Source organism: Brachycentrus maculatus, unplaced genomic scaffold (assembly GCF_059751285.1).
Source record: "Brachycentrus maculatus isolate JH-2025_06_01 unplaced genomic scaffold, ASM5975128v1 h1tg000263l, whole genome shotgun sequence".
Lineage (NCBI taxonomy): Eukaryota > Metazoa > Arthropoda > Insecta > Trichoptera > Brachycentridae > Brachycentrus > Brachycentrus maculatus.
The window spans coordinates 1,553,242-1,697,420 of record NW_028281014.1 but is presented as its reverse complement, the minus strand read 5'-3'; the positions used below and the strand labels follow the sequence as shown (position 1 = coordinate 1,697,420).

The 144,179-nt window shown below is 33.5% G+C and overlaps 6 protein-coding genes and 1 long non-coding RNA gene across 23 annotated transcripts in view; 6 read left to right on the top strand and 1 right to left on the bottom strand.

Moving 5' to 3' along the window:
• LOC148305730 (fatty acid CoA ligase Acsl3-like) overlaps positions 1-11,498 on the top strand; it is a 48,484-nt gene extending 36,986 nt beyond the window's left edge. For all 3 annotated transcript variants that reach the window (XM_088266188.1, XM_088266189.1, XM_088266190.1), the window contains 8 exons: positions 2,160-2,337; positions 4,053-4,304; positions 5,536-5,754; positions 6,791-6,906; positions 7,645-8,086; positions 8,439-8,573; positions 8,983-9,258; positions 10,259-11,498. In XM_088266188.1, coding sequence (XP_088122314.1) covers positions 2,160-2,337; positions 4,053-4,304; positions 5,536-5,754; positions 6,791-6,906; positions 7,645-8,086; positions 8,439-8,573; positions 8,983-9,258; positions 10,259-10,413 — 1,773 coding nt within the window. In that variant the 3' untranslated portion in view covers positions 10,414-11,498. The remainder of the gene's footprint in view (positions 1-2,159; positions 2,338-4,052; positions 4,305-5,535; positions 5,755-6,790; positions 6,907-7,644; positions 8,087-8,438; positions 8,574-8,982; positions 9,259-10,258) is intronic.
• Positions 11,499-15,640: 4,142 nt separating this feature from the next.
• LOC148305729 (uncharacterized) lies at positions 15,641-19,189 on the top strand. Its single transcript, XR_015838124.1, has 6 exons — positions 15,641-15,676; positions 15,755-15,835; positions 16,110-16,363; positions 17,099-17,188; positions 17,288-17,376; positions 17,521-19,189. It is a non-coding gene; the product is annotated as an uncharacterized LOC148305729 (long non-coding RNA).
• A 6,342-nt stretch (positions 19,190-25,531) lies between these two features.
• LOC148305728 (fatty acid CoA ligase Acsl3-like) lies at positions 25,532-36,577 on the top strand. 3 transcript variants are annotated; one of them, XM_088266175.1, is made up of 11 exons: positions 25,532-26,667; positions 29,205-29,340; positions 29,869-30,084; positions 30,394-30,571; positions 31,513-31,764; positions 32,661-32,879; positions 33,421-33,536; positions 34,019-34,460; positions 34,949-35,083; positions 35,188-35,463; positions 36,387-36,577. In XM_088266175.1, exons 1-11 carry the CDS (start codon positions 26,648-26,650, stop codon positions 36,539-36,541), a joined length of 2,145 nt encoding a protein of 714 aa, XP_088122301.1. In that variant the 5' UTR covers positions 25,532-26,647; the 3' UTR covers positions 36,542-36,577. The 3 variants fall into 3 exon arrangements, with proteins under 3 accessions (XP_088122301.1, XP_088122302.1, XP_088122303.1); XM_088266176.1 differs by lacking the exon at positions 25,532-26,667 and adding an exon at positions 28,022-28,122; XM_088266177.1 differs by lacking the exon at positions 25,532-26,667 and adding an exon at positions 28,061-28,150.
• Positions 36,578-38,630: 2,053 nt separating this feature from the next.
• Spt5 (Transcription elongation factor subunit Spt5) lies at positions 38,631-43,593 on the bottom strand. The gene is made up of 4 exons (XM_088266198.1): positions 43,243-43,593; positions 42,727-42,811; positions 42,514-42,645; positions 38,631-42,084 (listed from the first exon to the last, which is right to left on the bottom strand). The coding sequence occupies exons 1-4, from the start codon at positions 43,467-43,469 to the stop codon at positions 39,244-39,246; spliced, it is 3,285 nt and encodes a 1,094-aa protein (XP_088122324.1). The 5' UTR covers positions 43,470-43,593; the 3' UTR covers positions 38,631-39,243.
• A 293-nt stretch (positions 43,594-43,886) lies between these two features.
• Positions 43,887-48,202, top strand: Spase25 (Signal peptidase complex subunit Spase25). The gene is made up of 5 exons (XM_088266157.1): positions 43,887-44,020; positions 44,342-44,410; positions 44,763-44,896; positions 46,362-46,514; positions 47,933-48,202. Exons 1-5 carry the CDS (start codon positions 43,967-43,969, stop codon positions 48,117-48,119), a joined length of 597 nt encoding a protein of 198 aa, XP_088122283.1. The 5' UTR covers positions 43,887-43,966; the 3' UTR covers positions 48,120-48,202.
• A 1,317-nt stretch (positions 48,203-49,519) lies between these two features.
• Positions 49,520-73,760, top strand: Gpo1 (glycerophosphate oxidase 1). Of its 2 annotated transcripts, none has more exons than XM_088266285.1 (15): positions 49,520-49,579; positions 60,758-60,872; positions 63,072-63,237; positions 64,114-64,336; positions 64,473-64,636; positions 64,956-65,089; positions 65,171-65,328; positions 66,000-66,193; positions 66,928-67,122; positions 67,775-67,896; positions 68,281-68,417; positions 69,031-69,184; positions 69,806-69,994; positions 71,023-71,121; positions 72,789-73,760. In XM_088266285.1, exons 2-15 carry the CDS (start codon positions 60,771-60,773, stop codon positions 72,921-72,923), a joined length of 2,172 nt encoding a protein of 723 aa, XP_088122411.1. In that variant the 5' UTR covers positions 49,520-49,579; positions 60,758-60,770; the 3' UTR covers positions 72,924-73,760. The 2 variants fall into 2 exon arrangements, with proteins under 2 accessions (XP_088122411.1, XP_088122410.1); XM_088266284.1 differs by lacking the exon at positions 49,520-49,579 and adding an exon at positions 49,676-49,761.
• Positions 73,761-78,793: 5,033 nt separating this feature from the next.
• LOC148305724 (uncharacterized) lies at positions 78,794-111,249 on the top strand. 12 transcript variants are annotated; one of them, XM_088266204.1, is made up of 15 exons: positions 78,805-80,772; positions 85,179-85,482; positions 87,551-87,714; positions 88,327-88,401; positions 89,846-90,022; positions 91,566-91,823; positions 92,451-92,553; positions 94,185-94,448; positions 95,144-95,373; positions 96,073-96,159; positions 102,561-102,696; positions 104,241-104,454; positions 105,946-106,092; positions 106,785-106,929; positions 107,401-111,249. In XM_088266204.1, the coding sequence occupies exons 1-15, from the start codon at positions 80,713-80,715 to the stop codon at positions 107,518-107,520; spliced, it is 2,484 nt and encodes an 827-aa protein (XP_088122330.1). In that variant the 5' UTR covers positions 78,805-80,712; the 3' UTR covers positions 107,521-111,249. The 12 variants fall into 12 exon arrangements, 9 of the variants coding, with proteins under 9 accessions (XP_088122335.1, XP_088122330.1, XP_088122332.1 ...); XM_088266206.1 differs by having other exon boundaries at positions 79,351-80,772; positions 85,207-85,482; XM_088266208.1 differs by lacking the exon at positions 78,805-80,772 and adding an exon at positions 80,848-81,140 and having other exon boundaries at positions 85,207-85,482.
• Positions 111,250-144,179: the final 32,930 nt, after the last annotated feature.

The window sequence follows — 144,179 nt, the reverse complement described above, 5'->3', positions numbered from 1 at the left end:
TCGATAATGCTTATCTCAGCTTTGCATTCCTTCCTTATTTCACTATTCGTACATCTATCATACATCGTTTTGTCGCACATTCTTCTGAGAGATCGCATTTCGACTGCATTCAGTCTACTTTCATCCTTCTTTTTTTTTATTATTACTTATTATTACCTCATTTTTTTATTATTACCTCATTTTTATTACCACTCTTTTTTGTGCCTGCCAACATAAGTGATCACTTAAACCAGCCTATGATGGTCGTCAGCCCCGTAAATGCCCAGACTTCCATATTCTTCTTCATCTTTGATGAGATGTCAAAAAATAACCTTGAAATTTGATTCATTTTTATGACATTGGTTTTAGTAAAAAAGGTAATCCACTGTGTAGTAATATCTTCATTTGATCAGCTTTTATTATAGTAAAAAAAAGCAATATTTATTTATTTTTTAAAGAAGTCACGTATTATTGCCATTGATTTTAATAAAATTTACCATTTTATATTTTATTTTATTATTCTATGATATCTTACGATATTATACATTATTATCTTAAAACTTAGATGACAAATAGTATAATTATTTCTCAAGAATTATTAAATGGATTATTTCGAGAAAGTTTGGAATTGTGATAGTTAGTTTACGTATATTATTTTCATCTTTTGGATGGAATAAAATATAGTTACATAGATTTGAAAAATAGTCACAACTAAGCTAATGTCAGTTTAACATTAGCGCTGTTGCAATGCATTTTTATGACCTTATCGCATACCTACAATGCGACATCTGGCCTCTAGTTGAGAATTACTGCGATTCTTTTTATACAATCTGAAACATAAAAATTGCATGATTTACTGTGACATTGAAAGTGCAGTGATTACAATAGTAATTAAAACTTATATCCGAGTATGGGCATGATTTATAATATTTTTATTTTAAAATGCTACTATACACATTACGTATATTCAACATGATAATTCTTACAACCCTTATCCGCACCTAATGGTGCATAGAGCACTCACTTTATCTTGATTGTTAATTACATAAAAGTAAGATGATCAGTCTTGCCCTCAAGGTACCTGCCCAGGGTATTAAAATAAAAGTTCGAATATATTATATTAACAAATATAAGTGAAAAATCAGTTTGGTAGTCAAACGCATTAACTATTACACCTGGGGGGCATACAATCTCTCATATAATACTCCTATTACATACTAACAAAAGAAATGCCAATTCGACCTTTTTATAATATTCTGCAAAAACACACATGAAAACATTTTTTTTTTCTCATGATTCAGTAATAGCATAAAATGTGCCATGTCGCATCATTAAACTATTTCCTGAACTGCACTGGTTACACTTACCCTAAAGGGTAGAGTACTCTGTCTGCTCATGTATAAATAAATGTTTCCTTCGGCACCATAGTATCGAAAACAGCTGCGTATTCTAGACAAAAATGCCGATAGACGTCTCATGCTTTGATCAATCAGCTTTGTGCCGAATTTGTGACAATCGTGACAAATTTGTGACAGTTGCTTTGTGCCAAATTTGGAGAGCAAGTCTTGGCTATTGCTTGGGATGCTTCTCCATCAGCAGTTAGAAGTATGGAGTTTGATAACCTTTAAAAAAACTTTTTTTTACCAAATCATAATTTTTTACTGTTTTTTTTGTAATTTAATTATTGTTCTTTCATTCTCCAATTTAATCGAAGTGCCCTTGAGGTAGTGTTGTACAAAAATGACTTTGATTCAATTATCCATAATTATTATTATAAAAAAACTAACTAACTAACCATCACGCCGCTTCTCCGCAGGGGTAGGCAGAGAGAATAGAGCGCCACACCACTCTGTCCTTGCAAACATTCTTCGCCTCTTCCACGTTCATGCATCTCCTCATACATACCCGCCGATTGTTACGACTCCTAACCTGACCACTTTCAAGTATATGGCATACCTGATCGTGCCATGTTTTTCTCGGTCTTCCTCTGCTAATTATTATTGACATAATAATTTTGGATAATTTACAAATTTTGGTTGTATGTAAAAATAAATGGGATTAAGTGGTTTGGTTGTAAAGTGAAAATAAATGGAGTTCAAAAGATCAAGATTATATTTAAGAATAAATATAATGTGTATATTATTATTACAAGACAAATATATATAATATTTATGTTACAGTACAATATGGGTGAATACCAGTGGAAGACATTCGCCGATGTGGAGCGACTGGCCGGATTCTTTGGTACCGGTCTAAGGGAATTGGGAAACAAGCCTCGGGAGAATATTGTCATCTTCGCGGAGACGCGCGCTGAGTGGATGATTGCCGCTCATGGCTGCTTCAGGCAGAGTATTCCAGGTTCAGTACTGAATTACTATTTTAGCGATGAAATGAATCAAGTGTACTCAATTAAGTTGTTTTATTAGTAATCCATGTTAAAATTACAAGTAATTGATTGTTAATTACTAATCATCATTAGTAATTACAAACATAAAAACAAATCTCTGGTTTCATGCCGGGCTACCTCTTTTTGAGCTGAATGGTAACTTTTTTGTTTTACGGATGGACTTTATTTTTATTCTATCATCTAGATCAGTGTTCCGCAAACTTTTTCTGTTAAAGGTACATCTGCCAAATCAAAAAATTTTAGAGGTACACCAAAGATAAAAACCAAGTTTATTGAATATTGATTAATTATTAAAATTAATATAATGCGAAAACATATATTACATATGATTTTTAACGCACAATGTAAGCCTGCTTAAATGAGCACAGGCGATCAAAATTTTGAGCAATTGTTGATAAGGCCGCTCTCATCTCTACTTTAATCGTCCACAGGCGTTCTCTTATTTTTTTAAAAAGCAGTTAGGGTCGAAAATCGAAAAAGAATTTCAATAGCACACTTTGAAAGCAGTTGATATTCATTTTTTATATGCAGCCAAAAATGTGCTAGCTCTGTTTTGGAAAATTTCAGTTTTAATGTCTGATCAGTTTTTAATAATAATAATAAAACCCTTATCCGCACCCCAATGGTGCATAGGGCGCTGCGTCATATAAACGCAGCGTTATCTTGATCGTTTACACATGAAGGAAAGGTGATCAGCCCTCCGCTTCAGGTACCAGTCCAGGATAATATTGAACAAATATGAGAGTGAAAAAATCACTTCTATTTATTTTACCCCCCTTGGAAATCGAACCCGGGACCTCCAGAACGGTAGCCGAGCGTGCTGACCATTACACTACGGAGGCGGACGATCAGTTTTTAGCTCCATGAATTCTTCTCGCTCGTTTATGGGTAAGTGACTTTTTCCGCGGCACACCAACTAATCACCACAGCGCACCAGTGTGCCGCGGCGCACACTTTGCGGAACACTGATCTAGATTATCATATAACTTATTTAATTATGAATCATTCAGCTTTATAAATCCTCATTTGTACATTATATAAATATAACAGTATTGCCATCTATGACAGTAAAATAAAAATATTGAAACCATTTTATATTGAAAAAAAAACTTTAACTCTTACCACTCTGTAGGCCAGACATTCTGGCCCGTATGATTCTAGTAGGCAGCTCCGTGGGCCACAATGTCTGGCCCGGTGCAGGTATAAATTTAATCACTGATTTCTCTATCACCCAAGTATATTCTACTAAAAAATATTTCAGATAAATACAGTTAATCTTAATTAACATGATCATACGAATTGCCAGACAGAGTGTCCCAAAATTAGGGAACCAAAATATTCATTTTAATGGTAGAAAAACGTTACATTTTTTGGATCAGAGTAGCTGATCGGTTATGAGAAAAAATGGTCAGAGTGGAAAGGGTTAAAATCTACGTTATCCAATAATAAATGATAGTATTAATTATTACTGTTCTTTCCTGCTTACATTTGATAAATATCAAACAAACCACAGTTTATACTGAAGTATACACAGCTGTGTACAATGTTTCAGTATTTATTTAAATTAAACATTAAAATTGTTTTTGAGTTTGTTTATTCTTTAAACACCTTATGTATTTGATTTTCGCTTTTTCTGGTTGTTCAATCGAGATGTCTATTCTTTCAGTTGTCACCATCTATGCGACATTGGGAGATGAAGCCATAGCCCACGGAGTGAACGAGACAGAGGTGACAACTGTCATCACCACTCACGATCTGCTCCCCAAGTTCAGGAACATCCTTCCCAACACACCCCGGGTCAAGACACTCATCTACATTGAAGATCAGATCATGCCGACCGACACCAAGGGGTTCAAGGATGGAATCAAGATCATTTCATACTCGGATGTTCTCAAATTGGGTCAAAAATCCACCATCAGTAAGTGATATCATCAAATATTTATAAATAAAATCTGTGTGGTTAAAAATTAAAAGTACCATAGAACGGGGCTACTTGAACTTTGATGTGTTACTTGTCACGACACGTTCATTATTGTAGACCAAATACAGATTTAAATATTTTTTTTGCACTGGGCTCGAGTAACATACCAAAGTTCAAGTAGCCCCGTTCTACGGTACTTGTATTTAGGATATTACAATAATTATTTTAAATTTTGACAATTACGTGTAGTTGGTTCAAGGTTAAGCTTGTGTTATTTTTATAGTAAAGATGGCGAAGTTTTTAAACGGACAAAAGACTCCAATTATTCACAATGTTTCAACCATTTTTCTTCCACGGGTATCAACAGTTTAAGGCATTATTGTAAACAAAACGTGGATGAAATAAATTAAAAATACCGTTTACAATATTTGACTGCAGACTGCATGTTTTGTAAAGAAATGTGTAGCAAGGGGTCGGGGTTGAACATTTTCACATTTTACATGAATTCAGTCGGCGGCTGGTTGACTGAGACTCCTACCGGAGCCTGAAAATCTGCTTATCGGCTAATATCAGCCGCTACCGGTCTATTTGTATCAGAGATTAAGATGGTAATAAAGCTTTCTTACAACTTATTTAGACTCTGGGAAGCGAGTGTTTTTGCCTAGAATTTCCACTCATGAATTACATGAAATTATAAACATAAGAGTAAATCCACTCACGAGTAGGCATAGGCTATAGAACTTAAAAAGTTGAAGACTAAGTAGGTTCATGATAAGCTGGGTTGCATGAGCCGTAGCTAGATTTCAGTCACAAGTTAGGTAATTAAAAAAGATATATGGACTCTGTGGGTCTAATAAATCCCGTCATCAGCTTTTCCATAGTGTCAAATTCTAACAAGTTCATTATAAAGTTCATGTTACAAATAACAATTATTTTTTTACAAAATACATATTTAAATAATGAAAAATATTTGGTAAATATACAATACATTTTAAATATAACGTTTCTACCTCTCTAATAAAGTAGATACTTGTGTTAAGAGAGGGAGTTCGTTTTACATTTTTTTTTTTATAAACAAAGTAAATTAAAAATAAATATTTTTTTTGGTATGGAGTGAGTCTTATTTGTTTTTTATTAAAAATCAATTTTTATTTTCTCTGACATAATCCATGCAAATAATTTCATATATTTTTGATGCAAAATTTTTAAGTATATTTTGAACTCGCAGCCGATGTACCCCCGAGTCCTACGGACACAGCCATCATCATGTACACGTCGGGATCCACCGGGATTCCCAAAGGAGTGATCTTGTCCCACCAGAACCTGCTGGCCACGATGAAGGCGTTTGCGGACGTGGTCCCCATAATGCCAGACGACATCCTGATAGGTTTCCTTCCTTTGGCTCACGTGTTTGAACTTCTGGCCGAAAGCTTATGCTTACTCACTGGTAAATAAAATCCATTTCCAATGTTTAGATCATGTACTTACTATGTACGCCTCCGGTGGTGTAATGGTCAGCACGCTCGGCCACTGTTCTGGAGGTACCGGGTTCGATTCGAATAAAATAAATGTAAGTGATTTTTTCACTCTAGTATTTATTCAATATTACCCTGAACTGGAAACCGAAGCGGAGGGCTGATCACCTTTCGTTCATGTATTAACGATCAAGATTAAACTGCATTTATATGATGCAGTGCCCTATGTACTATTGAGGTGCGGATAAGATTTTGATAATGATGATGATGACTTATTATTAACCCAATCAGAGCGTTGCTCCCTAAGTCTTATCATGCATATGGCAGCGAAAGTGCGCGATTACCATATAATTTATCAAAGAATGAGTCACGGCCTTAGTCAAAAATCATTATTCTCCTTTTTTAACCCTCATCATAGGGCATAGGGCACTGCACCGCATCGATGCATTGTTGTCTCGAACATACATTAGATGAAGGCAAGGTAATCGGTCCTGCGCTTCATGTGACATTAAATCATTATTAAAATAATCACTTTTGTTTTGACTCCCCTGAGAATCGAACCTTCAAGAATGGGACCTTCAGCACCGACCACTAAGTAGCAGGATGATGATATTATTACAATCTGAATACTTTTTTATAAGTAATTAACACACTATCTGCGGGCGGATTTGCGCTCGTAATAGAGATCTCTGAAAAGAAGTGATAACTTCTAACCATACTGTATACATCAATATGAGATCAAAAGATGCCGCAAAAGTCATGCGTAAAAAATAACTTACACGCAATTTACGATGAGTCGAGTGAAAAGGTAAAATTACCCTTCCCGCCCAACACCACCAGTCGAGTGAAACGGTAAAATTACCCTTCCCGCAGATAGTGTTAAGATTTTAACCAGCAACTCATAAATATTGTGAGCAGTGTGCATTGTTGTAGGCTTAGTAATGCGATTGGATTTAAGGTATTCGTAATATTTTTTCTCTATCTCTATTTATTGTTTAATTATTTTAGGTGTTCCTATTGGCTATTCTACACCTCTGACAATGATAGACAGTTCCAGTAAGATAAAGCGAGGCACTAAGGGAGACGCCACAGTTCTGAAACCGACATGCCTCACCACTGTTCCCGTAAGTTTTCAAATCTCTCATTTTAAAGTCTTTCTGGTTCATTTTTATGTTTCATTTACATTTCTTACTAGAATTACAAACCACATTCTAGCAGCAATTCTACCAAAATCATTAAAGCGTTATTCCAAAATCTCTATAATCTTATTTGAAATAGCCGACACCTTGAGATTCCTCTGCTAGAACCATGTTTTATCTAGGCCATTTAAAGTACCTTACTCAAACTGTTATGTTAGTTTGTAATTTGTATGTTAATTATAAATAAATAAATAAATTGAATTGAATTGAATGTCGGTATTACTATGTCAATGCTTGGCATTACTATTTTGGGATGACGAGGACTACTAATTGGTTAAAATTACACCGCTCTTTCACATTTATGACGAGAACTTCAACACGAAATCACCCGGCGTGTTAAAATTCATATGTTAATGTATGGACCAGAGACAATAGACAAAAAAATTACAGTCGCCATATGCATACCGGCTCCGTCTGTAGCAGCCATCAAAAACGCCTAACCTGTGTTTGTATGCCCAGCGTTGCGACCATAGACATGTCAGGTGTGTCAACTCGGTTGTGGGAGCTAAAAAGTTAATGTCGCAACGATAACAAACTTGCAACTTGTATTTAATATATCTTTAAATAATAGAATGTGTCATTTTTCCATCGAAAGTTTTTAATACGTTCAAATTCAATTTACGTGACTATTATTTGAAATGCTTTTTTTTTTGTTTATTCCAGTTAATCATGGATAGGATATGCAAAGGAATAACGGAAAAGGTATCTAAGGGTGGGCCATTTGCGGGCGCCTTCTTCCGCTGGGCGTATGTGTACAAAGAGAAGTGGATGAAGAGGGGATACGACACCCCGCTCCTGAACCGCCTGGTGTTCAGCAAGGTGTCCAGCCTCCTCGGGGGAGAGCTGCGGCTCATGATCTCGGGCGGAGCGCCCCTGGCGCCCGACACGCACACGCAGATAAGGATCTGCCTGTGCTGCGACGTCGTGTCGGGCTACGGGCTGACGGAGACCACCTCCTCGGCCACGGTGATGGACTGCCACGACCGCTCCACGGGCCGGGTGGGGGTGCCCAACACCACGTGCGACATCAAGCTGGTCAACTGGGAGGAAGGAAAGTACCGTGTTACCAACAAGCCATTCCCACAAGGAGAGATCTACATCGGAGGTAATTCATTTCTTGAATGCATTTATGTATCTTCTCTGTGGTGTAACGGTCACTTTGCTAACTTTGACAATTATCAGAACAATTTTAAAAGTAACCGAATTAGCAATGTAAGGTTTTAAAATTAATTTATAATTTAGTAAAATACATGTTATGTTGATGATGACAAGGTTCTTGTCGAAACCGGTTGGAGAAAAAGTGTACCAATAAAGAAGTGGTTAAAAACAGAGTTGTTTCATTTTATGAAGTTTATAAAATGTGCCACAAAGTAACTGCAAAAAACATTTAAGAAAATACATAGTATTTTACTCGTCGGTAGGCAATTTAAAAAATATAATATTTGGTTTCATTTCAGGTGATTCCGTCTCAGTAGGATATTACAAATTACCTGGAAAGACCCAAGAAGAATTTATGGAGTATAATGGAAAGCGTTGGTTCAAGACTGGTGACATAGGAGAAATCCACGATGATGGGTGTATTAAAATAATTGGTAATTTCTCTCTCTTTAATGCTGTATTTCAATAAGCAAATAATAAATAATCTAATATTCAGATTAAGAGAATCTCAAAATTCAAACATAATCTTAACACATTAAGGACGGGTATTTTTTATGCCTGCGGACCGCTGGCGACGGGATTTTATAATTATGTGCTTATAGTTAAGACCTTAATAAAGAGATTGGTATATTATATTTATATAAAAAACAAAATAATATAATTCCTTCTTTTCTGTCTTTGAAATGAAAAAATACCCTTCCTGTCCTTAAGCATCAATCGACCGAGCCGGTAGAAATAACTTTCCCGTCCATGGTGTGTTAATATTATGTTAAATCCAATAATAAACATTCCCGAGCTATGAATTAAATGTTTGCTAATCTAAAAAATGTATTTAATTTACAGATCGTAAGAAGGATTTAGTGAAACTTCAGGCCGGAGAGTATGTCAGTTTAGGTAAAGTTGAAGCCGAGTTGAAGACTTGTCCCATTGTTGAGAATATCTGCGTGTACGGTGACTCCACGAAGCAGTACACAGTAGCTCTGGTTGTACCGAACCAAACTCAGATTGAGGAATTAGCCACCAAGATTGGACTTTCCACACTTAACTACGAGCAGTTGTGTCAGAGTTCTGCCGTAGAAAAGGCAGTCATCAAGGAGTTAGCTGAACATGCCAAGAAATGTGAGTACAACACTGACATTCTGCCATCACAAATGCCCAGAAATCCCTAGTTTATGCACTATTTAACTTGGCCAACCAAATTATTTGTGGTGGAAGGTTATTTTTACTATGTGGTCACAATATAGAAAAACCAAAAATCCACTAATATTGTTGGTGAAAATGCAATCGCAATCAATGCATGCAAAAGTGGGTTTTAGTAATTATTAAACTAACTGTTTTGCTAAAAGAAATTTTAGTAAAGGTGTTTTATCAACATTTTATTTGTGTTGTGAGTATTACACAAATTGTTTAAAAACTTCAATAAATTACGCGAAGAAGTCCACAGATGTCACTATGAGTTTTTTTTTGAGCAGCCTAATTTTTATGATAAGTTTTGTTCATACTCTCCCGAGAAGTTATTTTTAGATGCTAGAAAAATAGTATACCTCCATTTCAAAGTTATTCAAACTCAAAATAAAGGGATTTTCAAATTAACAAATTTTAGGCCTCAAATCCCTATTACTAAAGCTTAAAAACCATTCAATTTTTTTTCTTTGTTGTGTTCATTTGTGATGATCAAAAAAGAATGGGACTCTTTTTAAAAAAAAGTTCCCCAACACCCCTCCCCCCTATTTATTATGTATTACCATACCAACCTCTATATATACCTGAAAAAAAAAATTGCTCGTTTTACTATTCAACGGTAGATGAAAACATCTGTAGTTTTCAAAACCAATCATGTGTAATGAAATACAACTCATTAAGTGGTATGTTACAAGTTTTTTTTTAAAATTAATCCACTTGTCATTCCACAAAGTTAATGCCGAATCAATAAATAATATCAAAAACTAGTTTCTTGTAAGAAATCATAACGTGGAAGATATTATGCTGAATTGTAACCTTTATTTTATCTTCATATTCAATGTTACCGATAACCTCAAATATATCTCAATGTATTATTGTAATATTATAATATTATTGTAATATTATTGTAATATGCTGTATTATTGTAACTTTTCAGGTAAACTGGAAAGGTTTGAAGTTCCCGCAGCTGTGAAGCTCTGCTCCGAAGTCTGGTCTCCGGATATGGGACTGGTAACTGCCGCATTCAAACTTAAACGCAAGGACATTCAGGAGCGATATCAGGGAGACATCAACCGCATGTACGCTTCTTGAAAGTAGATGTTCTCAGAGAGCTAATTCACACCGGACACTCGCCCCGCTACAACAGTATTTTATGTAAAATATAGTCCTGTCTTGTGTTTACTCGCTGGTCACTACCTTAAACTCGTAAGATAGTAATAATAATAAACGCATGTTACTTATTGCAAAATTAATATGTATTAAGTACAAAGAGACATCTTGTACAGTACAACGGTGGTTTGCTGCTCGTGAACATAAGAGATTCTCGATACATTACAGTGTATAATAATCCACACTTAAAGGAGAATATAATTTATAAAATGAAGCATAGAATTGAGAGGGAAGTTATCACTCGGTCAGTAGGGAGGCGAGAAGAGTATAGTGTACAATCGGTGGTAGTGGAATATGGTCATTCCGCTATCTCCGCAAACGGCATCCGAGGAATATCTCTTACTTATATAATTATGAGAATTTTTTTCAATTATTATGTCAAACATAATATAATGTACCTTTGTGAATTACTTCACATAATTGTATTTATAAATATTTATAGTTATTCTTTTTATAACTACTCTATAAAATTATTACATAATTAAAACATCACCTTATTAATTGTAATTTATTTGGCATCCATCATCCACTCCATCCTTCATGAAACATCTGTTCATCATAATAATACATTAGAGAGTGAAAGTGTTAGTGATTATACTTTCTGATTGATTTACTTACTGGTTTCTGTAAATACATTACTAAAGTATGAGAGCTAATTTATGTTTTTAGTTGTTGTTAGTTAAGACTGATATAATTTTATCTGCATTTTGATTATTAATACATTATAATTGTTAAAATATATGATATTACGTTATTGCGGTATGTTTGTATCACTAATGGTCGAGGGTATAGGTAAATATCCACACTGTAAAAATATGCACGTTATGATAGTGCTATAATAATTAAATTATTTTATTTTTATGTTTTCCATACTTCCAACAGCTAATCTTGCTAATTTTTATTATTTTCCAATTATGAATTTGTAAAATACTTAAGCTTCGAGGTTATTTTAACCTCATTTTGATGGAATTATTAATGTTAAAAATAATAAAGAAATCTATATTGAATTATGTGTGTTTTATTCCCCTATGTGACTATTTCACACTTGTACCAACTATGTATTATAAAATGAATTGTTGGGTAATATATCCAAAATTAAACAAAGTTTATTTGGTTGAATTCTACATTTATTTATGTATATTTTAATACGTGACGCGTTTCGTCTTCTTAGGACATTATCAAACACTTTGAGTGTTTGATAATGTCCTAAGAAGACGAAACGCGTCACGTATTAAAATATACATAAATAAATGTAGAATTCAACCAAATAAACTTTGTTTAATTTTGGATATATTACCCAACAATTCAATATGGAATTCTACCAACTGTCTGCAGTTACAATAAGTATATTATAAAATGTCCAAAAGCAAATTAACCCAAAATTTGTTGAATTTACATCACAGCCTTGTTACCCAAACAGAAATTACGGACTAGTAATTAATACATGTGTTTTGAGCTCCGGTAATTTATTGAAGAATGTGATAATTTCAACTGGATGAGGGTAGGACACAGAGGGTGACAACAGCCTAATCTGTTTTAGTATGGAATTTTTGTTACTATGTCAAATTTTCATATCAATTATGAATCACGTCTAAATATGCCATAAATGTGCCTATTTGTTGCTGAATTATTATTTTCATGTAAAAAATTAAGACATTTGAAAATAAATTACTTAAAACTGAAAATTAATTTATAAAACTCAATATGTACATCAATATTGAGTAAATCAAATCTGCTTGACAATAACCAGAATTTTTGTCATACATAGTTTTCCAGTAAGTCAACCAGTCCAATGGAGCTGAACAAAGGGAATAATGCACAACTCTCGGACTATATAAAAACTAAAGTGGGTGTCGATACAGATGACATGTGGGATGTAAATTTATGCTGCTCCTAATTAGATATTGTTCGAAATGATTATTGGGCTGAATAAAAAGAATCAATATGGCCAATCAAAACAACAAAAAACCAGTCAAATTTGGTGCCATCAAAGGGCCCGTTTGCTATCTGTGAATATCCATGTATGATCAACAAATACATGTTGACCATATATAAAAAAATGCTTACCATCAGGGAATAATAATAATAAGTACCTGCTTAATAAATCTTAAACCTATGTAACATAGTTGCGGCATTATTTTAAAATAATGGGATTGATTGAATGAATTAAATAATAAAGTTAACGAATGGCTGGTAAACAATACTCATACAGTGGAACCTCTCATAACGAGTTAAATTCGTTCCAGCATCTTACTCGCTAAGCGAAACATTTTTCCCATACAAATCAATGTAAAATACGATAATGCGTTAATAACCAGGCCGAATGAAAACTCAATTTTTATATGATTTTTTAAATGTATATTCAAATAAAATTACTTATAAATTATAACTTATAATTTTTAAGGAGTGTAAAACTTGGAATTTTATTTAGATTTGAAAGAAAACGTAAGTAAAAATATGAATTTATGACAAATAATTAATCCCTTTTAATTAGAAAACTGTTAAAAGACATTTGTTTTTGCCGACGCTTCCAAATTTTTGAAAATGTGCCACATCATTATCATGGAATAAATTTGTAGCACGAATAGCCACCTCCTTATTTAGGGTAATGCTTCTTTATATACAATGCAACGGTTTCCCATGCTTTCAGCATTTCTCTTATTGTGCTAGAAGATTGTTGCTCTGCTACTTCTTCCTCCTTCATTAACAAACTCTTCTCCATAATTTCTTGCTGTGAAACACGATGCGATTACATAAGCACTTCGGTGATCAGCACTTGGCTGTACTCTTTCACAAGCTCTTCAATATCATCGTTTTACCTTCCACCTTGAGTTCTATTATATTGGCTAATGACACAATCTCGTTGACTGTAGACTCTACAGTTACTGTTTCAAAATCACATTTGACAACCCTCTCTGGCCAAAGTTTTTTCAAAGCAGAAGTGAGCAGAATGTAGTGAAAAAGGGGCTTGCCATTCCTCTGTTACTTGTTATGTGAAACATCGCTCGTTAAGGGAGCAACTTTTCAACCTTTTTTTTGGTCGCTATGCGAAGTACTCGTTTTGAGAGGTTCCAGTGTATTTCAGTTGAGGAATATTTTGCATAATTTGTTTTTTAAAGTTTTAGCGGCGGCTATACATAAACTATAGCTGCGATGAATGAACTCAGATTAGACTGGACGGATTGAAAGGTAAAGCGTGACAATTCGGTAACACCTTTCGGTGTTATTGAGCTTGAGTTTTTTTGATACATTTACTTCGTCTCGTAAGTAGAGACATCATACGGAATTCGTTGTTCGGCTACGAATAATTCGAACTACAAAGCACCTTGTAGAACAAATAAAATTAGAGAATTTCTAGACGTGATTATAAGTACTGCATGATAACCAAGCATCACTAAGCCTACGTAAGTTGAAATATTTAACTTTAAATTGTATTTATATTTTTATTAAAATTGATGAAACCAACCACAAGTCCCTAAGTTGCTTTTGACTAGTTATTCTTCTTTTCATGTTTTCAATAAATAAAAAAATTGGCCTATTCTTTGATCTTTTTTTGTTGAGCTCAACCTCATATTTTCATAATTTGTAGATACGACATTATTTGTACGGCATAATAATTTACTGTAATAGGCATCTTCGCGCTGTTTTATTACTGAATAAATTACGTGTGGTATTCTTATTGGAATCTGAAAAAGAAATAAGGGAGATCAAATTATCTTTATTTTGATCGCAAGAAAAACTAACAATTTCTACCTACTTACTTTATCGGAATTTCTACCTACTTTCCTCAACCATGGATATGTGTAATGATACGTTGCCGACTTGCTAAAATGCTTTATTTCGACAAGCGAATTTTGTAAATGAAATTATTGTTATTTCAGATTTTTTATAGATAAACATAAAGAGAATTATAAAAAAATATTTTTTTAAGGTGGAGACCAGCCTGTGATATCTCGCGGCCATCTTTGATTCCTGCGGTAAGAAGGGTATGAAGGGGAAAAAAATAAATTTTTCGATAGACCTTGCGCAGTAGCTATTTACCGAATGACGTATCCGAGGATCTGAATGGGCTAAATTATGACGTCATGCGCAGAACAATACGAGTTTAAAAATACCTTCTATCATTTCAACTGTGGTTTACCCCCTCCCCAACCATCAAAACATATGATTTCGGTAGGTAAACAAAACTTCACCAAGATGGCCGTTTTCCCGTTGGCTTGCGGACAGGGGGGGTCGACTCGTAAACGTCAGATTGTTCAAAAAGCGACCAGAAATGACGAGACACACTAATACACTAACAAAAACACCAAAACGGGAACGAAAAATACGAGATACCAACAAGTTGTTCAAATATTTCAAATAAATATATACAAACTATGGTTATAGACAATTATCGATAGAAAAATAGAAATCCGCATATGAAGAACTTGATAATATTGAGTATTATGCCAAAATTAAAGTTAAATTTTGCGTATGAAAGTGTAGTTTTTCTTACTTGACACAACGCTCCCTTGAACTTCTGCAGCACCCCCCAAATGCAAAAAATTTAAAAACGCCTAGCCAGACTTCCAAAACGCCCACAAAGGGGCGCTGGCACCCCCGTTAAGAAATATAACTTCAGAAAGTGGTGAGCACTCCTTCTGCCCTTTTAAAATATTGTATTTTCTAGAATTTTAAATATAATAAAGTAATTCGAAAATTCTATCGTTTTTGTTTTTGTTGAAAAGCCTTATATTTATACATAGTTTGAGATAATAATTTCAAAAAAGTTACCATTACCATTGTAAGGCTGAGTTGAGTAACCATTATTAATCGCCTGAACTCTTTTTATAAATGTCGCGTTTTAGCCGTGACCTTTCTATTTTTGTTTACACTGAAATAAATAAATTTAAATAGTGAAATATCTTCTTCGTAATATTAATATTATAATTTTGAAATTATGTAATACAACAAATTTCAATATAAATACCATTTAACCTGAAAAATGAATGATAAATATTTCGGCGGGTGGATTTGACATTCAGCCGCGGCGAAGTCACGCCCAGCCGGGAGCTTAGTACTTCTAGCCGTTTACGTCACTTCCGGCCACTGGCGAATATCACTTCCAGCCATAAAAAATCGAGGCAGTTGGCGGTCTTTATATAAATTAGTTAGTCTGTGCTTGCGGACCATTCCATTATCACGGGTATTTTTTTTGGAATCATTTGAAATAAAATGGTTTATACAAATATTATTAGTTTATATCATCTCTGTTTTGTTTCAGGTGTAAGATTTCAACTAGGCATTCTATATCAATCCAAAAGGAATCAATGTTTCACTGCCAAACATATATTGTGCAAGAAACGTAAGTTTAAATTATTTGCTGATGTTTATCATTTCTGCATTATCACTTTCATTATGTTGTGTAACGTTAAACTAATGTTTTTTTTAATTATTATTTATAGTTTGTATGTAACTCAGAACTTCGTATATTTAATCTTGAATTCAACCGAATTTAGACGGCCATTTTACTACGCACTTGTTTTCTCCGGTTAATTTTAAAATTATTCAAAATATTACATATTTATGTTATTATATTTTAATTGTAATGGTTTTTACAAATTTCTTTTTTATTTCAGGGTGTATGGATAAGATTTCAATCAGGCATTATATAACAAAACGAATCTTGGTTTTTGTTTTTGAGTTTCGAGAATCGAATTTGTTTCGAGAATCCAAATCAAGAATTGATGTTTGAGATATACATTTTCCCTGTGAACGAACGAACAAAGGGATGTTATTTAATATCAGTGCACTAGATTTAAATTTATCACTAATTGGATCTTTCCTCAACCTGCCTCTGCTAAACGAGTATTCTTTAGCAACGAAATACGACGTAAGTTAATTATCTGTTGATGTTTATTATGCTTATTTTATTAGCTATTTTTTGTACTATGTTACACGCAATTTATATATACAATGACAGATTTAGAAGGGTTTGAATATCCTGATTTCTATAGGACAATACATAACAATGCCGAAGTGGTGAGGAGGATGTTTTACAATGGGTAGTTGCAGTCATCAAGAAGTACTTCTCCTTGTATCATGATTGAAAGTGAAATAGCAGAAAAAGGGAACCTTAGAAGAGAGGATAAAAGCGAAGATAGCAAAGAAGAAACAACACTGCAAAAAATTAAGTTTTCAGTGTTAAGATCGCATCTCGATGATCTAATAACATTTATCAACTACTCGTCAGATAACGAAGTTCTACTATATTGTATGCATTTTCGTAAATTTAGAGGGTTGATTGAAAAAAATTGTTGTTTTTTGAAAGAGTGCAAACAAAACATTTCAAAGCTGGATTACTGAAAGCGTATCGATATCAAACAGCAACATCACTTCACGACGAGTGTTCGAAGACAATATTTTTTTTTTAGTTTTGCATTGTTTATTTATATCTAAATACAGTGTTCATATTTTGAACAAGAAAAAAATGTTTATTTTAAACCTATTTTCTAACCCATTCTCTCCAATTAGTCCATTTTATCGAGGTTTTATTTCTCATATACATGTATATAGATTCTTGTGGCTCTATTACATACCCAATATTAATTTAATTATATTCTTACAGCTCTCCGTTCCGAGTTATCTAGTGCTAGCGGAGCTCTCTAATTATTATGAGCAGCTAGCAGAGCCTCTTTGTTTACTCTTGAACCCCGGTGTATGTATCTTTTTCTTTTGTGAAATCATTTATTTTACTTCAATAATATTTTAAAATCAATATATTATGTCTTGGTATTAATTAAGTTAAATTTTTCAGCTCTTTATTCCGTGTTACCGAGTACTAGCAGAGCTATCCAATGGAATCAGCAGCTAGCAGACCCTTTTTATTAGCTACTGAACCATGTGGTATGTATCTTCCCATTAATGTAATTATCAAATTTCTTATTCATTCGTTCTCATACACACCTTTTAATATTATACACGTTTCTGTGGAATTCTATGTTAAAATATTTTACTACTTTACATTTGATGCAATATAATTTATTTTAGGAGTACAGCCACCCGTTTTGTCAATTTTATTGGAGAATCGAGAGTTTCTAATCTGACTCCAAGGAATCAAAAGCTGAACATGGGCGATGAAGACGAAGAAGCAACTTCGATATGTTCAAAAGAAATCGACAACATTTGAACAATGGCACATTGCTGCTCGTAGATATTAAGAGGGGAAAGTATTAGTATAATACCTTTCGTTGTTAAATCTGATTCCTTATAGATTTATTTAATGTCAGATCAAACAATCGCATCGCCATAAAAGGTAGATGATATACCTGAAAAGATAAAGCTCTTGCTATCGCTTTATATACAGAAGGACCTAAGGGCTACAGGTTACTGGCTAAACTCTGCTTTGCCTTCTCCAGTAACCATTGAAAAATAACTATACTTAATTAGGCTGAAACCCGGCATTAATGACATATTATTTACCAATTTAAAAACAAAAGAATATAAAATTATATATTATTATTATGATATATCATAATAATGATAGATCAGTAAAAACTTGTACATAATTGTTATATTTTATGAAATGAGTCCTCATGTAAATTTCAATTTACGAAATGGATTTATCGAATTGCAATGTTTTTCGATCACACATTAACTATTAGGATAAAAGGGCTTTACACACCTTACAAGCAACCTCAATAATTTTCTTTTTTTGAAAGTGGTGCTAAACATGCAGATCTGAAGGGTATTGTTCTAACTACAAAGAAATTTATTTTATTTGGCCTTAAGCCTATAGCTATTGTGTGATCAGGGTACCACTGTGTTATTCTAAAATTGTTCAAATGAGGCCGATCTTATTTATTTATATCTAAAAGTACATTTCTATAATATATAGGTCCAAGAAAACTCTTCAGTATTCCTGGTGACTTTACAATTCGATATATGTATTTAACAATATTTCTTTATTGATATGAAACATAAATACAATATTTGGTAATGCCTTAAGCACTTTCGTTTAAAGTAATGCACATTAGTTGTAAACAAGAAGGCTTTTTGGGACCTAGTTTGAGCATTTGAGCACTACACTGAATTTTACTGTCCGGCAGTCAGGTTAGCATGAAAAAACAGATGATTGGCTTGTGCACTTGTCCGTCTTTCTCCGGATCGGTGCGCTCGATCGGTGCACGATCATGGTTAGCATGAACTCGATCACTAAAGCTAAACCGTTGAAATAATTTTTATTTGCAATAACCAGACTGCCAAACAGTAAAATTCCGTGTAGTGCACAAGTGCCCTTAGGGCGTTTGTCCACTACACGGCATTTTACCGTCCGGCACGTCAGTTAGCGTTTTTAAACGACGATTGGCTTGGATTGGCTTGTGCTTTACTCCATCTTTCTTCGGATCGGAGCTCTTGATAGATGCGTGAACACGTTGCGCGTAAATTCGATCACGCTACACTGTCGTAGTCGCTTTCACTTTTCAAAACCTGACTGCCGGAGGGTAAAATTCTGGGTAGTGGACAAGTGCCCTTTGTGTGTGTAATTTTAAGTACAATAATAATTTTATATATTCCTGTAATATTGTAATTTTCTTTGATTTGATCCAGAAGGTTATAGGTTTAAGAGAACTAAGAGTTCTAACAACTCGAGTATGTAATTGGTTCACCTTCCGGTTCAGTCAAAGTATGGATATAATAAACCTTTTTACCAGCTAAATGATTTTTTCATTTTTCAATTTCATTGAATAATGTCAAAATCAATATAGCCTAAATATGTCATCAACATAAAACTCTGTAAAATGCGTATTTTGCCATTTTCCTGAAAAGGCGGGAAAATGACGAAACGCATTTTACAGAGTTTCATGTCGATGGCATTTTTAGGTTATTTTGATTTTGACATTTGAGCTTCTTCTTCCTTTTTTTCTCTATAAGGCTGTCGAGTGCATCGATCAGCTGATTTTTCTGCGTAGGTTATTTTTTAGTGTGAATAGTGAGAATATTTAATTTTCTTGATTTTTTTCAACACGTATAATCATTTACCATACTAATTTGACAAAGATATCAATCTTTACTAGTATATAATCTTTGGTGGAGACTGACCGGAGCATTTCGTCATAACATAACGTCGTAACATCGCTCGCGGCGAGCATCACCGAGCATCCGAAACTATGGATGGAGCGCTCGGCTCGCTGTACTGACTGCCTAAATGCTCGCATCGTAACGTGTTACGTTACGACTAAATGCTCCGGTCAATCTCCACCTTTAGACTAGACCAGGCATGGGGAACCTTTCTATTTCAAAAGGCCACATTCACTTATCTGATTCAACATGAAGCCGCAGTAAAGAAAACTTTGACACCCCTCCTAAATATTGTAATTATATCACAATATAAATTGTTGAAAATGCAATTTTTAAAAAATATATAGAAATAATGCATGTTTACAAATCAATTTATTGATCATCAAGCTGCGTATCTATAAGAAACATACTTAATACTTAAAAAGTACGTAAATCATTAAAAATTCTTGTTAATGTTACAGGTTTACCAACCTAAAATGACTTATTTGCATCTGCTTTTTGTTAGAAAGCATTTGAATATTTGGTGCTTAAAGCGAGCTCACTCATTCTCTCTCGCTTACACATCGGTAATCTGTGTTTTTTTTTTGGCATCAGTCAAAAGGCCGCATCAGAGTAATCAAAAGGCCGCAGGTTCCCCATGCCTGAACTAGACTAGTAACTAGAACAAACCGGAGCGCTTTGCGCGCTAGTTTTGCATAGTTTCACATGAGCCGAATTTTGAAGCTCCGTTTTTCCCATCTGCATCATTGGTAACGTCATTTTTGTTACATTTGAAACTTACTTCGCGGATCGTGGATCGCTCAAACCGCTCTTTGTAAACCGTTCGTTTGCGTTTATTTTCGATGTTTATGAATTGCATCCTTTCTCTATTTCACAGCGGCTGAATAGCCACGCCCATGATCACGTGAATTTACTAGTATAGTCTATGTTTTATCGATATCTAATTCGCTTATATTACAAACACCTTAGGGTTAGAGCTCTAAAGTAATAGAAAATTTTGCGAACTGGCCGAAAATTAACGAATAACAACATTCTTAACGGACTCTTCTGGTTCCTTACGACCTTTATTTGGGAGAATTTCACGAAGAAATCGGGACAACGTATATTCGCAGGAATCCAAGTTCCGGTTTCGGCTCCGGTTTGCTCAGTTTGGTTCGGTTTGATTCAGTTCATTCGCAGCCCTGAAACAGAACTGATTAGCGTAGGCACACAACTCGGTAGATGCATATAAATATACTTTCATTATCTATTCCTTTATTGCGATAATGATAAACAGAAGTTTTATAATGGTATTAATTTTTAACACCCAAATACGATTAGTATTTTGATAAGAACGCAATAGGCAGATTGTTTTATTTTATCTGAATTTTTCGCGAAAATGATTAGCATTTTTTTAAAATTCTTTATTTTTAGCGATTATTGTCGTATCAAAAAGTATAAATGACAGCGATAATAAAGATTTGAAGATTTTTTAGCTGTGAATTATCGTAATAATATTACTGATTTTAAAAATCTTTTTATGTGTTGTTGATTTAAAAGTTATCTATGTTCTGGTTAAAGATTGAAAAGATATTGTTTGTCGTTATGCAGTTAGTCGCAACGTTATTGCAATAAATACTGACTAAAGGTTGTGCCCTATATTTCTTTCAAATTCCTTTTATTTACTATATATATTTTGTGTAAAAGCACATGGTACCTCAGATAATAAGTCGATATCCTAAGAAATCATATTTTTGTTTGACCTTTTTTATAAATTGAAAAATAACAGCAACAAAAAAACAATGCACTATGGTAACATTTGTGAAGGAACAATAATTTTGATAATTTAATTATAACATTAATAATAATGAAATATAAATTCCAAATAAACAAAGAAGGACTTGCTTTTACTGCTATAAAATAGCATCACTTAAATATTTATTATTGTGTTAGAATCCGTCGTTCAAAACAAAACAAAAAATCTTATGAAATTGATTTAAAACATTGAAATTGTATTGATTACAGGACAGTTTTTCTTTCATAATTTTTATATGAGAGTCATTGGTCTTAATTCAGATTTTCGAGACTCCAACCCTATTGCGTTAGCCGGCACATTGAATTATGTAAAATTATCTGATTCCTTTGATATAACATCGATTTCACGTCTCTGTTTCAATGCTAAGTCGAAAAATATCAATATTTGAGAAAATATTGTAGTTTATTTATTGACTTGGCGTTTAATTTGTAAAACTCCATTTTAATTTATGTATTTATTTTAAATCAAACACAGATTTTTTGAGTCTACTAAGTTGTATTTTATTAACAAAAAACACATATAAAATTATATTGTGACAATTGTTTCGCCTTGTTAGGGCATTATCAAACGAATGTTGATACAACTACAACTTAGTAGACTCAAAAAATCTGTATTTGATTTAAAATAAATACATAAATATTGTAATGGTTGGCTATTGGGTATGTATAGAAAATAAAATTACTTAATTGATAAAATTTTGGTCAAAAGATATTAACGTTTTCAGCTTAAAGATAGCACTGAAAATCTGGATTTAGACTACCAATGACCCCTATAACGATTACATTGGAAAATTGTTATATTTGATTAATTAAATTACAAATTACCTGACGAATCTACAGTTTGATTTGGGTAGAAGTTGTTCTAATACTTATTAACCCTATAAAATAAAATATTTTAGTTACCTTCGTCATTTTTTTCAATACATGAAATTATAGAACAATACCTTGAAAACAAACATGCAGGAATACGCGATGAACTGTTACGTCACACCTAAGTAGGAAGATGATAAGCGGTATCTCATAAGCCGTAACAAGAATTTAATCTTTAGAGTTACCTTTAAAATGAGTTATAGAGTTTGGACAAATGGTATACCCATTGATGGGAAGAATATCTCAACCTCCGACACGCCAATGATACGATGCCACTCGCAACACGCTAACATCTTATATTGTGTTAAAATAATATATTTCATTAGATTTTTTTAATATTGGAGTTGCAATTATTATTTGCCTTGTTTACGATGTACAAGGCTCATTATGTTCAGTAAAAGGATTTTGATTCTATCCTTTGTGTGAGGATTGGGTAGGATGGTCGGCTGCGGCCTATTCACGGGAACTTCTCCGCATCTACGTTAGTAATAAGAAAACCACAGAAAACTCAAGAGGAAAAGATGGAATGTCATTTGCTTCGCAACGTAATGCCTGACATTCCGTTTCACTTCTAAAGTTCTCGGCATTTCGTGTCCTATTCAAATTCTAAACGGCCTTTGCAACTTTATCGAGAAAGCTACCACTAGGAGGAATTGTCTAGGGAGCTAGACAATTCCTCATGACTCATCAAAATAGCCTAGACTGTGGTCTAAAGATCAACAGACGGATAAGAAAAATGATGATTGTAGACCGTAACCGCGACAATGCTCCAGTAACACTGAGGCTAACTGCCAAGTAGTCCAATCAAACGTTCATCTGCGATCGACGTCACAAACGACGAAGGCCCGGATGACAAAAATTATTGCAAAAATTAAAAAGTATTGCAAAAACTACAAGGGTCATGAACAAACTATCCAAAATTTAGAGGAATCGAAATATAACATATAACTCAAAGGATTCTAGATTCTTCATATTGGCGCGAAAACATTCACCATAAAGGATAGGTAATAGACGCGTTGGAGATGTGGTACTGGAGCCTTCTCGTCTATCATAGACTGAACACACAACTACGTCAATCCTGAAGGATCTCCGCATACCGGAAAGACTGTCCACTGTCGTTAACTCTAGAATCCCCCGGTACTATGAACACATAACGCGCCGAGGAGATGAATCCGTGGAACGACTTCTTATCCAGTGTTGCTGGCGCTAGATCACGTGGTCGCTCCCCCATGCTGTATGGACCAGATATAGAAGCTAACAGGTTCTGCTCTAAATGAATGAGCAAGACAGACCTCGCAACGCGACAGGTGCCGCGAAATAGTCCGACGTGCCACGAGGCCAAACGTTTGGCCACGACCACTCTGGCAAGATTGAAAGATTAAAAAGTAGATTAAGAGAAAAAATACTGTTTTCATATTAGAAATATGCATATTTTTGTTTGAAAACAATATTCCCCTTCAAACGCTTTTAATTTAAATTCGTCTTTTCCGTGGGTTGTGTGGTTGGGATAATTTGGAATAAGAGCAAAGTTAGATTACTAAGAAGTAAGAACGTAATGTTAAGTTAGGTACAGTTAGTTATGGCAGTAATGTACTATATATAATTATGTATCCTGACTAATACATCCAGTATAAATTCATCTATTTGCATATCGTTTACGTTGTGTAATACTCATATTTTAAAGTATAGAAAATTGCGGATGGAGTTCGCTATATATTGTGAAAATCTTTTCTGCAATCTATCAAATTCACTATTATTTTCCAACATTCATTTTATCCCTCAAAATTTTGGTAATTGAACATATTTTTTTATTAGATGTTACGTAACATAGAGACAAGTGGATGGATATTTCGGGAACATAGTCCAATAATACAATTACATAATATGATTGAGCGGTCGCAGGTACTTGGTCTTGGTTGATAATAAATAATAATAAGAAAGCAAAGTAACACTTTGTAGATTCATACGATAAGGTGACAATAAGACTACAATCCCAGTTGACTTTTTATTACGAGATCATCTAATTTTATTACGTTTTCACGAAAAAAAACATTTTTAAATGTTTAAACGTGAATTATTTTATTTTTTAGATTGATTTTCAGCGGGAAAGAAAACCGATAAGCAGTATGTATTTATTTTACATTATAGAAGTCTGGGCGAATGCTGAGATGACAGAGAAACCGGAATTAAGAATTACGTTGATATATCTGCAATATGTATTGATAAATGACTCTCAGGGTTTCAAACTCAGGGTAGACTCAAGTCCAGTCTTTTAAAATAAATGTTTATCAATTTTCGTTAAAAAAATAAGAATTGACAAAAAGTAATACGTTCTCTTAACTTCAATCTGATACATATGTACATACTTATAATATATGTACATTTTTCGGGTACATATAAATTTTTATAACAAATAGCTGTTTATAAGTATATAAAAGTACCTATAATATAGGTTCTTTATGTGTGAAATCATCAATGTGATGAGATATTCTTTAAACGATTTTTCACATTTTTAAACAATCGATATATTATCCCATATTACAATGCACATTTAACATGTGCTATTTTATTGGTTGATGATGTATGGACACTGCCGGTGAGTTCTTAGAAGTCATTTTCCACTGCCCAATGGAATTGAAAAGCGGAAGTCAGTTAATGCTTGGTCCGGTTGGTGTGGTGGAGGATGAGGAATTTCCAAATCCAGCTTTTCCAACTTTGAGGCTGTTGTGCATTGGTGGTCGCGCGCGGTCAGTTAGAACCAACAAGGAAGAGCGAGTGACCAGACTTGATTATTTGATAACGGGCTTCTTCGTTCTCGTTAGCATTTCTTTACAATACGCTCTTAACTTAACTGTTATGTCAGACAATACGCACTTCCCTGAAGATGTAATGGATAACACCAGGACATGATCACGAGACCGCGATTTTTCTCTGACTAATATCGAGCACTGATTGTGTTTGAATTTTAAAAAAAAAACAAAGTACCTAAAAATAATTTACAAAAAGAGTGAAAGAATTTAAAATAATGAATAACTGATTTTTTAGACTATGACTAGAACTAGAATTTATTTGAAATTGAAATTCAGCGCTAATAATAGATTTATAAATATAAAGTTTTTAGTAAAAAAAAGTATTTCATAGGCATATTATAACAGTAATAATAAATAATTTGTTCGGTAAATACAAATAAAGCAAGACATTTTTGATTGGAAAGAAGACTTATAAATGTCTGCATATAGATAAAGTTCATAATATAAAACACAAAATTTGAATAATAAAATATTTAGATAAATATACCAAAGTATTATTAAGAGTAGTACTTAGTAAGAGTTTATGATAAAATACTTAAAGTAAATTGAATAAATAAATTAAATAAACACTAAACATATCTAAGCAGGGCTCAAAATTATTCTGTTGACTTCGATGTGTTTCTTGCAAGACTCAACTCGCTTAATATTTCAAATTCTGTTTTAAATTGGTTTTCTGCATTCTCAAACGGAAGATGTCATTGTGTCATACAAGCAAAGAGTCATCTACATTTAATCACTTAAGCACACTTAAGAGGTTGCGTTCTATCTCCACCTTTCTTTTCCATCTTCATCAATTCAATTTCTACACGTTTAAACTGTTCCTAACACCGAGATTCCAACAATCTTCAGATCCATGTTTGTAAAAAAAAACACTAGTAGTGCCATAAGAAGGGTAATTATGGACCTTTATTCGATATCATGTTGGTCCAAATATAATGGTTTATTAATCAATTCAAAAAAATCCCAAGCGATTATTTACATGTATATTACTATCTGCCCTCTAATTTCAAAAGGTTCAAACCTTGACCAGTATCACAAGTCTGTTTTTGGTCGGTTAGAAGATATCACTTTTAACCAATAAGCCAATGTAAACATATTCAATAAAAGTAGTAATGAATAAATAAACTTAAAATGTTTACAAATATAAAAAGCGCAAGATTGATCACCTGGTATTCATGTAAGCAACGATCAAGCTAACTCTGCGTCAGTATGAAGGAGTACCCTATGTGCGCATAAGGGATAGAAGAAGAAGAAGACAAATATAACGTCGGAATTGGAACCGATGCGCCTTGTAATAGGATAGTATAGATAGACCGTGCCGATTGATAAACTCGTATTATGAGCACTATGTAGCAGATCCTTCATTCAAGTCCCACAAGTTCACTGGAATCGCTTGGCGCGCTATCTCAACAACTGATATGGTTGGGAACAAAATCAGTTGCCCTCCTCTGCTAAGAAAAGTTTTGCACGACCACCGCGCCTCGTAATCGCTGACCACGCTTTCACACCGGCTGTTTTATTTATTTTCATTGCATTTATTCGAGTATTTACTTATTATTTGTAATTGTTTTCGTTAAGTTATTTATGTTTCATTTCCCTGTTTCGATTTGAACGAGTTCAACATGCAAGTCGAAGAGAACAAGTGAGTATATATTTTTAGATTTTGCCGTTTGGTTTTTATCTATTTTCGACTTTTCCGAGTCCGCGTACGCGACAGTATGACAGCGAGTTATTCAAGTTTACTCGGCGCGGAGGAGGCGGGGCATGAACAAGTATGCCACAAACGGATATATGGCCTTAACCCCTTTTCATCTGAATGAATTTAGCTTAAGAATTGAATTTTGATTATTTGATCCTTTAACCAATGTATTTTGAAGAATAACTACGTATTTATTTTTCTCCGTGGTTTTTGAGAAAATGCAAAGCTTGAAAATGAAAAAAAGAAACTATGAACCGGTTCTATGCATATTCAATGTTTCATATCAGATTTTACATCTAATTTCTTATCGAATATTCGAGAAAAACTTTAATTAAAAAAAAAACTCATATAGGTATATTGTTTTATCGGTTTGATGTACCATATCAGATTTTACATATAATTTCTTATCGGACATTCAAGAAAAACGTTAATTAATAAAACTCGTAAAAAGGAATATTGTTTCTTTATAATTATAGTGTCATTTAGATCGGCGCCTGATATTGAAAATTGAAACTTTAAATGATAACAATGTGAAAGCAAAAAAGTATTTCGATTCTTTGTTTATTATTTTTAAGATTTAAAGGAGAAAAAAAATATCAAAAATATAAACATTCGTTTAAGTTTAAAACAACATTTTTGCGTAAGTTGCTTGCAAAAAAATTTCAGTTTAATCTTCAGCGGAGGACATAGAAAATATCTTTCGTAGGAATGTCGTCATCCATTTCATGAAAATTGTTGGTTTACCGACTGTTTACAGTTACACGATGACAGAAAAGCAGTATTATTATGTTTTAAAACATATTTCATGAATAAGTCATAAATAAAATATCCCCGATAAGTATTTTCCATTTCTCATTTTGGGACATGGGATTAAGGTTAATAAAACTGAAACACAAATAAGAGAGTTTAAAAAAAATTAAACAAAACTAACACAGGGCAAAACATAAATATAAAACAATAAACGGCTATAGTAAATAGGCATTAAATGAGAAAGGGTTAGGCAATTAAATCCCCCCCATCATTGCAACGCTCGTGATAGCAAATGTTTGATATCCCTCACAGCTTAGGTGTAAACCTGTAAACATCTAGTCAAACCTACGACTGGCAAAAATATTTTATCATATTTACATTATCTGTTATAATCCATTATTTAATGAAGAATAGTTTTCTTCTAAGTGGATTAATTTCTTTATATGTCCATGCATTATGCTTCAATATATTATGATTTTGATACCGTTATGGAGTTAACCTTGCCGCACACATCAGTTTTCCGGATTCGGAATTCGTGAAACAAATTCTGAAAACTGACGTATGCGTGTGGCTTTTTGTATTCTATCAGTCTACTTCATCCGCAACCAGGGCTCGGAAAATACCGAAGAAAACCGGAACGCCGCTCCGGTTTGTGAATTCTTTCAAATTATAATTGGTAATGGAAAACATTAATTTACTGTCCCAATTCCACATTATACTTCAACCAAAGTTTTAGTCATTTCTTTTATTGAAGACAATTCCATTAAAAAAAGAAACGTGAATTACAAAGAAGCAAGAGTGTATTTCTTTGTATTGCGCACTATTCCACACACAGATTTAAAACGAATTGAATAAGAAACTTTCGTTGACAGTGTTGACGTTGAAGATATACACATATATAATATAATATAAATTCGGATCTTATGATTGAATTCAAAACAGTAACTTCCAATGCAGGCTCTCTTCCTCTTTTTCAAATAAATTCAATAATTCGCTAAATACCGACTTTATTTCATCCGAATAATAATTTCGATAGAATCGATGTTTTCGTTTTAAAATTAATTTGAATGAATTGAAAAATCTAGCGGTTTATCGAATGAATTTGACTGTCGAATATCTCGATTATTCTCATTAGTTTAATCCATCACTCATAATTTTCATTAGGTGGGAAAAAAATTGCTGTATTTTTAATTGAACTCAAATTTATAAAGGGAAACACTGAAAACAAAAAAAAATGCATCAATTCACAGCCTGGTAAAGAGGAATAAAGTAAATTATATGAACATGTAAGTCCATTGTGACACACATTCATACCTTCTTTGGTAATCTTCTCTCATTTGGACATAAAGTGGTTTACATTTTCACAATGCGCTTATTTTAATTGAGAAAAACCCCAACATTATAATATCTTTATGATATTTTGGATACTTCTTCTTCAAACCCTTTTCCACACCCAATGGTGCATGGGACACTGCATCATATAATGCAGTGCCATCTTGATTATTAACACATAAAGGAAAGGTGATCAGCCCTCCGCTTCAGGTACCAGTTCAGGGCAATATTGAATAAATATTAGAAGTGAAAAAATCACTTGTATTTATTTTATCCCCCTCCCTGGAAATCAAACTCGGGATCTCCAGAACGGTAGCTGAGCGTGTTGACCATTACACTACGGAGGCAGACAAGATACAAGATATTAAAATAGTTTTTTTTTTCATTTTAAATTATAGTCCAGAAAGCTTGTGGGTGTCGATTGCTATTGGTGCAATCAAGGCTACTGTTTTTATCTGTGATGTGGTCACTTTCCCTATCCACTTGGTACTGCAGAGGCCATGGCAGCAAAAGGCGATGGCACGCAGAATGAAGGTCAGTAACAACTCGGGTTACTATAAAATAAAAAATATTCCCTTCTTGCTTTTGAACTTTCAATCTCTCAAAAATACAATTGTCCTTAAAAATTCTTTAAATGAATGCAAAGTAGTATGTCAATTTAAAATTTAGACGCTTGGCGTAGCTTTAATTTGCTCCTTAGACTTTTTGTAGCTTGCTGGACCAAAACATTTAACAGTGTTACAGTTGTAATAGTTACATATACATAGAACTTATTATTAAAGCTTCTTCGCCTCGCCAATAGATGTCACTAGTGAAAATTCTTATTATAAAAGTTTATGCTCTCCAGTGATAGCTATATTCAAATAAATGTTTATGATTAAGTTTCATCCCGAAGAGTGCAATGTTGGATGAAACATAAGAAGAGTAATGATGGAGTTGGTGGAACTAAGAAGTAGCACCTCATCACATATTGTTGGACTTTTGTAAAAACTTTGAACTTCCAAATGAAATAAAACACATTCATTTGGTGTGAAAAATAATTTCCTTTTTGGTGTATCACAGGTCAAGGTAGTGGAGAAAGATGAGGAGTCCATCATAGTGCGCTCACTGACCCCTCCCAGTGAGACCACACAGTGGTTGATGCGGGAGGGTGTGGACACCTTGGACCGCATGCTGCGCACCGTTGCCCGGAAACACAATCTGAAACGCTGTCTCGGGACACGACAAATCCTCAATGAAGAGGATGAAAAGCAGCCTAATGGCAGGATCTTTAAAAAGGTAAATACAGCTTTAAACTATTTCTGTTAATTAGGATGCGGGAAAATTTTGGTTGTACATAGTCACAAGAGGGATATAGCAATATTATGAAAGGGCAAGGGACCGGCAAGGGGTCAGGAAATAATTCAAAATTGAGTATTCTTTCGGCATGGAACGCATTTTCATATTTTACATTGATTTCTATGGGAATTTATTTTTTTTGCTCAACCAGGAAGATGCTGGAACGAATTATGCTTTTGTTGTAAGAGGTCCCACTGTAAGTGCTAAAGTACTCCCAAAAAGTATGTCAATTTTTTATTTGCATTACAGTACAATATGGGAGTATACCAGTGGAAGACTTTCACCGAGGTGGATCAACTGGTCGGTAACTTTGGTCGTGGTCTGAGGGAACTGGGAAACAAGCCTCGGGAGAATATTGTCATATTTGCAGAGACCCGTGAAGAGTGGTTGATTGCTGCTCATGGCTGCTTCAGGCACAGCATTCCAGGTTTATCTATACTTTCCCAAATATTAACATATATATATATATATATATATATATATATATATATATATATATATATATATATATATATATATATATATATATATATATATATATATATATATATATATATATATATATATATATATATATGTATATGTATATATATATATGTATATATATATATGTATATATATATATATATGTATATATATATATATATATATATATATATATATATATATATATATATATATATATATATATATATATATGTATGTATATACATATATATATATATATATATATATATATATATATATATATATATATATATATATATATATATATATGTATATATATATATATATATATATATATATATGTATATATATATATATATATATATATATATATATATATATATATATATATATTATATATATATATATATATATATATATATAAATATATGTATATATATATATGTATATATATATATGTATATATATATATATATATATATATATATATATATATATATATATATGTATATGTATATATATATATATATATATATATATTATATATATATATATATATATATATATATATATATATATATATATATATATATATATATATATATATATATATATATATATATATATATCGCTTACTCCTTTCAAGAACGTCATAAATCAAAAATCGACAATTTTCAGTTGTGCATGTTTTCGGAATGCCCAAAAAATGTACTATATCCCAGCAAAAGAGGCATATTTTTAACGCAAAAGAGGCATATCTATGAAATGAAAATAATTTAGTATGTAACTTCCCAAATAACATTTCTGAGAACGATATTATTATTAAGTTAGTTTATTCAGCTAACATGATATAAATTTACTCTTCAACTGATTATATAATTTGCGATCTTTGTTTGTCAGTTGTCACCATCTATGCGACATTAGGAGATGAAGCCATCGCCCACGGAGTGAACGAGACGGAGGTGACAACTGTCATCACCACTCACGATCTGCTCCCCAAGTTCAGGAACATTCTTCCCAACACACCCCGGATCAAGACACTCATCTACATTGAAGATCAGATCAAGTCCACTGATATCAAGGGGTTCAAGGAAGGAATCAAAATTATTTCATACTCTGATGTCCTCAACATGGGCGAAAAATCATCAATCAGTAAGTGATATTTTGTTTTTACAAATATTATTGGAAAAAAAACAGTTAAAATACTTTCCGTTAAGTTTTACTTTCAACATGTTAAATTTATTAAATTCAATTGGTCCATAAAAGTCTACTTTTTTGTCAATAATTTAAGAAATTTGTGTTAGGTCCACTTGGTTTGGATGTGGATTTTGAACAGTAAACACCATACAGTAGAGTAGTATGCAATTTGACTGCTTGAGCTGTCGAGATTGAAAACACAAATGCAATCAGTATTAACGGCTTGTATATTTCAAGCCTAAGTTCTACACAAACCAGCATGTTTGTTAACCTCTTTGTGCGTACCGCTCCAACCGTGAGGCCATAAAATACCAGGTCAGATAGTGTATGGCCCCACGTTTAGGGCGTAGTGATTATTTTCATTGATAATATTTATTGATATGTGCGTGGCACATATTAAAAATGTTGATATTCTATCTAAAAATTTAGATTTAAAGTTGAAAATTCATATAACAAAACTCACTCTGCAGGGTACAACCTTTTCATTAATATCTGACTACTCGTACTCGAGAGGTTAATATGTGTGATGGTGCATAGGGCACTGCATCATGTAAATACAGTGTTATCTTGATCGTTAAAACATGAAGGAAGTGTGATCAGCCCTTCGCTTCGGGTACCAGTTCAGGGTAATATTGAATAAATATTAGAGTGAAAAAAATCACTCAATCAACAATATTTTTTGACCCTCCCCTGGGAATCTAACCCGGGGCCTCCAGTACGGTAGCCGAGCGTGCTGACCATTACAATACAGAGGCGGACAATATAGGTCAATAATACTTATTTGATTGATTTAATTCATCACATGTATTGTGACAGTTTTTACAACATCATGGTATATTTTTATGTTATAGCTGACGTACCCCCAGCACCAACAGACACAGCCATCATCATGTACACATCGGGATCCACTGGAGTCCCTAAAGGCGTGATCCAGTCTCATCACAACATATTGGCCACTATGAAGGCGTTTGCGGACATATTTCCCATCAATTCAGATGATATTCTAATGGGATTCCTCCCATTGGCTCATGTATATGAGCTTGTGGCCGAAAGCGCAAGCTTGCTCGTAGGTAAATAATGTGAATATACAATATTATAGTTATCAAATGCTATTTTAAACTAACTAACAATCGTGTTGTTTCTCCGCAGTAGAAGGCAATGAGGATAGAACCTCACACGACTCTGTCTTTGCCTCTTCTAAAGTCGTGTATCTCTCCAATCATATCCACTGATTATCCATACCTCTTCATCTACTTCACTTTATAGATTCGTTTATTGTTATCGCCTGACTTATTTGTTCCACATGTTCAAATTTTCTCCAAAAACTTTTCTTATTTCACCATTCTATGTATCATACATCGTTCCAAACACTTGTCTGAGTGATTGAATTTCAAGTGCATTCAATGAACTTTAAACTTCTTTTGGCAACTCCATGCTTCACTCCCACACGTTAGGATTGGTATCACGACTCATCAGCTAGTGGACTGAGTCATATCACTGCTAGTTTAACTTCCACCTTAGAGATTTGTTTGCTACAACTGATTTAAGTGCGCTATTCACTCCGTTCCCAGCAATCACTGTCCTTTCTATATCTATGTTTTATTATTCTAGGTGTTCCTATTGGGTATTCTACTCCTCTGACAATGATTGACAGCTCCAGTAAGATAAAGAAAGGCACGAAAGGTGATGCCACTATTCTGAGACCAACTCTCCTCAATACTGTTCCTGTAAGTTGAGATCTCTCCTGTCTTAATGACATTGTTTTGTTTGTGGTAGTTTATGGTGTATCCTTTGCATTTCTTGCCAAATTTTCAGAACCATATTAGAATGTCCACCATCTCAAGCAAGTATTAATCCAAAAAACCATATCAGAACCCGAATAACTCTAAATGAAATTCTCAACCATTTGTGACCGCAGAACATCTAATTAAAGCCAATGTCACATACTTCAGTGCAGAGGCAAGCCTCCGATGGAATTTGTTTTTTTTTCTCCTTCTTTTTATGTGATATTTGCAAATACTTAAATACGTAATTTATTTTTTGGTGACAGTTGACAGTTGTTTCAACTTATAAAACATGCTCTGACGCGACATATTGCGCGAGAGTTGGCAATAAAATAAAATATATAAATACATGAATTCTATTTAATATGTTACATATCTGTCGAATTTTTAATCAGTTTAATCATTCATTTTTTTTTATATTCCAGTTAATAATGGATAGGATATCCAAAGGAATAACAGAGAAGGTCTCCAAGGGTGGACCGTTTGCAGCCGCCTTCTTCCAATGGGCGTGCTTATACAAAGAGAAGTGGATGAAGAGGGGATATAACACCCCGATTCTGAACCGAGTGGTGTTCAGTAAAGTGTCCACCCTCCTTGGCGGAAGCATTCGTTCTATAATGGCTGGTGGAGCGCCTCTTGCAGAAGACACGCACACCCGGATAAAGATCTGCCTGTGTTGTGATGTGGTTACAGGTTACGGTTTAACTGAGACCACATCCTCAGCTACGGTGATGGATCAATATGACCATTCCACTGGTCGAGTTGGTATCCCCAACACGACATGTGACATCAGGCTGGTCAACTGGGAGGAAGGAAAGTACCGTGTTACTAACAAGCCATTCCCACAAGGAGAGATCTATATTGGAGGTAATTTCCTTTTTATGTAATTAAATTGTTAAACCATTTTCATGTGTATATAACAAATTGTCCACCATAGTCATATGGTGATTAGTGAATTTAAATACTGTTATATGTACAAGGTCCTGGGTTTGATCTTCAGTAGGATCATCATTGAAGTGTTTTTACACTGTAGTATTGAATATGTATATCTGAACTGGTATCATGACTCCTACTATAAACGCTAAATGTAAAATCACACATTTTAATTCAGAAATAGTTATAGTAAAATGTCAAGGTGAACCAATATTTTGTCTTAATTTATTATTAGATTAAAACCAATATTTTTAGCTTTTCCACTTTTGTGGAAAAAGTGGAAAAGCTAAAAATATTGGTTTTAATCTAATAATAAATTAAAAATGCAATTCCATCACGAAGTGTCAGTGGATAATATAAATCTATTCAATATTTTGTCCACTGGTAAGTTCGCTAATGAAAGAAACTTTGCTTTATTTTAGGTGATTCTGTCGCAGTAGGATATTACAAGTTACCTGAAAAGACTCGAGATGAATTTGTGGAGTATAATGGAAAACGTTGGTTCAAGACTGGAGATATTGGAGAAATCCATAATGACGGAAGCTTGAAAATTATTGGTATGTTTTTATGCATTTCACATATAATAGAAAAATGAAACAAATTTATTGCCATTATTACATATCGATATTTCTGTACCTCTCAAAGTATATGTTATTTACAGATCGTAAGAAGGATTTAGTGAAACTTCAGGCCGGAGAATATGTCAGTTTAGGAAAAGTTGAAGCCGAGTTGAAGACGTGTCCTGTTGTTGATAATATTTGCGTGTATGCCGAGTCTACTAAACAATTTGTAATAGCTTTGATTGTACCGAACCAAGGACAGCTTGAGGAATTGGCCAAAAAGATCGGACTCTCCGGACTTAGCTATGAACAGATGTGTAAGGATACCTCATTAGAAAAGGTAGTCATAAAAGAATTAGCTGAACATGCTAAAAAATGTGAGTAGCACGCTTAAACATTATTTCAGTTGCCTTTGGCGCTTTTTCAAATTTAACCCTTTGTACTCCAGACATTTTTTTGTATGACATACCAGTAAATCGAGTGTACTTTTTTTGCAAATTTGCACAAAAACAGTTGATTTTAGATATCATGCAAATGACAATAAAACCAATCGATAAGTATTTAAATGGTTTATTTAAGAAAAATAAAGACAGTTGGTTACTATTTTAAAATTTTAGTCTTTCAATGTATGGTATCTAACAAAAATCGCCCAATTGCATCCTAGGCTGCCCAGGACAAGTGTCACAAAACTCATAAGTGTCATGCTTTTGCCAATTTTTGTCCCTTCTTGAGCAAACCACACAGTCACTTTTTGATCAAATACCCAAAACATGTAGTCTGCCATCCAGGCGGACTTCAGTTGAAGAAGTAGACGGCCTACTTGGAATATGCCGAAATTCCCCTACCAACTGATCTGCTAAAGTTTTCACAAACTTTAAGTGACTCAATGCTAGCAAGGACCTTGAGCAACTGGCAGGACAGAATTGTACCTGCATTAGTATGTATCACGGCCTTTTATTATTTAAACAACATAACGGTACATACTGGCGACATATAGTCGCCAACTGATTTACTGGGCAATTTACCAAGTCGACATATTGTCGCCATTCGAGTGCAAAGGGTTAACATCAACTTGGTATGAATATCGCTAATTATTCTACACATGTTTCGCATCATCATTGTCAAACATGGAAACTCCTATCAAAATGTAATATAATAATTACTGGTAGTCAACATTCAATTTTAAAATGGATAAATATTACCACAAATTGACTGCAAAATTAATTTAAGAAATTAAATAAATTTGTTGATTTTATAATTTTTTTGTTATAAATATATATTACACATTGTACCATTTTAGGCAAATTGGAGAAGTTTGAGATTCCTGCAGCTGTGAAGCTTTGCCATGAAGTTTGGTCTCCGGAAATGGGACTGGTTACCGCTGCATACAAAATTAAACGCAAGGAAATTCAGGATAAATACCAAGAAGACATCAAGCGAATGTACGCTTCTTGAAACTAAATATTCCTAGAGATAATATACAGTATTTTATTCACAACATATATGTATATACATACTATAGATACATATATATATATATATATATATATATATATATATATATATATATATATATATTTATATTTATATTATTTTGGAAGTACCATAATATATTTCTAACTTCAATTCAAATTCATCTCATTTATAATGCAGCATTATCATCAAGTCCATCCATCTTGGAATAATTTTTTTTATTTAAAAAATATTTTTATTTATTTAAATAGCTGGTTAAAAGTGAGAAATGTGAGTAAGTACACTTTGCGAATGATTCAGTGATTCAGTATTTAAATGAAATGTATATTGCCACATGCCGATAATTTTTTTTGCTTACTTTTATGGCTGTGACATGTGGGTTTTTAATGGAATATTCAACACTAATGAGTAGGTACTGGGGAATTGATTGATATTAAAATTTCAAAAGTGGAGATTAGAAAATAATCAGGTTAATTGTAAAACTGTTATAAAGGAATATAAATAATAAATATTATCAGTTAAATATTTCTCGATGCCTATCAACCCCATGGAGATTGCTTTCTATGTACTAGATATAATCTTTTATATACATGTTGCACTGTCAAGGTGTGTATGTATAGCTAATGATTTAAGTTATTGATAAACATGCACATTGTAAAATAATACACTCTATTATCTAGTACTGTAATGACTGTGTAAATTATTTATTTAACTTTTATGTTTTCCATATTCCTGTTTATACATTTTGTTTGTATAAGGCTTATGACATATCATTGGCAGGTTAAAGTGATTACTTTATACACTGCAACATTCACCATTCTACTCATAAAATCCAGCATTAGTACAAACTCAAAATATTGTAATTTAATTTTTATGAGAATCGTGAATGTTAAAACATTAAAATAAATCTGTTAAATTAAATTAAACTGTTTTATTTCCGAGTGTGTCTAATGAATTTGGTCTATCTATATGTATGTGTATATATATATATATATATATATATATATATATATATTAGTTTTTCAACTACGGTTGCAAGACAAGAAACGATGTAATTGTACAAGGAAATAATAATCATAAATATTAACCTCTTTACTTATGCAAATGTACATTTTACGTCTGCTATATTATCGTCCAAACGCAACAAGCAGCCGTATTCCGTACGTCCAGGTACAGAAAAGTATACCCACAACCAGAGAAACATTTGTGATAGATCAAATTGTTCCTACTCCCCCTACGGACACGAACATGTCAAACAGCGCATTTAGTATTTCGAGGTCAACATTGCTGGCTATCTCATTTGCAGAATATGTCAAGATAATTAATGTATTATATTCAATAGAATATTATTATAAAAAATTCCCGCAGCTTATGTTTGAGAACCTCTGACTAGCAAAAGATAAAAAAGGGTGCGCCATGAGTATATTGTTTAAAAAATTTGTCTGGTACATTGTAAATAAGTATTGTTACTAAGTAATCTTATGAAAAAAACCTGAGGATTTTACCTAGTTTTTAAATAATAACCCGAAGGTAAAGCAGTTAAGTTACTTGTTTTTTTTTTAAACTTACTTGATGCCTTTCCACCCTTGAGTCACTTTATTTACCAACAAATATTTAAAGACAAAAAATATTTATGGTTTGGCAAGTGAAAGTTGAAATTATAAGCAGAAAATGACATATTGTGATTCATTCTAGAAATATTTCATATTTATTAAAAAAAATTGTCTTCAGCATGTGAAATTTTGACAAATAATGGTACGTATTTATTTTGTAATTACTTTTTTCATATTAAATATCCCTTTTAAATGAATACTTCATATTTGAAATTGATTTAGTGATTTACGTAATTGTGAGAATTATTTCCGGTAGGTATGATAGAAAAACTGAGTAATCGGAGTTTAGTCTTTTACAGTGAAAAACAGACTAGTTGACTTTTGGTAGTAAATGGTCATTTTAAATAAGTTTGATTTTTGTAATTTTGGATTGCACATTGTCCGAAATAAAATTAAGGATATAGAACTCACAACCTGCACAAACTATTAGTAAGTTTTTGGACCAAAATAAAACACTATTTATCTGGTGGTTAAAAAATAAACCGTTATGTATTTATAAGCGGAACTAGCTCCCAAGGCCGCAATGCTTTTTACCAAACTTTGTTACAGGAAGCTCCATTTTTGGTATCAGTAAGCATTCATGGAATTTTTACCAAAACAATCTCTTTATAATATGAGAAATTATGAATACATACTACCATAATTCCAAATAAATAGAATGATGTGTACATAAAATATTTCTTGTACATTTAGAAACGGATGTAAAACAAATAAGAAATAGTACATTTTTATTTATTACCATAAAATATTAGTTGGCCAATAAAAAAATGTCAGCAAAATAATCATTCATCATCAATTTGAACCAACATACAGATTTTATAAACTCTGAACACAAGAACACTACAAGCAAACTGGTAGTACTACTGCAACTTTATTGATCCAATTACTATCATGTACAAACATAATTGTATGACCTTAATTCTTGAGGGGATAAAAGTATATTTTAAGTCAAAAAAATAAAATATGTTCCTGACATAATTGTGTCACTATGCTAAGATAGTCATAGTCGGATATTTAATTTCATTATCAGCTCAAATGGGTTAAAATAAATCTCGACTACAAATTGGCTCTTTACTCTTCAAAATCGATTGGGTTTGTTCGCATTTTACACAAATGTCTCAGTTGCAGCATAGTAAATTCGTCCTTTTTAAATCTAACCACACCATCCTGGTTGTCGATGGATAGCAGTTGTCCGACAGCTTCTCTGTTCTCTCCCGAGATGACCTTTACAGTGTCTCCTCGCTGCGGCACGATGGGCTCCAGGTGCTCGCAGTCCACATTCACCACTCTGCCCTCCAGTGGCAGGAATACCGAGCACATGTTGCCGGCAATGCCTCGGATGACCACCGTCTGGCCGATGAGGCCCTCATCCTCGTGCGAGTCCCTCACGCGCACCTCGATGTCCGTGGTGTGCCAGTCCCCCAAGGACTCCAGGCCGGCGCCCGGAGTGCCCGGGTTGTAGGGAGAGGGCGGCGCGCCCGCGGGGCTCGGCGTGCCCAGGTAGCCGGCCGGGTAGCCGCCGGGGCTGGGGCTCTGCTGGTAGGGGCTGTAGGAGGGGTCCGAGCCGTACATGTTACCCGGCGTCTGCGGCGTGTAAGGCCCGCCGGGCGGGTAGCCGGGCCCGGGCGAGGCATCTTCCAGCCCGTAGTCGTGCTCCACACTGCGCGCCGGCGTGTTGGTGAAGTTGGGATCCCAGGCACCTTGGCTGCCGGGCGTGCGGCTGCCGTCGTGCGACGGCGTGGCGGAGCCGTAGTGCGGCGTGCGCGAACCCACCTCGTACGAGGGCGTCTGGGCACCGTGCATGGGCGTCTTATTCCCGCCCTCCCTGTAGTGCGGCGTGGTGGAGCCCATGGCGGGGGTGCGGCCTGGAGTGCGGTACGAGGTGAAGCCTCCGTCCTTTGTGGGTACTCCGGCATTGACGATGTGGTCCCGGTTGACTGATATAGTTTGACACTGAGTGTGGAGTTCCACTCGAGCGGTACTCTCTGTGGCATCTTTGACAATACCGACATTGCCTTTGTAGGGGCCACTGGTGATTTTGATAGTGGTACCAATAAGTTCCCGGTCCCTGTTGACCCGCGGCCCTCCCCCCCGGCCCCCGCGGTGACCGCCCCTTCCCCCGCGAGAGTTGTGGTGGGGGGACTGTATGCGCGGGGACATGTACCCCAGTCCGCCAGCATTAGCAGCGCCAGAAGTGGACCGATTTCCTCCAGCTAACTGTAAATGACGAGTTTTACAAACGAAAATTCCACCATTGTCTAAATACATTCGTGATTGCAGAAAAGCGTAGTTTCGATATAAATGTTTGATTTCTCCGTGACGTCCGGCATGGGGCCCATCGATCACAGTGACTATGTCTTTCTTCTGTATATTATTCTCATCCGCATCCAAAGAAACCGTAAAGCGGTTTTCCCTCTTCTTTTGAAGTGCCTGAGGTTTGCATTCGATGACCTTCCCTTGCATACCCAAAACGTGGAAATTTTCTTTTTCTAATCTAACTATAACGCCAACATTTTGAGGGTCCAGCTGAACCATATCTCCCCACTGGAATTGACCGAGAGAATCGACACCGGTAGCCATATCGGAGCACAGTTGCAGGTCTCGCGGGAGGACTTCCAGTTCGTGCATAGTGAGATCGGACACCAACACAGCTCTGTGTGGTTCCACCCTGACTATGAGCCCGGTATCCCCTTCGTATCTACCTGCAAGAACTTTGACGTGATCTCCTTGCTTGAAATACTTTCTCAACTCGTTAGCTTTAAACACTAAAGCATCTTTGAGGGCTTCGTGTTTGGGCATGACGGTGATCATCGCTCCGTCAATAGCTATAATTCTAGCTTGCAAGTTTGCCAAATCACCGGAAGAAACTTCGACATTATCTCCCATTGAAAAGGAATGAATACTAGAAGGATCATCCTTAGAAGGTGCCGCCAGTTCGATATCAATACCTTCGGGTTGTTCTTCGAATCTCTCCAATTCAGTGAGTGAAGGTTTGACTCCCTCCGATAATATAGCGGACATGGTGAAGTTTTTATAAAGGAAACCTTTGCGAGAATAACGGTTTCCTTCGAATATGAGGAAGTCACCATCTGACGTAACTTCACCTCCGATGGATCGAATAGCTTCGGGGTCGAATGGTTTCGCCGCAGGACGGCGTTTTTTCTTTCTTTTCGCCGCATCTGATTCACTCTGAGCGGTTCTCAAGGCGCCGCGCAATCTCGTGTAATCGATGCGCGGCAACAGTTTCAGATGAACTTGATTTTGAGCCAAGTCCACATAGTCCACCTGGGCGATGTCATCTCTATACAGACCTCTTTTCAATCTTACCCACTGTTTGGATTTCAAACCAGATTGTTCCTTTACTACTCGAAGAACATCGGTCATTTCTTTTATGGGTACCATTTCTTGTTTCCAAATTCCCATTCTCAAGTTGCCTACGTTGGTAATGGCCGCCTTCACGTAAGTCTGTTTGAAAGATTCTATGTACACGTAACCTTTTACTCCTTCAGGAGCGATAACGGACTTAATTTTAAGCGGTTCTTCGGAGAACTGGTACGCTATGAATTTTCTCATCAAGAGAAGAGCGGTAGCTCGTTCCTCTCCAATTCTGCATTTCACCATCCACAAGTTTGGATCTTTGATTCCGGGCAGCAGAGTCTGCTGCGTGATCTCGTCGGACATCTCTTCTCCGCCGTCCCCGAAGTGTCGCGTGGCGGTGGACTCGTCGGCGTACTTGTTGCGCAGGTACTCCTCGATCTCCTCCTCGCGCTGGGACTCCCACAGCGAGGTGCCGCGCCGCCGGCCCTCTATCTCACGCGCCGTGGGGCCCAGCTCGTCCACCTCGTTTCCCACGATGCCCATTTCCTGAGCTCCTTCCTCCCACTCGTCGTCTTCGTCAACTTCATCATCCACCTGAAAAAGGAAGAAGAGAATTCGCTTGGCTTAAATAATAAGTAAGATTCTTTCATACATTTATTTAGTATTTTTTTGTTGTTGAGAAAAGAGATATTTGTGTTTTTATCGTTTACAAAAATACTCCATACTATTTTTGTGAGCCTAAGCGGCTCATAATGAAAAAAAGGTTTCAAATTGTGGTAGAGTGGGTTCGAACTCACAAACTCTGACTAAAGAGTCGGCGACACTAACCACGGGACCACAATCCGACACGACTTGCCGACACAATTTTATTTTCAATACCTCAATTGCCAAGACATTTTATACAGGCATACAATATATTTTTCAACAATAATATAATTGCTTGAGTTTTACACTTGTGATTATATTTTCCATAGTTATGGCTGTTATCTTCAATGAGACAATATCATAAAGTCATTATATTACCTCAGCTTCGTCAATGATGAATCCGCCAAATCTGTCATTTTTTTTCTTCTTCCTCGGACGATCCTCATCTTCTTCTTCCTCTTCATCATATTCTGAATCGACGATGTCTTCCCCCTCGGGCTCCTGTTCATCCTATAACATTTATTTTATACGATTTACATTGATAAATATTGAAATATAAATACATTTAGAAAAATTGTGATTGGAACTCACTTCTACTTCATCGGCTGACCCTTCCTTTGCTTCATCATCCTTATTGCCACTTCTATTAGATTTGTTAGATGCGGCAGACCCAGACCTGAAAGGAGAACATTCATTATGTTACACTCCCAAATAATATATTATTCATCTTCTTCAAACCCTTATCTACACCCCAATGGTGCATAAGGCACTGCATCATATAAACGCAGTGTTATCTTGATCGTTAACGCATGATCAGCTCTCCGCTTCAGGTACCAGTCCAGGGTAATATTGAATAAATATTAGAGTTATATAAAAAAACAAATATATATTTATTTCACCACCCCCCCTTGGGAATCGAATCCGCGACCTCCAGAACGGTAGCCGAGCGTGCTGACCATAACACTACGGAGGCGGACTAATATATAGATCGTAGAATATGCATATTACAATTTATAAGGAACGCGAACGCGACATTGCTATACAATGTTGTTAAGTTTTAAACTGACACGACAGCATGTTATGGACGTATTTTGCAGATTCATTTACCTGGACCTAGACCTTGATCGACTCCTAGACACGGACCGAGATCTCGAAGGGCTCCTGGATGGTGATCGGCTGCCAGAACGAGATCTCGACCGAGACCCTGACGCTGAACGAGATCTGTTGGACTGCACGGATCTATTGGACCTTACGCTGCCCCTAGAGCGAACCGAAGCGACGCTTCCAGCATCCGAGCCACTTCCGGAAAAATTACTTCCTTCCGAGTCAGACATCGTAGGAGATTATTATTATCAAATGAAAAGACGAATCGACATATCTAAAATAAAATAACCAAAAAAAACTACTCTGAAAACCACAAACGACGTCAGAACAGATCTAAAACCACAGATAATATTCTACGATTTATACTAATCCAAACTATCATAGACTAATTAATACATTGCCAGTGTGCAAAATTATGGAAAAAAAAGGGAATTAGGTACTTAATGCGAATTATTTTTTTTCTTCTTCTATTCAAGCAAATATATATTTATTAACATATATAAAAATATCACTATTTTTACTTATGTCTCAAAGAAAGGCGTAGACGTTGGACGTAAGAAGATGCATTTTGATTTTGATTTTGATGATTATATGGTAGTTATAGCAACATCGAAGCAAAAGAAAATGAATGAATTGTCTATGTAAATGTCAATTATAGCTGTTTTGCCCGGTTGCATTGACGTTTTGTTTCTCCAGTTTTATTAAAAAATCTAAAGCTTTTTCAATTATGTCTACAAAGAAAGTTAATCCTGATGTCAAAAAAGAAGAAACACCGTCAGAGGTAATTCCATACAAAATAAGTATTAGATAAAATTCTACGTGTACAACTTTTTAAAGAAATGTATGACACGTCAGACATTTTTCTGAGTTGCGAACGTTTGTGGATTCAAATGTTTTTTTTATATATTTTTTAATTGGTCAAATATTGAGTGTATACATTATTTTTTGTTGCATATTTTATTGGTGTTTGGTGAACGAAGTTCTCTTGTATTATATATTTATTCATTCGGAAAACTTCTCTAACCTGTATATTTTTGAAGCTATATGTGTTGAATATGTTATAAATACAAATATGCATACATAAATACATTAAATTTTTAAGGTTGTTTTCAAAGTTAACAAATGGGATGGTTCTGCTGTTAAAAATGCACTGGATGATGCTGTCAAAGATGTAAGAACTCTTATTTTTAATAATTACATGTTACATTTTTTATCCGTATGATTTACTATTTAAGTAAACTGTTTTCAATGTTGATAAGTATAAAGCGAAAAATTGTGAAATGTCAAATGAATTTTTAAATTATTAAAACGGCACCCAAAAAGTCCTAAAAACAGTGCCCGAAGCAAAAATATTTAGGCAAATTATAATCACTGCTTATATTGGCATTATTTGGATGGTATATAACATCATTTTACAAATAAATAATTGTCAATAACTGGTAGTCACAGTGTCAACCCTCATTCAATTTGTTTGATTTCGAATGTAGTGAATTTGTTAATGATTGAATTACATTTTTTTTTAGATTCTTAAAATGGAATTATCATGTGAAGAAAACTTTGCCCTGATGGATGGAAGACTGGTTCTCTGTGGATTGGCTGTGGGAGTAGCCCTTTATGCCCTGCTTTGGGATTACATGTATCCATTCCCACAATCCAGGTAACTAAACAATGTTTTAAGAGGTGTAGGGTTTGTTTTGTTTTTTGTTTTACAATTTAAAAGAATTATGATATTTTTATTTATTTTTTTATTTGTATACATTTATTTAAATCACAATTTATACATATTTATAACTTTTTGTTGCAGAGACCCACCAAGCCACCTTGTGTGTCTTGTCGGTGGAGTTCTTTTTTAATACACTTTTTTTGTTTTTAACGATTTTAACCTAATATAGACACAAAAAAGAGAAAAAAATTAATAAAAAATTAGTAATAATTATGTTTTTTTTATCCTATTCTAAGATTACAGATAAGCGCCCTTGAGGTAGTTTTTTACGAAAATGGCGCTATATATTCATCCAAAATTTTTTTTTTTTTTTTTGTATAGAATTGCACATTACCCAAATGGTTCTTCCAGACTGCTATCGTTTCTTGAAGTTTTTTATCCTTTTTTATTTGCAAAAATGGGGCCCTATAACAATCCTTGAATTATTATAGACCGGGGCTGGAAACACAATGACATTATTTGCTTAGATAAGTCAAATGTAGATAAATTTAACTTTAGTGCATGTATAATTTATATTTTGTTATCCGTAATATTTACTTTATCATTACAATTGATAACTGATTTAAAAATGCCAAAAACTTTAAAAACAAGAGACAAAAAGTTTATCTTTGTTTCATTTGTCCCGTCTTTGATGTGTATTATCATACTACTGATGTAATTGTTTAGGATACTAAAAGGACAACAAAGCTTTTTTGTCACTTGTATGGGATAAAAATACAAATCAAACTGCACAATATTTTATCGATTGAATTGGTGGAATTTCATAGCTAATCAACTATTACAATTAATAGTTATAAAGAAATGTTCATTTGATTAACAAGCACTTTATATTATTTATTGATTCGCCTTTTGACTATTTGGTCACCTCGTGCGTGTGTTATTGTGCGGGAGCCAGAGCAGGATATTTAAAAGAAATGCGTACTTACAGTTTGTTTATTGAAATAAATTCTTACACTTTCATTACGATTTGATATTAACTTATTATAATTTATCTAATTGATTATTGAACTTTAAATTAAATATGAAGCTAAAATATACGTCCTTTAACAACCAAGCGATACAGGCGAATCTTGGCCCCCGCGCTCCGGTTGGCTGCTTTTGTTGAATCCGCTCGGGTTGCCAACTTGGTAGTAGCAGTAGTTCAGTGTTGCCAACTTGGTAGTAGTAGTGGCTACCCGCCTACAACTATTTGATAAAGAAAATTTCTATTATTTGATAAAAACATTTCATGTAAGTTTATTACATAGTTATACTTTTATGTACATGACAGTTTATTTATTTTTTTGGTATTATACAAGTGTTTATTTTTTTTATGTAAGTACCTTCTTACCATGGGTGATTACAGATTTATGTAATTATAAATATATTAATTTATATGTGATTTTTTTCTTCATTTCAGATTAGTGTTGATAACTTGCGTTTCGGCATACTTTGTTCTGATGGGTTTCCTCACATTATACACAACATTTAAGGAAAAGGGAATTTTCGTAGTTGTTAAGGAGACAACAGGAAGTACTCACCGAATGTGGGAAGCTAGCTCCTACATGAAAAAGTGAGTCTTTTTATATTTTATTTATTTATATATTTATTCTAATGAAAATAGCCATTGCTTATTTATTTTTTTACAAAAATGTTAATAACATTAGTATATAACTACTCACCGAGATTTTTAGGTCTACCGGTTTCGGGAATTAAAACATTTAAAAAGCACTTTAAAATAATATTCCTTTAATTAACAACCAAATAAATTTTACTTACAGTCCATTGTTTGATTCAACATCGGTTAAGCAGGTTTCGTCAGTATTCAATTCGAACCCCGCCCACTCCTTTCATCCTACGAGTATATAAGTTGATTCATTAATATGTTTAATTCTAGTGCATGTTTAACCTCGGCTCGTAACGCATGTCTGTTGCTGAAACCTTTAGTGAATGTTGGTCTTCGGGTCGACCAAAAATGAGCATGTGTTGACATGACATTTTGTATAGTTTTGAGTGAATGGTGGTGAAGGGTGGTATTATTTGCATGCTGTGGTAGTGATTGTCCTGACGAAGAGATGGGTACATCTCGAAACCGGTAGACATAAAAATCTCGGTGAGTGGTTATATAGTAATATTATTAACATTTTTGTAAAAAAATAAATAAGTAAAAATGACTAACCACAAAGTAAATGCTTTAAATATTAATTATATTGAGAATAAGGTAGCCATTCTCCATTTGGATGTCAGGCATTAGATGTACGATACACCTCCATTCTTTCTGGTTATGAACAGCATTTAGCGAAGACCCTTTTATTTGGTCAGTCCATCTTGTAGGAGACCTTCACCTTGCCTGCTTTCTCTCAGCTACCCCTATTACTACCAGCTTCAGACTCCTCATTTCTTCTGAAAATATGTCCAAAGTAGGATAGAATCCTTTTTATGCCTATCGTGGAGAGTGTTTTGATTACTGATAGTTCCTGGAGTGCGAAGGTGCATTTGCAGTCTAAGAATAAAATTATTTTTATTTAATTATTATCAGGATTAATGAGGGTATGGAGAATTTGCATAAAAATTGTAAAAGATCCATATTATTTTTTTGACATCTCAACATAGATGAAGAAGAATATGGAAGTCTGGGCATTTACGGGGCTTACGACCATCATAGCTAGTTTAAGACCGGCTAGTTTAAGTGATCACTTTACCCACGTATAACATTTACCAATTCTACCCGTGATTAATAACCAAATACTTGGAAGTTCTATATATATGATCCAATTTTGAAACATTGTACAACAATCACTAGAATTTTCACTAGTGACATCAATTGGTGAGATGAAGAAGCATTTTTACTGAGCAGAAACTCTTATATTTGTATGTGAGGTCTGAATCCTGGATTAATTATTTGGACACACTCAAAAAGTTGGAAAAGATACATATTTATGGTTTGAAATAATTTGAACTATTTCTTTAAATTATTATTTTTATTTTTAGGTATGACGACAAGTATCAGCTGATCCTCAATATGTACGATCCCAAGACCGGAACTACACGAGAGTCATCATTTACCAAGTCAGTAGCCAACTTCATTGATATGGAGGGAGTCGTCATGCATGGCTTAATTGAAAATGAAGTCATCAAACTATGGAACTCCTTATCGTCTGATAAAAAGGAAAAATAGAGTCTTTTTTAAGGCATATTCCATTTCTGTTTCTTACTCGTCTACTTGCTGGAGTTTTTTTTAATAAATGTTTTTCGATCGTGTTTTTTTTCCTTTTTAATATTTATCAATCCCTAAACCTATTCCTGTCATACATTCTTATTTCTCTCCAATACTGTGAAATATAACAATCTTATTTATTTGTTGAATTGTGTAAAATGCGACAACACAACGAGGTCAATAATGCCAGTCTACGTTGGAAATCATTATAATTCAATAGATTGTACTACTGTGTAACGGGAACGGCCGTAAGTTTACAATTTGACATAAACGCATTTTCATTTGTGTTTTCATCAATTTTTACTATAATGCGGCTTCTGTTTCAATGTATATTTCAATAAAAGAAATATATTTTTATTTAATTATTTAAAAAAAAGAAAATTGTAAAAAAGTTTTTGTTTTAAATTTTTTCTTTCATTTTTTTGTTTGTATATTATGTTTAAATAGATAAAAATATTTTTAAAAACGTACGTAAAAAGAACCCCACCGACAAGACACAAAAGGTGACTTGGGTCTCTGCAAAAAAAAAATGTTTATTTATTGTTTTAATTGAAATTAATAATAAAACCCTTATCCGCACCCCAATGGTGCATAGGGCACTGCGTCATATAAACGCAGTGTTATCTTGATGGTTTACACATGAAGGAAAGGTGATCAGCCCTCCGCTACAGGTACCAGTCCAGGGTAATATTGAATAAATATGACAGTGAAAAAATCACTTATATTTATTTTACCCCCCTTGGGAATCGAACCCGGGACCTCCAGAACGGTAGCCGAGCGTGCTGACCATTACACTACGGAGGCGGACAATTGAAATTAGTTAACAAATAAATGTTTCAATATAAAATGGGATATTCGTGTTCAAAATATGTGTATCTTTTCAGCAGGTAGCTAAATAATTGTACAACGAAAGGTCTCATACAAAGCTGTCATTGTGGTAATATTATGCGACCCGGCGATGTTCAAAAAAATATCTTTAAAAAAAAAGTTTAAAAAAAATCATGTACGCCTGCTTAAAAATACGTACGCAACCGGCTCAACTCTTTAAACAGTGCCGCAGTCAGTGTTATTTTTTTGGTCCAAGGTTGTCGCGAGACTGCATCAAATTCCTTTACGTTCATCCAAATTTGGTAGCGTGATATTATTGTATACAGTATGGTAAAAAATTAAAACGATTCAAATCAAATCGTCGATTCTTCGAATTTCGACTAAACCATTGATGAATGTTGAAATGATCGCCGTCGGAAATAAGGCGAACGTATGCATGACGAATCTGTACATTACGTCATAGTTCGCGAGGGGGGAGGGACTCGTTATTTCTGTCAGGAAATTCAATGCTCGGTTACGGCATCATACATAGTAAAGTCGGACCGTATCTCAAAAGGTACACGCGTCGTTGTGCGAGGATCCAACCGTTCCAGGTACTTTTTTTGCTAAGCGTTTCTTGCTATATTCTGATCTGGCACCGCGTACAGGACAGCCTTCCTGCGCAGTTTGTTAGGCGCAGTTCGGAATTTAGTCAGATATTTAGTTTGTCTTAGCCAGACGTTTAGCTTTTTGGTTCATGTAGTGCTCCCTGTTATTCATTTTTATTTCGAAAAAGGTAATAACCATGATTTAATTCATTACATTAATAGACGGACATAACTGGTATACATGTGTCTAAATAGTCATGTTTTCATTGTATTTAGTATTATTTTTATGCTTTTAACATTCTAACTTACCGTTTTCATCAGATGTTTTTTTTATACATGTACTATTATTACTCCTTTTAAGTTTAACTGCGGTTGTTACCGGTGAATTCCATCACCATAACGCAATTAATACTTTTCAATTCATAGACACGTCCGAGATCTTTGAATGTGTGTACTCGTTTTCCCAATACTACCTGTTGTAGATACAGTATACATATTATTTATGTTTATTTTTGTTTCTCACGAATGCAGGTAACTAGGTTATATTACATACTGAAAATGTTACACATGGTAAATATATATACATGTACTATACTAGTTTTACTTAAGGTTCAGCCGGTTGCATCAGAGTTCGTACCTTTTGTATTCTGCCAAAACAAATTCCTTGGTCGCGATATATATTTACCGTACCCGAGATGTGTGTAAAATAGATACGCACTTTATACAAAATACGATTGAGTAAAATATGATTTTAAATCCATAGTGTTAATTATCTATTTTGATTTTATTATTAACATATATCGCTCACTCCTTTCAAGAACGTCATAAATCAAAAAACTTGATTTTTCAGGAGAACGTTTTTAAAGTTTAAAAATATAATACAATGTATTAAAAATAAATATCAAGCCACCTTTTGAACTTTTTACTGTGCAACAGATCTTTTTAGGTAAATCCTGAAGGTTTTTCTCCATTTGAAAAATATTAAGTATATTTAAAACAATAATTAAACAATACCATTTCTTCAAAATGCAAAAACAACACTTTCTGCCCTGTAGCGGGTAAATATTAAGCTAAAAATATGCGTCTTTTGCTGCGATATAGTACGTTTTCTGGGCATTCCGAAAACATGCACAAATGAAAATTGTCGATTTTTGATTTATGACGTTCTTGAAAGGAGTGAGCGATATATACTTTAAAATGGCCACTATGATTAAATGAACAAAAAACAAGGACGTTTTAATAGGACGAAAGAAAAAAGTGAGTAAAAATAAATCACTAAAAGTATTAACATAGAATTTTAAATATTTATTGGGAAAGAATTATTTATATATATATAAAGAATTATTATACACAAAAAATGAATATGTGCAATAAATATGTGTAAAGAAAATCCTTTCATTGTAAAATGGCTTTAATTTTTAATAACATATCTCTTGTATAAAGGGAATTATATATAAAACATATGTATAAAAACCAACCCTCACGCCGCTTCTCCGCAGGGGTAGGCAGAGAGAATAGAAGGCTATACCAATCTGTCTTTGCACACAATTTCGCCTCTTCCACATCCATACATCTTGGCATACAAACACGTCGTATATATAAATACTTGCAAGTGAAAATATAGGGCGGATACCGGGTAAATAATTAAATACATATTAAATTATGTAATTTAATTAAAATATTCAACGTTCAAATTAATAAAATAACTTTGAATTTTACATCACATATTATATGGATCATTTTTTCGCCACTCGGTAAATTAAGGCAACGTTGAACACCACTGTGAAGCTTAATATGTATGTTTATAGTGTTGATCATGTATCATTTATACTAGATATCCTTTAATTGTTAAATTTGTTGAATTCTTTCTCAAAATTTACGCAGTTTGAATGAAATATGTAATTTATAATTTCTTTTAAAATAATAATCTACCCAAATGCAAAGAGATATTTAAAAATAAGGAAGGGTAACTAAATTCTTTTCTCGGTTTATTTTTACGATTTTGAAAAATTTTCGATACACCATTTTATTTCGAATCTCTGCATAAATAAACCATAAAACCCATAAATTTTCTTATTGGATGTATGTAAATAATTTAACAAAAATCGGTACCATTTTGTTTTCATCTGTTAACGCTTGCGTCATTATCATACCCAGATACGGAGGGCGTTCAATATATTCTCGGTACTGGTATGAAGGAAAACGCTTATTAGTCAATAATTTATTTTTCTTTTTAAATTTATGTTTTACTTAGTACCTAAATACCACTTTTGTATGTAGAATGTTGTAGTATGTTGAATGTAGCTTCAACTATGAGTAATAGTGGTATTTACCCGAGCTGCAGCATCAAAATTGAAGATTGCCATGATGATCGCCGATCTTCGTTAGAAGTGGCACAGAAAGATGAAGAAGTTTGATTTATTTCTTGCGGGCACTTCCGCAGACTCATTTTTTTTGCCCGTATGTGGTACAGACAAAGGGTTAATACCATTTTCCTTGTAGTCGATGACCTCCCCAGCAGATTGGGTCACCTTGAACTTCTTAGGTCAGTCTGTGCCTTCTAAGTGCCTATTTCTATCCATATCTGTTTATTATTGAATTCACAGAACCTCTTTTATCGTCGATAGCTACACAATGACTAATCGTTTGTTATAAAACTCGGTATTTTTCTACTAACGAGCGCGAACTGAGAATATATTGAACCCCCCCTGGTAGAATCAAAACGGAAAATGAAATAAAACACGTGTGCTATGAAAATAGTCGTATTTAATTAAATTACTCAACAATATAACTTCAAATTTACAAATATTTGGTAAAAGTATGAAAGCAATCTTGGAATTATCGATTAAGGCCCAGTATACGATAAATCGCTATTTAATTTTCTTTAAACTCGGGTAACATTTGACGTAATTATTTTTTTCTTCTTAAAACACCGTTTTTTATTGAAAAAAATAAGTTATTATTTTTTTTATTATTAATTTTATAAAAATATTTTTATATTTTTTCTAAATGAAAAAATAAAATTAAAAAAAGTTCTTTGGATGATTTTTTCGAAATGTATTAAGAAAACAATATTAGCCATTGATAGACACTATTTAAGTATATTTTTAAAAGTAATAAAAAAAATAAATACCTACTTTGTTTCTGAGAAAAATAAAAGACTAACGTAGAGAGTACGATATTGAATATTTAATGAGAATGATGTTGAATATTTTTTTATTTATTTATTTTGCATTAAGAATAAACATTTATTCAATCTTGCGCGTGCATTTTTTCATATATTTTTATAAAATTATACTTTTTTTAATAAATAAAATTCAAAGTTAAAAATAAATTTAATCTCTCGCGTAAGTCCTTTTAGTATATATTTTTAAAAAATTTCATCATAAAAAATACGAATATAGTTACTAGTGCTTAATTTTATACATTTTATAAATAATTAAAATTACGCGACCGGAAGGTGCTGCCGCTTATAATGCGCTTCGAATAGGTACTCGTGGAATGACATTGAATGGTAGCTAATCTGTGATGTCATCGTATAGTACTGCATTTCTACGAGATTCAGCTGTTTCCCGCCATTGAACGTGAAAATAATTACCGGCATAACCACATGTATTTTATATATTTTTTAAAACATTCGTAGTTAGGTAAGTTTGACTTTTTTCTGAATCTGTATATTAAAGTATGTAACACAAAAAATAGGAAAATATCATTACTAATCTTCTTCAAACCCTTATACGCACCCAATGGTGCATAGGGCACTGCATCATATAAACGCAGTGTTATCTTGATCGTTAACACATGAAGAAAAGGTGATCTGCCCTGTGTTTCAGGTACCAGTCCGGGGTAATATTGAATAAATATTACAGTGAAAAATCACTTATATTTATTTGATCCCCCCTGGGAATCGAAGTGCGGTAGCCGAGCGTGCTAACTATTACACTGCGGAGATTTAAAAAAAAGGTCTAGGTACATGTTGTATCTAAACAAACAGGGATTACTACGAGTTTATTGATTTTTTTCACTATCTCGTGTGAATGAACACTGTTTTCAAATTACATATATTGTTTAATATTTTACTTGGGTGATGATTGCTGAATTGAGTAGTCCACTTGCAAACCACGTTATGTTAAAAAAAAAGTTTTTTAGCCAATAATCGGTAGAAAATTAAAAATATTAACGTCCATATTTATCATAATCTGCCAAAACTCGTTAAGTTAGGAATAAAATGGAGTAGAATAATAATAATAATAAATTTGGATAACTTATATAGCGCCATTTTCGTAAAATAATACCTAAAGGGCGCTAGAAAAATCAATACTCTTGCAAAACTCGCTATGCCGATCGACATTTCACTTTCTAAAATCTCTTTAACCCTATATTAACTATAACTAAACTATATTTGTAGATACAATGCCATTTGTGGATCGCACAATATTGACATATCGCTCACTCCTTTCAAGAACGTCATAAATCAAAAAACTTGATTTCTCAGGAGAACGTTTTTAAAGTTTAAAAATACAATACAATGTATTAAAAATAAATATCAAGCCACTTCTTGAACTTTTTACTGTGCAACAAATCTTTTTAGGTAAGACCTGAAGGTTTTTTCTCCATTTGAAAAATATTTAGTATATTTAAAAAAATAATTAAACAAAACCTTTTCTTCAAAATGCAAAAACAACACTTTCTGCCCTGTAGCGGGTAAATATTAAGTTAAAAATATGCCGCTTTTGCTGGGATAAAGTACATTTTCTGGGCATTCCGAAAACATGCACAACTGAAAATTGACGAATTTTGATTTATGACGTTCTTGAAAGGAGTGAGCGATATATAGTAGCTGTGCGGAATAGTGATTTATTGTTAAATTTTTCTTACATTCATTCCAAATTAACCAAACTTAAGTGCCATGTAACCGATTCCTATTTCTAATAAATACTTTTGATTAAGTTTCACGTTTTTAATTGCGTAGTCCGCCAGACGAATGTTTAGTTATTAAGGGTTAAAAAGCTCAAATCGATAGAAGATGTAATATTCTACGGGTTGCCGCCATTGGCTAAAAAACTTTTTTTTAACATAAAGTGGTTTGCAAGTGGACTACTCAATTTCCCGTTATCTGTGTTTATTATATTGTGATTTTCACTTGCAACATCGATAGGCAGCAGATATGTTATTAATTGTACATCATACATCATAGGTACTTGGACAAGTGGTTAAGTTACTAACCTACAGGTATTTTATGAAGGTATTCTTTTGGAGTAGAACCTAGGAGATCTTGCAAGGTCTTACGAAAATGTTGTCATGTAATTAGTAGTTAACATGTACTCGTACGGTACTTAGCTGTAAACCTGAAATGATTCCTCAGTTTGTATAAAATTATGATATGGCAATTAAATTTTATTACCAGATTATTAATATTGATAAAGTGTTTTATCAGTCCGTGTGTATTTCCTTAGTTCCTACCGCAAGAGTAAGAGTACTTGCATACTTAAATAATAAAATATATGTTTAAGTGTATTCAATTATTTTGTAGGCTTTTACTTTAGCTTAATTTTATAATTTTATTTTATAATAATTTTGCTATTTTATACTTGACCAATATTCAACTATTTCACTATCTTTTGAGAATTAATCAATATTTCTTATGTCATAATCCATTTGTATTATTGTAATCCGTAGAAGAGCAAAATATGGTTTGTTTTTTTTTTTAATGGAATTATTCGAGTTCTTTTCTTCTCTTTTACTTAACAAGGCGCTTGATAACCAAACTCAATATTAACAAGGGGCTCATGCGAGCTCCTCCGAGCCCCCTCCAACTCATTCCTGCTTATTAGGTTCGGCCACAATTTAAAAGTAATTACTGTTGTTAACAGTGTAATTATGGATGGCCTTGAAGCTGTTTCCTTAGGTATTACATTAGCATATGTATTATTATACTCTTACATCATAAAAATAAAAGAATGTATGTTATATATTCTTCTTCTTCCTCTTTATTTAGGACTATGTCTTGTCATTCTCCGGTCCGCTCCTGGGAGGTGGAAGACCAGCTATCTCTCCATTGTTTAGGTGGCTTTCCTGGGGGTCTGCTTTCTCTTATGCTGCTGTCCGCTGCTCGGCTGTCCAAACTCAAAACACGATAAGGGACATTTTTCAAAGTACATTTTTTTGCATTTTTGGACTAAGTAGATTCTACTTAGTCCAAAAATGCAAAAAAAACGTACTACAAAAAAATGTCCCTTACTGTGTTTTAAGTTTGGACAGCCGTGCTATCCTCACCACTCGATCCGAACTCACTTTTCCCACATGATTTCCCCAGAAACGTCTTCTTTCTCTTCCCCATCGCACAACATCTTCAACATCGCAGATTTTTCTTTTTCTTTCTTCTTCTTCTTTCTTTTCTTTTTCTTTTTTTCATTTTCTTTTTTAATATATATTACACCTTCTTTTATTTTCGAAAGATGGAAAAACTCATTATTCTAATGTGTCTTTTCCACATAATTCCACACACCATGATTTATGATTGTTTCACCTGTTAGGTTTGATGTTGGTCGCAGTGTGTCCTCAAAGTAAGAGCAAATTTCCTCTGTTATTATACAGAACGCGGGATTAATGACAAAATTAGTTTGACTCCAACTCTTGACTGTACCTAACCTGTTGACTTTAGTTAATTAAAGGGAATATTGAGAATATCTGGTTTAGATTGCATTTCTATGCTTATCAATATCAACGTGGCAGCTTTGACCCTGTTTCATTATGAAATATATATCGCTCACTCCTTTCAACAACGTCATATATCATAAATCGTCAATTTTCAGTTGTGCATGTTTTCGGAATGCCCAGAAAATGTACTATATCCCAGCAAAGCGGGATATTTACCCGCTTCAGCGCAGAAAATTTTGTTTTTGCATTTTGAATAAAAGGTATTGTTTAATTATTTTTTTAAACAAACTAAATATTTTTCAAATGGAGAAAAAACATTCAGGTTTTACCTTAAAAGATCTGTTGCACAGTAAAAAGTTCAATAAGTGGCTTGATATTTATTTTTAATACATCGTGTTATATTTTTTAACTTTAAAAACTTTCTCCTGTAAATCAAGTTTTTTGATTTATGACGTTCTTAAAAGGAGTGAGCGATATGGACTGTAAAGGTGTAAACTTTTTATAGGACTCCGACTATCCTTTTTTGTTGATTCTTCTGTTCGACAAAAAAAATCGTCAAAAAGTAAATGATCTAAATTCTATGAATTTAGCATGTACACGTGTTTATGTTTTTTTTAATGTGTTTAAAAGATTGTATTCAAAACACGCTTTAACAGGCATATATCCGTGCATTTCGTCCGCCTCCGTGGTGTAATGGTCAGCGTGTTTAGCTACCGTGCTGGAGGTCCCGGGTTCGATTCCCAGGGGGGGGGGTGAAAATAAATATTAGTGATTTAACACTGTAATATTTATTTAATATTACCCTGGACTGGTTCCTGAAGCGCAAGAGTGATCACCTTGCCTTCATGTAAGTAATGATCAAGATAACACTGCGTCAATTTGATGCAGTGCTCTATGCACCATTAGGTGCGGATAAGGGTTATAATATCCGTGCATATTTACAAATCCTGTTGATTTTTTTTTATACGAAAACTCGTTCAAAAAATAAAAAGGCTGCTTATCACCCTCTGTATCCTACCCCCGTTCAGTAAAAACTTTAATTTATCTAGTAAATCCATCACTGTGTATTGGAATACACAGTGATGATTATTTACCAGATAAATGATGTGCTTAAAAAGCCTTTCATTCATGATGCCTTCGTTAAATACACCAAGCTGACTAAACTCAGATTTTTTGGTGCGCAAGTTCGTAGTTGGTGGGTAGGTAGGTGTTTTATACAGGAAACACTGATTGCGAACCCGGTGGAGCTCTGCGCGGATGTAGATTAGTCTGGGTTAAGTAGACGTCGTAGGTATTCGCAGTCGCCAACCACCGACTGCACTATGCTGCAATAGTGCAACAAGCCCCGCCAAATCTATTCCTGGTCTGGTATATCCGAATCCGTTACTAGAGCACTATTCTAGGGTCATTAGGGTTAAAATGACAATCAAGTGTCTAATGAATTTGCCAGGGTTTTTTTTTTCTAAAAAAAGGTCCCTGAACTCACTTATAAACTCCCGGAAAAAGTCCCGAAACTTACTAAAAAAATATTCAAATATCATTTAAATATTAATTACAATACCATATTTTATAATTTTGAAGAATTATATAAGTATAGAATGTATTTACGTAAGCACAAACATTCTATTCGTCTTATTGAAAAAAAGGTGCTGGAACGCCGTTCCACCGCGTTAGGGCGTTTGTCCACTACACGGAATTTTACCGTCCGTCAGCGTTTTAAAATGATGATTGGCTTGTGCTTTTGTCCATCTTTCTTCGGATCGGTGCTCTTGATTGGTGCGTGAACACGTTGCGCGTAAATTCGAGCACGCTAAACTATCGTAGTCGCTTTCATTTTTCATAACCGGACTGCCGAACGGTAAAATTCCGTGTAGTGCACAAATGCCCTTACATGGAAATAAACTGCAAATTGCTATAATATTTTATACGACCCATGTTTATATTCGCTTGTCTTAAAGCGAGTATAAACATGAGCCGCACTTAAATGTTACACACACAGGGAACAGTGTGTACTTGTATCTACAAAAAGACATTTCATATTTATAACATAGTTTTAGCGTTTTGAAATTTGAAATTTTGTCAGCAGCTCGTGATTGTTCGCTAAATATAATCCAGTGAAAGTGTTAAATCAATACGCTACTGAAACGTATCTTCTTCATCATCTTCTTTTGCTCAATGTCTCGCGTTGCGATCTTCTGAAATGTCAGGTACTCGGTGTATGATTCTTATTCATTCCTTCCGGTCTTAGGCTAAGTTCAAGGCATCCATCGTTTAAAGACTTCCTTCATTCGGTCGTTCAGTCTGTCTTGTAGGCAGGAGACAGTCCTCTTGCCCGCTTAAACTCAGCTGTCCCAGGCTCTACCAAACTCTGTGAAGACTTCTTGTTCCTTATGGTAATACAATAGTTTCAATGTAAGGTAGAAACCTTTTTTCTGTATTTAGGTCTTTCGATTACTAAATGTTTCTGAAGAAAATAAATGTATGTGCATTTGCAGTTCAAGGAAGCGTGACATCCCACATCTGCCGTCTTCAAGGTCATATTTTAGACCGTTTTTTTTCCTTAGCAGTGTCCATGTTTTCATTGGTAAATAATACTTATACCTACTAGTATCATCCTTAAATACCCGAAACCGCGAATAAAAATTCCGAGGGACAATTTTTAATTTTTAAAAGGAATTATGAACTGTGATAAATGTGCAATCTATTTTATTCGAAATATCAATAACAATAAAAAAATGTTCGCCTCCGTAGTGTGATGATCAGCACGATCGGCTACCGTTCTGGAGGTCCCGGGTGCGATTCCCAGGGGGGGAGTCAAATAAATATAAATGATTTTTTCGCTCTAATATTTATTCAATCTTACCCTGGTGACCTTTCCGTCATGTGTTAACGATCAAGATAACAATGCGTGTATATGATGCAGTGCCCTATGCACCATTGGGTGCGGATAAGGGTTAAAACAAAAGAATGAGTAATGTACAATTTATTTTTTCCGAAATATCGATAATAATATAATTTTTTATTCGAGTCATGACATTCTCTTTTTTAATAAATTTTATAGCGTTTGCAAATAAATATAAATCCGTATTTAAAATATTACGGTTGAAGTTATCGTTGTTAATTTTTAAAGCTTATCGCTAGTCAGTATCATGATTTATGGCCGCCGATTTAAAAAAAAGCATTTTTGCGAGAATCGCCGTCTGCATACTCGTAATATCGTTAGGCCAGCGCCAAAATAGCGAATGTACAAAAACATTATTCTAATATGTTGAGGTTGGAAGTTTAGAATTGGTATGATAAATCATTCATATTTTTACCAAACCAGGTTCATATTGTAGTTTTATATCTTTAAAAAGTGTAATTTGAGATTGCTAACTGAAGTACAGGGAGGATTTTTTTTTGCATAATATGTATCTACATTTTTGAGTTCTATTTCCTGTAATTGTTGATGTAAAAATCATAGTTACATTAATATGAACTAATCTGTAGATATTATTTATTTTACTATTATTATTATTGAGTGGTTTGAGATATTGCTTCATAATGAGAGAAAATTATGTGTAATACACACATATACGCAGTGGCGGTACTTCCCTAGAAGCCCGAAAGCCCGGCTTGCCTAACAACTCCAAATAAAAATTACTCAATCTTGACCAAATGATTAAAAATACATAATTAATGTATGACTGTTTTTTAATTATCGCGCGCTTATATAATTATTAAACACTATGCATGCCATTATATGGTGATGGTACTTATTGGTTATGGTTGATATGCTTCCTCAGAAGATATTTTATTATAGTGAACATTTTCTTTATTTTAAGGTGATGGTTATACCTTACAAAAGTAACATGTGTGCATATTTTTACAATGATTACAATACATTGTTTATATTTATAATACTTTTTGAGTGCTTAATATACTGGGAATGATATGAGGTGAAGAAATTATAGGTGCATCATGGATTCACGAATGTGAAAAATAATGGGCTTGCCTTACTGGTAAACCCTTGGCACGCCACTGCATATACGTTATATGCTCTTAGGTTACGCCCTTGAGGTAGTACAGTGGAACTTCTCACAACGAGCATAATTCGTTTCAGAATTTTACTCGTTAAGCGAAACATTTTTTGTTTTGACTGGCGCGGAAGTCCCGGCTCACAAGTGAATGTCGTGAAAAGGGAATGGCTCTTTTTCTGTAGCTCATTATGCGAAATGTCGCTCGTTAAAAGAGCTACTTTTAACTTTTTTTACTCGTTTTGCGAATTACTCGTTATGAGAGGTTCCACTATATTTTACGAAAATGGCGCTATATAAATCATCCATGATTATTATTATTACATAAAAACATGTATTTAGGTACCCAAGTCGCAATGTGTGGTCGTGTGGTGGTAGGCCTGGGTAAACTTACGAATGCCCGCCATTATTATGTACATATAATATAAAAGTTTTATATATTTTATTTTTCAGTTTTTGAAGTACCTATTCAATGTGATTAAACAATTATCAATTTGGATTTTGACAGTTGGAGTTAGCAGATGTCGGCGCGCTGGCGAAAGCTGGCGGCGGGGGGCGCCGGGCTCCTGGGGGCCGGCGCCGTCACCGCCTACCTCCTGGCGGGAGATGACTCCGTCAGACAGGTAAGACCCTTTCAGAATGGTAACTTGCTCCTCTGCAGTTGCTAGTCCAGACCCTCTATTTCCCGCTAAGACGAAAGCCAGAATGATGCTCTGCGTCTACTCTAATCGCAACATAATTTTCTTGAAACCCATAGCCTTCATTTATTATTGTTTTGATTACTCAGCCTCTGTGACCCACAAAAAGGATTTAAAAAAAAAAAATATTACCCACTTGAGAAAAAGGTTTGCCATTCCTGGTCTAGGATTTTCATACTGCTAGACATTGAATAACATTGTTTATGTAGCTCATTAAGCTTTTCACTATAAAAAAAACGAGCGAAAACAGTAAAAAAACGTAATTTCAGAAATGAATAATAATTGTAACTACCTATTATTAAATGAGAGTTTTCTATTTACATTTTCTTCTGGACACGAGCCATATTATTTTCTTGGCATTAGTGAGAATTTAATTAATATTCTTAAATGTTTTCTGTACTCAGGTGGAGCTCTTACCTACCTATCTATACGTTTTTCCAAATATTTGAATAATTATGTTCGACTTCTTATCAATAATAACCCGTTGTAAGACAATTATAATAATATTTATCACTAGAATTCACACAGGTGCTGTATACTGTCACACATATGTTATACTACTACTGAATGTTTTGTTTTTGGAATTTTTTAAACATCTCTGTTTAGCTGCTATCTGGTTAAAGCGACCCCGTAAATTAAGAGTTTACTCCGCTATAAACGTTCTTTCGTCAAATTCTAAAGAATTATTTTTGTAGACCATTAATTTGTTTTGAAAAGTTGCCAATAAAATAAAGAATTAGAATATCAAACCCTGTCTTTTCTTTGCACGTTGGTTTATTTATGTAAACATTTCTATTGTATACTTTTCATTTCTAAAAAATCATCATAAGAAATCAAATTGCAATTTGCTAAAATTTAGCATTTTTAATTTGAGCCATATCTATAAACGAATTCCATCCAAAAGCTGGAATATGGGATATTATGCCGTGTTTAATATCACTTTTTATTGATACTTTTGTCCGCCTCCGTAGTGTAATGGTCAGCACGCTCGGCTACCGTTCTGGAGGTCCCGAGTTCGATTCCCAAGGGGGGTAAAATAAATATAAGTGATTTTTTCACTGTAATATTTATTCAATATTACCATGGACTGGTTGGTACCTGAAGCGGAGGGCTGATCACCTTTCCTTCATGTGTAAACGATCAAGATAACACTGCGTTAATATGACACAGTGCCCTATGCACCATTGGGGTGTGGATAAGGGTTTTATTTTATTATTATTATTATTGATACTTAAGCTACCATTACCGGAGCCTTCTAAACAAGTACTCACAAAACAAGGCATAATATTTAATGCCATGTTATTATAGAAGTCCGATAAATAATCTCTTACAACTGTCTATGTCTTAAAACTATGTACAGTGAAACCTCTATCTATCGTTCCTCGAATAATCGTTTTCCCGGATGTGTCGTTTATTTCTTCTATCCCGACTTAATTTCATACTAAACTAAACCGCATCGATCGTTTCTCTATCGCCATTTACCGCATTTATCGTTTGAATTAAGCTGCATATTTGATACATTTTGTCTGTTTTTTTTTTTGCATTATTTCCAATTTTCTTACATTCAATGGTAATGTATGGGATGGAAACTATCGAAAGCTTGTGTAACCGATAGCAGGAGAGGTCGATATTGATGAAAAGGAGCCGCTGCCTGTACCTGCATTTCCAGAAACGTGCACACTCTATGAAAGAAAACGCACATTCAATAACCGATGCTGAAAAAAATACTATTTGCAAAGCCGAAAATATACTATTGACTTACAAAAAAAACAGTTAAAAAAACAAATGTACTTTTTAAAATTCTTTTCAGGTTTTTATTATTTTTTTTAAATAAATCTATTTGCATCTGAAACATGTATTCTTCTTAGAATTTTAGCCTACGAATGGTTATGCAGATTGGGAGGACGGTATCTTTACTCGGTCGTATCTATTTGCGTATTGACCTCTTAATCCCGCATTCATTGTTTTCCCACATTCATAGTTTATTTTAATAGGTCCCTTTAAAAACGATAGATAGAGGTTTCACTGTATATATATTTTTTATTGTATAGAAACATTTCTTAGCATGCTGTTTTTTTTATTTATTTCTATCTTGACATTGATAATATTATATTTATTTTTCAGAAAAAATCTGGAATAGTTCATGCGGCAGTTAGTGTGCCCAAGAAGAGACCTCTTCCTCATCGCTCGGAGCAGCTTCAGGCTTTGCAATCCGGAGACTTGTACGATGTCCTCATCATTGGAGGAGGAGCCACAGGAGCTGGATGTGCACTGGACGCATCCACCAGAGGTTTGTCGGGAATATCTTAGAAATTAAATTAAAATTATAATACTTCGGCTCAAAGCTTTCCAAACTTTGCGTGAGCTTATTTATTTTATTTTTACTGGTGCATACGCCTGTAAGGCCTTTACGTATAGAATATAAGGAAATAATTATAAATATACAACAATATAATGGAACATAAGTACATCACACAATATAAAATATATAGATAGAAGGGCAAAAATAATAAACATAGCAAAACAATATTAATACAAATAAAGTTTAGGAAAAAAAACACTCAAAGCCATTGCAAGAACATTACACTCACATTTTGCTCAAATTCAGGGACATCAAACTGCTGTTTGAAATGGGTGAAACCAGTGTTAAATACATCTATGTGACCTATAGAACGTTTTGCGAGAAATAGAATTCTACGCATGGGTAGATGCAAGGCGTAGTTTGCTTATGAAGGAATTGGAAATCACAATTCAGAATAAAAACTTGATTTAATTAATAGACATTGGCGATCAAATGGAAAAGCTGAATTAAATAATAACTTTTTGAAATAAGTCATTACTTAATTCAGTTGTTGCATTAGATCGCATGAAGCTTCTTTTTCTATTTCTAGCTCATAATATATTTTGACATGAAATACTTGAGATCGAAAGAAATATAAACTGAGATAAAGTAGTAAACACCATTCCAATAGGGTAACCCAGAAACAGAACAATCTAATTCAAATAAACCTCAAAGAAAACTAAAACTTTGAAAGAAAGATAAAATTAAAAATTAAATTGATAATTTCTCATCTTGCCTGTAGCACTGGGAAGTTAACACCTTATTTATTATATTTATATTATCACATATTTGCTTTTATAAATTAAAAAAAATATGCAATTTTAGGTTTGAAGACCGCTCTGGTGGAGGCGGATGACTTCGCTAGCGGTACCAGCAGTCGCAGCACCAAGCTCATTCACGGGGGAGTCCGCTACCTGCAGAAGGCTATCATGCAGCTGGACATTGAACAATATCGCATGGTGAAGGAGGCACTACACGAACGCGCTAACATGCTCGCATCTGCGCCACATCTCACTCACCCTCTTCCCATTATGTTGCCAGTTTACACGTAAGTTAGCCAATATACCCCGATTTTTCTGATAAATCTTTACACTACGCTAAACTCACATACAGAATACTTATTCTTTGTTTGAACTCATGCAAACGAGATTTTCTGTGTTTTTACGGTTTAATTATTTTTTCAGGTGGTGGCAAATCCCATATTTCTGGTTTGGTATCAAAATGTATGATTTAGTTGCTGGAGACAGAAATGTCAAGAGTTCTTATTATCTCTCTAAGAAAAATGCACTGGAATTATTCCCTATGCTTAAAGGCGATAAATTGTGCGGTGCTATAGTTTATTATGATGGTAAGGATAAACCGTACGCATATTAAAATAATTAACGTGTATTTTAAATGGAGAAACTTTTTAATTATTGTCAATACTGCTGCAATTTTTTGAAAACAAATAAGATAACTCATTCTCACAAATTCGTGTGAGGCTTCTATCTGAATTTATTTATTGCCTGTATGTATTTCTATGCATTCAGCAAAACCCTAAATTTGTGAACCTTAATATTTGTGGTATTGGGAACACAGTGTATAATATCAACAACTGCACAATTAACATAAAATGTGTCACATAGTGATGTCACATATATACTTTTAGTAAATATTATCAATTTTAGGCCAGCAAGACGACGCTCGAATGAATTTAGCAATTGCTCTGACAGCTACAAGACACGGTGCGACAGTAGCTAATCATGTTTCTGTAACAAAATTACATAAAACTGATGGGAAACTTAGTGGAGCTCGATTAAAGGTATTTTTCATTCAACATATTTTTAAATTTCTAATCCCTGATACATAAATAAACTTAAAATTATTTGTTATGTGATTGTAGGATGAGCTTACTGGAAAGGAATGGGATGTCAATGCCAAGTCCATAATAAATGCAACAGGTCCGTTCACCGATACTATTAGGAAAATGGATGATCCCACAGTTAAGGAAATTTGCTGTCCATCTTCTGGAGTTCATATTGTACTTCCCGGATATTACAGGTAATTATCCAGACACAATAAACAAAATTACCAAAATAATCACCCCCGGTTCACATAAACTAAAGCCATATTATATTTTCTCATTTGTTTTTAAAATGGTGGCTGAAATGTCAAGAAGTAGGACTTTTGACACTTCTGACCCCTATGCACTTTAGATTCATGGAGTGAAATACGTTTGATAGATTGCTGATGACGCAAGTTAAAGGGCTCAGGGTAAAGGGCATTACTGTCACATGGGAAAATAATAACTAATAATAATATTTAAATCCCTTGATTGAAAAGGTGTAGTGTTCTGGCACATAAAAAAAATTGCACTGCTGAATGTAATTATTATCATTAAAAAACACTTTTGTTGTATTATATTACATACTTCTTAGAAAATATTCTTTAGGTAAGTAGGTATATTTGTGATTTATTTATGTTATTCCTATTTTAAATGAATACGGTTCTCAATTTTTAACAGATGGCAATCTTTTTTTTTAAATGTTTTTTTTTTTGCATTGTAATTTCTAACTCTGCCAAAAACAAAGTATACAATTTGACAAATTTAGTACTCAGTGCTCCGAATGGACCAGAATAAACCTGCACTACACTTGAGCTCAATTCTTACAAATGTAGTTTAGGGATGGCAACTTCAATGAAATTTTGGTTAATTTTTTTTATTTTTCTAGTCCTGACCAGATGGGACTACTCGATCCTTCCACATCTGACGGCAGAGTGATCTTCTTCCTTCCTTGGCTCAGACAGACTATTGCGGGCACCACTGATCTCCCTTGCAAGATTACGCACAACCCGACTCCTACTGAAGACGAAATTATGTTCATTCTGCAAGAAGTCAAGAATTATCTCAACCCTGATGTTGAGGGTAAATATTATCACTTTACCGTATCAATAAAATATTCACTATAAACATTTGGGAGATTCGATAAATAAATAAATTGGTAATTGACTATTACATACTGATAATACAAATAGATACTTCACTTCATGCATAAAATTATAGACATTCACAAACATTCAAAGTCTTCATACAAATTGATGTGTGGTATTGCCATTGCTATTATAATTACCAGAAAGATTCAATAATTACAAATGGGGGGTAACATTTACCATTAGGACCTACTCAGATTGTAGATAAAAAAAACTTTACTGTCCCTAATGCAATAATTTCATATCATCTGGCCACATCCAAAGCTATCAAATGTTCTCTGCTATTTTATAATTTTTTATCTTTCATTCTCATTGCATTTTCATTTACATGTCTTATTCTTTTCTATATCACTATAATTTAGACTGGTTACAAGCAAAACATTGTTTCTCTTTCACTATCCTCATTAGTTTATATTAGTGAAACAAGTATGTATACATATAACTCTAAACATGTCATACTGTCTTTATCACTCTCATTTTTTTTTTGTATGCATATCTCATTCTTACTCTTTTTACCTTTGAGGACTCCTTTATTTTGTCTCTTTTTCTTTGTATTTATTATGCCAGAGAAAAAGTGATAGAGGAATGGAGAGAGAGGTAACAATATACCTAATTTCTATATTCACTGAGGTGAGTGATTCAGCCATTCTGACTATTGACTGATTGCAGTTCGGCGTGGAGATGTATTGTCGGCGTGGAGTGGTATCCGTCCCCTGGTGTCGGATCCTAACAAAGAAGATACGCAGTCTCTTGCCAGGAACCACATAGTTCATGTCAGTCCGTCGGGGCTAGTCACTATTGCTGGCGGCAAGTGGACTACCTTTAGAGCAATGGCCTCCGAAGCTATTGACGCATCCATCCAATGTAAGCCTGTTCATATTAATGTTTATTATAAAATTCAACGATTTAAGGATATATTCATTGGTTTTATTTACTTATAAATACATATATCAATAGAAGGTTGACAAAGATATTTTAAGAAATATTGGATTTAACCTTTGGTGGATTGTTATCAAAATATTATAATATCTTAACAGGGATGAATAACATTTTTGTGTATTTTGTATAATTGAACATACTTTCATGCTACATATTTAAAAGTAATTTAGATGTTCAATCATGGAAAAAATGTTACACAGTGTACAAAGTAACCACTTAACCCGATCATTGCGTTTCAAATTGGTTGTGACATTTCCACTACGTGGCACAATTATGACATCTTTATTTATTATTTTAAACACTCATTTTCTCGAGAATTTTTAAGTTATCATGGAGTGTGTACCAAGTGCGGGTAAATAGTGATATAAATGTCCAGATTTCCATATACCCTTGGCAAGAGAAAAAAAAAACTTTAGATATATGCATTAAAGTCTTGATAAATATAACTGTTTATATACTTTTATGTAAAAAATGGTTATTAAGGAGTTTTCCCAGAATATCTTACTTTTCTTTTTTATATCTGCTTTTTTATGTTTTTAATGTTGGTGCTTTGAATAAATTGCGCATTTTTTTCCAGCTGCCAATTTGACTCCTCTGTACAAAGATTGCCAGACAGATGGATTCCTTATTGAAGGTGCTCACGGATGGACTCCGACTATGTATATTCGCCTTGTACAAGATTTTGGACTAGAATGTGAGGTAATAATGAAAAATCCCTACAAATTACAATACAACTTTAAATTCTGCAACACTTAAACTAAACCATAGATTACTCATCATAAACTATCGTCTTTCTGATAAACACTTTTATATATGGTATAGATATTTATATTTATATTGTGCTTGAAGCTTTATAATATTAACCGGGGTCATGATTTTAAGATATCATGTAATCAGACAGTAAAGTTTGTCTCACTAAGTGAATGGTCTACGTATATTACGCAGTCTGATAGACGAAAGTTTAAAAATCCAGGGTTAAATGGCTGTATTTGGATGTTTATATCTTTAAATGTTCACAACATGGAAGTTTTGCAATTAGAAGATTGACTGTAATAAAGTATTTAATAAAATATATTTTTACAGGTGGCTCAACATCTTGCAATGTCCTATGGAGACCGAGCATTTGCTGTAGCCAAAATGGCCGCTTTAACGGGAAAACGTTGGCCGATCATTGGTCGCAAGGTCCACCCTGAGTTCCCCTATATAGATGCTGAAGTTAGGTATGGAAATGTTTTATGATTATGCCGACTATATCGCAGACCATTTATCTACCCTGATATAGTTTGTGTTTCTATTTAACTTTTACTAATTTTAAATTTATTTCGGCCCAGTATTCATTGTATCGTCATTATTTACCATGTCACCAAGTTGGCGACCTATTACTAAATTTTGTCTGGTATAAAAGTATTCAAGATATCACAATGGATGCTAAATGAAAGGTGGCTAAAAAATGGAGGCGAAATCCAAATATGTATATCAATTTTTAAACACAATTCAAATTTTTCAATATTTTGACAGTTGTTGTTATTCGGTTATCTTGACTTATGATAGTTAGTGGTTAGTAGTCAATAAAATGGTAAGGATGGAACTGATATGTCACTGCCTTCTAGATTAGATTTTCTTAAAGTTATTAGTTACATACATTTATTGTTTAAGCCTAAACTGTATTTTTATGAAATTTTGGACAAATCGCACAATTTTTAGACTATGGCAATTAAATGAAAACGAAAATTATTACAAATTATATTATTTTTATTAGATCTGATACTACATATTTGGATTTTGGTTTGACCACCAAGGTCAAATGGTTATTTGTAATATTATGTTTTATAGGTATGGAGTAAGAGAATATGCTTGCACTGCTATTGACATGATTGCCAGAAGATTGCGTCTCGCTTTCCTCAATGTGCAAGCCGCACAAGAAGCTCTCCCTGGAATTATTGATATCATGGCTGAAGAGCTTAAGTGGTCCAATGATGAAAAAAAGGTAGAAGAAACAAATTCAAAAAGCACTATAATTTTCTCACCCAAAGTATGAAGTGAACCTCGTCAGCATTTCACAACGTTATTCATTTATTTCTCATTTCTTTTGAATGGTATATTAACTCCTATTGTTAACAATTGATAACAAAAATCTCACAAACCCAAGCTGTATTAATACGAATATCACAAATGGGATCAGCATTCCGGTTTGCTTCCGTCCATTTCGAACCCTGAAAATCACGTAATATTTATGGTACTACCTAGTACAGTATTTCTCAAAGTGGGCGATAACGCCCCCTTCTGGGCATTCTAAAAGACTTTCACAAGGCACAGGAAGCCCAAAGAGACAGAAAGAAGTGCTAAGATCTAAGATATATATTTTTAATCCTTCCCTCTTTCTATGATGGAACATTCTGGCGATTTTATTTTCATCTTTGATGAGAAATTTTGATAGGGGGGCACCAGAATAAAAAAGTTTGGGAACCTGTGACCTAGTGGAATACCTAGTGATAATACCTGTTAGAAAAATAAGGTTTTGTCTTCATCTGGATATTAAGTTTCAAATTATTTTGTACTATCTGAATGATACAGCCAAAATTGATCTTTTATTTTTATTGGATTTCAGAGACAAACCAAAGTGGCTACCGAATTCCTTCAAAATGAAATGGGACAGATGGTGAACCGTGCCAGCAAAGACAAATTGCCTATCAACTTGACCAAGGATGAAATCAACACGTATATCAAGAGATTCCAGATCATTGACAAGGACAGGAAGGGATATGTGTCTATCAATGACATTAGGAGAGGTCTTAAGGTAATTTTTTTCCTCGTTATTATGAAGTATTCTGTATTTTTTATTGTACAAATTTCTCATTGTATTTAAAAGGTTTTTTTTCTCCTTAAAACTTTGATAAATGGTTTTTTATCGAGAAGTCATAGGATTAGGAATAACATTTCAAATATATTGAACATTAGAAGTGAATTTTTTTAAATTCTGATGTAAACATTCAACACAATATTTTTATTCATTATTTTGTAATTAAAGATCATGAAACAGAGAATTACACCAACGATGTCTCTAATAAAGCAAATACACCATACTTTATCTAAAAGAGTCGTATGCGGATGCGTAAGGTTGTGGTTGTTGGGTGTGGTGGTTTTCACAATTTTTATTTATTTTTATATTGGGACTCTTAGGTTCACCAAATTTGTATTTGATACGGTGACCTATACACCACCATAGTGATAAACCATACTTAAATCAGCCTATGACAGGTTGGTAAACTCTGTAAATACCCAGACTTCTATATTCTTTTTAATCTATGTTGAAATATGAATATAAATGATTCCTAAGTGGACAAACCCAGATTTGTGAATGAAGATTAGGACACACTCAAAATATTGGAAATGTGTCACTACGGATTGGAGCAAAATGCAGCAGGGATCAGTACATATTGACATTCCATGAAAATTTTTTACTATAGAATTGGGTATAGATGTTTAACCACTAAAATTTAATTTAATTTTGTGGTTATTTATATTTTAAATGTACAGAATTTGTAATTTTAGGTCATCGGAGTAAAACTAAAAGATGAAGAAATAGTAGTTCTGTTGAATGACATAGATTTTACTTACAGTGGACACATGGAGCTGTCTGATTATCTTCAGGTAGTATCAACCGTACAGTGGACAGTGACCGTAATATGTTTGCATATAGGTTATGTGTGAACATTGTTGTCCGTAAAATCAATGTTTATTATTGTGTTTGGTGGCAGGACAAGCAGTGTTGATGTTGTGGTGGTGCAATAAGTGTCTCATGCTTTGTGTTGTATTTTTCCACAGAGCTATGGAGAAGAAGTTCCTGGAGAAGAGTTGCACGAGATACTTAGAGAAATTGATACCAATATGAATGGACAAGTCGAATTGGATGAATACTTACAGGTTAATTTCCCGCATTCAATGTTCCACATTACATTTGTTAATAACAAACTCCATTTGAGATATTCATGGATGATGTGTCATATGTTCATTCATGAAAGTGTGCTATATTTAGTGCCCACTACAGTCGGCCTTCCCTGGTGTATGAGGCCCTGGGTTTGATTCCTAGTTGGGTCGTCAAAAAAACTAATATTTTTTCAATGTAAAATATAGAATGTTTTATGTAACCTTACACAGACCTTCAGATAAAACCGACTTCTCTATGCACCATTAGGTGTGAATAATAATATCATTTTTAATATTCTCTTTGTTGAAACTTTGATCTGCTACTCTTAACTCCTATAAGAGTAGGTAGAAATAATAGGATGTCGAAGTCCAAAAATGCATTTCTCCATGTTTAAAACAAATGTTGTTAGTTAGGTGAAAAATTGTTTTCTAAATGAATTAATTTGTCTCTTTGTTGGTATTATGTGATATGCTTTTGTGTTCCGTTTTTATTGTGTTGATCTACTTATTTACTTTTGAATTTATATTTTTTATGTGTTATTTAAAATTTCATTTATAAAAAGATAATATGTTAAATGAAATAAATTTTATGTAACATGTTACATATTTGATTCCTATTATTAATATCAGAAAAAAATATTTGAATATCTGAAAAATCAATCATTGCGAGTGAATGAATTTATTTTTCAATGAATGCATGTTTTGCTTAACTCAATAGATGACATTGAGTTTTAAATATGAAATTACCTTAAGAGCACTTGTAAATCCGCGATTATGCAAGACCAGTCCTTAAAAGCTCGATCTAACTTCTGCGCTAGTGTGGGATCGATCATTAAGGTGTTTCATCATTTATAAAATTTTTGAAGTCGTAAGAATATGGAGTAATTGCTTTCTTTCCCCTTATCCTCCCACCACGAGTACTGTGTGCCTCCAATGCATATAACGAAGCTGTGTGGTAGATTCTTCTAGAAGTACTCTTTTGACCTTTTTAGATTTCAAACCCAAAATATGTACACATACAAGTATTATTTTCTATCTTAATAGCTTATTCTAATACAACCTTCTTGGCAGTATTTTAAATATGGAGAGATTAGTCCGTCATGTCTCCCTTATTTACCAATTTTGATAACAATAGTACTGATTATATTATACAATATATCGCTCACTCCTTTCAAGAACGTCACAAATCAAAAAACTTGATTTTTCAGGAGAATGTTTTTAAAGTTTAAAAATATAACACAATGTATTAAAAATAAATATCAAGCCACTTATTAAACTTTTTACTATGCAACAGATCTTTTTAGGTAAAACCTGAAGGTTTCTTCTCCAATTGAAAAATATTTAGTTTATTTAAAAAAATAATTAAACAATACCTTTTCTTCAAAATGCAAAAACAACATTTTCTGCCCTGTAGCGGGTAAATATTAAGTTAAAAATATGTCTCTTTTGCTGGGATATAGAACATTTTATGGGCATTTCGAAAACATGCACAACTGAAACTTGACGATTTTTGATTTATGACGTTCTTGAAAGGAGTGAGCGATATATCTTTTAATCCATTTTCTAACAAAATATTGAAATGTCAAAAATGGAATCGTTATAATAATACTCTATAAGTGTTTATTTGAATTTCATCATAGTAATTTGTATGAAATGTTACGCAGATGATGTCAGCTATCAAGTCGGGTCATGTGGCGTATTCAAGATTTGCAAAGATGGCCGAGATGGAAGAAATACAGCATGAAAAGGATATTCTAAAGAAGAAGATATCTGTAGAACGGAGCGGAGGCGGCCTTTAAATTATTCTACTTTCAAAAATCAAATATCGTCAATTTGTATCCCAATTACACATTTTTGAGCACAATTTATCAATCGAGTAAAAACTACTATTGTACTGAGCGCATAATTAGCTTGAAATTGAGAATATGTTTAAATTCATATGAATTTGTGTACATTGAAAATTTTACAGCTTTAATTTGTTTATGTTTGATTTAATCGGCCAAGATTAACGTTTTTAAATTCTTTCACAATGCTTTGGATGTGATTTTATCTTTGTCTTTTTAAGAACACTAAGGTATCTAAGCCTTTTATATGTCTAAATGTTGTCGAATTTTTTTAATTCATTTGATGTATGTACTTTTATTGTGTATTTTAGTATAACCAAATGTTAATGTTATATGTACGAACAAAAAGACAATACGTTTTATGCAATTAAAATATGTTATGTTTCGAAATTCCAATTCTTAATATATATTTTATTTTTAATTGTTATTATTTAAGTAAAGTAACTATGTTAAAGTAAATTATAAATTCTGTAACCCACATATTGTATTTTAAATTGTTAAAAAGTCTTAAATCAAATAGGATATTATTACTTCCAAAAAAATGGGCTTACATACTAAAAGTTTACTTTGAGATTTTTACATAAACAAATCATAGAATATCAGATAAGCAATTGGTATACATAATTATATATTTCCATGTAATATAATAATAGTCAATAGCCATATAAATACAATACAAATATTGTATACATAGTATTATTTTACATAATGTGTATTGTAACTGTTCAATATATTTATTGTTTATTTCAAAACTGACTTTTAAAAATAAATTCAAGATTCATATACCCCAAATGAGTTTTGTTTCTTTTGTATGAATAAAAATTAACTCCAGTCATCATTTGAAGCTTATATTATGAAAATCTGCTGACTTTATTTAAAATAAAATTCAGTAGCAGATTAGTCCCGAAAACTCAGCCGAAGCCCTGTGGACCAAAGGGTGGGAGAGTTTGTGAAAATGCCAGGTTATCGGTAATGTGGTTATTTTTAATTGCTGTGTGATTTATTTTTTACAACTATGAAACATCCTATTGGGATACGGAAGAGGCCTATATCTAGCAGTGAAGGACAGAAGGTAAAAGAAGAAAAAAAAGATAAAACACCTTAGGGAGTATTTTTTTCCATGAGAATTTATATTAAAGAAAATTCCGCGTGATATTGAACGCAGATCCATTTATTTTTATGTATCCACTGCCAGTGGCGTGCACAGAGAATTAATCAGGGTAGGAAGTAAGGTAGGGTAGGTACTGGCTGTGTTTTTATATATCACGCGGATAAATTAGGATAGGCACTGGTTTTCTGCCTATATGGAATGCATGCCCCTGCCCACTGGTATAGGTAGGTACTCGTATTATAGGTATTCATCTCCTACATTCACAAAATCAGTGCCTACTCTACCTTACTTGCATTCCATATAGGAACACAAGCGGTGTTACCCTTCGGATACTTATTTTAATTTATTTATATAAAATTTCGGCGTAAGGGACAAAAAAAAGGGAAAAAATAATAGTTCACTATTATTGAAATCTAGTACCTACGATACTTTTTAAAATAATTTTTACTCCCACTAGGTACAACTTGTATTTATAAAGATGAACATCCATAGATAAATTCGAAAAGTACGTACCTACATAAATTTCCGCTAAGCACATCTCTATGGCCCTGGCGCGAAAATTTCACTCGTCCCGCCCTAACCTAGAACCGCACTGATAGTATCTACCGCCTAGGAAGGTATGGTAAACCCAAAATTATTGATCTTAGGAGAAACGGGATGAAATGGAAGTTACGAGATGTTTCCCCTACAACTTGTTATCATTTATACCATTGATTCCCAAAGTTATTTTTAATCGACACCCATTTTTCGATGTCAATATTTTTCATCGCTCACTTTTGGGAATCTGTATCTCTATTTATGATAATGGTTGATTTTAAGCGTATTTTTATATTCACCAATATATTCATGTTACTTGTATGTGTATTTATGTAATTTGAAATAAGAAGTTTGAAAAATCAATAATAATAAGTTATTTGATAAAATGAAAATATAAACACATTTAAACTTAAAATATCTATCCACAAAAAAATATCCCTTGTCACTGTGGATTAGGTAGGTACTTATCTAAGTATATACTCGTACTTATACCTACCTGGGAAAAGGGTCAAAGCGGCTATTTTATAGTACCTTTAAACGCAAAATTTTGCGTTTAAAACGCAAATGTTTCATGCAAAAAGTATTTGCTTTAAACAAAATAAAAAATGCAAAAAACATTTTTACACATTATTTTTTCAACTGTTATTGCCTATTCGTCTTCACATCGCCTACAAAATTCTCCCGAAGCCATTATTGCCCACCAAGATTCCTTAATCGCCCACAAGTGGGCGATATTGCCCAATTTGGAAATCTGTGATTTATACGCTTAAGTTAAAAATCAGCGAAATAATACAATAATTCGTTTCGCCTGTCTTTTTAAGGCCTAAGCCGGAAAATATCGATCTTTGAGAAAAAATACAATGACTAATATTATATTGTAGATAATTAAATTTTCTACAAGTTACTGACTACTGTTTTAAAAATTAAGTTTAAAATAGACATTAAAATCAAGATGAGTTTTGTGTCCCAAAAAATGATTTTTTTCTACCTCGACGAACGAGAAAAATTAATGTATGTTTAATTACATGAAAAATTAATGCAATTAATGCGATTTTATTGATTTTTAAGACATTTTTGGCGCCGAAATACGCCATTTAATCGAAATTGGAAAAAAACGTTATTAAGATACGAAATACATAAATATTAAATACTCGAGAACTTTTCCTTGAGCCAAGAGAAAATAAAATACAACAGAACAAATATCAACTAACAAATTGAGCGATTAAATTGTAATTACAAACCCACACTCCGCGTCATACAAAAATCATGTACTTATAAGTAAAAATAAACTTTCCGAGAACGGCCAGTAAATGTGGAGTAAATTTAAGTAAAGCAAGATGTTTTAAGAAGAGTGAAAGAAAAAAACCTGATTGAAATAATAGAAAACAAAAAAGGGAAGATGATACATGTCCTGAGACATGACGGGTTTATCGGTAGCGATAATTGTAGAATAATAAAATGTAGAAGAAAAAAGAAGCCAAGGAAGACCAAGAAGAAGTTATGTAGAGCAGAGTGTCGTGTAGTATGAGGATCAGATAACTGGCTTTGGAAAGTAAGAGGTGAAAGGTGCTGAACAGACAAGAGCTCAGCTCGTAAGTTTGATGTATTATATATTATACAGGATACTTGTCAATGCGATAGTAAGCATTCGCGATTGAGTTCCCAATTTAGTTAAAATGCAACATCGCTTATCATTTTCTTTATTTGGTATACCTTTTGCTTATGAGTTATCATTTGTTATCACAAATCATCATCTATGGTTTTGTTACCCTATCGCCCTATCCGAAGTACCCTTTCTACTCGTACTTGTAAAAAAATGTCTATCTGCATTAATTTCTTCTAGACAGTTTTTAGAATCAAATTTGAGTCATTATTCATACATACCTACAACTACAAATACACATTTGCCTCAAGGTAAAATTGTGATCTTTAGACGACCTATTGTCGTTTCATATGGTCCACACCATTTCCCACGGAATTCTCAGGAAGAAAAACGGAAAATGCCATATCTTCATGTTGTGGTAGCTGCTAATCAAAAGGGGCATTCATTATCTAACGTTCAATGATACTAATAGTATGCAGGTAGTATTTTCTAAAATAATTATTGAAATCCAGTGGAAATCTAAGTAATCTGGTGAAAATCCGGGAAAAGCAGGTAGAAAATCAAATGTACATATTTTTAAATATAAATATCGACCCAAATTGTTAAATTATACACGAAATGATTAGGTATTTGTATAATTTACAATTTGATAAGCTTCCGGGGATAGAAATTGTACGAAAAGCGCAATTTCATTGTACGAAAACGTGTCTGGGCGATGAACAACGAACGGTGATGGGTTTGCCACATTTCCAGGGCTGGTAGTCAAGTCCTCGAGCCGGCAGTCTGAACAGATCGCAGCAGGCGCGATGTTCTTCAGGTAGCAATCCGAGGAAATGATTAGGCCGAGGTGGTTGGTTCCGGTGGGCGGGCCGGGGGCGTGGTGGGGCGGCGGGCGGCCCCGGGGCGGCTGGAGGGGGTAACTACAAGGGATGGACACCGGGTTCAAAGGTTGTCTATGATGAACAACTCAGAATTGAGGGATAAATGAGAATTTAGTCCACAAATCCTATTGACGACTGCTAAATGCGTATAAACGTAAACAGTAATCATGCGATGAATCCAGTGTTCGCGGTTGTTTAAAAAACGTATCCATTTGAGTAGTTAAAAGTTGCATTGTGTGTGATTCATGATCTTTAACAAATAGGTTTATGTAGGTACATTCTCCAATATACATCGATGATGATAAAGGGGATTGATACTTGGGTATATAAGCGAATGTTTTTGCTTAGAATTTTCACTCATGAATTACTTGAAATCAAAGTAACTTTAAACATAACGAGTAAACCCACGCACGAGTAGGAATGGGCAATAAAACTTATACGTACATAAGTAGGATAAGCCGTAGATAGATTTCAGAGTCACTTACTTGAAAGTTAGATAATTAATAAAAAAAAGTAATTTATTTCTTTTACTATAAATTACTTACTTACGAATCATATAGGTATGTATTTACAAAATTAGATTCCGAAAAAAAATTACCGTCAGCGAAATTTCATAAACGTAATTCTATTAGATAATATTAGTGCGTTAATATATTTACTTTTAAAGTTTTCATACTATACTGTAAGTATCAACACCTTTGAACAGATTTTATCAAAAAAACGTTTTAAAGGGCTAATTAAATTTAAATTTCGCGAATCTAGTTTTTTGTTCATGATAATATACAATATTGTGTACTCTTTTTTCTAAATCCACGCAGCGATGTCCCTCGACGTAACTTCATTTAAGTAAAAGAATTACGTTTCTTTCAAATTTGAAAATAAATAAATAAAAATAAAAAAGACCGACGATATTATTCTCAATAATATCTATCTGTAAAGAAATTTTCATAAAATCAAATAAACTGTCCACACTTGAAAATAAGCAAATGAGAGCAACCAGGGAGAAATAGGTAAAGAAAAAAAAAGAAAAGTCAAGAAAAAACAGATTATCATACATGGCATTACGCACAAGGAAACTTTTACATGTTCCTCTTCTACAAGTATTTTTGTGTTATATATTAAAATAGCCCGCCTATTTTAATGTTTACATCCTAATGTTAATGTTTTTAATGTGTCTACACCCTGATGGTGAATGAAAATTGATAGATATTTAAAGCATAAATGTACATCAGGGCCGGCTAAAGAGTATTCAGCGCCATGAGCCAACAATAAAAAAGGTCAGCACGAAATTTTGCTATCATGAAATCTAATATTTTCCAACCTTTTCTTTAGCCACTACAATTTTAGCTGTCACATCATACGGCTGAAAAGGAGGACATATAAACGCGTAGTCATTTTTAAAAAAAATGTGTCTGTCAGGTGGAGGGAAAATACTGTGGAGTCAGTGAATAAATTTTTGTGCTACGTTCGTATAGCAATTATAAATAGAATTCAGTGATACTTTTTAGCTTGTTGCGACAAATTCCAGAGCTATATTTTGGAGTAAAAAAACAGGGAATTGTAAAGTCAGTGGTTTATAATTTAAAACAGCTTATGGTTTAAAGCACGACGCATGACGCATGTAGCTATAGGAAATAATAATAATAATAATCTTGGATGATTTATATAGCGCCATTTTCGTAAAAAAACCCACCTCAAGGGCGCTTATACAGGTATGGATTATGATATGGAATTGATGATGAGAGAAAATGAAAAAAATATATATTAATGAAAAACGTCGTCAATCGGCTGAGTCTGAAGGCAGGAAAGTGGAGCCGCCATATTGTTGCGCTTTCTTCTCGGTCTTCTTGAGCTGGAGCATGGCCAAGATGTTGGACAGGACGCCTCACTGTGTAATGGTAATGCCGGAGAACAGCTTGTTAAGGTCCCGTCATTGTGGATATTCGACTGCAGATGGCGGAGGTAATGCTGGTCTTCTTGTTGTCACTGGAGGCTAGGCATTTCCAACACCTTGGCAGCTAGGTACTCCATGACGGCGGCAAGGTACGCGGGCGCACAAGCCCCAACTTTCTCAACGTAGTAGATGCGAGCTAGCGTGTTTTTGGGGTTTTAAAATTGCCCCAGTACTCCATAAAGTTTAAAATTTTATGTGTTTTTTACTGCAAGGATATTTTTTCGTGAAGTTTTAATAATAAATTGCACAAATAGAAGTTAGAGTAAGTACATGTTTTTGGGTCGCTATTGTCTATTGTATTCACTGTATTGACGAGGTCGTAGGGATGCATTTAACACGTGTTTTTTTACGAGAGCACTTCTCTTGAAAACGGTAACGACCAACACAACATTTAAGCATACTTTTTGTCTTATGTCATACTGTCGTAAATCCTTTTTTTATCAAATTTTGTCCTACTGTGCATCGGCTTGGGAGGGCGGAATTTTAGTTACAAATCCTATCAAAAAAATAAAAGGTCGTCAAGCGAAGTATTTCAGCACCCTTAACTAAAATGATCGTCTCTTAAACCAAACCGAGTTTAGGCAAATGGCGTTCCATTCGGTATTGGTGCCCTCTTCGGGGCTAGAGTCCCGAGCCTGTTTCGTCCGCACCGCTCGCCTATGGAGTATGTGTCTACGGATTTGTTACATCGCGGGGTGGCGGAAATGCGTCCCCCCTTGTCAAGACCGGCCCACCAGTGACGCCCAAACCGGTCGCCAATTATTGAGAAAACACCCCCGAGGTCCGCTACCAAAATAGCTCGGATAAATAATCGAGCGCAAGACGTGTCAGCGAAATGTGCCTCTATTTCTAAGAAGAACTCAACTCGAGTACTCGTAAATACATCCCTTTTTATGCGGTCAGTGGTAGCAGTAAGCGCTCGTCAAATTGAGAATGCTCTCGACGCGAGCCTTTTCGTAGTATCGTGATTTTATTTAAGGATCTTATATTTTTTACTCGTTAATGATTTTTAATTTTAATTTGTATTTAATTAAAATGCATTATTAAATAGTTCTCATATCTTCTTACGCAGAAAGAAAATAAAGTTTTAGGATTGACTACTTCATTATTTGGTCGATTCATCCTTTAGTCTCGCCGGATGAGGATGCCATATGGGCGTTGAATTAATAACTTTCTATCGAGTGATGATTGTTATTGCGAGTCAGGTATAGGAAAGGTAACGCTGGCAGTGCCGCGGGCAAGGGAAGGGCGACCCAGTTCGCATCTGCTACCTACCAATGGCAGATATCTGAGGCCACACAACGATCCTACGTATTTTATTGTTCGGCCTTAAAATATAACCGGCTGTGTGCAAGTAGTTCCGAATATAAATATTTTTCCATAAAACAAAATAAATGTATTTTTAAAACATGTGAAAAATATGTACAAGTAACTTTGCATATTTGGATTTTTGATAACTTCAATGAAAATGTGTGTTTTTGTCAAAATATCAGCGCGGAGTAATTAATCCGAACGTAGCCGAACGCTCGCTTCGTGTCAGTTTCGTTCACCACGCGTCCGAAAACGCATTCTGCCGTGTGTTCTGTGTCGAGTGTCCGCGCTGTGGAATTATGTTGAACAAAGAAAACAGATAGTCACCAGTGCTTGTTGTGTAAATAATGTCGTCTGACTCTGTAAAAAACAAATCGGAGTATATTAAATTGGATAAAAACATAAAAGTAAGTGTCCACCACCTGGATTTTGCTTGCGTTATCTGCTGTGTTTGCGCAGGGTAGAGGCGGGGCAAAAGGAGTAACGGGCTTTTGGGGCACGGCTTGTGACGCGCGGGAGGTACTTGTTGGGGGACATTGACTACTCCCTTTCCGAATCTAAACTGATTCATGTGTTTATAATACACCCCACTTCATTTCATTGGCAAGAAGGACTTCCAACATTAGTTTTGTCCATCGCGACATCGATTTCGTTTTACATAAGAGTCATTGCGTCGAGACTCGATTCCGGTCGCCTCTCAGTGCAGATGCACATTCTTTCGCTTCTGTGATAAATATTATATTTTTTTGAAAATGTCTGCATTCCAAGGTTTATTGTAAGTATGAAAAGCATATTTATTGTATTCATTTGTCGTATTGTCCGTATTAATCGTTTATTTTTCTTACGTAGTAAAAAAGTATAACGTTGGTTTCTTATAGAATGCTCAAGTTATTAGTATATACACGTATAATCGTAAATGTAGTCTTAATAACGGAATAATTATCTAAATCTATGTATTATTCATATTTTCGCTAGAAGGTCACCGCCAAACAAGTGTGTTCCTTTGTAACTTCCAAGTTAGACGGCGACGATACAAACATTATTTTTAGTGGGACGAATGGAGGTATGGATTCACGTTTCACCATTTACAATCTTAACTGTGTACCGACAGAATTCACAAAGTTAGAGAGTGATTCACAAAATGTTGACGTCATAACACATGTTGTTATCGCACTGGATGCAATTTGAAACTGGAATGTAATGTTATCACTGCACAAGGTAAACGAGTACTTACTTATACAAGTTTAATTCTGTGGCCCACCAGCGCCACTGGTTGGTGAAAAACAAAAACCAACCGATATTTTGAAAAAGGATTCTCTTTAATAAATATTATTATAATTTTTTTTCGTATTTATGTTTTTATTGTAGCTATGTAACTTACCGAAGATTACCATTTATTATTTTCAAGTACGGTTTCGGAACTTGACTTTGTAAGTGTTTATAGTGAAGTTTGCCGGGTGCTTTGTAGAGGTTTAAAAATTTGTAATTTCCCGCCCTCGGCCGGTGTCCGCCTCCCCCTCCCCCCGCCCTTCAGATAGGCGTGTCGGGCAGATGTGATGTAGGAAATAGCATAAGGACACGTGCGCCTACTTGTGGGCGGAGGTGAAGGGACTGTTATTTTCTCGCTAAAAAACATCATTGATAAATTATGTCTTTAAATTTACTCGTTACTGACTAAAGTCAAAACGCCATAAGAGCCATTTCGAGTCGAACTTTTTTTTAAATTCACTGTCTCCGATTTTACAAAGAAATACGTTTTCGGAAAGCGTTTCTATAGAGATATTTTAATGTGCAACACCAGTTGATACCAATAAAATATCAAATTTGCGTCCTTGAGCAAAGTCTTTGATCAGATAGTAGAGAAATTTTGTTTGGTTGAAGCTAAAGTTGTCAACAACAGGAAACAGGTGCATAATATTATATAATCTATGATTAAAGTGTCGCTTACTGGTTTTTGCCTTTTAAACGTCGTTATTATTCCATGAACGTTGATAAAAACAAAGATTTTGAATGTTTAGTGTAAGTATGTAACATACGAAGATACTTACATTGCCCGTAACTAAGCAGATATTTAATAAAAAAACACATATTTTTTTCACTTATAGTCAAAACGTACATCAGAACACAGTTGAAACTTGATATTTTCCCACTGTTAAAAAATGATGGTCGAGTTATTTTCAAAGGGTCGTCCGTTAACTGGGGGATACTCTTCCCCCTAAAAACGTAGAGGGTGGTAGGTGGAAATGCTGGTCGGAGGCGGAACTAGATTTATTGTTTGCTGAGGGGTGGAGAGAAATCGCGGGACTTGCCAAAAATACTCGCAAATTTTCAAAACCGATTCAAGATTTAAAAAGGAAATAATGCTACATTATCTGAATTAGTAGTGCAGGTATATGTGCTTATTCGAGTATTCATTTAATCATGCGATCAAATCATACGTTAAAGTCAAATTAATGTATTGTAATTTGCCGAAAATGTAGATAGCCATATCTCTAAAAATGTGTTAAAAATGGAAAACAATATTTAAGCCACAATGGGCATCAATTACTATTCGCAAAGAAAGAATTCTAAATTATAAAAAAAACTCAAAGTTTTTGAACATCTGATTAAAGCGTTAAAAACTGATAATTCATTACATACTCGTATAGAGAAAACGAAGGATAATATAATGATGCCCATGTTTTTCTTTCGTTGGGAATTGAGAACACGCACGGTCAAAGTCCTCATTGTTCGATTATACCGTAACAATTCACAGCCATTGTGATATATGAGAGTAGTGGCTCTCGACCTTAGCGGGCCATTTCTGCAAATTGCATTACATATTGTCGAATAATATAAGCCCCAGTTGCCAGTTTATCCCGAGCTTGACTCGGGCAAGGAGTTTGTGTTGCATCGGCGAGTCCGAGTGCTGCTCGGGCAAATCGTGTTCCAACATGGTGGTGTTGATTTGCCCGAGCCAAATATATTTATGTATTTGTTTTTATTGACTAACCCGAACGGTGTTCGGGTAGCCTTGTTTCGAGTTGTTTGGTGATGATTTCCTGCACCGACGAATTTGCTCTCCGAAATTCAACTGTCGAGTGGTTAATTACACTGGCCAACAATGATTTTGTAACTGAAATTTTGATGACTGATTTGGACTAAGTTAATCGTTCTTATTCAAAGTCTATATGGTGACAAGCTTGTATCACGTCAAGTTTTGATGTTACAGTCATATTTTTGTTTGTACGGACCCCATACGTTAAAACCGTAATAGTGGTTGGTATCTAGACAAGTCTAAGGTCTAAGGGATTCAAAAAAAGTATTTATAATTATGGAGTAATAGTAGAAATATATTAACTTATTAATATTGAATACGATAACATTATATGTTTATACATATATGAACTGCTTTTTGCTATAATTTGCTAACGTTTTTGAAATCAGCTATGCAAAGTGCATAAAGATCAGGTTATTTCATGCCAGTTACAAAATAAAAGGTGAAAATTGTTAACCAGTTGGCCATTCCAAAGTCTGTTTCAAGTTCGTTTTGAAGTTTCGAATATGAGCGCGGGAAAATTGACAGATGAAATCGATCGGCGGGAACCGGGGACCGGAAACGCGGGAAGTGGGTGGTGGGTGGTGGGCAGTCCACCCAATTCCCTTATAATAGATACGCCCATGATTGCAGACGATGGCCTAAATTGGTCCCGGCTCCCGGTCCGTAGGGGCGGAGCCATCAGTCAACTTTAAACCATCCCTCCCGTCGAGGGGTGCTCGCGGCCTGCCCGGAGGGTGAGTCGGGGGATGCAAATTAAAAGGAAACCCTATATTATAATACGCGCGGTGCTTAATTGCAAGGTGGATATTAACAATCCCTTGCGGCCATGTTAACCTCTCGAGTAGGTACCTAGAAAGATATCAATGAAATGGTTGTCTGTAGAATTTTTAAACTATTTTTTTTTACATTGAAAATCAACATTTTAAACGCATGCCACGCACATAATCAATAAATTTTGTTAATTCATTACTATTATTATTTTATTTTATTTCGAATAAATCATAACAACATTTTTGGTCGGTTGGAAGATATTGCTTTTTAGCAATAAGCCCGCCAATGTACTTATTTCTTTTCTGTACATGAAGTTGAAATAAATAAACATTTTGTTTGTTTTGTCAGTAATAATAACACGTGATGTCTAATAGTCTTAATAAAGATTCAGAATTTGCTTAATCAACTGGGTTTTTTTAATTAAAATTTAACAGAAATTTGAATTCTCATACTCTTTTTTAATGAAATTCATAACGCCACACGTTGTTCTGAGAAATTCCCTTCTCGAAATCGAGTCGCGAATATGGAACTTTATACTATCACCAGAATAAAATCCATATATTTAATTAAATTTTTACTAAAATCTGGAAAATCAATAGAACGCTGCCAAAAAATAATGGAATACATATAAGTTCGTACATATTATTATAATACTTGATACATTCGAAAAACACAAAACCTTAAATAACTAAACTCACATATTTTTTTTACATAAAAAGAATGCAAATATTCAGGATTTACAAACAAGGCACATACATTTAAAAAAAAAAAAAAATCACACCATTACCGACCGCCAAAATTGACTACAAGAATAACATTAAAAAAAATCCTACTACCAACATTACAATGCAATGAGTCTTTAATATGAGTACCTACCTAATTTATAGTTTCTTTTGTTTTAATTTTATCATTCGTTTTTATTTTGTTAGTTTTTATTGTTTTGGTCGACATTTGTTTTATAGCTTAGTGAAAATTCAATATATTTCTCATTTATTGTTTTAGGAATCTCAAGTGACTCCTTCTCCTTTAGCGCTTTTAGCGGCCACTTGCAGTAAGATTGGTCCCAGTGCCTCCCAAATAATGGCGCCTGCTGGAGGTCAGCAGCAGCAACAACAGCAACAGCAACAACAGCAGCAACAACAGCAACAGCAGCAGCAACAACAGCAGCAGCAACAACAGCAGCAGCAACAACAGCAGCAACAGCAGCAGCAGCAACAGCAACAACAGCAGCAACAGCAACAACAACAGCAGCAAGATGCAAACTCGTCACCGGAACAAAAAGAAACAATCCACTATACAATAACTGGTAAATTATTTTGCTAAATTTATTTTTCAATTCAATTCAATTTATTTATTTAAATTAATATATACATTACAAACCATATAAAAATTTAAATTGTATACATTAAAATACATTAAAATAAAATAAATGTAAGAACTATTGCTAAAGGTGTAGGAGAATCCCGCTTCGGAAAACTCCTTCAGACATATGGAACAGATCAATATCCAATTAGATATTGTTCAACATAGCGGTAGCTCTTCCTACAGGCATAACCATCGACAGGTTGATCCTGTATAGGAATTTGAAACAATCTATGTCGACGCTGTCTTAGGTAACTATTGGGAACATATAGACCAATGTTCCGGATAATTTCAGGATTATCGATAAAAATGCGTAATCAAATACACATTCCTTCTAGTCTCTAAACTATTGTAGCCAAGCATACCCTGGAGAAACTCTGTCGGGTAGAGCCAAGGATTATAGCCGTACTCTCTCATGTAGAGATACCTCAGAAACTTCTTTTGGACTTTCTCTACCATAAGAGAGTACTTAAGCTCGTGTGGCCCCCAAATCATCGAGCCATTCTCGAGTCTACTTCGCACCAAGGAGTTATAAAGAATTCTCAACACGCGGGTATTAAAAGTATACCATCCTAGAAATGATCGTAAAAGGGAAGGTTGAGGGTCGCAGAAGGGTTGGAAGAAGGTAGCATTCCTGGCTTTGAAACATTCGAGAGTGGACTGGGATGAGAGGTGTGCAGGAGTTGTTTCGTGCTGCCAAGGACTGACAAGGTTTCTCCCAAGTGAACGTCAACGTCGGAGGGATCTGGCAGGATACATGAAGATGTTGCTATTAAGGAAAATGTACAGTAAAATATTTGGTGCCATTAGGTCAATGTTTTAAGTGAAAACTATCACTGGAAAAATAATGAAACTCCAGGTGTGTTACATTCATTCTAACCATCTTGCATATTACTTGTAATAAACAGTAATAAGTGCTAGTCACGTTTTTGTATTATTCCACTCACTTTAAGTGCATCATAAATACATTACTTAGTTATCTGGACTGAATAAATGAAACTTTAAGTGTATTATAAATATATTACTTAGTTATCTGGACTGAATAAATGAGACAGCAATTTGATTATTTTAAAACTGAAAAATTTCAAGGCATGTACGGAACCATTATTTAAATTCATACTTCTATTTCGATGTTTTTAGTTTATACCAGAGATGTACTGTGAACGGGGCTAACTTGAACTTTGATGTGTTACTTGAGCCCAGTACAATTTTTTTAATAAGTAATGAATGTATAGACATGATTCATTGTTTTCCTGACAGGTGACACTTATTGTCATAATACGTTCATTATTGTACACCAAATACAGGTTTAAATCTCTTTTTTGTACTGGGCTCAAGTAACACATCAAAGTTCAAATCCCGTTCTACGGTAGTTAAAATTAATTCATTCAAAACATTTTGAGTGTGTCCAAATCCTTGTTCACTATTATTTATATTGACATCTTTACATAGTCGAAGATGAATATGGAAGTCTGACCTAGATTTCTATATTCTTCTTCATCTATGTTGAGATGTCAAGGGATAAGTTTTTATTATTATTGATAATAATCACAATAAAATAAAACATAAATCACTTTTATTCTGAACGCAAAATCACTATATGCCTATAAAATTAACATACATATAAGACATACATGGTGCCACAATTAACCATACTAACAAATCTATGAACTAAGAGCTAGCGTGTGAAAGGAATCCACCAGTGTTGCATATAATATATGCATTTAATATCCATATTATGGATATTCAATAATGGACAGGGTGATGAACGTTACACAAGTGTACAATGTACACTTAAGCCAGTCAAATAAATGCCAGGTCATAAGCCTTGAGATTCAGACTTCCATCTTCCTTCATATAAAAACGATAGATGTTTCATTTCAAGTCGAGACACTAATATCAAAATACTCAAATGAGAATCAATATTAAAATTATTTCAATGCTTTTGAAGAGTAGTCAGTCTTGGTGGGAAAAGATTTTCTTATATCTCGATGATTATTTGCATGTCACAGGTAACGATGGCAACGTGCAAGCGGTCCAGCTGTCCCCTCAAGTGGTGCAACTATCTCAAATACCCCAACTGCAGCAGATCCAGCAAGTGGGCCCTCAGCAGCATCAGCAAGTCAGAGTCATCAGCGCCGCCCTCGTGCATCAGCTACAACAGCAAGGCCTAACCGTAACTACATATCTACTAATTATCTTATAATCTTATCAATGTTTACCAGCAAAAGGTGACCAACTGGACCTCGCTATCATCAGTAATAATAAATGGTCAACTATGTTTATGTTTTTGTGACTTTTCAATTAATCGTGGAACAGCAATTTATCATAATCAATAAATACAATCCAAAGTTGAATAAAATCGCAATCACAAAACCAGTACCAGATATTGTTTTATGTAAACGAATCGACGAGGTGTTGGCAGAAGACAGATCTCCTGACTCCGAAATATACGAGATTGGACGGGGATCAGGACTGTCGAGGCGCTGTTTAGAGCTGCCCAAGACAAGGACAATTACTCTCAAGTGAAAGTCGACATCAGGGGGACCTGATAGGACACGCACAGAAGAAGAATAAATAAATCACAGTTAGGGTTTATGTTTCTTTTATATTACAAGATTGTAAGAAATGCTTTGTTTCTCAACAAATGTTTTGTATTACAAAACGGAATAATAGAATGATAAAAAAGATTTTCATTAAATTTTATTTGTCCGCTTTTCATATTATTTATATTTTAACCTTTGTTTTTTTTTTGTTATTCACATTTAACGAGTGCTATTTTTTTTAGGGAAACGAATTGAATGCAGCTATAGCGAGTCTTGCGCAAGTACAGACTGTGGCACCTCAACCTCAACAACCTCAGGTTTGTTTCTTATTATGCAATGCTCGACTAACTTCCATGCTTAACAACTTTTTTTTCTTTATTTTAAATTCTTTTGCATTACATGACATAAATTCAAATACAAAAAAATATGAATAAAATATAAATATAAATACAAAAAAATATCCCACAATGGCATAGCCTGTGTGTGGGTATACAATATAATTTAGTCATAGTAAAGGGTATAAGGGTATAGGTATTATAAGTAGAACTAGAATAATAGTCTTCTTCTTCTTCTTCTTATTATAGGCCTTACGGCCTGTTTTTAAGAGGGATTAGCCTCCTGCGACGTCGATTCCCAGCTATCGGCCCATCTCTTTGGTGGTCTGCCCGGGAGTCGTCTACCATGGGGTTGGCCGTACAATGCGATGTGGGGGGAGTCTGGATGGTTCCATTCTCCTCACATGCGCATACCATTGTCTTCTTCGTTGCCTTCCCCACCTAACGACATCTTCGATCTCGCATAATTCCCTGATCTTGGCATTTCTCAATCTATCTCGAAGACTCTTGCCTGTTATGCTTCTCAGAGTCTTCATTTCTGACACTCTAAGCGCGTTTTTTGTGTGAATAATAATTTTTGTGTGAATAAGAATAATAGTGTTAATATAAAATACAAAAAAATACTTGACCATCAGAAACCAAAAATTATTATTATTATTATTTTTTTAAATAGAATTAAAAACTTTAAAACATGAAAAAGATGAAAAGTAAAAAGTTAGCAAGCATGTACCACAAGAATAAGGAGCTTAAATCTGTCTCTTCAATAAATAATCTAAGCAAAATTAAATCTACACAAACTTAGGTAATTAACATCTAACAAATAGTCTTTGTGGACTGAAAAAATGAGTGTCTTTGCGCAAGTCTGGATTTACAAAAAGGGATTTCTAATAAATTATTCATTCTTTGGCTAGATCTATTATTATTTTTCACGCTGATGAACAGTTAACCGTTGGACTTTGAGACACTTAGCCCAATAATTATATCAACACAATTTTTCTCTGGAATCCAGTGTTTAATTAACACATTGTTTGCAGGAAACACTTAAAAGCGTCTTTTACATACTGTTGGTAGAGAGCGGGTGACGCTTATTAGCGTTCTATTTTCTTACTTTTGGTAGGGCATGAGAAATACCAAAAAACATTGTTTGTGTAGATCGGAATTGCGTTTGTGATTACTTATGATTAGTATACTGAGGGTCGGGCGGCAGACTGTCTTCAGTATAATTAGGGTCAGGGTTGAAGAAAAAACCTCCTGGCAACATTGTGTTAATATGTAGAGCTCCTTCACCAGTGTCTTAAGAATCTGAAGTGCAGGACTGATCACCTTTGATTAGTATAATTGACACTGTGTGGATTCAATATAGTGCCCTATGTGCCATTAAGTGGGGATAGGTGTCGGAAGTATAATTGATTTATTATCTTGTCAGGTGGTGACGTTGCAACAGCTGCAGCAGATGTTCCCTGGCGGAGTGGGCATGGCTGAGGCGCCCCAGCCCCAGGGGGCGCCTCAGCAGGGCCCCGGGACCCCACAGAACAATAAGCAGCACCAGGTCTTCTCCCAAGGCCAACCACAAATTGTCCAGATCCACCCGCAGCTATTACAGGTAAAATTGTGTATCATGTAATCGTATAAAGTGGAGTGAGATGATTTTTAGAAAGAAATAAAATTAATACTTTTTTTTTTACAAAATTATTGACTTTTTTTTCTTAATTTAATTACAGGTATTTATTTTACAGTTTAATACAAAGCAATTTAATGAAAGCGCCCTTGATATAGTGTTTTACGAAATTTGTGTCATAAATTATCCAAATATATTATAAGTTTTACTTATAATCTGTTTGATATGATTTTATATTTATCATATTTTCATCTGACAATGCAGTTTCACAACAGTGGAATAGGACACTTATGCAACTATGCAAATTTGTGGGCAGTACTAAAATCATGGTCTAGAATTTTACTGTTTCACAGGTATTTTGCTTAGATTTTGTTAGTATTTTATTTTCAGAAAGCCATGTGGCGATAAATATTATTCAAAACAATAATAATTTTGGAACAATTTATAAAGCACGTTTTTCTTAAAACACTACCTCAAGGGCGATTCACGGTGATTTTATCTGGGAAAAGGAGATTGTGGAAATGATTTAGCAATCAAATGCATATTTAGTTGTTTTCTAATAAAGATCATCTCACTCCTCATTATTTCTAACTACTTGTGGAAGAGCATTCCATGCCATCAGTCCTGCAATAGCAAAGACCCATAACAGTTGTAGCCAATTAAAGCGCGTTTAACACTGATTGCAGTTTAGTCATTTTATTGTTTGATAGACCCGTGTATATACCGTTACAATAATTGACTCTAGATACTTTGAATGCATTTATCAATTCAAGGGCTACATCAACTAGCAGATTCTTACAAATGCTCTTAATTTGCCTTAGTTGATAAAAACATTTACTTTGAATTTTTTTATTTTAAAAGAGAAATATTTGCATTTTTACTATTCACAAAAATACTTCAATTTAATACTATTTCTGTGAGCCTAAGTGCCTCATTATTAGAAATAAGTATCAAATTGTGGTAGAGTGGGTTCGAAACGAGAAACTTTGATATAAGAGTCCGTGACACTAACCACGGGACCACAACCCGACACAATTTTACTTATTATTTTGATTTGAGCCTCAAAATAGAGATCAGAATCTAATAACACTTTTGTCACCCAGCAATTTGTCACCCAGGGAAGTGGTACTGCTCGCATTGGGTAATGTTGTGTTATCAATATTGATCAAATTCTGTCGTTTAGGTATGGCTATCCATAGTTTTGTTTTAATTTTGTCCGTAGTGTAATGGTCAGCACGCTCGGCTACTGTTCTGGAGGTCCCGGGTTCAATTCCCAGGGGGGGTCGAATAAATATGAGTGATTTTTTCACTCTAATATTTATTCAATACTACCCTGGACTGGTGTACCTGAAGCGGAGGGCTGATCACCTTTCCTTCATGTGTAAATGATCAAGATAACACTACGTTTGTATAACGTGGTGCCCTATGCATCATTGGGGTGCGGATAAGGGTTTTATTATTATTATTATTATCCATAGTTTTGTTCTTTATGGCGCTTTGTAACAATGAGGTTGTGTTGACTTTCCAGCAGGGGGGAATGTACGGGCCCTGCGTGGTTCAGGGCGGGCAGGGCATGCAGGGCATGCAGGGCGTGCAGGTGGGGCAGGTGGGGCAGGTGGGGCAGGGCGTGCAGGTGGGGCAGGGCGTGCAGGGCATGCAGGCCATGCAGGCAATGCAGGCCATGCAGGGCATGCAGGGCATGCAGGGGATGCAGGGCATACAGGGGATGCAGTCCGTCACCGTAGACGGTCAGGAGGCTCTCTTCATTCCCGCCAACATGAACCAGGTGACTTTTGCAAACTGTGTTTCGCCCACTACATTTTTGAAACCTTTTTAATTAAACCCTGACTTGGAGATATGTCATGTTTGAAGTAAGCTAGGACTAACTTGGCACAGTGCTTGGCGGTTAGTATCCTGAATCAGAGTGATAACATTATCTTTCAAATCACAGAGGGCTGGTTCAGAAATAATATAATGATTTTTCTTGACGTCATACCTTAGTTGAGCATTTTTTAGTTTTTATTCATAATATTACAGTAAAAGCTAGTTTTTATTCTATACACATAGATGAAGAAGAATATGGAATAAGTGTGGGTATTTACAAGGATACATATGTATAAAACGATCACTTAAACCAACCTTAAATTTTATTTTAAATAATATTTAATATATTCTTTATTCATTGTAAATGTTAAGAAAATAATCCATTTTTTAAATGGCGATCGAAATCTGAGCCACCATTCTGTTTCTGTATGAGTTTTATCTTTAAACGGATGATAAAATGTATGTGAAATTGCAGTCGTATGATAAATTTACAAGTCAATATGGTTTGATATTCTCGGAACACAATACAAGCTCATGTTGATGAATACTGTTTGATGACTAATCACTTTTATTTTGTTTACGATTTCAGAACATGACAATGGGCAATGTCGGCATGGTTGGCGGCCAACTGATAAGAGCTCCGACTGTTTTACCCGCGGGACTGTTACAGAGTCTCGTTCACCTTCCCTCCGGTAATTTGATGCATATTGCGGAGGAGTCGTTTAATCCCTTGTACATACAAAATATAAGCTGGCTAAAATGTTTGAAAAGATTAATGTACATATAAATTCCCCCACTGACCAATCTTAACACATTTTTGTTGTTTCATTTCTGCTTTTCTGTGGCTCATATTATTTATTCACACGAAAATATCACACAGTGTTTTATTATTATCTTAATTTTTCACGAATGCTGCAGTCAGTAAAATGATTATTTTTTTGAACTCAAATATTATTACATATTTAACAATATTTTTAGTGTATCCAAACTTTTTTGTGTACACAACTTCTGGATTTAATACCCAAAGGATTTTTATCAAGTATATATTATACATGTCTTGACAGAGAAGATGGGAAGAGAATGTGGATGTTTGCGGATTTATGGGACTTATGACTTTTCATCAGCTGTTTTTACATTGTGCAACATTCACCATTCTGCTCACTATTACACAGTGTGTAGGGTGATCACTCAAACCGGTTAATGGCAAGTTGTAAGTCTTGTAAATGTGGAGATTTTCATATTTCCAAAATAAACTTGTTTCCAAATAAACTTGTTCACTCTCTTGAGACATCTATAGCATGTCTTATTATTTGGTTTTGCTATGGAGTAATAAATAATCAATAAAAACCTCACGCTTACGATACCGTAATGATGTTACTATTGGCGGCTGACAAGTGAACTTGTGTTGCAATAGTAAAAAAATACATATTAGTATTATACATAATTGAAATTGATAATTTAAATAAATAATATTACTTTGAAGAATGTTATGTTGCATTCTCTCATGTATAATTTATTAATTTAGTGAAACTAATTAATATTGTAAAAGGGCTAAATCGATGGCCCCTACGTAAAGTACTCTATCTGCAAATCTCTTACTTTACAGGAGAGAGCTTAGAATATTTTTTAGCGTAATTTTTTTAATTAATCGACGATTTTATCTGAAATTCTAAAGTAGTATTATACATTCAAAAACACGATAAAATAATCTATTAAATCGTTTTAAAGCTTTTTCCTTTTTCAAAATTAAGCAGTTTTAGGAGTTCAGTTCATTTCGAAAATTCGATGTAGAGAGCATCTTATAAGCCTGAAAACTAGGCGTAATTTATTTAATATATTTTGTTTGTTTGTTTTTATTTGTAGATAACGGTCAGTTGATAACGTACACCAAATATCTCAAAATTGACAAAAATGTAGTTAGAGCACTTTACGTAGGGCACGTCGAAATTCTTGTAAATGAATTCGAATCAACAATAGACAGCCCATCTAAGCAGAGTCATTTTACTAAAGGCTGTTGCGAGTACAACATCTCGATTAGTTGCGGTGATGTTAAGTACTTTATGTCCGTTAACGTAATAGACGCAACTTAAAATATTTTTATTGAAAAAATTAATATCTTTTCTTGATGGACTGCCGAATGCTCGACCAATGCCGAGCCAGCTTAAGATATGTATAAATAATAAGGCACTGAAAAATTGTGATATTTTACGATCAATGTTGCTTTTGCATGCTATTGTTTAACTTGTTATCGATCACTAATTTTATTTTCTTTTTCTTTCACCCTTTGCTTTTGTCCCGTCATTTCCTGGTATGCGGTATGAAGGTTCCCTTCCGTCGGTCGACCCCTCCCAGGTGACCATCACTATCCCGGGCACCAACATCTCCGTCCCGCTGTCCAGCCTGGGCTCCTTCCCCTCCGGCCCCGCCCCCGCTCCCCCCCTCCTCGGCGGTACTGTCTCTAACCAGGCCTCGTCATTCTCCATAACCGGAACTAGTATTAATGTCAGTCAGAGTAGTTCCGTGACCGCCGACGGTGCCAAAAAGGACCAAAAGACTGAACAGCAAAAGCAAATAAGTACTATGCAAGGTTGGTGTCATTCGCTTCCCTATTCTGTAGTTAGTATTATTTTATATTCGTGCTTTTTTTTTTACTTCTTTGGTTAACTTATCCCGCTAATCAACGATCCATGTATTACAATAAAAGTATCCATTATGCGTTCATTCTGTTCACTGTATATTACACATCGTACACATCAAGAAACAAACCATCAATTTCATCATCATCACCTACACATTGGTAAAAGCCAATTACCCACAATATCAAGATTGATATACATTGTTAAACATTTAATACATAGTTCACAAATAACCGTCGGTTATGTGGCACTCTAATATTTATTCAATATTACCCTGGACTTGTACCTGAAGCGGACGGCTGATCACCTTTCCTTCATGTGTTATCGATCAAGATAACACTGCATTTATATGATGCAGTGCACTATGCACCTTTAGGGTGCAGATAAGGGTTTGAAGGAAGGAAGGATGTAGCACACTCCATTGACTGATGTTTAATTTTTATTTTTTTATTATTGATAAAACTCCATATAAAAAAAAGTAAACAGAGCTCTTACGATCAGACTAATATGACTGATATTTTAATGTGATGCCATTTAGTATCATCACATACAAAACCCATCTACTAAGGTTTTCATTAATAAATGTTAATTTTTGTTATCTTTAGTGGTAGATGTTTCCTCGTGTTCATGTTGCGAGGCTTTGCAGGTCAGAGTGTGGCGCTGCGCGGGGGCGGCGGGGGTGCGGCCGTGGGCGGCGCGGGCGGCGGGGGGCTGGTGCAGGTGCTGCAGCAGGCCAGCGTGCCGGTGCAGGTGCCCGTGTCGGGCCCCAACGGCCAGACCGTGTACCAGACCGTGCACTTCCCGCTGCACACCTTCCAGCAGCCGCAGCACCAGATCGTCTCGTCGCACATGCAGATAATTCCGCCGCTCTCGCAGGTAATTTATATCACTGGAAGACTGGGGATATTAACCAGTTGCCAATTTATACCGGACGTGACTCAGACAAAGAGTTTGTGTTGCATTGATGAGTCCGAGTGCTGGTCGGGCAAATCGTATCCCAACTTAGTAGTTTTGATTTGCCCGAGCCAAATATATTTGTGTATTTGTTTTTATTGACTAACCCGAGCAGTTTTCGGGTAGTCCTGTTTCGATTTGTTTGGTGATGATTTCCTGCACCGACTTATTTTCTCACCTTAATTCGACTGTTAAGTGGTTAAACACTGTGACTTTGGATCACTTTTACGGGATAGTTATCAAATACGTTGGAGGTTGGACGGGGATTAGGTCCGTCGAGGCACTGTTTAGAGCTGCCCAAGGCTAGGACAATTACTCTCAAGTAATAGTCGACGTCACGGGGACCTGATATGACACAAATAGAAGAAGAAGAAGATATCAAATAGGATACGACTATTTAATATTGGTCTTTTTATAGTTATTAAAATGCTTTCTTTTCCCGGCTACCTTTTCATCGAGTCCTAGGTTCTGAAAAACTATTATAGTATATTTAGGGGGTATTGTCCTTAGCATTTTATCCACATCTTTAATTTATATATCTAGTGCTTTCAGGGTTGTTTTCAAGGTACCAAATGTTTTTTCGAAATTTCAATATAATTAATTTATTTTATTTTGTTATAGATGCAACCACAACAGCAAGTGGCAAATGTCATAACTCCATCGGGACAAATACAGCAAATACAACTATCTTCTCTAGCAAATCTTCAGGTAAGATGATTTTTAATTTTTTTTAAATTCTTCTATGTAAATAACCAGAATTTGAGGTTCTTAAAATTAACACGACCATTTAATTGTTAGAAAAGGTGTAATTTTTAAATGGATTTTACATATGTAATTTTAATCCATACAACATAAATAAGTGACTATTCAACATTTTTGTCTTAAACAAGCTTAATATGTAGCAGAATTTCCATGACATTCGAAGAATTTCTAGCCTTTTTCTCGAATTATTGGAAACAATTTGAAAAGAATCAGTTTAAGTCAATTGTACTTCTGTAAAAGAGAATTTTATTTCTACTTTATTATAACGCATATTATTGATACTTTGCTACGCAGACAATTATTTAAAATAAGTAATATAAAAATAAAACTGTTTTTAATTTTAACCAATAAATGTGCTAAACTTTTACGATAATACAACATATATGAAAGCATATTTTTACGCTTATAATATTTCGCCAGGAAGGGGTCAATATGGCCATTAATGTTTTATATATGTGTTCAAGTAATTTATGTATAAGTATTATGTGGTTGCATCTGGAATTTATTAGCTTAATGATTAACTCTAATGAAATAATATTTATATAATATGCTTGGTTATGGAATGCGAAACCCTGAATATATATTTTATTATTGTGGCCATAGTATCTGCTAAGTGAAATCTAAATTTACATGTTGATGAAGGAAACAATGCAATTTGTCAATTATTACATGTATAAATATTATTAATACGAAATTTTATTTTTGTAACACAAAAAGGGACCACTTTGAGCATTTTAATATACAGATTTTTTTATTAAACTTGAACATTGTTTATTAGAATTTGTTCCTTTATCTCAAAACAATAATCATTCGCATTTTTTTGCCAAATACCTTAAATATACTAATTTATAAAACATTACTCTTAGATGACTAGTATATTTTGAATAAACCAGGATGTATACACTTAGAGTTTACATAAATTAAGGCAGGGTTCTGTTCCTTCTCTCTTCTGTAAACCTGAATAATGGACAGAATGGTAGTTGGTGTGTCTACAATTTTTTATGTTCAGTTAGTCGCCTTAATCTCAGTCAAATAACCGTTGTCCCAATCCTTTGATAAAAAATGCCTCGGAAGATCGATATTGTTTTCCTACAGTCCACAGGCTGTCCCGGACTCGCAAGTTTAGTGGAATTGAACTTTTCACATAAAAAAAGCAACACCTGGCATGTATTACAGCGCAATTACGATTTACTAATAAAAAAAATCTGTGTGGCAATACTAAAGTGAATGGCAGGGTTTCACCACGCTTGTTGAGTGTAATGTAACAACTGGGTTCCGGTACTGGTTCGCAGGGTGGCGGAGGGGGTGGGGGCCAGCAGGGGGGAGGGGGGCAGCAAGCCCCCACCACTATTACGCTTCAGGTATGTCACCAAATACTAATCTAGTACTACGCCGTATAATAATACCTTTTCTACAGTTTTTTTTTCTTGCCAAAAATTAATTAATATAATCAATAGTTTCATTACTCATTTGTGAAAATTGTGTATTGAAAAACAGTATTTTTATAAGTTGGTGACATGTGTTTAAAAAAACGTTTAATTCCTGTCAATTCCCACTTGCACTATTACGAAATAGCGCTGAGTAGTAAGTATGTGGGTAATGTATATATAAATTCTGTATAATACAAATCAAATTAAAAAGAAAAAAGGTTAATATAATTTTATAAACATTACAACATAAAACGATTGAGCTCGAATCTTCACCAGCTTTGATGTACTAACTTTCATACTTTTTCCTTTTTCCTTTTAAACATGTGCCTACATTAATCTATTACATTTTTCAAAAAAAGTTTTAATTTTTTTATCTCTGCCGGTTAAAAAAAAAATAATAAAACCATTAACATCTTTTCTGCGCAAGTTTCTTCATTATTGTATAAATTTGAGTAGAATCTGGACCCATAATTTTTGTTGCTTAAATCAAATGTTAGAGCAATAAAAAACTGATCACATTATGCGGAAAATGATACAGACCAATATATTGTAGATGGCCCAGTAGGTACATGTAAAAAAGAAAGAGATAATTAGTAAGTTGTATTCTGTAAACATTTGATCTCAATCTTTCTCTCTCACCGTGATCACCTTTCCATTCCAGAAGAAGAAATACAGATGTCTCATGTTTATAATACGACACAAACGAGTCATGTGTAATAATGAAAATTTTGATAATGTACCAACCATAATATGTATAGTCTAAACTGAAATTCATTTTCTTGTAGTAGGATCTGTCATTGTTAAGAGCTGTTGACTCATCCAATGAAAATGTGATTTTAAGTATTATTTTTGATTTCAATTCCAGCTTTAAAGTTAAATTTTTTTGAAGCCTAATGATATTGTGTTTTTTTTATAAAATTATTTCTAAAGATCGCGGTTTAGGTACATATATATGGCATGTGTGCACAATTTGATGTCATACACCAATTTAGTTATGATCACACTGCATGAGCACCACAAATGTATTAACATGTGATTGCAATCTTTGTGAAAAAAAAAAGATATTTAAAAATACTTTTTATACTTAAACAAAACTAACCGCACATTCCAGTTAGTATTTGCCGTCAAAAATATCCTTATAAATGAAAATGGCATATTTTAAAAAGCGTAGGATGATTTATTTCCTACTTAACAATAGAGATATAGAGAGCTTAAGTGTATTCAATATTGAAAATGGCCTCTCTATTTCCCCACCTGTTTTTGTGCCCTCCCTGAGTGTTGTGTAACTGGCGCAGGCCGTGGCTCCGGGCCAGCAAGCCACCGTGTCCATTGGGGACAGCAATGGCGGGCAACAGGGACCTCAGACTATTAACATAACCGCTGCCCCCAACGGACCCCATCTCACTGTTATTCCCACCAACAACACTAATGTTCGTACAGGGAATGTTATTCAGGTATCTTTATATTCTGTGTGCGTGTGCATGTGCTTTATTTTGGCTATTGCATGCTTGAAGGTGACCTTTAAATTTTCAGTTTATGTTTTGCGCCGTTATTTTTAATCTACGTATAAAGGTATATACAGTATATATAATATAATATCTTCTCTTGCATGAAATAGATCACACAGTCTAAAATAGAAAATCAGAAGGCGATCTCACGATTTGTAGTAAGTCGTTTTGAATTCTCAGTATTTTGTAAATTGTTATTTAAATATGTAAATTTTGCATCTTCATATTGTAGTGCGAGCAAATTTAGGTACCATGTATGAGGTCTCTAGTTCATTTTTTAGTAGTGTCAGCATTCTTTGTGCAAGCAAACATTGACAACAAGTGTTTTTCCTCTGAAATATTTTTGTTTTGTTACCCTTGCCTGCATGTTATTCTTACCATTAAGCCGATTATCTATTCAGATATAGTGCCCTATTGGCTATTGGGTGCATAAAAAACAAAGAAAAATAACTCAAGATAGATTTAATTTCTAATATTATTTAAAATTAGGGTTTTTTTGCTATTCTTTTAAATGTTAAAATGGATGGTAATAAATGATATTATGGAGATGATAATATAATTAAATTTAGCTTCCCTTTTTCAAGTCCTAGTCAAAAAATTACAATCTTATTAAAAAACAATTATAGCATCGGAAAATTAAATTTGGTGCATTATCATTTTAAAGCCTAGAGTTAAAAATACACCTAATCAAAAACGGTGATTAATGCAACAGTGTTGGAGTCTCTGAAATCTATATTTAGGCCGTTTATTATAAATATGTACAGCTTTATTGTAATCACCTCCAAACCTATTTCAGCATTTTTTGTTATAAAGCGAATGTATTCACAATGTTATAATTATTTCTTAAAACTTAAAGAATTATTAAAGAGCTATCGGTTTTAAGTCCTATGAAATGTATTTATTTCGTCTAAGAGTAGATTCTTACTATTTACGGAATTCTACGTTATATTGCTACTACTACTACTTACCCCGTAAAACTTGTATTTAAAAAAAGAAAAGAAAAAACAAACTGAACTTTTGTCTATGCTTCGAATCTATACTGCAGTGTTCTCCGTTTGTGCAGAAACCACCCTTTTTGTCATGATCGGAAGGTCTAAAATCGCCTGTAAAATATGAACTGTTGATATTCAAAAACTTTCTGTATTTTCATGTCAATAAGGAATAGAATTGCTTGCACAGTCGGACTACCTAAAATCTTGTCTATGCGTAAAAACGAGAATAAGGAAAAACAAAATGAAGTCTCGAATATGTCGTGTGACAGCTAATTGCGATTATGAGGTGGACTTAAATGGCTTTTCCAACGTTAAAAGTAATTTGCGTATTTCAAACCTGATATTAATATGATGTGAAAATATTCCATAATGGAAGGTGAATATGAAAAGTTTCTTTCCAAAAACACCGCTAACCGGGAAAGGATAATGAGAATGTCCCAAAAAATGATTAAAGGACAACGTATCTCCTCCAAGGTTAGTTAGTTGAAATAATAATCGATTTGATACATACATGGGTATGTATCCTATTAATATAGGTCCGTAGATATTTAGTTTATATTCCAATTATTAATTGTTTGCCGAAAATAATAAAAACTTAAACTTTTCCGATTTGAGTTTAATGTTTTTTTTTAGTACGTCTTGAGTCCAATATCAGCAATATATATTTATATTTTAATTGCTCACACGTACTGAATTTTTAAGTAGAATTATGGTTATATTTTTATTTACAAAACCTTTGACATGTCGTAAAACTGGACTCTTCAGTCAGAGTTTCTCGGTTCAAACCCACTCTTCCACAATTTGATACCTATTTCTAATAATGAGCCGCTTAGACTCACAGAAATAGTATGAAATTGAAGTTTTTTTTTGTAAATAATAAAAACTGAAATATTTCTCTTTAAAAAAAAAAATAAACTTTACATTTAATGTTACTTTTTTTAAAAAATATTACATTTATAATCTTATCTAACCATAATAAAGAAATAAATTATATTTTTACATTATATTAAATGTAAAATAAATAAAGGTTTCAAGGTTTTGTTTGTTTTCCACACAAAATAAATATTTGCAGTATTATTAAGTTATTGTGCAATTTATTTATAATATTATTAAGCTTATATTATTTGTTTAAATCTATTTATGTTTAATATTTTGCATGTTTGGTATCAAAACTATTGTTTTTTTTTATAATTTAACTAAATTTATTTATAATTTAATGTTACATTAGCTGATTTATTAGTTTTAAGTTTATTCATAATTTAAACTTCTTTTCACTGGCTGTTTTTGCATTTGACTCTATGGGCGTTCGTGCACAACACGGAATTTTACCGTCCGGCAGTCAGGTTTTGAAAATTAAAAGCAACTACGACAGTTTAGCATGATCGAATTTACGTGCAACATATTCACGCACCGATCCGAAGAAAGATGGACAAAAGCACAAGCCAATTATCGTTTTATCACACTAACTGAAGTGCCGGACTGTAAAATTCCGTGTAGTGCACAAACACCCTATGTCTTCTTTGTATCCTATGATGGGTGATCACTTCTTCACAAGAACTATTACTTGTTTAATTTTGTATTCAATTACTCATCTTTAATAACACTAATCAGTGCACAAATTTGGTAAGGTTTTGTGTATTTATAGCTTCCGGTGTATTTGATCATTTGACTTTAAAAACATTAGCTGTAAATAAATACAGTAAACCCTTCAATATGGTCTAGATTAGTACCGCGTTATCGGAGAGAACGTTATAGAAGGTATATATTTTTCAATTGTATTGACTCAATTCAGTAATTTTCGCTGGTTGTAAATGTAAAAAATACAATTTCAAACATTAATTCCTTACAACGTTCCCTCCACATTTTTAGAATATTTTTACATTATTGTCCGCCTCCATAGTGTAATGGTCAGCATGCTTGGCTACCGTTCTGGAGGTCACGGGTTAGATTCCCAAGGAAGGTAAAATAAATATAAGTGATTTTTTCACTGTAATATTTATTCAATATTCCCTGGGCTGGACAGAAGCGAAGGGTTGATCACCTTTCCTTCATGTGTAAACGATCAAGATAACACTGCGTTTATATGACGCAGTGCCCTATGCACCATTTGGGTGCAGACAAGGGTTTTATTATCATATATTTTTATTTTATCAAGTGTCGTTGCCGGGGGTCTTGTGGGTTACATTAGTAAATAAAGGGTGTGTCGATATATTAAAAGATTTTTGATCTTGATTTTTATTGAAAACTAATTTTTTTATAATCGAGATATAATCAATATCTCAATAGTAAAGAAGATTAAAGGCCTTACGATTTGTCATCAAATAAAATAATAATGGATATTAAAAAGTCATTTCCCTTTTTGCTACTTAAACTAATTAAGAGTCGTTAAGTATTACAATAGGTGTTTTGTATTCCAGGTCCCGACGTTGCAGTCGTATCCTGTACACAACATTCCGGGAATTGGCAATGTCCAGGTGATCCCGGCCAGCGCTCTGGGAGTCGGTCCCCTGCAGCAGATAACACAAGTAGCCCCGCAACAGCACCAAATTATCGGTTAGCTTATTATTCTTCTTACTCCCTATCCACTAACCCTCTTCTGAAGCAACTCTTCTTCTTGATGATTGTTTATCACTAAGGCTATATCTGATATACAGTAGAAGCTGGTATAATGCACATTCGGAAATATATCGGATCTTTTTTTTGGCATTTTTGTTTTAAGATGCTTGCGTTGAAAAAAACAACCACACATAAGCAATGCACGGTAAATTAAAATAGATCTTAAAAGAAATAATGGTTAAAGTTCTTGTCAATTAGTATTTTGGTGATACCCAACTGAAAGATATCTCTAAGGAGTCTGATATGAGGAGTCAGTTGATGTTCCGACGTACCAAGAAGTAGTGCAAGGATTAGGACTGAGTTTGGATGGCAAGAGGCACAATACGATTTTGACCCAATAAAAATTATGCAGTTAGTTTCGCTGAAAAATTCTATACTAAACAAAAAGATCCTTTGGAAAAAAACAGCAAAAGATTACTGATTTTAAAAAAAAGTGAATGCGCTATGATTTTTACTTATATTTTTTAAAAAATGAGTAAAAATAGAACAGAAAATTTAAAAATGTTTCATTCTTCATAGAAAAAAATCAATAGAAAAATAATTTTGGACAATTTGTGATCATACAATGCGGGTCAGATACACCACCTGCAAACCAGCGTTATAACTGACTTCCATTGTACTTTATATCTTTATCTTAATCTTTCTTCTTTATCCTTGTATTTATCATCTATATCTTTCTCTTTCTCTGGCTTGCATACCAAATTGTTATTTACGGTTTAACAAAATAAACCACTGCACAAGGATTTTAGCAATATGTGAGAGAGAAATATTGTACTTCAAAGGCAGCTATTTACATACTTATTTGTCTGATTCTTGAGTCAGAGGCAATGATAAGGTAGCAGTTAGGACTAGGTTCAGACGACTAAGAATATTTGCTAAAATTAAGTTTATTGGTATGAAATGTTTCAACTTACCTTCTTTTTTTCCTCTTCCTTAACCCCTATCCGTACCTAGGTGTTGCTTAGGGTACATGACCGCATCAGATGGACGTCGTGATCATAATTTGTACAAAATAAATGGTATATTTTGAAATTAAATATTAATTTCATTCATTGATTAGGCAGTCACTTTGTGATAAAATATATCCATTTTTAATTTAAGTTTTACTTAGTAAATACCACTATTTCTTAAAATCTTTTGTGACACGTACTTGAAAATGGTATTTGAAAGTAGCGCGTAATGCATCGTAATACGTGTCAATAAATTTTAACAAACAGTTGTATTTACTTAGTAAAACTTAAATTAAAAATTAAATATTAAATTTAATCACAATTTTATGAGGTTTCAATTGAAGAAATATTATATTAAATTATGTATAAATATTTTATAAGGTAATGAAAATCAAAACTTATTGTGTAGAATTAAACACAATTATCTCAGATATACGGTGAAACAGGATGGAACCTTATTATTAGGGTATACAATATGGACAGGGTACAAATTGAATGGGAGGATATCATCGGTTGGTTGCTTTCTTCCAGGGCAGCAGATACAACAGGAGGTGTCAGAGTCGGGCGGCAAGTGGGTGTGCAGCCCCGCCTCCCCGGCCTCCCCGCCTCCCCCCTCGTGCCCCGCGGCGCCCTCCACCGCCAGCCAGCCCCCTCCCCACAGCGGCGCCCCCCCCTCCAGCGCTAACCACAAGAAGCGCGTCGTGCGCGTCGCCTGCTCCTGCCCCAACTGTGTGCAGGGAGATAGGTAACTCCATTCACATATCCTCCCTCTCCTGTATACCGTTATACATAACTGATGAACAAAAGTATTTCAACTTCTGATTAGCGGAACTCGGTTTCTGAGAGCCCAAATAAGTAAAGAACAAGAGTACAATATCATGAGCATATTGGAAAAAATAAAAAAAAAGTCAACACATATTTGCAACGAGTTGATATGATTAACCTTTCCCTCCCGGTGATATGTATTTACTACAACTCGACTTTAAAAATGAGAATATCAATATAAAATGTAATAGATACATGCTCACAATTTTCATATTCCTGCGTAATATAATTATGTATTACATATATAAAAGTATTCGGCTGTCCAAATTTAAAACACAGTAAGGGACATTTTTTTGTAGTAGGTTTTTTTTTGCATTTATGGACTAAGTAGACTCTACTTAGTCCAAAAATGCAAAAAAAACCTACTACAAAAAAATGTCCCTTACTGTGTTTTAAATTTGGACAGCCGTATTACATACACTATAAAGTTATTCACTTGCAGGACGGAAATAAATAATTTTTGAAAAAATCAGGGATAAAATCACCAAAGTCTTTGGAGTGTCCTTAGATCACTCCCAAGTGTAGGATTTTTTCCAGACGATGCATATATTAATTTTTAGTGTATTTACTAAAACTAATTCAGTTAGATTTAACCTAACAAGCATTAACGATATATTTGGCGAGAAAAAAAATATATACAAAAATATATATACGAGTTTTTAAAATCCAATTAGAAATCAAAGTCGATGTTTTGTTTGTACTAATCTATAAGAAATTAGTTTAGTCGTTTTGAGGTTCTCCTGGCAATAAATTGAAATGTATAATATTGTTTACATTTACTAATGGTTTTGGTTGAATGGTTGTAAATATCAGAGCATAAAGGTTCACCTAATTGTTACTACTATAGCATGCTGTAATCACGAAGGAATCGTTTTTAATACAACTAATAAAAATCATACTTTTTTACAGTCGTAAATACACATTTATGTCTCAGTTACCACTGATCAAAATATACAAAGAAAAATATCTATTACATGTTGGTTTTCACAAGTATCATTCCTATTTTCATATTGACATTATTGTTATAGTTTAGTGACAAATTCAAATTTTACGGTAATAAATTACTCTCAGGGATAATTTTTGTAAAAAAATATTTTTCTTATAATTCCAAATAGGCATGTGTTTTTGTTCTTAAAAAATAATATTCTATTTATTGTTGAATAAAATTTCTGAATATTTTTCAAATTGTATTCCCTTTTATTCGGAATGAAGTGTATTTTTTTAAAGACTTATTGAACAATACTTACGCATAGATACTCTTGTTATTTATGTTTATGTACTGGTTTGGTAAATATGTTCCCTTCGGGGAGAAGTGTATACTTGTGTTGGTATTCTGGGTAACAGATATTTGTATATATTACATATAACACTCTGAACCCGCTTCAACTGCTTTTATTTTTTGCATTTTTAGAGATGTAAGCAATCGGAAAAAACAGCACATTTGTCATGTGCCGGGGTGTAACAAGGTGTACGGTAAAACTTCCCACCTGCGAGCTCATCTCAGGTGGCATACCGGAGAAAGACCTTTCATATGCAATTGGCTCTTCTGCGGAAAAAGGTGCGTTGGCTTCCTTCTCAAAATTCTTTATTTCTTTTATTACTTAACGCATACATGCTTCAGCGTGTCCATATGTCTGCCTGACAAGCCCCGATGGAGATTTTATACCGTTCTATTCCAGGAAGTATAATTAACAGGAAATGGTTCTTTTTAATAAAAACAATTCAACCATTTCAGTACTCTGAAAAGTGGACGAGTGAAATTACAACATTTCTGTTTCATTATCGGATGATCTTGATGCGAGGGATTCTTTCTATCCGGCTTGCTTCTATGCGACATGTTCACATGTACAAATACGAAAATCCTGTTGAATACTATTTTATTCGACTGCTATGATAATAACCTACACTTAAATATTGAATATATATTCAAGAATTTATCTTTTTCTTTATGGATCAACCAAATATTATATATTCATCATTATTATACAAACTTGTGGTGATGTCATATTAATTACGCTTAATCGCTTCGCTCGCTATTAATTTATTGTAAATACATGTGATTTCTCGTTAACACCTCAAATTTTTGTGTTATCTGAAAAAAAAATCTCATTCCTTCCTGCTGTAATTGTATAACAATGTAAATTTAAAAAAAAAAACAATCTAAAAATATTAATAAGTCACTAAAAAAATAGAATGAATTAGTTGAATATTGTGTTGGTGCGGCGGTTGAAATGGGAATGATGCTTCCAGATTTACCCGTTCCGACGAGCTGCAGAGGCACAGGAGAACTCACACGGGAGAGAAGAGGTTCGAGTGTCCCGAGTGCTTCAAGAAGTTCATGCGCAGCGACCACTTGTCCAAGCACATCAGGACGCACCAGAGGACCAGAATTCTGGTGAGTCCTATAGCTGAACATTCCCCGTTAGGATCCTCTATTTACTATTATATAACAATGGTAGCCGAGCCAACGGGGGATTGTTCACACCCCTTTGTAAAAATTAGACATATTATATTAACATATTGTTTATGTGACACTTTTTTAACATACTGTTGGTATAGAGGGGGGGAGACGCTTATAAGCATTCTATTTGCTTACTTTTGGTACAGCGCTGGACGCCAAAACAATACTAATTAGGGTCAGGGTTGATAAAAAAAACCGCCCGACAATTATGTGTGAAAATACAGAGTATAACATTTTTATCCCATAAAAATACTGTATATTAGCAAGTATTAATCAATAAACGACAAGTCTTAATTTTTTTTTTTTCATACTATTGACAAAATTAGCAATCAAACAAATGTAGCATTAGTACAGTACGCTTGTAATTTTTATTATTATTAATAATATTGTAATTTGGATTGGTAGGAAATTTCAACAACGCAGTCGGTGGGTGAAGTCTCGTCGGACAGCAACGACAGCTGCGAGGAAAAGATGAAGCTCACCATCCACACGGACCTGGAATCCTCGGAAACTATTATCTCCTAAGTGCCTCCAATCTCACCTGTCCTCGGAACCTAGTCCTTCCCCAATTGTGCTGTTCAACCCCTATTTGTTGTAGTTTAAGGACAAGACAAACTATATGGAAAATAAGTGAAATTTAGTGAAGTGCCTTTATTGTGTATTTATTTTATACAACAATCTATTACTTTTTATTGTATTTTAATAGCCTCTCACTCTGATTATGCCCTCCTATTGAAATCTGTTTTTATTTAGCAGACCAAACATTTTTTTCTCTACTTTTAGCTCACTATTGCAGTTTATCAATAAATATATGTATTATCATAGTTTAGCTAATCATGTTGTCCGCCTCCGTAGTGTAATGGTCAGCACGCTCGGCTACCGTTCTGGAGGTCCCGGGTTCGATTCCCAAGGGGGGTAAAATAAATATAAGTGTGATTTTTTCACTGTAATATTTATTCAATAATACCATGGACTGGTACCTGAAGCGGAGGGCTGATCACCTTTCCTTCATGTGTAAACGATCAAGATAACACTGCGTTAATATGACACAGTGCCCTATGCACCATTGGGGTGCGGATAAGGGTTTTATTATTTATTATTTAATTATCAAATATAACCCTTACATTATTAAAGGGGGGATATGTCGATGTTTTGGCGTATAAATGTACAAATTATATTTTTCCACAATTAATTTCTTCAAATTTAGCATAAGTACAAAATTTTATTGTTTTCGTTTAGACAATTTATCTGATTAATAAATTTTAAAAGGCAAACAAAAACTGGAATCGTAAAAATTCTCATCACTCACATCGCTGTAAGAAGTATGTTTATGCGCCTAAGGCATCCATATTCAGAGCGGAGGTTATGATATCAAGATGGGAACATTTGTGCTTCGTATTGTATATTTTATATTAAGAAATGTGAATAATCTAGCCCAATTATGTATAAATTAATTTTAATAGCTCGAACGGTTATAAATTTTGTACCTTATGAGTAACATTTTGTAAATTTTATTTTGGATCTCAAATTAATTTTTGACAAGTCACATGCTACTCGTTGAATTTTCGGTAAATCCATATTAAGTGTCCAAAATGCACAATGTAGTGCGGGCTCTTTTAAGGGTAGCAAAAAGGCTATATGTATTATTTCCAATGCCATCAGAGCCATCAAACACAGTATGTACTAGTACAGATGCATAACGGAACGCTGGTTCATATGTATGTGAAGTGTTACCGCCTCTTAGACCTATAAGGATATACGATTCAAATACCTGAGTATGTGCTTGTTATATCCTCTTTTATGGTGCTACCGACCCCAATATTCTAGAAATATTATTATTTGATTTCTACGCATTTTTATTATTCTAATGATTTAATTCTTGTAATTACAAAGGTACTGACATTTTTTCTTTAAAACAATTTTTAATAAATTCAATTAATATCGTAAATAGGGTATATTATTAGCAAATAAATTAATAATAAAAAAATCATTACGCACTCGGTACCATTCTTATTGAAATCAGTAAAGAAATAAAGAAGATTTTACAGTTGTCATTTTTCTGTGACGGATGATGGAGTGATGTCATTGTTTCTAAAAGTAGCGGTTCCCCGTCATGAACCTTAAAGCCTATAGCAGTGGCATGTAGGATTGACTGGTGCCAGCTGTGTGAAAAAAGGGAATGCGATTTCAATATCATTGCAAATATGTACCAAAGCATGTGAGAATATTGTTTTTTTTTATTTTAAGAAATACACAGTATTTTCAATCTGAAATTCCCCTCGAGTGTAAATATTCTTGTTAATTTGATTAAGCTATATTTTTGGTACAAATGTCATGTTAAGAGCACTGTAAAAATAAATTTTTGTAATTATGTAATCTATACCAAAGGTAAATAGTGAAAAAGCCCTTAAAATTGGTTTTTTAAAGTATAGTAGAGTATTTTGTAAATGAAATTATGGTAATATATTTGTATGCCATTTGAATGTAATATAAAATGTTTGACTGGTAGTAATTAAATGTTACGAGCTCAATATATTTTGCCATTTTTAATGATTTATTTCAATATCGTTACCATTTTACGAGTTAAAATATATGTGATGAAAAGGTTGTATTGAAAAGTCTCATTCAATTGTATGTACAATTTTTAAAAGTTCAATTATTTAACCTGTCATACCCTAACTTATTATCATTACTACTAACCCTTATCCGCACCCAATGGTGCATAGGGCACTGCATCAAACTGACGCAATGTTAAGTTCATCATTAACCCTTAGCACTTGAGTGCCGCCATAGAGGCGGCATGCATGGTTAGCCATATTACTCGAGTGCCGCCGCTATGGCACCAAGAAAATAAGATCTTAATATTTTTAATATATGTACATATTGGTTTTTTTACTTTTCGATATGATTAAACCAGAATCATGAGTATAACTAAAGACTTATAAGTCTTGGAATTTAATTGAATTGGCAGTATGCAAATATCTAAAAACTTTAGATTGCAAAGGGTTAATTATATGTCCGCCTCCGTAGTGTAATGGTCAGCACGCTCGGCTACCGTTCTGGAGGTCCCGGTTTCGATTCCCAAGGGGGGTAAAATAAATATAAGTGATTTTTTCACTGTCATATTTATTCAATATTTCCCTGGACTGGTACCTGAAGCGGAGGGCTGATCACCTTTCCTTCATGTGTAAACGATCAAGATAACACTGCGTTTATATGACGCAGTGCCCTATGCACCATTGGGGTGCGGATAAGGGTTTTATTTATATATATATATAATTATATGAAAGCGAGGTTATTAATCCTGCGCTTCAGGTTCAAGTCCAAGGTAAACTAATTATTAGAGTAAAAAAAGACTTATTTTAACCCCCCCTCCTGGGAATCGAACCTGGGATCTCCAGCATGGTAGCCTAATGCGCTAACCACTACTTTATGGAGGTGGACAAACATAACCTATCCTAAAAATAGGAAAATATGCATATTGTATTTGTTTGATATTGTTTTAAGAAGGGAATATGGAATTGTGGTCATTTGCAGGACTTATGACCAGTTACCAACTGAATTAAGTGATCAGCGCATAACACGCACCATTCTGCTCATCATTGTCACTCACATTTAGAACTGGTATATATGCAGCGTGCAAGCATTTGAGTTGGAAACACCATCTTTTCTTGCTGAATTTCCTGTAGATTTTAATCCCTCGAGGATTTTATCAAATATTTGTTGATTCGGGCCTCAAAATTTACATACACATATGTAATATAAAAACAAAACTTTTTTATCATGTTTTCTAACATATTCAATTTATTGTATTTAAGAAAAAAAAATATGCATGGACTGAGAGAATGAAAGAAGTCATTTTATTAGCATGATATTTTTTAATTGTGTACCTTATTTAAACATTTTCATTTAGGTACTGCATTTTGATCATGAATTTTATACACTAAAACGACCACTGAAAAAAATACTGTTCTTTAATAAACTGTATCTATAATTATGTACTTAATTTTTTTTTATTTGTTGATATTTCGGTATTGTAATATGATTGTTATTGTAATTCACAGAGTCATGTGATTTGTTAAAATTAGTCTAGGATATTTATGTAAATATGTAAAATGTATATATTTAATACCTATAATATAAGCTTGTACATACATGGTAATACATAATAATGTTGTTGAATTATATTATATTTATTAGACAGATTATATTAACAAAAGTTGATATTTTTACACAATAAAATATTTTTCTTAATTGATTGCTTTTATTTTTTACCCCAATAAATAAATGAAGAGTTATACATATCGCTGACTCCTTTCAACGATGTCAAAAATCAAAAAATTTGATTTTTCAGGGGAACGTTTTTAAAGTTTAAAAATATAATACAATGTATTAAAAATAATTATCAAGCCACTTATTGAACTTTTTGCTGTGCAACAGATCTTTTTAGGTAAAACCTGAAGGAATTTTTTCTCCATTTGAAAAATATTTAGTATATTTACAAAAAATAAAAACAATACCTTTTATTCAAAACGCAAAAACAACACCTTTTGCCCTGTAGCGGCTAAATATTAAGTTAAAAATATGCCACTTTCGCTGGGATATAGTACATTTTCTGGGCATTCCAAAAACATGCACAACTGAAAATTCTCAATTTTTGATTTATGACGTTCTTGAAAGGAGTGAGCGATATATGTAAATGATATATAAATGAGGTTTCTGGGTAAGTTTTATCTGGTGTGCGTTTTTTGGGAACTGGTAATTTTAGGGAAACTATTATGGTGGAGTGTTGGGACGACCCAACACAGTTCCAGGTTGGGAGAATGTTAGGGCGTATTATTTGTAGCAACATGAACTATGACCCCAAGCGCCCGCTAGGGGCAGGGCGGGGTGTACGCGGGGAATGTTTACGTTATATCCCTTATGAGACGAATGCAGGGGATGCTACACACACTTGTCATTGTACTGTCATGGCGACCTGTTGAATAAACCGATTGCATCCTAATTACGAGTTATTATTACCTATACCCGAGCCCCGTAATAACTTTTTTTCAATTTATTTGTTAAATTTATATGTAGATATACATACATACATTCATTTATAAACGTAATTAACATTCTTTGCATAGACCCACCAAGCCACCTTATGTGACTTATCGAGTTCTTTTTACATGCGTTATTAATTTTTTAAATATATTTTAACATAATATGCATACCTGCCGCCTCTGTAGTGTAATGGTCAGCACGCTCGGCTACCGTTCTGGAGGTCCCGGGTTCGATTCCCAGGGGGGGTCAAATAAATATAAGTGATTTTTTCACTGAAATATTTATTCAATATTACCCTGGACTGGTACCTGAAGCGGAGGGCTGATCACCTTTCCTTCATGTGTAAACGATCAAGATAACACTGTGTTTATATGAAGCAGTGCCCTATGCACCATTGGGGTGCGGATAAGGGTTTTATTATTATTATTATTAATATGCATACAAAAAAAGAAAGAAAATTTTTTCACCGTATCAAATCTTGATCATTCACCAATTATTTTACCCACTATTTTATTTTTCTAGCCTACTATTTTACTTCACTGTCAATATTTTTCTAGAAGAATTTATTTGGATACTAAAATTTGATTCAATTCACCTTAATTATTTGCTTAAAAATTTGGGTGAAGGGGGGAGATGTCATATCTGCTACCTTGCAGCTACTAAAGAACAGTAAAAAATGTGATAGGTATTAGAGTAATGCATATGTAAGAAAAAAGTGATTTTTAAGATAAGATAAGTTGTCTTTAACATAAGTGATTTTTTCACTCTAATATTTATTCAATATTACCCTGAACTGGTACCTCAAGCGGGGGGCTAATCATCTTTCCTTCATGTGTTAACGATCAAGATAATACTGCGTATATATGATGCAGTGCACTATGCACCATCGGGTGCGGATGAGCGTTTGAAGATATGTAAGAAAATCACAATTCAAAAATGAAAATCGAATTGGTTCAAAAATTAATTCTAATTAATTTCCTGAATTAATGAAAACAGACCTTAACATGCTATGTATTATTATTTTTTGACATCTCATCAAAGATGAAGAAGAATATGGAAGTCTGGGCATTTACGGGGCTGACGACCGTAATAAAATATAATTATATATATGACGGTAGTCAGCCTCGTAAATGCCCAGACTTCCATATTCTTCTTCATCTTTGATGAGATGTCAAAAAATAATATGAAAATAACTCCTGTAATTGGAGATAATCCAGATTTTGTGAACAAGTATTTGGACACATTCAAAATGTTATAAATGCTATGTATTTGTAAGGCTTCCTCAATATCCAAGATTAGTCATATAATCCAATTGTGATTGTGGTTAATCGTTTAGCTTATTCTGGCAACCAGGGGCCATATTGAGATGGCTTCAAAAATAACCAAAGTAAAGGCGTTTGTTATTTATAGCTGGTCTAAATAGTCTAGTATTCTAAGTAGTCCTTCACGATTAATTCTTTTAATTTTTTTTGTCATCTATAATAAAATAATTTTTTTACCGGGACGTGGAGTAAACCGGCCAGGACACCGGGATTTAGTCTGAAAACTGGGAAAGCCCCGTTCAAACTGGGACGTCTGACTATTTATAGCTAATATAATTTTCTGAGGGGGGAGGCGCCGAATTCAGGGTAGAAATCAATTCGTCGCCTTAATTTTTTAAATTACAAAATAATCATTGAAAAATAACAAATTAAGCCTTAAGTAAGATCGCTAGGTCTGACACTGCCTACATCAATTGCTTTTGATCAAAAAATAAAAATATTTTTCATAATTGAGCCTCCCGAGTTGGAACACCACATCAATCCGGTTAATAGATGTAATTTCATAGTTGTGATTTATTGCTTAAATATTTTAATTGGACTTTTCTAGTGGTATATCATCGTTAATAATTTATATGTTTTTCTCTTGATTATAGCTAGATTCGTGTCTATGGTATTATGCTAAATTAAATTTAAAAACATAAAAGTTAATCTGCGGAACAATTTCCAAAGAATGCGAATACTTATAAAAGTAATTTATGTTTATGCCGTATATTTTTATAACCTACGTATCCCCCTTTTACGTAAATTTGTGGGGAAGAAAGGTATATGTACATCAAATTCTTCTTCTTCTTCTTCTTTCCATGTTCGCTCCCTAGGTGGAGCATATGGCCAACACGAGTCGTCTCCAAGTCACTCTGTCACGCGTCATCTCCTTGGCTTCCTCCCAGGTCAGTCCGGCGTCTCGAAGATCCGCTGAGTATAGTCGGTGAATGGTCGTCAGCGGCCTTCCGGGGCGCCGGAATCCTCGGAGTTGGAAGAAGAGACATGAGGGGTTGATGCCCTCAGGTGGCATTCTAAGGACATGTCCCAACCATGTCCACCTTCTTCTCTTCAGGACTTCCAGTATGAGGGGCTGTTGAGTTCTTCTCCTCACATCGTCATTCCTGACGAAGTCATACTACTTTATACCCAGTATTATTTGATGTACTATTAAGTAGGTACATCAAATACTTTTAAAAAATATTAATTTATTCTCGGTGATTCCCGGGATTCCTTAGACAGAATAATAAAAGTGATTTAAACAAAATCCTACCTTTTCGTTGAGAACCCGAACAAATGAACAGATGGTGCATAAGGCTCCGCATCAAATCGATGACAGTGTTAAATCAAATGTGATTTTATGAAGGCATGGCGAACAGTCTTGTGCACCAGATTCATAGATATATGAGTGGATATTTTGTTGGCATGACGTAAGTGAAGGGAAGATAAATAGGTTCTACTAATTATTTATATATTTTTAATAATTCGGTGATTTCCCCTTACCTTCAAAAATGCTAGAGCCAACCCTGTAACAACTTATGACTGCGATATTTCCCGATATTCTATTGGGATATTTTCAATATAAGATCAATTATATGTTTAGGTTGTCAAAACTCATGTGCTCCGACGACGGTTTTCGACAATTTTTATTCAGTTTTAAATGATTTTTCCGAAGCCTTTTTTTGTTGATATGCCAACAAAAAAATATTAGATTTAATAGGACTCCAATAATTTCTTCGACCAGGGAAGGGAGAGAGAAAGAATTTACGCTTCGTTTATACTGTAAGTACTGCTGTACCTTTGCTTACGAGATTACAAAAATTACAAATATAAAAAATATGAAAATGTGACGCTCTGTTACCTGTTACCGAGGCGTGTTTAATTACAGAGGGAGCTATTTACCTATTTCGTGTATTTTTACTCTGGTCTTGTCTAGTGAGTTACTACACTAGCCAGAATTACAGAATAATAAAACGAACAAAGTCTACTTTCGGCTACATTTATTTATAAAGCACCCTTCATTCGCCAGCCGATAAAAAAATTGAAAGAGCATAATATTAGGAAAGGAAAATTCAATTTAATTAGGTGCCTTTCTTTGATTTACCTTCATTAAGTTTTTCAAGTTATTATATGTTAATATAATTCTGATTTCCTAGTTCAATTTTTATATAAACTTTTAGGCTCTATACACACGAGAAGCGACTGTCGCGTCAGTCGCGCGACAGAAGAGCGTTGGGGTGGTCATATATTATGTCGAATGTCTGACGGGCGACATATGACCGTTTTCCAGTCTCAGATTTATGTTTTTTAGTGTATTTTTGTCTTTTACCCAAATTGTAAAAGATGGAAATGAGATTCCGGTAATATTTGGACATACCATAGATGTACTTTTATGCTAATTTTTCTTCATATCTTCATTATAGTCACGTTCACAGAAAATATCAACTCGAGACAAGCTGGGTTTTCTCATAACATATCCCTTTATTTCTTTATTATAACATAATTTTTTTTTTCTACTTCGAAATTGGGGAAAATTCTCGGTTTTAATTTTGATTAGTGGTGTCGGTGATTTTCAGCGATATCCTCAAGTATGTCCGCATTTGAACAAATGCAAATAGAAAATGGCAATTGGCAATTCCGTGCATCTCAAGACTCGTCAAGACTTGTCGCACGTCTCTGTGTGAATGCTTCTGCGAAAGTGTCTAGTAGAGGTAAACGTGTACGGGGTCTGATGGTATATATTATAATATCTATCTACGTAATCATAATTTTCCGTTCTCTTCAATTTGCAGCAGCTGATTTGTGATCGCTAATGGAATTGCTAATGTGATAAATCTAGTATACTTAGCTGCAACCTCATGCAGTTTCCACGTAATGTGTAAAGTCATAAATGGTCAGTAAGAAATGGATAAATCATTATGAAATAACTTATTTCATTTTAAGAAATCGACTTAAATGCCACATACACAATATTATAGTATTTGTATGCGGAGCTCAATAAGACCATTTTGGGCTGAAGGGTATTTGGAGAATAAGGGTCGGATATAACAGGCTGAATAATAAAACACAAATAGTTTTCAGTGTAATTTTTCTACTTTGTACTGATACATAAAAAATATAAAAATTTAAAAATCATTATCCAGAACTTATCTTTATTTAGAAACTTTTTAAATCATTATTAATGTCATTTTTTCTAGAAATATTTTAGGAAAACCCATCCCAACTGTATTACAAGTGGCTCTTTCATGTACAGCTGAAATATATGTAGAGAATTTTTTCACGTCAAATTTTTATGTTAAGGTACAAGCAGGGCTTTTTTCCATGTAACGCGATGGAACGGCGTTCCAACACCTTTTTTTTTTACGGATAAATACAATATATTCTTTTAAATTTTCAAAATCATTTAGACTAAACAATGTTTGCGCTTACGCAATTACAATTTGTATTGAAATAATTCGTCAAAATTTAAAAAAATAAAATATTGTATTGTAATGAACATTTAAATGATATTTGAATCTATATTTAATAGTAAAAAAGCTTGACATGAAGTGAGTTCCGGGACCTTTTTTGTTAAAAAAAAGCCCTAAATAAAATGTAAAAATTACGGATAATAATTGAGGGGAAGTCCCCTCGTATTTGTGAATGGTTCTGTAGTTGCGCCAATGAAGATGTTGCAAGTCGCTAGTTCACGGCCAGTTGTATTGTTCACCTGCGACCGAGCATTCTAATCGGAGTCTAGCGATATGGAAAATAAGATGTTCTCCTGGTCGTCGACCTCGCGGCTCCTCGCGGCGGCCGGGAGCCGGGAGCCGCGGGCCACACCGGCCACCAGCTGCAGCGAGCTGGACGCGGGCTGGGGCTAGGGGACCACGCGTCACTGGACCAATTCGGAACGGAGAACAATATTACCTTCCGGATGAAAATGTATTCCAAATTTTCTTTTTACATACATATTATATAATTTAACAAGGGTCATGTAATTTCAAATTTCGGTAATTAAGGGAGAACTCGCAGACTTCAAATTCAAAACGCGAACGCGGTCAGTCGTGCTTCCTCGCGCGATTAAAAAAATATATGCAAATTGAAATTTTACTTTTTTTAGACACTGTTTTCAACTCCTTTCCTTTCAATACTTCTTTCCTTTTCAAACATTAATTTCAAAGAAAAACTTATTATTTCAATAAACAAACGGTATTTTAAGCAAAAAATTCAATAACGCCAAATATTACCTGGGTTTAGAGAAAATTAAGTTATTATCGTATATTGGGCCTTGAAAGAGCAGCTTTTTGTTCCCTCTGTTTATGATGGAACATTCTGGCAATTTTATTTTCCCCTTTGACGAGAAATTTTGATAGGGGGCGCCAGAATAAAAAAGGTTGGGAACCTGTGACATATAAAGCATCATTGAGAATATTTAAAAAAAAATGCATAAGAGAGTGTCGTTTGAAAAATGGGTACTTTCGTTACACTTCCAACACTTTTTGGAAGGTTTCGAGAATATCTCCACACCACAGAGATGCCGCCTATCCACTACAAGCTGCTACCCTCTCAATCAAGACAACAGTCAACCGCAGAGCAAGCAGCTGAGGGCCTCATAATGATCATCCTTCCATGCTCCTTGGAATGCTCGCGGTTTTTATTTCCTAAACATAACGTAGGTACCTCCATTGTTTATTATCCCGGGAACCGAGTTTAAAATAAACGACGGAAATGATCCATGACATTATGAATTACTGCTCTCCCGTAGATCTTGACTGATTTTAAATGTAAATTTACAACCTGTACATTTTCTCAAATTAATTATAGATATTTTCTTATTTTATCAATAGTAAATAATCAATATAACACTGCATCAGATACCCGTGATGCACCTTTATCGTGATCTAAATAAAGGGATATCTACTAATATACTTTACTTGATTTTTGAAGGAAAAAACTTTTTGGATTTAATACCTATTCTACATATTCCTTATATTAATTCTGTATTTTTTTAAATCGAAAAAAACTAGAATACAATTAAGTCAAAATTATTAAGATTTATAATATTGATAATAACAGTTGCCAAGTATTCAATACAAAAAAGAGTCAATTTTAGAAATCTAAATTTGTCGCTCAATATTTCTTGTTAGTGATCATATGCTTTTATTAGTGTGCTTTAATATTACTTCAAAATGAAATGTAGATGATAAATTTCCAAAAAAAGATTAATGACTTTTTTGTAAAATATTGGATTATAAGGACCAAGTTAAAAATATTTAAATTAAATAATTATGAAAATAACTGAAAATTCATTGATTATTTTTGATTGATAAAAATTTATTCAATATGGCTTTAGCCATATGATTTCACTATGGATTATGATTTGTATCATTCCTTAATTTTTATTTATGAAATTATTATCGCCTGCGACTATTCCAACTAAAAAAAGCAAACGGGAAATACCTAAAACATATTTAGATATGACGGGGTACTTATTTACGTTACACTATGCAATTTCGTTGCAGACAACAATCGGTTGAATACGTTATTTGAGTTTTAGCTTGAGGGTCCTGTGAAAACTCATCAATTAGGTACCCGAGAAGCATGCCTACCTCATGGCTTCGATAGTAGGTAATTTGCTAGAGTAAACGCTTCTGAATTTGGGCCCGGGGCATATTATTTGAGAGCGCCATCACTTCTGCATTAGTTCCGCATCCATCAGCTGCACATCTGATCAGTAATCAGAGATCATGCTACTGATGGTATCTCCAGCATCTTCACTCTTCACACATCGTCAATTACCAAGTACCATAACTAGTGGAGAGCAGGTACTATCTGATCACTGATTACAGCAATTCAGAAGTGTGAACGCACGTCTGGAATTGCGTCTTCCGAGAAATTCACAACGGGAAATGCAAGAAAATTAATATACGTAGGTAGGTACTACCAATGAAATACATTTTCAAAGTGGACTATTTTAAATAAATAATCGTTAATATTAGTTTTAAGGTAGGTACGAAAAATCTGTTTAGATACGTCATAGTCCGAAAGTTCGAGGTAGGTATGAACTTTGTTTATGCAATAATAGTATCAAACAAAAAAACATTGATGATGTTTTCAATTTGAATCCGAACACTAAATTGTCAAAATATCGAAGAATACAAGCGTTTCCAGTAAGATATGTTTTTGTTAAATACTAGGCTATAAATACGTGCGAAAATCAAGAAATTCGCATCCGATCGATCTGAGAAAAAAATATATCGATAATGTGCCCATAATTAGCCGGACAAATGCACAAACATTTAAATACCAAAAATACCAATGAAATTTTCGATATTGATATCTGTTATCAATTTACCTTTTCACGAGAACGTTGAAAATTTATCTGATAGGAACATCAAATTTAAAAAGGTATTCAATTGATTTAATTTAGCTGAATTATCGACTTAATTTGTGTAAGATTCTTTTGGAATGCTTTTATGTATCTGTATTCCCGATTACGATTGCAGTATTTGGAGGCGAATCAGTATTTTCCCAGGATTATGTTATCAACTTATTGATTGTACCTTATGGGAATGGAACCGACACACCCGTACTGTGTATTATACAGATACATGTTCACAATAAGCTTTAAGCGATTTCGGGATATTCCCACAGTTGCCATTTTTACAATTACATATTTACGATAAAGAACCTGATATGGATTTATTTAGCGGTGTATTTTGCACGGGCAAGTCCACACTTGAAGGTATTAATTGAATGAAATGTTTATTATATTGTTTTAAATATAAATTATTCAGCGTAATTGTTACTCAAAGCGTGAGAAGTCAATGTTCTTTATTTATTTGACACTTAACAAAGTGTGTAAATACATACGTACATAATGAATATTCATAATAAATTTGTCACGCTTTATTAGTATTAGTAAACATACTTTTTATTTTTCATCAAGAGGTAATTTTAAGGCTAAAATCTATAAAATAATAAAAATAAAACCCTTATCCGCACCCCAATGGTGCATAGGGCACTGCGTCATATAAACGCAGTGTTATCTTGATCGTTTACACATGAAGGAAAGGTGATCAGCCCTCCGCTTCAGGTACCAGTCCAGGGTAATATTGAATAAATATGACAGTGAAAAAATCACTAATATTTATTTTACCCCCCTTGGGAATCGAACCCGGGACCTCCAGAACGGTAGCCGAGCATGCTGACCATTACACTACGGAGGCGGACGAAAATCTATAGCATCTGTTATTTTCGCATTGTAATTGAATAGTATATGTTTACATTATTTTTAATAAATAAAAAAAGGAAAAAAAAGTGATAATATCCCTTTGATCTCATATTCAATACAAAAGTTGGACTATTAGGTTTTAAGACCAGGGCTACAAATTTTTGGGACCTTGTTATTAAATTACCAAAATTATTTATACTGTCGAGTTGCGCTGTCAGAGTTTCTAGGTTTGAACACATTCTGTCATATATATTTTTTTTTATATTGGGCCTCTTTTTTTAAATTGAATCACCAAATTTGTACTTGATATTGTGACTTAAGCACAACTTGTGTGCGGATAGGGGCCAGAAGAAGTTTACAAGTGTATAAAGTGATAACTTAAACCAGCCTATAATAGGTCGTAAGCCCTATGCATGCTCAGACTTCCATATAATTTTTCAACATAGATATATTAAGATGTCAATATAACTAGCTGGTAAGTGGACAAAGATTTGAAAACACTTAAAATATTGTAAAACTACCTATTGATTAGTATAAAAATACAAAGGGATCTAAATAAGCTTTTATTTGCATGTGGAGCAGAGTTTGGAAGCTCTCCCAACCGTATTCCCGATCTGATACAGAAGCATCTAGGCTTCCCGACAGACCACTCTTGCCAAGCAATTTTATTTTATGAACTAAGCTGCGAAAATTATTAAAAAAAATAAAAATCCAGATTTTTCTCTGAATTTACATTTAATAAGTTTCAATGTCACTGCCAATCTATGTAAATAAATATAAGTTTGTAAAACTACTTAAGAGGTTAGTAATTACAATACCTAATCCGAATGTAAATCGTGCAGTGGTTCGTTCGGATTAGGGAATCGTTCGGATTACTGTATATTTTAAGAAAAATGAGAGAATAAAGGGTAATTTCGATTTTTGATAATGCTTTTTATTATACATTTTTATTTAGGTACTCAATTAATAATTTTAAAATATTATATTTTGTTAGCTTAAAGAATCAGATTAAAGATTTATTTTAAACCAACAAACTTTACTGGTGTTCAAGGGCTAAACTAATTCAAGGGCTTTTCTCAATACCATTAATTCCTAAGTGACGATTTCTTCAGCCCAATTGAAAGCTTTCGCAGGTGGATTTTTTTTAAACCGGCATCAGCTGAGCCGTAAAATCGTTCGGATTACAGCGCGTTTCGGATTACGGAGTGGAGCGTTCGGATTAGCGAGCTGGCACTGTACCCAATGTTCCTCCCCAGTTATAATACCCTGTTCTGATTTTGGAACACTTGACGAGTGGCAAGAAGCGCCGCGCGCAAACACCGTGACGGGCAAAGACCGCGCCGGGGCGGTGGAGCGCGTCTCCTGTTCTCCTGTGGTGTGCAGCGGGTAGGTACCAACCGGGCTCTGCACTCGGTGCGCGAGATCCGGGTTACTGTACCCGAGTAACGCCAGGATAGGCATTGAGAATCACCTAGAAGTCGAGCAAATTTAACCGAATTTATCTATCATATCGCTGGTCGAAAGACACCCATGTTTCTAGCGTTAGAAATGAACAATTCTAACGCTAGAATCATTAGTGTCTTTTTCGAATATGAAAATGTCGACGATTTAGATACCATTTTTGGAATTAACAGTTTTTTTAAAAACTTTATAAAATAAAACAACTTTTAACCACTTTTATTGGTACACTTTTTCCAACCGGTTTCGACAAAAACCTTGTTTCAGGGTTTATGTACTCATTCTAAAACATTGAAATATATATTCATAGTTAGCTTATAGTTAATTACCCTTCCCTTGCGATACCAAAAACCAAAAACTTCCACGCACTCCGTACACCATACAAAAATGTGATTTAAAAAAATGAGATTTTTAAAACGGGAAAAAACTTTTTTTCGTTGTGGCCCTTTGGCATTTAACCAGCGTTATAATTATTCGCGACAAGTATTTTTTCAAAGCATTGTTAATATCAGCCTCCGCAGTGTAATGGTCAGAACGCTCGGCTACCGTACTGGAGGTTCCGGGTTCGATTCCCAAGCATTGTGAAATTAAACTTATTAGAAATATATTAGAATAGCAGTATTGTCCTATGGGTTGAGCTCCTTCAATTGGTCCATTTGTGTATCCCAACGAATAGATTGTATTGGGGATCAAATTAGTAAATTCAAATTAACAAACGTTATTGTCGCGGTTTGGTGGCCTATGGACCACCTGGGCGCGGATGGGGGTAAAAAATAAGTAATTATGCATTAGCCCTGAAATTCACGGAGACGTGACGCAATCTCCAGATTATTTTATTAGCGCTTCAGTTGAGAGTACTCGAGGAATGATGTGATTCTTACACGGTACAGAGAATGGGCATCGTAAAAAGAGATATGTTCATATCTACATAAATAATAAGGGCGTCAAAATAATATTCCGCTTTTATTTGTTCTTAGTGCACTGAATCTCGCGGTATAATCCGCCAACATTTAAACTTGTTGAAATGGAAAGATTTCTGGAGATTATTGCTGATTTCTGTAGCGCACTGGAGTTTCTGCCTATTAAATTTAAATTCAAGCTCAGTCTAAGTATATGTAGGTGTGTTTATATATATGTTGGAATATAAACATATCAGATTGTATTATGATAGAGACTTATTTCTTAAAAATGTTGTCTAAAATGAATTAATTTAAAAACAACTTTTATTTAAAAATATGGTAATAAACAAAAATTAGTAAAAGTGGATTAGGATGGACTACGAAAAAGTTCTTTTATTATTATAATTATTAAAAAACATATATATCCAAATATAGTAAACAAGCTTGAGGTGAAAATAATTTTCATCTCCATAACCTTTGAAACGAACCAAAAATACATGTAAAGTGTGCAAAACTTCAAATCGATTCAACAAGGAGAATTGGGTTGAAATCAAGATGAATTTGATGATGTCGCTACCCCAAAGTAAATAAAACCGTTTGAAAAATAATAAAGCAGGCTTATATTCCAATCTATATTATCTCTCTATCTATCGAATCCCGGGAATCGCCGGACATAAACTACAACTTATTATTATTATTTTGTATGAATTAAGTCCTATGCAATTAATTTTAAACGATCTACTATTCTACTAAAATTTAATTGATGGTTTAATAAAATTGTTTTCAATTCGAGTTCCTGTTCAATTGCGAATTTTATGTAAAAACATTTTCACGATCCTTTATTCCTTATTTTTGTCCTCTCTCATATATCAAGTCCTTTTACTTCAAACTAAAGAATGTACATATACTAACACATTCGTAAGTTGTGTCCATACAGTACAAGGAGTGATTTTTATTTATATAAAAGGAAACTATAAAAGGAAATGAAAAACTAAAAAAAATAAATGGATATACGCATGCGATCTCTATATCCGAAAAAAAACTTCCAGAAAAAGTCGTCAAGCAAGAACGAACAAAAAAACATCCATCGGTAGGTAGGTACTGGGTGCCCTAAATTAGTTCAATGGACAAATAAGATAATATGAGGAACTTGAATCATATCCGTCTCCACCTATTCTTTGTTTCTTGTGAAAATTTCCTTTATTGCATAGGCCTTCCGATCTACGGGCTCGACAATAGCTTTCGGGAAAATATGATCACGGTCGAAGAGTAGAAAATAAAACAATTTGTCACGGATTGCTTCCGTTCGATTGGTGCTAGACGGACAAAAAGGTTTCCGTTTCTTTGGTTTGTCAAATGAACCTTACGGTAATCGAATTGTCCGGTCGGATAGCTTCACGAAAACAATGGGCTAAATGATGATCGTCAAATCACCACGTTCAATGGAGCGAGGAGGTGGGGACTTGACAGGTTGTCGATGTCACGGTTTCCCGCGCGTCCGCTTGTTTTCATCACTGGCAACACCATTGTTTTCAAAGAAGTTTTTCACCGGCAATCAATTGATTTTTAGAGGATTTTTTCATAATTTTCCTATGAATTAGGAGGTAGGTACCAAATTTTGTTAAGCGGGTTTTAATTGTTTCAGAGACTCTTACTTATGGTATTCATTTATTTGAATAATTAAAAATGAATTCTCAATTTCTGCATAAGCCGATTAAAGCAATTTGGAAAACATTAATTATATGTCCATAATTATTAATGTACAAATTTAATTTTAATTGTTGTTTTACATGTTTTTTTAAAAACATTTTTAATATTAACATATTTTTAGAGTACCTACACATAAATAAAATATCCAACAACAGTGCTCTTGTGGTGTTTTAGTATTATTATTATTAAATGGTGGATGCGCATAACGTATGGATTGTAAATTAAACACGTATTTGCGTTTATTCTTGCGTTATTTTTTTCACCTGTTGAATGCATTCAGGGTACAGCTATGTAAAACAAAATATCTGCGAAAAAATGTTCTTTGTATCGTAGGAAAATAAAGAAATGAGAGAGTTTACGCTTATCTTTATAAATAAAAACCAAAAACGTAAATTGTTGGATAATATATCCAAAATTAAACACGGTTATTGGATTGAATTCTACTTTTATATAGATACATTTATATGATAATAATAAAAATGTGACGCGTTTCGTCTTATTAAGATATTATCAAACACTCAGTGTTAGCTTGTTAGTTGTAAATGTTAGCTTGATCAAAATCTCAAATTTCCGTACATTAATGTTTGCTTTAAAGTTTTGCGTGCTTTGCTTTGAATTTTTGCTTCACAAATTGCTTTCATTAAAAAAAACATTCATTCGAATACACGTGTGTTTTTATACATGTCACTAACTCCTTTCAACAACGTCATTTATCAAAAAACTTGATTTTTAAAGATATCGTTTTTAAAGTTTAAAAATAAAATGAAGTGTTTTAAAAATAAATATCAATCCACTTATTGAACTTTTTACTGTGCAACAGATCTTATTAGGTAAAACCTGAATGTTTTTTCTCCATTTGAAAAATATTTAGTATAGGTATTTAAAAAAACAATTATACAATACCTTTTCTTCAAAATACAAAAACAACACCTTCTGTCCTGCAGCGGGTAAATATTAAGTGCCGCTTGTGCTGGGATATATAGTAGGTACATTTTCTGATCATTCCGAAAATATGCCCAGCTGAAAATCGACGGTTTTTGATATCGCTCACTCCTTTCAAGAACGTCATAAATCAAAAATCGTCAATTTTCAGTTGTGCACGTTTTCGGAATGCCCAGAAAATGTACTATATCCCAGCAAAAGTGGCATATTTTTAACTTCATATTTACCCGCTACAGGGCAGAAAGTGTTGTTTTTGCATTTTGAAGAAAAGGTATTGTTTAATAATTTTTTAAACATACTAAATATTTTTCAAATGGAGAAAAACCCTTCAGGTTTTACCTAAAAAGATCTATTGCACAGTAAAAAGTTCAATAAGTGGCTTGATATTTATTTTTAATACATTGTATTATATTTTTTAACTTTAAAAACGCTCTCCTGAAAAATCAAGTTTTTTGATTTATGACGTTCTTGAAAGGAGTGAGCGATATATGACGTTGTTGAAAGGAGTGAGCGATGTGTGACAAGTAAAACTTGTTGCTTTGTTGTAAAAACAGTTTTTTTCACCGCAATAGACCGCGATTGCATTGCTGTTTCATATATTTTTAATGATTTTATCAGTTCACAAGCATTGTGAAATTAATAAACATATTAGAAATACGTGCTATTTACTGTATTTTCTATTTAACCACACTGAGTCACAGCGACGCGTGACTGGGTGCAGCTAGTCGTAAATATTTTTATGTTTTTTCTCAACTTAGTTGCGACCTGCTAGTAATCAGCGGTTTCTCGATCCTCGTAGATATCTCCCATACTGTAGAGAGGTACCTAATCATCAAGTGGAACCAATAAGTCACGCATGCTAAAGAGGTATAGAACCGGTGAAGAGTTATTACCTCTTACCTGCCAGGCAGGTACCAGAGAGAAAAACACATCTACTAGATTATATGTATAAACATTACATACTGGGAGAAGTACGTATATATAGAGAACGGAGTAAGTACATACAATTCCATGTTTTCATTAAAACTTTAAAAACAATTTTTAAAAATATTTCTGAATTTGAGTAAGGAAGAATAGGGGATATTTCCGGTTTATAACATTTTGAGTGTGTCCAAATACTTGTTCACAAATTTGGATTATCTCCAATTATAGGAGTATTTTTCATATTATTTTTTGACATCTCATCAAACATGAAGAAGAATATGGATAATAAAAAGCTTCTTTTCATCTCACCAATAGATGTCTCTAGTGAAGTTCTAGCGATTCAAGAGAATTGGTTCATATATATATGTGTGTATATATATATATATATATATATATATATATATATATATATATATATATATATATATATATATATATATATATATATATATATATATATAAATATATATATATATATATATATAAATATATATATATATATATATATATATATATATATATATATATATATATATATATGTATATATATATATATATATATATATATATATATATATATAAATATATATATATATATATATATATATATATATATATATATATATATATATATATATATATATATATATATATATATATATATTTATAAATATATATATATATATATATATATATATATATATATATATATATATATATATATATATATATATATATATATATATATATATATATATATATATATATATATATTTATATATATTTATATATATATATATATATATATATATATATATATATATATATATATATATATATTTATATAGAACTTCCAAAAATTTGAGAAGTTTAGTTGTCAATAATGGGTAGAATTGGTGAATGTTACACGTGTGTAAAGTGATCACTTAAACCAGCCTATGACGGTCGTCAGCCCCGTAAATACCCAGACTTCCATATTCTTCTTCATCTTTGATGAGATGTCAAAAAATGATATTTCCGGTCACCATAAAGTTAGAATGTGTATTCTCTCTCTTTCATCAAATACTTGAAAGTGGACAGTTCAGGAGTCGGAATAATCGGCGGGTATGTATAATGTGAAGCATGTATGTGGAAGAGGCGAATAATGTTTTCAAAGACATAGTGGAGTGGCATTCTATTCTCTCTGCCACCCCTGTGGTGAGCAACGTAATGGTCAGTTACTTTTGCCTTTCTACCCCATATGTACTTATGTATATAAAATTGATGGAGTTGATGGAGTGTTATTTATGTTTCTAGTAAATTGAGCGAATAACCATTTTCCAGTAATATGCACATGCTTTTAGACTGATGCCATTTTCAAAAATACCATATAATGATAATTTCTAGTTCAGATATACCATATAATACTGTGTTTCGTCCGCCTCCGTAGTGTAATGGTCAGCACGCTCGGCTACCGTTCTGGAGGTCCCGGGTTCGATTCCCAAGGGGGGTAAAATAAATCTTAGTGATTTTTTCACTGTAATATTTATTCAATATTAACCTGAACTGGTACCAGAAGCGGAGGGCTGATCACCCTTCCTTCATGTGTAAACGATCAAGATAACACTGCGTTTATATAACACAGTGCCCTATGCACCATTGGGGTGCGGATAAGGGTTTTATTATTATTATTATATTACTGTTTTATAAAAGAAAGTATTTAAAAAAAATATTGTAAACATTTTTTTTTTCTTTAAATAAATACGAAGTCCTTGTTCTTACGTCACGAGATGCGAAATTTGCTAGCCTTGATAATATTTTATTCAAAATATATATTTTTTTTAATTAAATGGGGAAATGATAATAAATGAACGTTAGCATGAAATAAAAAAAAGTACTCAATTTGTGGTGATCAATAAATAGACTATGCATATGACGTAAATGTCACCCGGTGTACCCCTATGTTTATTCTGAATATCAAAGATTTATGATTTTTTAACTAACTAACTAACCATCTCGCTCTCCGCAGAGGCAGGCAGAGAGAATAGAACGCCACACCACTGTCATTGCAAACATTCTTCTCCTCTTCCACGTTCATGCATCTCCTCGCACATACCCGCCGATTGTTACGACTCCTAACCTGACCGCTTTCAAGTATTTGGCATACCTGATCGTGCCAACATTATTTAATACATAAGAGGCATTATATCTATAGGGTGATTATCAAGAATTCTTACTCTCGCATATACGCAGCGATATACTGGCGTGCAATATGGTGGAACGGCCATATTTTAACATATTTAATTATATCCCAAATCGATAATTATTACTCTAGTCACAGAAAATACTCATAAATATTATACAGAACATACATGATAAGAATGCTACTGCCGTATACGCGATAGTTACTCGATAATGATGATTAAATCATAGCTCCAGGACATCGGTTCGGACTTCTCGTCTTGGGCATGATGTTATAATAAAGTGTGGGTATGGAGTACAGAGGGGTGTGCTAATGTACGGGCGATGTTCTCTCGAGCGAGGAGATCTGATGCTATCTTCAGCGTCACGCTTCAGGTAGCAGGGTCCCTTCCATCATTCCTCAGGCAGAACACTCACACGAGACGAAGAAACAAGTTTACCAAGATTCAGCACAAAAACACCCGACTCAATCAAATAAGTTACTAATTTAATAGGGTGGTTTAATTATTCATTTATAAAAATAACAAACATATTTTCCATGTTGCGATGGCGTTACTTTCTCACTATATTTCCGCGATCGTCGTAAATTTTTAAGTTATAATTGTATATTGAGTATGCAATTTTGTTTTCAAGAGTTTTGTTTCAAAATTATTTAAAAAAATCCCTTTAAAGGTCAATGGATGTGTCCTGAAATATTGTCATTTCAATAAAAACGTTTTGTACATAAAAACAAAAAAAATGAGACTTCTTTAAGAGGTAAACAAGTCAAAATAAATAAAATCAGAAACATAAGTGGTGTTGATATAAAGTTCAATGAAACGGTTCTTTGGGTACTACGATCTCATATAAAAAAGTATTTAGTATATACAAGTAACAAAACTAAAATAAAAATCTCACAAAGTGATAAATTCTTGCAATATTTGAAATTTTTGTGATCGTATTTTTCGAGTCAGAAAAATACCATGAATGCTTGGAGTACTTAACACGATTCACACCCTTTGAGAATCACTGTCTCGAAGCGAGATTAACCACCGTGGAATAATGGTTCCCTGTAGAAAAATTAATTATCAGAGAGAACGAGCATTAAATTACGTCATATCTATATAATAACAAACTCCATCAAAGCCTACTGCATACGTAATCATTTAAAAGGTCTAGCAATATAGCTCTTAAGACACAAGTCAAAACTAGTTACCATATTTTTATTTTTTATTTTATTCATAATATTAGGGGCAGGGTAAAAACTTTTTTTAAAAACTTTAGTAAAAACAACATGTTTGAGATTCTGTTCTATCTAACTTGAAACACCTGAAAATGAAAAATATTTATCTTTCACATGAGCAAAATAAAAAAGCACACACATTAAAATCATGTACATATATGTAAAATAAGAATATTTTCTGAGTGCTTCCACCGGGAAAAATGGTAATCCACTGAGTTCATCAGCCTAAAATTTCATTCTACGAAATCAGAAATAATACAGATTTATAATTCTGAGAAATTACAAAATACACAATCCAATCAGTGAATCAACAAATTATGGAAATTTCTAATAAGCAGAAATGTTCGCACCCGACCACATATTTACAAAAACCTACAAAATTATAAATAAAAAAAGCATTTTGAATATTAAAATCTTTTTTACATATTCTAAATTTCATCATATTATGATCATAATTACGGTTAAATTTAAAAAAAATTCATAAGAGTGGGATTGGTTTTATAAAATGATTGGCGGTTGATTTAGGAAGGCATGACGCCTGCGAACAGGCAATCCGTGCAACAATAACACATCTGTTCGCATATTATAGTGCAGCGATACCACAGGTACAAATGCCTCAGGAAACGAAAAATTCCGACAACGAACAAAAATTTCAGATAACGAACGAAGTGAGATTTGAGGGACGTAAAATCCCTTATGCGTCTTCGCGTTATAAATTTGTTCAATAATACCACGTCTTTTCGACAAAATGCAGTGAGTTAATTTGGATTAAAATTGGATTTGGGATTTTCATCAAACCACCATATTTTGTGGGTCCAGAACGGGTAAATCCATTATTCTTTTATTCTAACAGAAAAAAAACATATTTCAGGTTACGAACAGTAGTACAAAACGAATAAAGTTTACTACCCGAGGTTTCACCTACAATACATAATACGCGCTTCTAGAAATTATTGCAACTTTTAACTCAAAAAATGATTTTTAAAGATAATTATTTTTTATGGTAGAGACTGACCGGAGCATTTCGTCATAACGTAACGTCGTAACATCGCTCGGGGCGAGCATCAGCGAGCGTCCGAAACTATGGATGGAGCACTCGGGTCGCTGTACTGACTATACGATACTCGCATCGTAACATGTTACGATACGACGAAATGGCTCCGGTCAGTCTTCACCCTTAGAGAATCAGCATACCAACAAATTTTTTCATTGAAAGTATTTTTTTTTAAAATTTCTTTAGTTAACTTATATTACATTTAATACAAACTATCTTTTGGACTTATATATTGTATTTATATCTTCTCACACTAAAAACATTCATTTTTAAATTCTTTTGATCTCTTTTCAATTTTCATACATTCGGACATCTAATCATACATTTTCAAAGGCAACGTAATACAATTTTGGGACTCTTTGTTATTTTTTTAAATGGCAGTCTTATTTTATCCTTATTTGGAACGATATGCTTTTATTTTTTAAAATTACCTTATCCTTAAAATGTTAAGGAAATCTATCGTTAAAAAAATTATGTACAAAAATAAGCATATTTATATCATATTATATATTTTTTTGAAATCTCATCAAAGATGAAGAAAAATATGGAAGTTTGGGCATTTACGGGGCTGACGACCGTCATAGGCTGGTTTAAGTGATCACTTAAACCTGCCTATGATGGTCGTCAGCCCCGTAAATGCCCAGACTTCCATATTCATCTTCATCTTTGATGAGATGTCAAAAAATAATATGAAAATAACTCCTGTAATTGGAGATAATCCAGATTTTGTGAACGAGTATTTGGACACACTCAAAATGTTGTATATTTATATTAGTCTATTTTTTTACAGGTAACCAGTTGTGTTCATCTCTCATTTTTTTCTACATTTTCTACATATAGTCATATTTTGAAGAATCTCCAATTTATCAATATACATCTATATTTTTTTAGTAAATTCTTCTTAGTAAGTATCCTTAGTAAGATATATATCTACATTATTTAAGTGTGCAATTATGAATTTACCATTTTGAAGTAATATTGTCATGATTATAATACTGGAAGAAATTTTAGATTATTTCGAGTCACGCCAAAATTATACGCTTGTTAAACTAAAGAGCTAATAATCTCTTAGTGCCGCCATTTTGGTTTCGAAAATGCTTGACATTTCATGGCTGGATGTTTCTAATTGCCTCTCGCATTGTGCCCGTCTCGGATTTGATTCCCAGGAAAAAGCTTTAAAGTGACTGAGGAACAGTTAATAACTGACAATGCTCCCCGAGGGTTAACGAACCCAGCACTTCTCCTCGGACGAACTCGATTCTGTGATGCCAACTGCGAGAATTATTTGACACTTATTGCGGGTCGTATTATACTGTGAATAACTTTTATGCAAAACTGGGATAGCGGTAAAAGTTGAGCAATTTATGAAGGTGCATGCCTATGAATATTTTTAAACAATATTTTCAGTGCTGAAAATAAACGGCTACTCCCTCGAAAAACTCATACCCCTACCCACGTACACACATACACCCACCCATATATATATATATATATATATATATATATATATATATATATATATATATATATATATATATATATATATATATATATATATATATATATTTGATCAAACCCGGAACCTCCAGAACGGTAGCCGAGCGTACTGACTATTACACTATAGAGGCATTCTTTAATTCGAATTCGTAACTGACATTTTTAACGAATTTTAGCCAGAAACAGTTTTATTTAGATTTTTAAGTCGTGCGTTCACTAAGACTATACCTCTTACCTTTTGACAGATATCGAGTATTTAAACATTGATCAATGAAAAAAAGTTCACACTTGAATAAAGAAATTAAAAATAAAATATTACTGACTGCAAAAAAGCCATGTCTACATAATTGAATTTAGAAAAAGCTCATATCAGATGATAAATAATGATGGAGAAAACTCGATGCTAAACAAAAAGAGTATATATAAACTTAAAAAAAAAAAAAAAATTTTTACAATTTAATACAATTTCTATGAATTTCTACTTAGAACAATATTATACTTTTAGTTGCGCTGAGCCTGTCCAAAAAAGAGAGTGAGCTCTTGTGCTTGGAGATTGACTTTTTTGTTCAACTTTTTGATAGATATCATCTTACACATTTAAAAAAATACATTATCGGGTAACATATATTTTTATGCGGTACGAAGGAGTTATCATGTTTAGTTTTCTATTTTATAGTCTGTATAAGTTTGTATTGTTAGTTAAGTTTATTTTTGTGTGTTTGTAAATATTTGAATTTCCAATGAAATCAATAATCAATAATTTCCAATGCAAAATCAATATTTTGTTTGGCATATGCATTGATACATGACTAGCACCAACGTCCCCAGAAATATAATGATGTGGAAAGCGAAGGACAGGTTCCCGTAATAGAGTGGACCAGGGTTCAACTTGGTTAGAATCTTTTCACTTTGTCGAGAGATCCTTCAAGATAGCGGCCATTTTTCAGTAATTGGAGAGGTACCAGAAGGAAATTGAACCTAACGTAAAAATAAAATAGAGAATGTTGCCAGTAATAAGAGAACCACTTTAATATTCGCCATACGTAGAGATAAAATTATCACGATGCTCGAGGTGTAATGATATTGATGTTGATTCGATTAAATTATCCTAATTCCATGCCACTTAACATTTAGCTTTTGAAACGGTTTATTGGATACTAATAACATTATATATTCTACAATTTTTCGCCGTTTATTCCAACTCAAAATATGAAAATGGAGAAATAAACCCAGGTAGAAAGCTAATGAATTTAATAAAATTGCACAGAACATAAAAAAAAATATTTTGGCCAAATCCGCAAAAAAACAAATATCGTTAAATAAAAGGATATACAGAAAAAACGTAAAAATTATACATTAGAACAATGGACCTTATTTAACGTATCGAATTTTGTAGAGTTACTATACAGTTACTTTACATTTTTTTTTAATTCCATCCAAATTGCCAGTTACTTCTCTCAATCACAATGAATCCAAAAAAAGTGAACATTTAAAAACTAATAACTAATTAACTAAACCACCAAAGAGATGTATTGACAGCTGGAAATTGACATCGCAGGAGGCTAATCCCTCATAAAAACAGGCTACAAGGCCTACACTAAGCAGAAGAAGGAGAAGAATACATATTAATAACAATTTTAATCATATGATTTATATTTGAAGCACTATTTTTGTGATTTTCCATTTTATAATTTAAATGTAGCTTTGTTTTAAAATCACTTTATAGTGATTATAAAACAAAGTTACATTTTAATTATACTGTGATTTCAAGAAAATCTTGGTCACAATCTCGTTGTGGAATAAAATCGAACATTTGTGTATGATCAATTTAACGCATTAAAAATATTATTATTCAATTTAATTCTTATCTTTATAAAAAGTTTTAAAACTACCCCATTTCAATGTTTGATTTATTCCTCATTTCGATTCCTCGCCCCTTCCTTTCATCATCCACCGGACTGTCGAGATTAGCGCGCCATACGCGAGATACGTAATTACTCCTTGCTGTGATCATTGGCGATTTAGTGTCATCATTAATCTTCCACTTTGACAAATGGTAGCGCGCGAGAGTTGCGTTTAATGACGAGAATCTTAATGTTGATTGTGACGCCAGCTTTATCTTTCTTTATTCGTAACAACTGGTTTTATGCGCGTAAAAAAATATACACAAAATAAACGAAAGATAAAAAGTCTACTAAGTATTTGTTTTACAACATTTTGAGTGTGTCCAAATACTTGTTCATAAAATCTGGATTATCTCCAATTACAGGAGTTATTTTCATATATTTTTTTAACATCTCATCAAAGATGAAGAATATGGAAGTCTGGGCATTTACGGGGCTGACGACCGTCATAGGCTGGTTTAAGTGATCACTTTACACACGTGTAACATTCACCAATTCTACCCATTATTGACAACCACACTACTCAAATTCTTGGAAGTTCTACATACAGAATTTGAATTTAGCAACTAATACACTCTTGCATATTAAAACTATCGTAACACGTGACATAAAATGTAACCACTGCTTTTATGTATCATTTATTCATCTGTGTGAATAATTCAAGGTGGGTAATAAATAACATTTTGTGCCAGGAATTTGAAATGTTAGTAATTTTAATCTAAGTGTGTTGCATAAATGGAGAAATGTTCATATTTATGTACAAAATGTTGCTTGGTGCGGGTCGTAAATAGGCTCCGTACAATATTCCTTCACGTACTGTGGCGGGTACTGAACACGACTATTGGGTACGGCGCATGCCAGGGATGGAAGACGGCCCGAGTGTCAAAATAAGTTTAAAAAAAGCTGTGCGCTGATATTTTAATTTTCAACATTTAACATTTAATTTTTAAAAAAATCATGAATTATTTTACTTACCTAATCCGATCGATGCCGCAATGAAAAATGTTATGGTTCAAAAAGTTGGCATCACACTTTTTTTGTTTATAGCGGCGTTTAATCAATCTCGAGATGCAGTACGGCTGTCCAAACTCAAAACACAGTAAGGGACATTTTTTTGTGGTAGTTTTTTTTGCATTTTTAGACTAAGTAGATTCTACTTAGTCCAAAAATGCAAAAAAAAAAGTACTATAAAAAAATGTCCCTTACTGTGTTTTAAGTTTGGACAGCCGAGTACCTTGTATATCATTGAGGACAGGTATTTAAAAAAAATATTAGTTGCCTTAGAAAATTCTCCTTGCTTATTATGTACAAGGATTTATGGCATATTTAGTTTTTATTTCTTAAAAATGATAGTGGATGTGTATAGTTCTCAATAAATTAATAAGGTTGTTCCCTAAAAACAATACAAAAGATAAAACAATACAATATACATAATGGCTTACATATAAATCATATATCAATCAAGATTTGTATCATACAAACATAGCTCATTAATTTGTCTTTTTCGTCTTGTCATAGTTTCTAAATAAGACACCACCAAATCCGATAGATCTTTATGCCTCATCAATGAGGGACAGGTATTAAAAAGCGATACAGATTTATCGTATCGTTCAAAATTTTTAAAGGCTTGTCTGCATGTAGGACAGTTAGGTAAGGGAAGGTAGATATGAAAAATACATTACAAACGCACAGACCAATAAATATTTCTTGAGTTCATTTTGCAACTGGTTGAAATTGAACCCGCAATTCCCGTTTCGCAGTCGACCGTCTGTCATAAATCTGGTACCTGGATAAACATATAATTTTTGAAATATTTTTGTTTATCCTTCAAGTATTATTATAGTCATTGTTAAGCTCTTATGTTTTTTGTTTATTTCGAATAAAAGCATCACAGCCCCAAAGGATTTTTCAATTTTTTATTTTTTAATATTTCCATATATTTTTTTCATGTATTGTAGCATTAAGTTGCATATAGGGATCTAACAAGTTAATTATGTAAAATTTTGCTGTAAAAAGGCAAACTTTACAAAAAATAGAAATGGGTGATAATTTTTATCGTTTTAACGAATTAAAGCTTTTACGATGAGGTTTGAGAAGAGACTACGAGGAGGTTATGTTTCGTTTTAAAACATAATAAAATAGTTTTGTAGATTCCATCCCTGGCGAAGAGTGACGTACTTACCAAGGTAAGGAAGGTAGTCATTAGGAACTGTGGTGGTCGGGTCCATCTTCTGGCAGGGGAGGATCAGATAAGTTAACACATAAATTTCATTTGTTTCTGTTTTACATATAAATAATAAGTTAAATAATAAGTTTACTTATACGTATTTTATTTGTATTATGTTTTTACTGTCAAAATTCATAAATTCGTATAATGTCGTGCACTATGTTAATTTATATAAAATATAAAATAAAATTGTCTGGCTAATTTATTGGTGTCCTGCTAAAACCTAAAAACGTGAAATTTTCAAAAGTTTTTTTATTTTTATGATATGAATGTGATTTTTGGAAAGTTTACTTTAAATTTGTCTGGATTTTTTTATATGTTTACAAAACTGAAAAATTGTTATTATGATTTAAATTTCATCGCCATCGAAAAATCATTTTTCATCATTTATGATTTTTCGGAAATCTAGTAATAAGACTTAAGTTTTACTACCATTGGATCTCAAAAACTAAAGTTGTAAATGTGAAAAATTGTAGTCTTAAAAATAATATTAAAAAAATATATTTAAGTTATTATTATTAACATAAACACTTCAAAGTCATGCTATTTCTGTGATCCTAACTGTTTTTCCTAGATATCCATGTTACTTTCCTGAGAATTGACGTAAGCCGAGTGTTACGTAACTTGGGGTGCTGTGTAAATGCTTTTTGAAGATATTGAGAGGAAGACCAAAAAATTCATGGATGCTGCAAAGAGAGAACATGGTTCGAAGACATAGCCTAGGTGACGTTGTCCATGACAGAAGGGCCTACAACCTGAGGACGAGGAAAACTGACCCCTGCAGTCTGCAAAGACGTTAAGTTGGGATGTAGCCAGGAACAAGAAGAATTATTAATGATTTCTACGTCATTTTCTTAATGTTGTTAGGAGAGACATCGAGAGAGTCCATTATTTACTGAATAAATGTTACTGTTTTCTTTTTCTTTTGTGAAACATCTAAAATAAAAAATTAAATTCGACTCTGTCACCATTTACAGTGTCGTCAGATTCCAACATCTCCTTTTCTCCTTCCTTTTTCTGTGGCAGCAATATGAATCTGTCTTATGAAATATTCTATTCAACTCTCCGCTCTCTCCCTCTCCCGGGCGCGGAGAAGAAATTCCCGACAATTATTCCGTCATTGCGGCTTCTCCCGACCACCGACTTCCCAACGACCGATCTACCATCTACCATCCGCCATCCGCCATCCACCCAACCTACCAACTTCAACACTCAACACCACAAATTTATGTCGTACGAATAAAAGTATACGGTGACCGATAACTCAAGTCTCGGGGTACATTTTTCACTTAGATAACAATACAAATTATTACTAATGGGTACCAACCAAGAATAAGTAGACAAGCACATGAGGATACTTCAAGTTGAGGAATTATAAACTTTTTTAATGAATTTGGTTTATTTAACACGTTTTGTAAGGGCTTCGCGTCATACTTGTTTATTTTATAGGCATAAATTGACAAAAAGTCTAAGCTTGTATATTCAATTTACCCAGGTTTTTTCTGAATAATTTATTTGTAAATTTTCAACAAATTTTTACCCGATAAGCACAAAACTATTTCGTTAAAATCAACACAGGTATGTGTTCCTTCGCGCTTGGTTCGGAAATAATTAATATGAATAATTATTCAATTAAAAAAATCACTATTTATTAAGGAGATTGTCTAAAGAGATAAAATCATGTTCATCCTACATTGCGTCACCGTTTAGTTTTACATTGAAATATTATTTCCAAATTTATCATCTCTAAAAATCTTTCAAAGTCAAATTTACATACGTCAACAGTTTTGTAAGTCTTACATCAAAAATATTAATAGACATAAAAAATAATAATTGCTAATAAATGTAAAACTATATAGCTTACAAGAAGAATATAATTTTCATGGAATTGTTAAATTTGTTAATTCATACAATCGTTGAGTTCTGATTCACCCTGTACATTATGGTGAAGTTCAGGTACCTTCAGTAGAGGAGAGACGGTGTCAGCTAAATGCAGTCAGATTGTGAATGATTGATTTTCTACATTGTAAGGTGTTCTGCAGAAGTTATTTCATTTACAAATAAAATTTATTTCCGAGAATTTCAGCGCCAGATAAGTTTTATCATACAATAGTACTTTGATAAAAAAAAAACTTTGAACCACCGAACGCCGTCTTTGTCGTTTAAAAAATAAATTATGGGCTTCTTGTAATGTTGATTTTATTTCTTTATTATTAAATATATGCATAGATTCATCCGTATAAAGGTTAACATCACTTTTGAGTAAAATTTACATTTTATAACATTTCAATGTGTCATTCACTCTTGACTAAAATTAACATCATACAACATTTTATTTGTTAACTTTTCACCAGAGTTGAAATATTACAGTATTTTGGTGTATATTTTTCAAAAAAATTTTTGACTAAAATTGTGATTATAACGCGTTTTGTTATGTATTAAAACATGTTAACGGTATATTTCTAAACTATTAAAATAAGCCTCAATTTCTATGGTAGTAAATGAGCTAACTCCACCTGCCTCAATAATTTGCATGAGGTCATAGTGAAACATACATGAATAAATTTTATGATAGTATAATGTGCCTTGACTCTGTATAAAGTAAAACTTGCACTAAACCAAGTACGTACCTACTTAATAAGCATAAAGAGATTTAAAAAAAATGTAAAGTAGACAACATAAAACAACCAAATACAAAAAAAAATTAACACAGCATCCTTTTAGAAAATCAATTCACGAAAGAGTCATACATTTATGTATATTCACAAATTCGGAAAAATTATGTACGATCATTAAAAAATTAAAACATTGCAGCGCGATGCAAGTAGTCTCTCTAGAAATGTCTGAAGAAAATTCGTTTGATCAGTTGTATAAACAGATAAAATTGCATTGAACAAAATTCAATCTGGTTCAAGAAAATAACATCTTTGTATTCGAACAGTGATGAAATGGATTTTGAACTCTTGATTCCTGTACCTAGCTCAGATGACGACATCTATACTCCTGACTAAAAGTCGTCGAAAAGTGTAAACTACACACGTTGAAATAACCCAGAAAAGCGTTTTTAACACATCGCTCACTCCTTTCAACAACGCCATAAATAAAAAAACTTGATTTTTCAGGGGATCGTTTTTAAGGTTTAAAAATATAATAAAATGTATTAAAAATAAATATCAAGCCACTTATTGAACTTTTAACTGTGCAACAGATCTTTTTAGGTAAAATCTGAAAGTATTTTCTCCATTTGAAAAATATTTAGTATGGGTATTTAAAAAAATAATAAAACAATACATTTTCTTCAAAATGCAAAAACAACACTTTCTGTCCTGTAGCGTATAAATATTAAGTTAAAAATATGCCACTTTTGCTGAAATATAGTACATTTTCTGGGCATTCCGAAAACACGCACAACTGAAAATTGACGATTTTTGACGTTGTTGAAAGGAGTGAGCAACATATTAAAATGAGTTTCTTTAAGATTGTTCGGAGGCGTTTAATAGGAAAAATCAGATAATACAAAGGAATATCCTGTTTCAAAAAAGTAATAGGTACGTAATTTTATTGGTGTAGTTTCTTGTGAGACGAAAAAAAGTCAATTCACTTCTACTGCCAAAAAATTAACTTATTTTCTCTTCTTCTTCTTATTCCACTCCACGCTGATTACCCTGTCAATTTTTACTTTGTTTGTAGCCGTTCTAAACAGCGACTTACAGCATTCTCATATATATATATATATATATATATATATATATATATATATATATATATATATATATATATATATATTATATATATATATATATATATATATACATATATATATATATATATATATATTTATATATATATACATATATATATATATATATATATATATATATATATATATATATATATATATATATATATATACATATAAGGTAAATAATCAAATAAAGAGTTTTTTTACATAAGTGCTAGTGTTTTAAAAGACATATTGTATGGAAAATTAAACTGTATCACGCGATTAATTAATATGTATATCTAGGAGTTCCGAAAATTTGAAGTGTTTGTAGTCATGGGTAGAATGTCAAATGTTGCACGTGTATAAAGTGATCACTTTACCAGTCTATGACAGGTCATAAGCCCTATAAATACCCAGACTCACATTTTCTTCTTCGTTTTTGTTGAGATGTCAAAATGTAAAAATAACTCCGTGAAGTGGAGAAAACCCAGATTTGTGATCAAGTACATATTTGGACACACAAAATGTTGCGAAGATTTTTTGTGTTTTTAAAACATTGAATGATTAATTGTCTTAGATTCAGATCAATGCCCATTTTTTTAAAATATTTGTTATAATTTTAAAAAATATATCAAGCAATCTTTATTCCTCGTATTTGCATGCAGTGTGGAATTTTAACATATGAGCGTACCTAACTCATTTTACATATTATAATGTGCAGTGTCGTGGGTATTATGTTTCGGTTCATATCGATTGGTTCGTGACATAACCAGCTAGTGATAACGCTGTTCAATTACTTGGGCATGTAATGTCAAAACACATTAAGCGACATTTTTTATAAATTTACTAAATAAATAGCAATTTTTTCCAATGAATTTTTTTTTTTTAATTGGCTATATAAATAGTCAATGTAATTTTTTGCCACCATAAAGTGGCAGAAATCGTACAATTTACTTCATTGGCCAGACATTTATATTTATAACATATCTTATACTAATTACTTGAAAGCGGTCAGGTTAGGAGTCGAAACAGTCGGCGGGTATGTATAAGGAGATACATGAACGTGGAAGAGGCGAAGAATGTTTGCAAAGACAGGGTGGTGTGGCGTTCTATTCTCTCTGCCTACCCCTGCGGTGAAGCGGCGTGATGGTTAGTTAGTTAGTTAGTTATACTAATTACGCTGTTCCTTCCAAAAAAGTGACTTGTGCTTGGAGAGGGATTTATACTAAATATTTATTGTTTATACTGAATCAATGATATAATTGTCTATTTTTGGTGTGTTTTTTTTTTCAATTGACATGTATAATAGGCCTTGAATTTATAATATTTTTAAGTTTGTATATTTTTTTATATCTTCCATTTTTTTCTGAAGGGAGGTTGTTCGAATTGAAATATTTGGTTCCCAAAGGGTATTAGAAGTTTTGTTACAATTTTTTTTAAAATAAAAATGTCGATTGAGAGAATTTACGATTTTCTCATAATATTTTTTTAATTTTAAGATATTTTTTTTACAATTTATATTTAATTCAAAGAAAACTGATTGCGTTTTTAACTAAAACTTAACTATATCTACACGTAGTTTCCATAATTTCCATCCTTTTCTCTCATAAAAACGAAGTAGAATTACAAATCAAAAAATTATTGATAATACCCTATAAACAACTGGAAAAATACAGAAAAACATATACATAGTTTAATGTATCTACAGACATGTATGTATCTATTATATACGTACGTTACATGTTTTTGAATTTTGTAAGTCGTGCTATCTCTGGCAGCTCGCATACTTCATTCAGAATATACACTATACAGGTCTTATCTGTATAATACCACCTGGTTTCCAGTCTGATCTATATTATTATTTACTACATACCTTCTTTTGTGGACAGTATTGCAACTTCAACGCGATTGTTTCTCTGAACACACGCCCATTGATTTCGCACAGCTTTAAAAAAAGGATTTAACCAGTTTTGTGAGTATATTTATAATGGGCTCGAAAGTATTTGAATGTTTTAAATTGTTAAGTGCGTCATGTGATGGATCTGTGATTGATTATCCCGTTTTATCGAGTTGGATTTTGACGTTATCACTATTAGCGCACTTCTCTTTTAAAACGGTTTTATGTTGACGTAAGTATGATTTCTTATGGAATTGATTTATTTATAAAGGATTTAAAAAAAATGTCTGTCGAGTGATTTAATTTCAAATGACATGACCAATGTCGTTACAAGCTTAAATGGCAAACAAACTTATTAATATAATTTTATTTAATGCTTATAAATCTATTATGATGTATTTAAATCTATTATTTAATGTAAATAAATCAGAGGAATATACTTGTTACAATCTCAGTATGACGTGAATATGCTTTAATATTAAGTTATCAATGAAATTTAAAAAAATATATATCTCTAAGTATTGTATATGAAGATAGTTATTTCTTAGATAAGTATTGAAAAAAAGGTGGTGTGGATTAGGTATCGAAAAATGCTTAAATGACATCTTTGCTGCTAGAAAACATAAAATACAATGAAACGCATAGCTACAACATTTTGAGTGTGTCCAAAAAATTGTTAACAAATCTGGATTGTCTACAATTATAGGAGTTATTTTTCAAATTATTTTTTAACATCTAAACATTGATGTCCGCCTCCGTAGTGTAATGGTCAGCACGCTCGGCTACCGTTCTGGAGGTCCCGGGTTCGATTCCCAGGGTGGGGTCAAATAAATATAAGTGATTTTTTCACTGTAATATTTATTCAATATTACCCTGGACTGGTACCTGAAGCAGAGGGCTGATCACCTTTCCTTCATGTGTAAACGATCAAGATAACACTGCGTTTATATGAAGCAGTGCCCTATGCACCATTGGGGTGCGGATAAGGGTTTAAAAAAAAATAAAAACATAGATGTAGAAGAATATGGAAGTCTGGACATTTATGGAGTTTACGTCCGTCATAGGCTGGTTTAAGTGATCATCCACCAATTCTACTCATGATTGACAACCACACTACTCAATTCTTTGGAAGTTATAAGTTATGATATTAAGGAACGTTATAGAGGGTAAATGTTTGTGCATTGTATTTTAATTTAATAATAACTTATTTCAGCCATTTCCGCTGGTTAAAATGTAAAAATTCAATTTAAAACATTAACCCCTTATAACGTTCCCTCTGATAACGCGGTAACTATATCAACGTTATAGGTGGGTTTACTGTTAAAACTTATATCTACATACCCTCCGATTATTCTCACTACTCTATCGTGTAAAGGCAACTAGCTGTAACTCAAGTTGCGGCTGTTTGGCGTAACACGGCTCAAAGCGTTCTTATAACTGGCCTCTACATCTCTAATCATATACAATCGCGGATTTTGCTCCGTCTTCCTTTGTATTCACTATCCAAATAGCCGCAAAATTGTATTCATTTGATACATGTTTTGGCAAAAAGCATCATTTTAAGTTGACTTTACTCGTTTATCTCAAAACTACGGTTATTAACTTGCGGCTATTTGCCCTTGCACATTAGTACAGACCCGACCACTTTCAAGTATTTGAAATACTTGATCATGTCAAGTATAAAATGCTTAAATTATTATTTAACATTACGTTTTACCTGTAAAATGAAAATGTTTATTTTATTCTATATAATGGTTGGCTCATTTTTGTTTTTGTTTTTTTTTGTGATTGAATAATACGACACACACAGGCCAATTCGTAACAGTATTGGTAGGTAGTTGCTCGTACCTATTATCCGTCATTTTGATGTTTTGTTATGAGTTTTATTTTGGTGAAGTGTAGGAGGGGTCAATGACGTTTCAAAGTAAATAGTTATTTCCTTTCTTAGTCAGAACCAGTGCCATATAAGACAACGTGGATTA

Bases quoted from the DNA above. Each gene is read 5' to 3' on its own strand.
- Spt5 (XM_088266198.1), bottom strand. From the start codon at position 43,469: ATGTCTGACTCGGAAGGAAGTAATTTTTCCGGAAGTGGCTCGGATGCT. The intron at 42,812-43,242 runs GTAAATGAATCT...TTCTCCTTTCAG, and splicing joins CGATCAAGGTCTAGGTCCAG to GTCTGGGTCTGCCGCATCTA. The intron at 42,085-42,513 runs GTAATATAATGA...TTCCTTTTTCAG, and splicing joins TCATCATTGACGAAGCTGAG to GTGGATGATGAAGTTGACGA.
- Gpo1 (XM_088266285.1), top strand. From the start codon at position 60,771: ATGTCGGCGCGCTGGCGAAAGCTGGCGGCGGGGGGCGCCGGGCTCCTG. The intron at 63,238-64,113 runs GTTTGTCGGGAA...ATGCAATTTTAG, and splicing joins ACTGGACGCATCCACCAGAG to GTTTGAAGACCGCTCTGGTG. The intron at 69,185-69,805 runs GTAGAAGAAACA...ATTGGATTTCAG, and splicing joins GGTCCAATGATGAAAAAAAG to AGACAAACCAAAGTGGCTAC.
- Spase25 (XM_088266157.1), top strand. From the start codon at position 43,967: ATGTCTACAAAGAAAGTTAATCCTGATGTCAAAAAAGAAGAAACACCG. The intron at 44,411-44,762 runs GTAAGAACTCTT...ATTTTTTTTTAG, and splicing joins TGGATGATGCTGTCAAAGAT to ATTCTTAAAATGGAATTATC. The intron at 46,515-47,932 runs GTGAGTCTTTTT...TTTTATTTTTAG, and splicing joins GCTAGCTCCTACATGAAAAA to GTATGACGACAAGTATCAGC.
- LOC148305728 (XM_088266175.1), top strand. From the start codon at position 26,648: ATGCAAGTCGAAGAGAACAA. The intron at 32,880-33,420 runs GTAAATAATGTG...TTATTATTCTAG, and splicing joins AAGCGCAAGCTTGCTCGTAG to GTGTTCCTATTGGGTATTCT. The intron at 34,461-34,948 runs GTAATTTCCTTT...GCTTTATTTTAG, and splicing joins AGGAGAGATCTATATTGGAG to GTGATTCTGTCGCAGTAGGA.
- LOC148305724 (XM_088266204.1), top strand. From the start codon at position 80,713: ATGTCGTCTGACTCTGTAAAAAACAAATCGGAGTATATTAAATTGGAT. The intron at 90,023-91,565 runs GTAAAATTGTGT...TTGACTTTCCAG, and splicing joins TCCACCCGCAGCTATTACAG to CAGGGGGGAATGTACGGGCC. The intron at 92,554-94,184 runs GTAATTTGATGC...TGCGGTATGAAG, and splicing joins TCTCGTTCACCTTCCCTCCG to GTTCCCTTCCGTCGGTCGAC.